General features: G+C 37.5%; 6 protein-coding genes across 15 annotated transcripts; 4 read left to right on the top strand and 2 right to left on the bottom strand.

Annotated features, from left to right (window-relative positions):
- Window positions 1–11,759: 11,759 nt before the first annotated feature.
- LOC113090313 (B-cell lymphoma/leukemia 11A-like) lies at window positions 11,760–34,837 on the bottom strand. The gene is made up of 3 exons (XM_026256219.1): window positions 34,164–34,837; window positions 31,128–31,463; window positions 11,760–14,395 (listed from the first exon to the last, which is right to left on the bottom strand). The coding sequence occupies exons 1-3, from the start codon at window positions 34,369–34,371 to the stop codon at window positions 12,459–12,461; spliced, it is 2,481 nt and encodes an 826-aa protein (XP_026112004.1). The 5' UTR covers window positions 34,372–34,837; the 3' UTR covers window positions 11,760–12,458.
- Window positions 34,838–35,847: 1,010 nt separating this feature from the next.
- cep170ab (centrosomal protein 170Ab) lies at window positions 35,848–51,229 on the top strand. 4 transcript variants are annotated; one of them, XM_026256220.1, is made up of 19 exons: window positions 35,848–35,942; window positions 37,832–37,975; window positions 38,371–38,460; window positions 38,558–38,636; window positions 38,848–38,906; window positions 39,790–39,943; window positions 40,018–40,155; window positions 40,417–40,890; window positions 42,306–42,670; window positions 42,795–42,923; window positions 43,057–43,192; window positions 43,273–44,643; window positions 44,737–44,980; window positions 45,439–45,544; window positions 45,878–46,015; window positions 46,257–46,345; window positions 46,687–46,780; window positions 47,666–47,717; window positions 48,898–51,229. In XM_026256220.1, the coding sequence occupies exons 2-19, from the start codon at window positions 37,871–37,873 to the stop codon at window positions 49,134–49,136; spliced, it is 4,062 nt and encodes a 1,353-aa protein (XP_026112005.1). In that variant the 5' UTR covers window positions 35,848–35,942; window positions 37,832–37,870; the 3' UTR covers window positions 49,137–51,229. The 4 variants fall into 4 exon arrangements, with proteins under 4 accessions (XP_026112005.1, XP_026112017.1, XP_026112007.1 ...); XM_026256232.1 differs by having other exon boundaries at window positions 45,439–45,514; XM_026256222.1 differs by having other exon boundaries at window positions 43,276–44,643.
- Window positions 51,230–53,377: 2,148 nt separating this feature from the next.
- On the top strand, window positions 53,378–78,665 carry pld5 (phospholipase D family member 5). Of its 2 annotated transcripts, none has more exons than XM_026256233.1 (10): window positions 53,378–53,833; window positions 67,498–67,634; window positions 68,704–68,887; window positions 69,484–69,592; window positions 69,915–70,042; window positions 70,370–70,567; window positions 73,439–73,590; window positions 76,028–76,193; window positions 76,287–76,377; window positions 77,319–78,665. In XM_026256233.1, exons 1-10 carry the CDS (start codon window positions 53,666–53,668, stop codon window positions 77,567–77,569), a joined length of 1,584 nt encoding a protein of 527 aa, XP_026112018.1. In that variant the 5' UTR covers window positions 53,378–53,665; the 3' UTR covers window positions 77,570–78,665. The 2 variants fall into 2 exon arrangements, with proteins under 2 accessions (XP_026112018.1, XP_026112021.1); XM_026256236.1 differs by lacking the exon at window positions 53,378–53,833 and adding an exon at window positions 64,090–64,470.
- Window positions 78,666–79,819: 1,154 nt separating this feature from the next.
- Window positions 79,820–100,994, top strand: ccdc88aa (coiled-coil domain containing 88Aa). Of its 4 annotated transcripts, XM_026256244.1 has the most exons (27): window positions 79,820–80,381; window positions 81,347–81,447; window positions 82,498–82,603; window positions 85,811–85,880; window positions 86,661–86,719; window positions 86,861–86,944; window positions 87,318–87,458; window positions 87,712–87,878; window positions 89,258–89,339; window positions 89,551–89,709; window positions 89,936–90,082; window positions 90,202–90,343; window positions 90,531–91,177; window positions 91,264–91,391; window positions 91,506–91,647; window positions 91,773–91,931; window positions 92,169–92,330; window positions 92,788–93,065; window positions 93,213–93,356; window positions 94,544–94,730; window positions 94,923–95,068; window positions 96,309–96,401; window positions 96,499–96,722; window positions 97,693–97,776; window positions 98,059–98,238; window positions 98,840–98,905; window positions 99,667–100,994. In XM_026256244.1, the coding sequence occupies exons 1-27, from the start codon at window positions 80,322–80,324 to the stop codon at window positions 100,332–100,334; spliced, it is 4,626 nt and encodes a 1,541-aa protein (XP_026112029.1). In that variant the 5' UTR covers window positions 79,820–80,321; the 3' UTR covers window positions 100,335–100,994. The 4 variants fall into 4 exon arrangements, with proteins under 4 accessions (XP_026112029.1, XP_026112030.1, XP_026112031.1 ...); XM_026256245.1 differs by lacking the exon at window positions 97,693–97,776 and having other exon boundaries at window positions 79,822–80,381; XM_026256246.1 differs by lacking the exon at window positions 98,059–98,238 and having other exon boundaries at window positions 79,829–80,381.
- Window positions 100,995–101,615: 621 nt separating this feature from the next.
- Window positions 101,616–109,610, top strand: mtif2 (mitochondrial translational initiation factor 2). Of its 2 annotated transcripts, none has more exons than XM_026256256.1 (14): window positions 101,616–101,788; window positions 102,352–102,525; window positions 102,629–102,761; window positions 103,269–103,440; window positions 103,517–103,677; window positions 104,722–104,898; window positions 105,450–105,589; window positions 105,812–105,936; window positions 106,021–106,225; window positions 107,116–107,368; window positions 107,637–107,777; window positions 108,464–108,628; window positions 108,992–109,132; window positions 109,206–109,610. In XM_026256256.1, exons 2-14 carry the CDS (start codon window positions 102,370–102,372, stop codon window positions 109,376–109,378), a joined length of 2,142 nt encoding a protein of 713 aa, XP_026112041.1. In that variant the 5' UTR covers window positions 101,616–101,788; window positions 102,352–102,369; the 3' UTR covers window positions 109,379–109,610. The 2 variants fall into 2 exon arrangements, with proteins under 2 accessions (XP_026112041.1, XP_026112050.1); XM_026256265.1 differs by having other exon boundaries at window positions 102,375–102,525; window positions 109,206–109,378.
- A 611-nt stretch (window positions 109,611–110,221) lies between these two features.
- rps27a (ribosomal protein S27a) lies at window positions 110,222–112,091 on the bottom strand. Of its 2 annotated transcripts, none has more exons than XM_026256274.1 (6): window positions 112,009–112,091; window positions 111,841–111,905; window positions 111,155–111,209; window positions 110,813–110,898; window positions 110,584–110,715; window positions 110,222–110,464 (listed from the first exon to the last, which is right to left on the bottom strand). In XM_026256274.1, exons 2-6 carry the CDS (start codon window positions 111,886–111,888, stop codon window positions 110,315–110,317), a joined length of 471 nt encoding a protein of 156 aa, XP_026112059.1. In that variant the 5' UTR covers window positions 111,889–111,905; window positions 112,009–112,091; the 3' UTR covers window positions 110,222–110,314. The 2 variants fall into 2 exon arrangements, with proteins under 2 accessions (XP_026112059.1, XP_026112060.1); XM_026256275.1 differs by having other exon boundaries at window positions 111,999–112,058.
- Between the last annotated feature and the right edge of the window lie 3,940 nt (window positions 112,092–116,031).

Raw genomic sequence — 116,031 nt, forward strand, 5'->3', positions numbered from 1 at the left:
CACAGATAAGGAATGAACACGTTCGTAACTTTTGTTCATTAATAGTGTTAATACACTGACTAGCAGAGTTTTTAAGCACCAAAGTTCAAATATACATACTGAACTGTTTTATTTCTAAGAGATCTAGGCCTTGCTGGAGAATAGCCTTTCATAGTTTAACTTTCAAGATGAACTCAGAAATGGCAGGTGGCTAGTCTTCATCTTTGATGCAGAAGGCAGTGTTGAACATCTTGTGGCATTTTCCACAAGTGCTACAAAATAGGACCAAAACCTTTCCAAATATTTCTGCTTCAAACTAATGTTACGTGAAAAGGTGTTAAAACTAAATATAATACTGTATGAGCTTTATTGCTTTACATTTATTTTACCAATCAAAATGTGGGACGTAGTTTAATATCCTGATTTGTGTCAATTTTTTTCTTTTCCAAAAAAAAAAAAGAAATTAAAAGTATAAATTTATTGGCCATTCAATCTGATCTCAGTCAAAAATTTAAAACAATAATTTGTGCAATTTCTTTTAACAGTTTTAAAACATTTAATAAAACACATATACATGATTAATAACTTATAGATGTATGATAAATATCTTTTTTAACAATAACAAGATTTTGCACAAAATGTGATACAAAGTTAAATAAGGGAATAAAATGTTAAATGTCTATAGTGACAATAAAGTAAATCAGTAAAAAAATCTTTTAATGATTTATTGATGTCATGCATCTCTGATTTAACTTAACTTAGTTATGTTAATTTTGTTATGATAGTTTATTTAACCTGTGTAATACTTTTCACTCCAAAGATAGATTTTGTGAATCAAATGCTTAAGAAAATTCCGACATTTGAAAACTTTGCAAAGTGCCTATATCACCTCTTGTAAAAATGATACACATGCACAGGAAGAGATAAAAAGAGAGAGAGAGAGAGAAAATGACATATAATTACAAGAACATACAAAGCCACACACATAAAATAAGAAGCCACACTATTTACCTAAGCCGATCCAAACCACTTCAGAAGTTCAGCCAAAAAGTGGCTTTTGAGTCTGAATGCTTTCCAGAAGTGCTTGTCTGGTCCTGTTGGCTGGGATCCAGCATGCTTTGCTCTGGGGGGCAGTCTGGATTACAGAGGACCATCGTAGCATGATCCAAGAGACATCATAGCTGTTTATCTGTGTCTGTGCATCATGTGTGTACATATCAGTCTTCATAAGCAATAATTACAAACTGTTAAAGGAACTGTTCACACAAAAATGATCCAGGATGTAGGAACAGATTTGGAGAAATTTAACATCACATCACTTGCCAGGATCCTTTGGTGCTGTCAAAATGAGAGTCCAAATCGCTGATAAAAACATCTCAATAATACTCAAGTAATAAACCATCCATAAACATCTGTTTTTGTAAGAAACAAATACATGACAAATGATGCCATTACTAAACAAATCTTCTGTAAAAATCCACAGGTGGTTAATTTAACTACACTAAGCGGCTAAAACAGTCTCTTTCACACTCCTATCAAGTTAATTTTAAGATTGTTTCAAACTGCATGTGACAAAAAGAGTCCTCTGCAACTAATCCATCCATTTGGATCAGTCTGAACCATTCAGCTTCAAACTAAAATGACATATGTATTGTGGCTAATAAAGACAGGTGTGTGTGTGTGTGTGCACGCACGCTTTAGGAACAGATCTGCAAAGAAGATGCTTTTTTTTCTTCTTCTAGAAATGTGGACACATCTGACCCCTGTGTCTCCCCAGAGCAACTTTACATGCAGACAAATGCTCTACTGAATTCCCAAAGGACTGCGTGTGTGTGTGTGTGTGTGTGTGTGTGTGTGTGTGTGTGTGTATGTGTTGGTCAAAGGACAGTTTCTTCAGAAAGACCTATCATCTTCTCAACATATACTGTAAAAAACATCTAATAATTCTCATTTCCCAGAAGAGTCTTATGTTGTAAAATAGTCATAAAAGGTAGACTGAATGCTTCACTGCGCACACACACACTTGCACGTACACACAGAGTTGCTGATTGCGGCTGTCAGTGGACAAAGGTGTCAACAGCACTATCAATCATTTCCAGGAGTTCTCAGTTGGTTTCTGTGTCTGTGCGGCCTTTCTGCTTTCTGGTTATCTTTTATTACTTTGTCAATTATATTTTATCAGTGGCGGTAAACCCTGTCTCTCTTATTCTTATCTTTTGCTTTGAGCTGACCACAAAGTCTTCTGAGGACAAGAGCAGGAAGCAGGGAGAATCAACCTCAACAACAAGTGTAGAATGATAATAACCAACTTTAAAATTAGTTTCTATTATTTTTCTTACATGTTGTTTACACAGAAGTATAAACTGATCTGATGTTAAGATGGTTTAAAGGAACAAGTACATTTTAAGTACAGTTATTGTTGAAAACATTTTTTTTTTGTTAATATTTTAAATCAGATTTTATTTGCATATTTTCTAATATTAATAATCCTGTCCAAATACTATCTGTTGACATCGGATCTGGTGCAACATGTCTTGAAGTTCCAATGCATGCGTTTTATAAATATATTTGCACATGGTGTTTAAACATGCTTCTAATTGATTCATAGCAGTGAAAGGACTGTTGATGCACACAAACTTAACACATACTACACACACAAAATCAATGACAACCACAATTATTGAATTTGGCCACAAACCCCCCTTCTTTCAGAGACGGTCCTTGTGGGTCAGAGAAGCTGGGATAGAGAAAGCGACGGTGAAATGGAGCGAGGGGGCGGGGACAAAGACCTTGGCCTTGTGGCGTGACCCGGCATGGGGCCCCCCGTCTGGGTCCTTGGCTCTGTCTGACACCTCCCCCCCTAGATTGTCTGTGAAAGCTGGATCCCTCATTATAATCCGGGTGTCTATGGAAGCTGGGGGTGAGGGGCACGGAAGACCTACCAAGACATGGCCTGGGTACGACAGCTATTGATCAATGGCCTTACACACATGCAGAAATCTAAAATGGCTAGGTTAATGTGTGTGTTGGGGGATGGGGGACCTTTATGCGCTCAGACAGTCCGAGCGAAAAGGAATTCCAGATCGATTGGGGTTTGTTTCTTTCCTGCTGGGCACTGCACCTCTCAATATTGTGCTGTTTTCAAAAAAGCTTGGGTTGGTGGGGTGGGGGTTAGGGGGGTGATACGCTGCACAGGGTCAATAGGGAATTGCTTTTTATCATGATAAGATCATCATCAGTGTTCTGTAATAAATGAAGATATGTGTTAGTAATGATATGAGTATATATATATATATATGTATATGCATATATGTATTCCTGTGATAGTAAAGCTGACTTTTCAGCATCATTACTATGACTTCAGTGTCATATGATCCTTCAGAATTCATTCTAATGTGCTGATTTGCTGCTCAAGAAACATTTATTATTAGTATCAATGTTAAAAACAGTTGTGGTGTTTAATATTTTTGCGGAAGCTCTGATATATTATTTATGTAAATTATCTCCTGATTTAGACAGCAAGGTAAACGTGTGTGTGTGTGTGTGTGTGTGCGTTTGTGGGAGGGAGGGAGGGAGGGAGGGAGGGAGTGGGCAAAACCCGGGCCACAGCAGGGGAACGGGAAAAGGGCTGGTTCATAGTTCACGATCCCCGCGCTTTCACAAACACGCACGCACACACACACACACACACACTCTCACCCTTCCCCTCTGGCCTCGTCTGGTCGGAAAGGTCAGTGGATGTCTGGGAAAAGCGGAATTTTAATAAATTCTTCTTCAAAGGTCCCTCTTCTGCTCTTCCCAAACATACAAGTTCATCAGATGACCACAACTCCACATGCAAACACGACAGCATAAAATGCATTCATTATGTGTAGATTAACTAACTTCATTATAAAATTGTAAATAATATAAGCATGTAAACTTTCATGTGTGTGACAACAAGTAGGAAGTTTTTACATAACTTCATGTAACTGTAGTTGTGTTGCATGCTATCTTAATAAAGTCCCGTTTTATGTATTCAGAGATGTTTTCTTTTGATGTCAGATTGCAGCTCTATATTCTTTAAACCTATTGACCCGCTGATTTAACCATAGACAGAAGGGAAGGGGGTGTCTTGGTGTGGGGACTGCAGGGTCGCCCAGCTGGCTGTCTTGAAGAGTAACCACCATCAGACACAACTAAACTCCCGAAAAATCGTCCTTCTGTTTGTACAATTATTCGTTTAAATTTCGTTTATTTTTACATTAAACGAAAATCATCTTACAATGCTTTTTATTCAGTGTAATGATTGTAAAAGGAAAACAAAGCACATAAAATTCAGTCTAGACTACACTACACCACACTATATTTTATAAGAAAATGTGATGAGAGCTGCTTCTTTGTACTAAAGTCAATGCTGGGGTCATGGTTAGGGTGCTTTGGGTGTTGCTTATAGGTCCAAGTCTATTCTCTGTGATATTCTGTAAAAGTGTGTGGTGATTTTTTTTTTTTTTAAGAAATTAATAATTTCATTCCATAAGGGTATTCATTCCATTAAATTTATGAAGACTTACATTGTTACAAAATTTATATTTCAAATAAATTGTCATTTTTAACTTTCTATTCATTTCTGCTCCACAAAAATATTAAGCTGCATATCTGTTTTCAATATTAATATTAACAGATGTTTTGTTGAGCAGCAAATTAGTACATCAGAATGATTTCTGCAGGATCGCGTTACGCTGAATTCTGGAGTAATGATGCTGAAAATTCAGCTTTGCATAACAGCAATGCTAAAATATCTTCAAATGGAAAAGTTATTTTAAATTGTAATAATATTCATATTGTTTTACTTTATTTAGAGAGACCGTGAACTTTTGAACGGTAGTGCACCTCTCTGCTCCTTTTGCTTTCCTTCTGCATCTATTTTTCTGCCTGTTTTATCATCTGCCATAATTTGAATTACTTAGAAAAGTAATGCCTCACTTTTTCTGAACAAGCCATAGGATTTGAAGCACCAACCAAAGTTTAAGTTAGCATCAGGGATATATTCATATCTCTAACCAAGCAATGAAAATAGTTATAGTTTCCATAGCATGTACCACATAAAGAGTGTACAGACAAAACTGGTGTCTGTCCACTTCCTTTTGCAGTGAGCGATGTGTAGTTTAGTTTTTTCTTTCTCTTTGTATATGTCCATTGTGGTGTGTCCACTGGACGGTAATAAAAGTGTCTCCGTCCCAAACACCAGCTGCCACAAAGATGGAACTGTACAAACACCACAGACGGAGCTGAAAGCCGCAGACCAATTAATCACCTGAAGTGTTTGTGTGCTTTTGTTGATGTTTGGGGATATGCATGTTTGCATAAAAGTGTGTCTTGGTCACAGTATGATTTTTGGTGTCTTGGGCCCTGTTTGCCGAATCGTGCTCGATAATCGCCCGTCTGTGGTTTTTGAAGCAGCGATCCCTTGGTTCACCCCTCTCCCCAAACGCCTCTGTTGTCTCTTTAGAGAAGCTAAGACAGTTTCATGCTCTCTGCCAGCGCTTTCCCCTCCCTGACCGGGATTGTTCCAGATTAGATTAGACACAATATGAATAACCGTAAACCAAAGACCTCTCAGACTGTGAAAGCTATCAAAGGCATATTTTCACTGTCTAATCCTTCTTCTGCCCCCCTAGCTTTCACCCCACACACCCCCTTTTTGTCTATCCAATCAAACTGCTCCCATCCCTCCTGGTGCAGTCTGGGATTATTGGTGCTGTGATGAATTATGCATGAATGCCAGCATCGACTCTCACCGGTTTGTGACAAAGCTTGTGGTTTTAGGGTGATGGGGTCACGCTGTAAGAGGGTCAACCTAACATCACCCGGTCTGGTCTCAGGTGGAGTTCAAAAATGAAACAGATAAGAAAAAGAGGAGTGAACTTTTGCTCTGTTATTGATAGGGCTGTAAAGCTGGCGCCCTACTGTCTCACCAGAACTGTACACAGACGCCCGGGCCAGAGGTCAGTGATAAATGACCCTCTTGTTTTCCCACAGACAGATATCAGGACCTGCTGCTACTGGATTTGCAGGACAGACGTCGTTATCTGGCAGAGCATGCAATGCTTCACATCACCAGTGGCGGGTCTCTTCAGTGTGCCGTGCTGATTGGATGGTGGAGTTTGCATGAACTATTTAGAACTACAATTGGTGAAAAACAATAGCATGTGCAACACCAAGGTCATGGGTTTGATTCTCTGGGAATGCATAAAGTTTATCTGAAATCAATGTCAGTTGATTAGGATAAAAATGTCTGGGAAAATAATCATTATTTAATAATCACTGTCTGCCATTGGTCAGACTCACATCATTGGCTGAGCCTATTTCGCTATGTTGGTCTGACTGGGATGTTTACACAGAGTAATAAAGTTACCCAAAAAATTTAATTCTCTAATTATTTTTTCCCATCCTTACATCATCTCAAACATGTATGGCTATTAAGCTAAAGGAGGACAAATATATGCATTTAAACATAATGTGCTTATTCTCCATTCAAAATTTTTGTTTCAGTATATTTTAAAAATCTATTATTCACATTCAAATTGATCAAAGGCGACAGTTAAAACTTTCTATTTCAATTTTGTATTTCGAATAAATGCAGTTCTTTCATTTCCCCATTGTTATTGTTAACTAAAATACAAAGTGCATTATATTAAAAATAAATAAAATAAACATGTTAAATTACAGACTTAAGCAGCTAACCAAAACTCAAGCTGACAAACTGAAATAAAAATAAATTAAATCTATATAGAAATATTAAAACAATAAATAAATAGAAACAAAAGCTAATTCAACATACACTATAATAGTATATAAATAATGCTCAAATAACAATGCAAAGAATCCACAACTTGAAACTATAGTGATGTGTAAATTAGATGTTTTATCTTTTGTAAGGGGAAGATGATTTTAATGAACACCAACAAAAAGGTTGGTTTCCCCATACAAAGTATTGAAAACTTGGAATATAGAGTTGGAACTTAAAGCTTGCTTTGTAGTTATGCAAGAGAAGAGAAGAGAAGAGAAGAGAAGAGAAGAGAAGAGAAGAGAAGAGAAGAGAAGAGAAGAGAAGAGAAGAGAAGAGAAGAGGCCAAAGGGGGAAGGGTGCTTTTGGGGCCCTTCTCAGACAGACATGAAGGCCTCCTGGACGTTTCCTTTCTGCTGGACGGCCTCAACAAAGGTGCTCAGTCATGTGAAACTTAATCTTGAGCCCCCCCCAAAAATCACCTTTGACCTTTCTCTGCCTTCACCCAAGGAGAAGGGGCCAGGATCGGAGGCATTGGAGAGAGGTCACGTCCCCCAAGACTCTGCCTGAGCACACGTGTGCGGACATGTGTGTGTGTGCATGTTCCTGTTTGTGAAAAAGAGGGAGTGCCCCTTTTACTGCATTTTTTTCCCATCCTAGACAAAACACAGACCCCAGTCTAATCCAGTGGTCCTCATCTTCTGTCTGGGCAAACATAGAAGCACCTCGGCCAAGTGATAATTCTCTGTGTTCGTGTGATCTTGTAAGGGGACGAGACTCTTGGAATCAGAAGGGTAAGCAGCTGCAACCAGTCCACAAGTCCAGCCTTACTGCTAGAGAAAAACACATACTGTACACACACACACACAGGATTAACCTCATAGATCCCTGAGACGGGGGCTCCCCTGTCATCGATGCAAAGCCCTGTAGAGTATAAACACTGAGGCAAGACAGAACAGAGACTAGGGCATTCAAGAGAGTAACAAACTGGCTTTGTTCCAAAACCTAGTGAACTCTACTGCCTATAAATTCGCTGCCTTCTAAAGCGGCATTCGAACTGATAAGGAACTGGTTTGGAAATTTAAAATAAGCAATAATGTCATACATATACTGTAGCACTAATGTATACTCACACATAGCTGCGTTTTGAGTTTTGTGCTAGCACGTTCCTAAGATAACAGTACAAAACGTTGAAATACAGGTGGCAACTTAATGTGAATGAAGTCCAAAAAACAACAACCAGGCTCAATGGAAAAGGCTTTGGTGACATTTCCGCAAAATCACAATATGTTGTTTCTTGTACGTTTTATGTGCTTTCAGATTTAAATGTTTAGTGAGTGGCATTTAAAATCATGTTAAATTATATTCTAAACAGATGAATGCGAATGTGGCAACATTTTATTATGGTTTTATGTATCCTGTTTGGAAATGTCCAGGGATTGATAAAACACATTTGCAGAAGCAACCATCATTTTTACTTGCTTCTACAATTTTTTTAGTTCTTTTACCATGACTCGTGTTTCACGGGACTCATATACGAGTGCAATGCTATACCAGGTGGGCTTCCAAGCAAGTTTACTATGTCAAGAAAGCCACCTACATATGGAGCTGATTATTTACAAACATCAACTTGTATTACAAATCATTTTACACACTCAAATAAGTCATTATTGATTTATAATCTGCCCAGTAACCATAATTTGTGTTAAAAGGAATACAATTATTAGTGTTTTACTGCTACTAGTGTTAATTTCAACTGGAAACAACTGAACGTTATGTAAAGGTATGTTTTCCAATGCCTGGTTGGCAAAATATGTATCAATTACTTGTTAAAATAAAGACAAATACAAAATGCAGCCCATAATACACTAGAAAACTCTGTTTTCCAGGTTTCTTTACCAGAAAGGTGTCTCAAATCACAAAAGCAATTCTTTTGTGAGGGAAACAGATCTGATGACAGATCTTCCCTGAGAGCCTGAAAATATATTCTTTAGGGAGGGAGAGAGGAAGAGAGCAGAGGTCAGGACCTGCTCTGGGAAAAGTATGCAGGCTATGCACGCTCTGTTTGGGCCCAGGATCCCTGTGACCTGCCATTGTTCACCCTTTGACATTGAACTTGGAAGAGGGGAGCAGAAAGCAGGCTCAGCTCTTAAGCCACAACCCATAATGCCCATCCCCAAGTCTTAAGGGCTTTTATCTCAACTGCCAACAGTTTAAAAAGCTGGATCCTTTTCTAAGGCTGGACTTTAATCACCTCTAGGTCAGTAAACATAAAGAGGGCAGAGAGATAGATAAAGAGACAGAGAGAAAGAGATTACTTTGTCACGTTAGTGTCAGTCCACAAAGGAAAAGCAAAGAGTGCAAAAATGAAAGAAAAAAAGAGGCTGTTAAAGTTATAAAACAGACACCCAAATGATCACACAAAGCCTGAGACAAAAGATAAAGCAGCCAACTTCCGTCTTTTCGTCTGGGTTCCAAAGCAAACACACCTGGTGTTAATACTCATGTGTACACATCCACTCAATGTGGGCTGTGGCGTAGCATAAAGGCACCAGCCTTTTCTTTTCTTTTCTTTTTTTTTTTTACACACAGTTTCAATAAAAACTCTCCTGTATATTAGTCCAAACAACTTGACACCCCCCCCCCCCGCCACCACCACCTCACTTATATCTTTGTTCACACTTTTAAAAGTAAGACTAAATCAGTTGTTTTGTCAAGTAACTGAAATAAGTTTATGTATTAAAATTACTATAAGACTATTAAAAATGAAATAGAAGTAAAATAAATTAATATTTAGAAATATTTAATAAATGTATATATAAAAAATAAAATGTAATAAGCAAATTACTAATTAAAATCTAAATCAAAGTACTATAACAGTATATACATCATATTTAAATAACACTAATAAGTGATGCCACTTATACATATATTACTTTGTTTGTGTAATAAGTCCTAAACTCATTTTCTGTTTATTTTGGGGAAAATATTGAGGAATAAAATTTAATTAGGTCAAATGTGTTAAACATAGCTGATAATACAGTACTCCCTTATATTGGTATCTAAAAGCATAATCATATTAGGTGAAATAGTTAATATAGTAACATGCAACAGGGAAGTGCAGAACATGAATGACTGACAATCCAATTCTGTGGAAATCTGCAGGTATGTGGGCGTCGTTTCCGGGTGGGTCTGGACATTAATAAAACAAACCAAGACAAACTGTGCAGTTGTATTTCAAAATGCATTTTAAATGTATTTATTGACTTTTGATTCATTGCATATGACATCCATTCTTTCAAAGATGACTGGAATGTTTCAGGTTGTGGGGGAGACAGGGACAGTTCAAAATAAAGAGGGAAACCCACTAACTATGAAACTTTACTGCATATCCAAAGGCCAGAGATGATAAAACCACCTGTTCCTCATCATCGTGTTATTTCAAAGAGGATTGTGTCAACAGACCATTGTATAGCCTTTTATCTGTATAACCCCCACATAGCTTTTTCTTAGAAACTCATTTTCAAGATCCATACATTAAAATGATTCTCACTATATTATCCTGCCAAGTTAAGGAGAAACGCAAAATGGCAGCAGCATGCTGAGCTCAACTACAGGTATTTTTGTACCTTTAAAGTGAACAAGGAACAGTCTGGAAATCTAGTCTCTATATAAATACTATCTTGACTACTGTTGATGAACAATTAAATCCAGATCTTCTCTACACACTGAAATGGCAAACTGAAGTGTGTCACAATAGCTTTTGACAGACCATAAGTCAGCCCTATAAAATGTCAAATGTACTCCTACAATCTCATCATAATGCATCCTGGAGGACTGTGTATGCCAAAGGGAGAAAAATAGAATCGGAGAAAAAAGAAATTCACAGAACATTAAGTATTTACATATACATTGTAACCCACCAAGAAATGAAGATGAGTGGCAAAAAATGGAACACTTTAAATTAATTTCCTGTTAAAAACACCATAGTATTTCAAAAAGAAACTCCAAAACTTTTAATTATTAATATATTTTGAAAAGTATGATAAAAATGGCTGTTTAAGTAGCGGGTTTGGAGTATATTCACTGAGATAAACATACGTACACTGTTCCAATTTAAAGTCTAGCCTCTAAATGAACAGTCATCTTAATTTTTTTTTGTTCTTTTTAAGCTTCTAAGTCTTTTTTTTTTTTTTTTTTTTTTTTTGCTGACCACGATTTCTAATCTAACTATTTCACATATTTTTTACACCTCACCCAGTTGATCATATGAGAGGAAATATCTCTTAAGTGTCTCTTGTAAACAGGAAAAAAATTAAACAGTGCAGGTTTTTTGTGCCATTGGAGAGCAGTTTCGTTTTATACTCAACCACCTGCCCGTAGATTAACAGGACAGATACAGAGTTTTAGGCTGAGTGGCAAGTGCTATTCATAAAATTCACTATGGGATAATGTAGAGAATAAAAAGTCTGAATGTCAACTCGACGGGCACAAAATACATGAACGTGGCTAAGTGCTTTGCTAATGAACAGGGGTATATACAGTACATAGCTTTAGAAACCAAAGAGTGTAGGATAAAAGAAAATGTTGCGGAAGTATACAACAGTTTGCAAGCAAGTTAATTGTAAAGTATTCAGACTTTCATCCAAAAATGTGTAAATGTCCTGAAATACTTTCCAGCATTGCTCCATCAAAACTGGTGTAGCTAAACTACTTCTATTTCTAGCCAATCTGAGTTTAATTTGAAATTTTAAGGATTTACAATCCAGACAATTGTTTAACAGCTTATTCAGCGACTGTTTGTTACATTTTCATGGATGACCCTGTCAAGAAATGAATTCTATAAAAATTGACTTATTTACATAATATGCTTGTTGCATGCACCAAATATAAATTTATCAGTATAGTCCAATTAATTGGCTATCTACTGAGTAAAACACATTTTCAGGGCTACTTTCAAAAAAAAAAAAAAACAATTCATAGAAACATTGAGACTCTAAGTTAAAAGAAAAACTTACTAATGTACCTGTCCGTTTGATACCAAAACACAAGGTAGAATCTCACCAAGGCATGAATATGCCAACAAAACAATCACACTTAAAGAAACATAACATGTTATACTAGTAAATGATATACATAAGAACATATGCTGGATTCCTGCATTTAGCAAATTCACAATAGGTACTTGATGCAAGAACCTAATTTTGCATTGAATAATATCTCCAGGCTTATGGCAAACGGCAGAAACCACAGATGCTTTAAACACCCAAGGCACTCTTTTTCACAAGCAACAATAACAATTTTAGTATTTTAGTAAAATGTTACCTTTTAAACGTTTGTCGGTAACCCTACAGTTCGTCTATACCCCTAATGAACAGTGTAAACCCCAGTGTGAATGTAGGTAGTCAAAAGATTACGGGTTTAAATTACAAAATACAACTAGGTATGATATGTTAAAATTAATTGTTTGCAGCATGAAATGTCCTGTTTCATAAAAGACTGTAACAACAGCAACACAGCTAATGGTTATCAATCAAGCTAACACACGAAAACATGCCAACCAGTAAGAAAAGAAGTACAAAACATTTAGTTATTGCACATTAGAGAGGCTCAGAGTCTTGCGTCATTTTGAAAATTTTCGGCCAGCATAATTAACTGACGCTGTGCTTTAAATATTTTTTTCCTAGGACTGAGAAAGACATCATAAAGTTTACTCCATTTTAATTTCAATGCTTAAGGGCTGATCGTTGTGCCATTTTTTCATGTGCTTCTCCAGAGTGCTGTAGACGCTAAAAGGCATGTGGCATATCTCACATTTGTAAACGTCCTTGCCTGTCTGTCCATGCGTCTTCATATGGCGTGTTAGCTTGCTGCTCTGAGCACAGGCGTAGCTACAAAGCTCACACTTGTATGGCCTCTCACCTGTGTGGCTACGCCGATGCACTGTCAAGTTGCTGCAGTTTTTGAAGACCTTGCCACAAAACTCACAAGTGTCACTACGTCGACCATCCTTGGAGCTGGGTCGACCAGTGGGAAGGTGGGGTGTACTGGCCCTACTTCCCGTGCCACTGCGCCCGGAGGCTGTCCCTCCTTCTAGCTCCCCAGGGGGAGTGGAGAACCTGAGACTTCCATTCTCCGAGGAGTGCTCTGAAGACGTGGCAAAAGGTGATTGTCTTGAGTCCCCAAAGTTGAGAATAGGATCCTTGAGCTGGCGCGATGCTGCGTATCCAGCCAGCCACTGTGAGTAGACATTTTCTGAGTTAGGGATTGTTGGAGTTGGAAGATCAAGGTCCTTTTCCACCTTGATGCGTTTGGAGAGAGGGCTGTTGGATTCTGGACTTCTGGCATGAAGTTTCCTTGAAAGGTCATTGTTTCGGTAGGAGGCTGTTCCATTTACAATGGGTAGGTATGCCTTGTTGACTTGATCAGACTCTTGTGGGGATTCTTCCCCACCTTTCTCACTAGCTGATCTGTGGTCCCCTCTTTTTAGGGCATCTGGATGATACTGAATACCCTCGACACTTTTGTTGTGTCGATGTCTATTGTTCTCATGGTGACGTGCACCTTCTAGCATCAGGCTAAAGTTTATATCATTCCTCTCGCCGACCTCACTCTCATTCTCCCCCTCCTCTTCTTCTTCTTCTTCTTCTTCCTCCTCTTCCTCCCCTTCCTCCTCTTCATCCTCCTCCTCCTCCTCCTCATCTTCTTCATCTTCCTCCTGTCCATTTTCTGGGATGACGCCATTGTTCTCACTTTTAAACTTTGCCACCACAGATTTCAGAGCATTGGTGGCACTGCTTAGCAAATCACTTGTGCCTGGCTCAGGTGAACTGGCATTTGAAAGGCCATCATCTGATTTGGAGGTAGTAGAGGAGGATTTGTGCCGATGAGTCTTCATGTGACGCTTCAGCTTGCTTGCCTGAGTGCAGGCGTGGTTGCAGAGGTGGCACTTGTAAGGTTTCTCCCCGGTATGACTACGCCTGTGGACGATTAAGTTGCTCTGGAATTTAAAGGACTTTCCACAAAACTCGCAAGACTTTGCCTTCACTGCTGGCACCGTTGGAGTTTGTTGAGTAGGTGTTGAGAGAGATCCAGAAGGAGAATGAGATGCCCCTGGTTGGAATGGCTGCAGTAGCCGTTCCATAGGGCTAGGCCTGTTGGGTGACATGGGCGGAGAGGACCCAGCAGAGTTGCCTGCTAGTTCCCGTAGTCGTCTCGAGAAGTCCATAGATGGGGAATCCAAGGGTACCGAATTAAGACGCATAACCCTGTCAAAGGCGCTTGGGTGGTGGGGGGCCAAAGCCAGATCGTCTGGGCTCATGTGATGCCGTGGTGGGGGACTAAAGAGTGGAGGTGTCCTGGGATATCGGCCTTCTCTAGGAACAGAGGACCCATCTCTGTTGGCTATCCTCATCAGGCTATAGGGACTACTGTCTGCCAGGTGGGCTGCATGTAGCGGTGGCTGCGAGGCACAGTCACCGCCCATGCCTGGAGCGGAGGCCACCCGAGGAGTTAATGGGCTTCCAGGTTCGCTCTCCAGGTATATTCGGAAACCATGGGTATTTTGGGCATGCTGCAGCAGAAACCAAGCCGTGCTGAAGGGTTGCTTACAAGTTGTGCAAGTGTAGCTGCTGGGCTCATCTTTTTCTGCAAGACAAAATCAGAGGGAGAAGGTTAGTTGTAATAGGAAATGTTCAAAGGCTCAGTAAGATCTCTCCATAGAGGTTGATCACACACTTTTACCAGCACATTTATTACAAGAAATCCCCTTGGAAATGCAAGTGCTTAGGTACCTTGCTTAGTGGCACAATTGTGAAGTTCAAACCAGTAACCTTTCACTTTCTGACCCTGAGCTTTATCCACCACCTCTATCATCATGTATTAGCTATTAGTGCTTTGCTATTATTTATACAGTTATGTTCTTACCTTAAAATCTTGACATGATAAATCACAACTGTAAAGGCTAAACCCAAGGTACGGTTTGAAACTCGAGGTACGGTAAGCCTTTGAAACTCGTGATATGGTTGTTCAGTCTCTGTATGCACATCACTCCACATGTAATCTGCCGTGCCTGTCTTTGAGATATCTGACACAAAGGTCAGAGTGAACAAAAAACCTGTACCCAATCAAACACTTTTTACTGCATAAGAGATGCAAGGGGGAGGCTGGTAAATTATGGATCATTACAATCTGCAAAAATTACAGTTAATTGCAGCCACCTGTGTGGGGTTTGACCTCCGCGGGAGATTTTCCATCATAAAAAGGCCAGTCTTTGCCTGTCTATTCTCATGCTTACTCCAATTAAATCATATACCATTATCGCATGAATCATATGAGCAGCCCAATGCTTATATTTAAAGAATTAAAAATACATGCTTTTCTATAAGACAACAATCTTTACAGTTTATAATGTTCCTAATCACTAGTACAGCAATGACTGGCAAACCATATTGTGGATTTCCAACGTACATGACAAAAAAATATGGATGAAGGTTTAACTAATTTTTGGTCATCTCGTTAGCTTTCATACTGCACACACAAGCAAACACAGAGAGCACACCCCAACCATTTCCTGTCTTTTAACACCTTGTGTTAAAAGGAGTTTTCTGAACTCCAGCGAACAACATATCCACTTCTTAAGTGGGTCTGGGGTAAAGTTCATGGTAACTGGTATGAAAGCAATCTGCCCTAACTTGTAGTAGTGAACTACTAATTGCAAACTGCATTCAGAGAGCAACTCACATTCTTTGCATGTATTTAAGTGCATTTGCATCAGATGAAAACAAAAAGCTGTTCCATTTTGTATAAATGTATTGCTAAATCTAACATGACAATTATAGTGCCCCAAAATACTAAGTGCAAGAGAAGCACAGGGCAGGGGAGAAAGAAAGAAATCATACTTAAGTTTGGACCAAGCAATCGAACAAAGTGTGAAAACAGCCTAAAATAAGGGAAGTGTTCTCCCTAGACATATAATCATCCTGCGACGCTGACATTTAAAACACCCACCTTACCAACAGCAGCTATTACTTGGTGGCCTTGTCTGAGAGGCCGACTTATTGATTACTTTCAACCTTGTTCCTTTCAGCACATGGCTGACAATCACAATTTCTATAGTGATATGCTAAAAGGTGAGGGGAGGTCTGGCAGAACAATTTATGGGCATCCCCCCCCCCCCCCCAGATTTTGAGAACAGGAAAGAAAAGAACCGTTTTGTGTCTTCTTGGAGCATGAGCAAAATATCCTCTTCTAGGATAAATGAAAGATTATATTCATTTTTATGAGATTATACATAGTACAATATAATTCCATTCATACCAAACAGCAAGCCAAGAAGCAGTCTGTTTTTTCTTTCTTTCATTTCATTCTTTCTCGGTTATTCTCTTTATGTCCTGATCAGGCTCAATGTGTTGCATTAAGTGCCTGACCACAGACAAAAAACCTGTTTGACAAATATAAATAGTTCAAGGACAGATTAGTGTGATATTAAATTTTCATTGCTCTACAAGACTTATGTGGAGAACAATCGCACTTGCATCAACTTTTTCTGTTTGAGGTGACAAACCTCAAAGACATGACAAACTCCGATCAATTTCATTTTTTTCCCCTTTTTTTCCTTTTATATTTATTAGCACATTTCTTTATCACAGGTTTATCTCCTATTTAAACAGATTAGAGCAAATGACCTGTATTTAATTTATTATCCTATATTATCACGTGTAAAGACTTCTTTCCAGCTCCAAATAAAAATACACAGAAATGGTGTTACCGCAACCTCTGTACTTCAGGTTATGCCTGAATCGCAGAGCACCACATGCAAGTCACTGCACAAGCACTCAGACGCTTTATTATACAGTCCTTTTCTTAAATACACAAAGATAAGCACCAATGTGAAACCAAAGGCTGAGTATTTGACCATGAAAACACGTTCAAGATTTACTATTTGAGGACCACGATGAGGCTACAATTATGCATAATTTACCAGAAAATAATTACACTTCACTCAAGCATCTGTGCCCTCGCACCTGACCCTAGTTTAATCTAGACATGATTATGCTCATATTCAAATCAATGAAATGAAATGCTCCAAGTGACATATGGATACTCTGGGGACAAGGTGAGAAAAGCGTATTTGGCAACAAGAAAGAATGCGTTCATCTGGCAGCTGGTATATTCTTGTCAGTGGCCATAAACATGTGTTGGTCCAAGGGTTTAATTTCCAGTGATCTCAATACCAAAACTGGACACACACCCTACCCCCACCACAAATTGAAAGTGTCTAAGAGGGTAGCCATCTTGGAATGGGGCCTCTCATACTGCTGACCCAAGCAATGGGTCAGCAGTCACCTTAGCAACGCACATTAAAGAGGCGGACAGACAAAAAGGAATGGACCAGACGGAGAGGTGAAAGGGATGGCGTTTAAAGCCCACAGACGAGTGAAGGGATTGGCAGGGGGAGGAGGCAGTCTGAGAAAAAGAAAGAGGTGGCTACTGGGAAAGATGAACTAGACTAGTCTGCACAGGGCATAGGTGGAAGTTTTGTTAGCATACAGGACTGTCCCATAGACAGAGCAAACACTGAAGCCTGAAAACCAGTGAAGAGGGGAACATATGGTGGAGACAGTTTGACTCCAGCAAATATCTACAAGTAATAATCTGCTTCTTATTAGAAAATGGTTCGTTCTGTTTCTAAAATCTGAGTGGATGACCCAAAGCTGTAAATCAGTTAGAAAGCAACCTCAAAAAGAATTGTATCATTCATGCTTCGTTAAAGAGCGAATGTCACAAAAACTTGATTGCACATCATATTTGATCAATATTTGTTGTACTGCCTTTATTCTATGCTTTAAATTCCAAAAGTTATTGTTTTACAGAATTTATAAATCACCACTGAGAATTAAAGGGGGACTGGTAGTTATACTATGCCTGATTGTATATATATATATATATATATATATATATATATATATATATATATATATATATATATATATATATATATATATAAACTAATAAGTGAAATTGTATTATGTACAGATAATGTGTGGGAAAATGTGTTTTTTCCATCAAAATCTGAATTTCAGACATCAAAAAAATCTCACAAGTTTTGAAATAAGCTTCAATTTCTATATTTTTTAGATTCATCCTAAAACAGCAAACAGCCAATGCATCCTAACAAGGCATAGTACGATGAAATAGAAATTTCCTTAACCACACAGCCCCGTCCATTATAAAATATCATTGACCTAGAATCATGCTTCACATTACTTTACATTAAGACATTAACTATCTGCTATTGTTGTTGACAATAACTCCACTTTGTGCCAAGGCTAACAAAACCCTTAACCATGCAATGCTTGGCCTTGAGTGGTTTACTGCTTTATTTAGAACTGTTAGTCTAAAGAGTTCCTGAAAGTCCATTAACACGGCTGGCTTTCTGCACTGATGTACAGCAGTGTATAGTGAGAGGTCCAGTATAGCTCTGAACATTACCACCATGCCAATATTTCCACACGGCTCAACAAAGATTATTTCAAATCATCCTGTCCCTTTCTTTGCGTTCTCCTGATCCATGAGAGGACTACAGGCTTAAACGGGCATGTGATAGTCAGACCTAGTGAGAGGATTCATTCAGGAAGCCCCCCTCAGGCAGAGCTCTGGTACTGGGACCAGTACAAAAAGACCAGTGTTCCCCAGTCACATCACAGCCATGGGGTCAATATTTAACGCTTCCCATCTGGCGTGTCCCGGGCACAAGTGATATATAAATCAAGCTATAATTAAAATGAAATAATTTCTCCTGTATAAATATATCAAGACCAAGATCCATACATGGTAAAAAAAAAAAAAATTAATCTTTCTGCTTCAAAATTTCATGTTTAATTCAATGTGCCATTTTGTTGTAATTACTTGTGAAATTTACTAGCGATTTCTGAGTGAAAATTGTTTCACCACCAAATTTCTTCAGTATAGTTTGATATATAAAACAGCTGTAATTCGTAGTTTGAGTCCCCAAATTGCTATTTTATTGCTTTCTCAACCAGTAGTATCTAACGGTCCAACCAGTGAATGATGGATGAAGTTTTATTCTTGCAGTTCCATTTGGTGATACTAGTCGCACACCTCATTAATAAGATAAAGGTTAAGTTGAAACTGAAAAGGTTAAGCAAAAAGCTACATCATGCTAATATAACTGAATCTGACATTAGCTACAGGAAGTGGTGTTTAAAAAAGGGGTGCTATGAAAGCCAAAGGCAACTGTAACATACAATCAGACATAGTATAACTACCAGTCCCCCTTTAACTCACATATAACCGCTCTAGCACACGCTGAAACATAACATTTCACATCAATAAGCTTCTGTAAGATGAATGCAAGCATCACTTGGATAAGACAGGCTACACTCACCCTAATTCTTCATCTGTCTGACAACAAGCTGGATTCCAGCTCTCTGCTTTGCTACTTAATTGGATACATATGTTCTGATCTGCATCGCGGTACGGTAGCAGATGGGATAGTTCTGCAAACTGCCACTGCTTTAGCATCAATGAGGAAACTGTTAAAAACAGCCAGTGAATTCTGAAATGAATACCTTGAACACCCAAACAGTGTTGGGAAAAGTTACTTCTAAAAGTAATGCATTACATTATTACTATACTCCCAAAAAAAGTAACTAGGCCTAATTTAATTACTTAGTTATTTTTTAAAGAAAGTATAATGCATTATATTTGCATTACTTCTTGTCACCTAGTCTGGGCTGTGCTTGCTTATTTGTTTTTTAAATAACCCCAGCAACTTTTTTTAGAGCAACTGTAAAAGAGTCCTGACTCTTACAAAAGGAGAACAACAGATCGATATGACCCAATCACAGCTTGTTGTGGTCAAGGCTGGTTAAAACCAACTTGAACTATTTTACGAAATGGCAATTTCGTGTAAATTCATGCCATGAGGTTTGTATGACAAATGGCTTTTTTATGACACACTCACATGAAGAGACAGCTTTATCTATTTGTCACTCGGTTTTGACTCGTATGTCCACATTGAAAATCCATATTTAATATCTAAATAACAACTGAATATAGATAAGCCGACATGCCTCTTGTAATTCAAAGTCTGCAAATGAATCAAAATGCCATGTGGATGATGTTCATTGTAAAAAAAAAAACTGCTTATATGAAATATTTTTTTCATGGGTAAATTAATCAGCTACAACATTTTGGGTGCATTTAGTCATGAAAATTGTGAATGTGAATGCTCTCTGCCACCACTATCACATTTCAGTCGCAATTGCTGAATATTAATTTACATTAACCTATAGCAACAGATGAATCCTCCTTTTAACAACATACATCTCTGGAATGTTACCTGTGTGCTCTTGCCAGAAATCTGTCTGAAGCCTTGTAGCTCACGGCTCTTATACAGTGCATACTTTTGAAAGACTGTAGGAGGTCAGAGGTCGCAGAGAGGGGGCTGTTTTCATCAGGTCTTCCAGTTCATGTAAACGGATGTCAACAACATTTTTTTAACCTCATAAAGTACAGGGTGAACCAGTTGTCTACATTCGCCTGTTTACAAGTGGGAGTGTTTCATCTGTGTTTGTGATCACGCAGAACTCCTTCGACGGCCGTGAATGAGCACTGAAGATATTAAAATGGCTCAAAAGCTTCCTTATTCGCCAAACGCTACAGAGCAGGACGTACAGATTTCTGGTTTGAGATGCTTGTTGTGCGGTCAAGTAAAGTAAAGTAATGTAAAAGTGGTGGAGAGTGATAGAAACAACAAGCAAAAGAAGGGGTACTGAAGGAGACCTTTAGCCTTCTGGTGACAGCAGGATTTATACTCAGGCAGCTGTAGGACAGCACACCATCTCTAGCTATGCACTTAAATTCAGACATTCCAGGGAGGCGCTGGCAAGACCGTACACATACACGGCCCCGCTGAGGTCAAGGGTCACAACTCAGTGAGTGGTGGAGCCAAGCGGAAGAGTATTTGACAGAGCGGCACAACAGACGTTCAGCAGCTTTCTGGCTTCTCCTCACAGTCAGAGGGACTTAAAAGTATTAAAAAAATTACATACGTGCACAGTAGAGTTTTTGTTGGATTTAGTTCATTTGTGTTAGCTTAGAGGTCATTATTATGCTAATGTATTCCTAAAAGCTGACGAACTGAACAGGTATATGGATTTAAAATCTCTCTGGTCTTGAAAATAGACCAATACTATTAATGACACCTCTTGCATTACGTACATAAAAATTATCCTTTTTTTTCATTCGAATACACTCTAGAATGAGAACATCTCTCCTGCTAACACCATCTTTACATGACTACATTACTTGCAAAAAAGGAACAAATAATGATTCACAATTGTAGCATAAATTAGAGGCCTCTGGACAGTTTTTTAAAAGTCGGATTTCGATGTCTTGTCCGAACTTTAAATAGGAGTATGTGAAGTAAATGTGCCTAGACATGCGCTGGTAAATTAAAATGGTGATGGTGTATTTGCAATTAGATGTAAAGTAATTATGTTATTTGAATATTTATTCCAATATGGTGATTCTAGTATCGAATACCTTGTATTTATTATTTTTTATTTCAATTTAGTGTTTCATCATTTTAATAAATTAACTATAATTTACTTGATGGCCCCTAGTGGACCCTGGCCCCATGGTTGACAAACTCTGCCTTAGATTAACAGTTCAGAAACATGTTACATCAATATGGTTCTGATACAGTACCAAGCTCAATATCAAAGCACCATGGTATTACCATCTGATACCGTCAGTATACTATGGTACTAACAAAACAAAGTTTCATGAGGGAGATTGCTTTAGGACCAATGAGTATGTTGATCCACAAAGTCAAATAGACTTATCAAAAGCAACATTAATTGCTAAAACAAGTCTTCAGGAAGTCCCAAAATGTTCCACACTAGAATTCTCAAAAGTTTGCAAACCATCTTTTCCATATGTGTACTCTGCTTCTTAATACATGACAGGAAAATCCCGAGGAGGCTCTACACCACAACAAGGGCATCTGTCCTCTCAGTGTGATGGGCCTCTGGGTTTATATATGTCTTTGTGTATGTGACAGTGTCTCTGTGTGTATCTGTCTGCGATAGTTCACTCTGACAGGCTTGGAGGGCAGGGGTTCACCGAGCAGGGCAGGGGACAGAGGAGATGATCCATTCTCATCCAGACGATAATGACATGACAAGAGCAATGGGAGACGGGGGATCAGAGTTTAGATTTGGACAGATTTTACTTTCTAAACCACACTCATAAAAACGGTGATCGTTCAGTTCCCTAGACATAGTTTAAGTGTCCATATAGGCACACAAACATCACATGCCAAATAAAGCGCACCAATCTATGCATGTCAACACATTTATATCATACCGTTCAAAGGTTTGACAGAATTTCTCCACTATGAAAGCATGTAACACTGTCTGTCTGGGCTTCACACACATGCATTGTTTCAACCTTCTCATCAAACCCTTTTTCTTGCCGTAAACATCAGTAGACACGCTTTCACATGCAAACTCAACACGCCACTTAAACTGTCATGGGCCTTTATGTTCAGTCAGTAAGACGCTGAATGGAAGCTTTGTGATGGTTTCATGCCTGCATTCTACAAGTGCTCAATTTGTTACAGCCGTAATGTCACCACGGTGTGTTTCTCAAATGCAAGAGAAGCAAACAAACTACATAAAGAGGGCTGAGAAGACAGTGGAAAGAAAGAGACTATGAGACAAGGGGTCTAAGATGGGATTGTATGAGAGGAATAATGAAAGAAAAAGAGAGAAGAGCAAACAGACAAAAGAAAGAGAGACTGGTCTGAGAAGAGCAGGAGAGGCTGATACAGAAATACATCGATGGACAGATAAGTGCTAAAGCAAATTAACCTCTTTAATTGGACCAGCGCTCTCTCTGAGCTCAAAGATTGTTTCAGGCCACTGACAGCTGACGGGGTGAGACGCTACAGGCTCATGATGGGACATCTGCTCCCTGGCTAGACAGATAGCACTTCTGGATACTTTTTATTATATTTGTCCGAGCTAACGAATGAAAGGAAGGGATGTCAAAGACAAATAAGAAACAAAGGCATTAAATCATAGACTAAACATTATTAAAGACTTTTAAAGAATTTCAATAATGTTATTTTATATATGGTGGGCTAACTAATATCTAGATTTTTTTGATGTCCGATGCTGAAATCTTCCAAAGATTGGTGGCTGATGGATATTAAGGCAATATATATATATATATATATATATATATATATATATATATATATATATATATATATATATATATATATATATATATATAAATCACAGTACCTACTTTAAGATAATAAATAACACAAGCATAACAATTTAAATAAATTTGAGATTTACTGGAGGAAATATTTGCTAAAATAATTAGATTTGAAAATTACTTGAAAATTGTAAAATAAACTTTTAAAATATTTTAGATAGCAACTTTTTGATTCAGTAATTCTATTATGGATTTTTAAAAATATAGAAATTGTAAACATATATTTTTAGACACTGTATTTTCACCAAATAGAATTCCGATGACAAGCCTTGGCTTATACAGTATATATATATAGGTCCACCACTACTTATAGTCCATACAAATTATGTGCTAGATTCCAAGTTTTCTGAAGCAAAATATAGCTTTCTGTGACTGACCAAAAACTAAGTCTTTGTTCATTGGAAATCTTTCCCTCCACAATACCTCGGTAATCTTATTTGACCTGCATATATTTCAATTTACCACGTGACAAGCAAGAACCAATGATTTTGCCCTCAGTGACACCAAACAGTGACACAATTTTTATTTTTAGGTCAACAGTTCAGAGGTCATGGTGCAGTATCTAGTTTCAAAGCTGATAGACTACACTTGTATGTATATGTTTTCCAAAAGCAAAACTCAAGAACTCAAGGACACAGTTAGATTTTTGACTCATTGATTTCAGAAAAGTAATTCCACAGTTGCATTACTGTCAGGGAGCAGCAGTAACCGTGAAAGGTCAAACAATTTCCCCACCATAGTGGTTGTTTCCTGAACTCTTCAGAATGGAGGAAGAAGTCAATGGACAAGGAGAACACATCTGAGGGACCTCTATCTTGATGTGGATGGCCTTGGCTAGTTTAACCCACACTTCCACAAAATAAATCACATCTGACATAAACAGAGATGTGAAAGAACTAAAACTATTCATGGACGGCTGCAAAAAGAGAACAAGGTGAATGTATAGCAAGCGTCTCTTCACATTCAGAGTGGATATTGATAGGCCATCTACACCTTAAGTATTCACTTACCAAACAAAGTTACAGAGCACCATCTGGAAGTTATGGCCCACTTTTTGGGGTCGGACACACGGTATGGCAGACGTATATATACACACACATACTGAAACCAAGAATGTAAAAAAGCGGCATCAACAGAAAGATTGAGAAAACAGATAGACTGTGAAAACAGAGCAACGTAGCCTACTCTATCGTATTTACACACAGACATAACCAAAAGAATTGAACACAAAGATGCACAAATTCACTCTGAGAAACCGTGACATTCAGAGACCCCTGCTGTGTGTGAGAGCCCCCTCAAAAATCTGCATAAATACATATGCAAATGAGTGGGTCAACTGATAGACAAGTGAAGAGCGTGCAAAGGAACATATTTATCCATCTCTATGCGAAACAGATATTTTCACAAATGTGTGATTTTCACAAAGCTGTGAACGGCTTCATGACACCCATCAAATCCAATTCACAATGTATATCTCTCAACTATCCTGCTCTCCATTGTCCTGCGCTCTCAAAAGATGTTCATTCAGGTTTTCTTTCTGGTGTGTACGCATGTGTTTTGTGAATTGTCTTCAACAGAGGCATGCAAGTGAAGACAAGTCCAGCCAACTGGTTTCAACCAGTCCAAAAGTCAGCGTCTCTTTTTGCCTTTGGCCCCCCCCAAAAAAACAAAAAAAGCATAGGTATAAGGGCTGCATGTGTGTGTGTGTGTGTGTGTGTGTGTGTGTGTGTGTGTGTGTGCATGACGTCTAGTCAGATTTAAAAGACCTGGAGCTCATCCAAGTTGATCTAGAAATGTACAGCCACCATCAGGGTGAGAGGACGGCCCTTCCCCCTCCAGTAGTTCTCAACTTGACCCTCCGTTAACCTAAAGAACACATGCTCATCTAACACTGCTCTCCCTCAGCTACTTTCTCTTCCCTTACCTCATTCCTTCTTACTGTTACACTTTCCTCTAAAAATACCAACAAAACCTGTATTACTTTATTTCTTTCACAGAACACAAAAGGAGACATTTACTCTAGGCAATTCAAGCTGTAATGAACAATAAATATCTAATAAAAGTGAATGGTGACCATGGTTGTAGCAACAACATTTTCATTAAATAACTTTAAGAAAAAATTAGTCTGCTCTACATAAGATATCATAATGATAATTTATATGGAGTGTTTAGTTTATTAAACTTTTATAGTCCTTTTTTGACTGTTTATCGGAGTTTGTTTAACATTTAATGTATGGAACAGTCCAGCATGAACATTCATCAAACTTCTATATTTGGGTTTTACAGAAGAGAGTAAGACAGGTTTGAAAGGAGACATAGCATGCACCAAATTAACATACTGATAATTTAGATGGACTATTTTTATGATACGTTATTAGCACTTTTTGGATTTTTGGCCACCATTCACATTCACTGTATGGAAAAGAGTGGCGTTAACATTGATCTAAACATATTCTTCTATGACAGAAGAATGTCATTCAGACCGGTTTTTTGAAAGGGTGAGTAAAATACACAAAATGATCATATTGATAATTCATATGGATTATTTTTATGCTACTTCTATGGTAATATCTTGCCCTCTTTGCAGTTTTGGTGACCATTTGCATTACATGTATGAAAAGGTGCAGCATGCACATTAATCCAAGCTTCTATAAATGTGTTTTACAGAGAGATCAGTCATGCAGAAGGACATGAAGGTTACGTGAGCTATGTGTATGTTAGGACTATTTTATGATACTTCACTTTGTGTGAAGTCTGTCAGAAAGCTTCGGAATGACATGCAGTTGAGTAAGTGGAGATTTTTTTTGGTGTACTCTTCAACTATTTTTCAACTGAATCTCTCGTTCCATCTGTCTGATTTCCTGACTTGTTTTGGACACTTTTTCGTGGATGTTTCTCTCCGTTCCTGTCTCTTTCCCTCTAAAGCTCTTAAGAGAGCGAGACATAGATCATTCCGGCGTCTTCCCCCCTGCTCTATTCAGGATAAACAAAGTGCCTCAAGTTCAGGCCCCACCCCGGGACCCTTAAACAAAGCCATCTATCATGCTGTCTGGCCCGACCTGTTTGGCCACAGTCAGGGCTGCCTCAGCCTCCGAGCCCCCGCCCTGAGCACAATCCCACCATTGTGTCCCTGCCGGCCTCTTCTCACACCCCATGACATAGACACAGGGTTAAGTCAGGCTCCGGAGGAGAGCCAGCACCTGTGACGGGGTAGATAAAGGTACCACCAGCTGCAGTGCATCTCACTTGAAAATGAAACACAGTGGCTGATTTCTTAAAAGTACTGTGAGTCTGTCTCACAATAACAGTGAAGGAATTTACTTTTACTTTACTTTAATTTTGACCAAATGTACACATGAAAGATTCATCATGGCACACATTGAATTACACGTCAACAAGCTACCTCAATCTCCTTTCGGTTGCTAATGTTTAGAAACACTAAATAATCCATTATGTGGCGTCATGTAGCACTCATCCAACTACATTCTGTTTGGAGCGATCAATCATTCATGACCTGGGCTCATGACTGACACATGGGAATCCAGAAGATGTTTGTTTACATTTCATTCAATGTTCATTGTTATATAGAGTTACTATTTTAAACAGTGAGACTTAGAATAAAAGACTCTTAAAATCTTTTAATCGTGCACAGCTCTGTTCTGCTCTGTTTATTTCTCTAGCGACTCAGTCCTTCTTCGCCTGACGCATATCAACTGAATGAACTCATAATGGGCTAATCAAATATGCAAAATAATTGGCAATTACCTAGAGGGACTAATGGTCATTAGAATTTACAACAAGGTAATGAACTAAAGTCTGCATGTACCATGCATATTCATAAAGCAATCAAGGCTTTGAAGATTAAAGAAGTGCTTCAAATTCAAATGAGCCACAGAATATTATCAGTGAGATTCAGAGAGAGAGAGAGAGAGAGAGAGAATGTTTCCCAAGATAAAAGACTAAACATTTTGTTACATTCCACTTCAGTGCTTCTATTGCAGTAAAAGAGCAAAATTAAATACTTAATTTCAAAGAATTGAACTAATTAATCAGGCTCTTTACAGAACTACTTGAATTGTGCTTTACACAGCTGATGTCTACACATATTACTAAATTATTATTTGCCCTCCCATTCATTGTCTAAGTCCAACACTCAAACTTGATTTAAGAGTCTTGAGTATTTTTACAGATGTGCATTGATGCCGACTTTCCTCCCTGCATCAAAATGTGTTCTATTTCACAGTGTAGCAAAACTACAGATGTCGTTCAACTCCACTGCAACCAACTGACCCAAAAGAAATTTAGTTTGCATGCAAAAGCATGAATAAAGAGGTAAAAAATAAAATCTAGATGGAGACAGACAACAAGAGAGAGAGAGACTTTCAGGGAACCATGACCCTAGACTCAGACAGTGAGGGGCCTCTTGGCTCTTTATCTCATTCTATAGAACATAGATAAGACACACCAGCTGCAGACCACACACACATGTATTCAGTCCACCTTGTCCCGGAAATACCCAGAATCAGAAGAGCAAAACATTTTTCTCTAAATGATCAGCACATCATCCAAAAAAAAAAAAAAAAAAACACTAATGCATGGGTAAAATATTTCCTTTTGAAATAAATAAATATATTATTACAAGAACACATTTACCCATTTCTCATAACTAATTTACTTTGCACTTTTTTATTGCTTTATACCCATGTTTGATGTTTTTTGTGAACAATAAAGCCAAATCAAAGGTATTACAGTATAAAGCATGCACTGTATATTGTATATTACCTACAATATATCAATACAGTGCTGCAGGCACAGTTTTGTATTCCCACAGCCAACACTAAATAGAAGTGTCTGCAGTTCAGCTGGCTGGCCGCACTCACACAAACACATCTGTACACAAACACACACAAAGGCGAGTCAGAATATCATATGCTCCTGACAGATCTGATGATTGCATAGCTTAATGCTGAAAGAGCTGTGTGCCAAAACAGTCAGTAAACCTCATGGAGATGTGTCTGCAATAAATGTGTTTTTGTGTAAGCTATGCAAACAAAATTAGCTTCAATGCCCTGTGTATGTACATGAATAATGCAAACTGTATATTTTAGATTCTATAAATGTCTTCATTTAAATCTTATTATATTGCTATTTTAAGCATTTATTAGTTGTGGCAAATGGAATTGTTAATAGTACTAATGTTCCAGGTAGTTCCTCAATTAATAAGGTCACAAACCTGCATATCTAATAGTTATACAAGAATGTAAAAATGCAAAATAGAATGCATGTCACACTGCGGGAAACTGCTGTTAGTTCTTGAAATGCCATGTCAGCTACAAATATATAAACTTCACCACAATACACGTTCCCGCCTGCTCTGTGCCAATGTCCTGACATATGTCCACTGAAAGGGAACCCCTTGGGTAGTGTCTGCCAAGTCAAACGCACTGTCATGTTGTGCTGAGACAGGCTCAGCTAACCACATACAAACACAGACACGTACCCTCTTGCTCAGACTCTCATAAATAAACCAATCAGCCACTTTGTTCTAGGACATATTAAAGTAACACTATTCAATCACTATCAGCATCAAACTACTCAACAAAATGTAACTGCACAAAGCTTAAATGTTGATGAGTTTAGTTGTAAATTAAATTAATTTTTTTTCAGATGTGTCTCTTAAAAATCATTTAGAGAAATTTTTTTTTTGATCAATGAGTCAATTTTAGACAAACTAAATGTGAATGTGGATAGCAGGTTATATACTGTAATTAGATCTTGAAAAATTCAATGAGAAATGTTTTGAGCACAATTAAAGACATTGTTGAGATCTTAAAAACTCGACTAGAGCCAAACGGGGTCTTTTTCTCAGGGGACTTCAGTACAAGTCTTTATTTGCTCCATTTATTTTCTTTGCTGTGTAGGACAAAAAAAAAATTGAGATATTAAAAAGATTTGTCATATCTGATTTTTTTCTTTTTTTTGAGCTAAGCCTGTAAAGCTCCTCAGTAAAGCTGCACTATTGGGGATCCCCAAACTTCCTGTCTCCTGTTCCACTTGCTCTCCTCCAGCTAATGATCCATAACTCTCTCCGGTAAGAGAATAGTGGACCAGCGCCAAAGAAATCAAGACTCCAAGGCCAAGAACACCAGAAGACACCGGATAACAGAAGAGAAAGAGACAATTTCATTGCAATTTAGTAATTACACGTAGTTAACGTGCAATGTAAATATGATCTGCACAATAAAATATAACATCAAAGCTCTTCGCTTTGTGTTTGCATCATGAAGAGCCGAAGTCTGTAGGGACCAGGAGACGGTACAACAACAATACGAGACGGGATCACCTATATCAGCCTCAGAGAAAATGGCTACACGTGGATGTACTTAAGAAAATAACCCTAGAGAGATAGCAGATAAGGGGGTAGGGGAGGGAGGTCTGCAAAAGGGGGTTATTGCCTGAGCTCATCGTCTGGCTGCTTGGGGGCATTCAGACTTGAATAAAATGGGGGTGGGATGGGGTGTTGTTTAGGGGGGGTATTAAAAGCTGCTGTGACCACATGCATATCTTAAATTTGTTTATCATGCAAATTTCTCCAAGCGTGAACCTTTAACGGATTCACCATTTACAGCCGATACAGAATTCCATCTGTTGTGACGGACATCTGCTTGCACGACGCGACCGCAGACTGGAGATCACGCATGTGCTTGACATGTTACGGTGAAAGCGTGTGACCTGTCTGGAGCGGGACGGGCAAACACTGAACGTCCTGAGAGTTACAGTACTACGAAGCGTACATAAAAAAATACTTTCGGGTGCACTTTATTTTATGTTGACCTTGATACAATGTAATTAATCATGCAATTAAGTACTATTTATCACCAACATGTTCATACTAAAGGGTTAGATTAGGGTTTGTTTTAGGATTAGCTTTGTGCAATTATGCATAATTTACTGTTATTACTATAGAACATGTAACTACAGTAGGACACATGCACCCAAATTATACATTCATAATCAGATTGACTGCTCAATCAGATTGAAACGCTGTTATGTATAAACCTCGAGTGACTGACTGAGCTCGATCTAAAAAAGAAAAATTCCTTGTGATGCATATGTTTACATACATTTTATTGCATATGATTGTGAGGTCAGTGGACGAGAATGAATATTTACCTCATGGCGGAAAGGACAATTAGGCTATGTTCATGCCAGGTCTAATGGCATTATCACAGTTGCTTCCTCCGGTTTGCATGTGCTGAAGTTTTGTTCAGAATACATGTAAATGATAATATATGAATGTTTGGGCTTCATATAAACAGAACCTCACAAATCTGAAATTGTTCTGGATTCATGCCTACTGATGAAAATGTATACATGCAAATATACCTACTGTAAAATAAATGGTCTCCATACCTAAATTTATAATGCAATCGTAATAAAAAAAAAAATAATAATAATTATCTACACACAATCCATTCCCAGCTAATAACAGTATCCCATTGGAAACAACAAAGCCTAAAATATTAATTTGCATACTAGCAGAGGTACTGTAAATGCATAACTGCTACATAATACCATAATATGTGCTGCATATTTTTCTTCTTTCCGGATACGTTGTGGTCTGTGCAAAGGGAAACACTCTCTCATAATTCTAAAAATGACTAGAATCACTAACAGTCTATGGCAGGCCTTGTCTTGGACAGCTGAAAATGATTTTCTTTTCTTTTTTATCAGCATGAATGTACCAATCTGCAGCTATACATTTACCGGAGTGAGATATGACCTTGTGAAAACCACACTAAACGCAGCAACATCTGCGAAAGCCACATGAGAGAACTGAGAGAATGTCCATTCATACTGACAGCAAGAACACTATTTGATCTACTATATAGTCAAGTACTTTTTTTTCTTCCTGAAATGGACCAAACTTGGAGAGTGGGAAAGCTGTAAAACCATGAGCTATCAGTAGGAATGTGTTATCCGTCAAGCCCTTCCAATTAGAAGTTTCGACTTTGCAAACTCTGTAGTAGATTTTCTCCAGCCCAAACATCTGGTACTCTACCTGTTAAATTCTCCTGCTTGGGTCGTAATCCGTGCGGCGTGGAGGCTAAATGCTCCTCTTCATGGGGCGAAACTTGAACTGCCACCTCCACTGGGAAGCAGGCTCGCCGCAGGCCTTTGGGTGGAGGCGACGGTGACATGTCTGAACCTTTGTCCATGCATAGGCGGCCTTGACACTGCCTGCGTTTGTGCTCAATGAACACCAGGATGTCAGCCAGAGGAAACCTGGAGTGGCACTGACCACAGGTGAGGAGGTCCTGATCCCCTTTAGGGGTGGATGGTTCCGATCCGGGATGGCTTTCCCCGTCCTCTGGGATACCTGCCGTCACAGGCTCGGCTATGGAAGGAGAAAGGGCCGTGTGAGAGATAGAACAACTTTCTGTAATATCCATACTGAAACCTGTTAATGACTTGATAAGTGCTAATTATATATGTGCCATAAGTGATAATTATATTAATTTCCATATAAATGGAAGAGGTGTTGAAATTAGCAGTAGTGTTAGAAGAGGTTTTATATGTCATATGGATATATATCGACTGATTTTTAATTGGGTAGAAAAAAAGTTATAAAAAACGTTATTTCTGAATCAGTTTTTCTTTTCTTTTTTTATTGGTTAGACAAACGCTAATTTTGCAAACATTATAGTGTTACATAAGAATATTCTCTGAAGCAAGAATATCAGTGTATATATATATATATATATATATATATATATATATATATATATATAAACATTAGTTGAGCATCCATCTAAAACATTTAAAAAAAAACTTCCATGTACAATGCTTTTGTGCTTAAAATGTTAAGAACATTATAAAAAAGACTAGATAACAAATGTTCAATTCACATTATTGGGAGAATGTTTCCAGAACATTTCCAGAACATTACCTAAAGTTCTGAGAAAGATCTCTGTTATTTGGGATGCTGATTTAGATTAAATAATATTCATATTCATAACATTTTCCAATGCTATACATCAGCACAGCATTCGTGCCAGGAGACATTGATATCTATCTATTATTGAAATGCTGACACTTCTGTAACGCAGATGCAGAGAAGTTGAGAAACCAAAGACAGAGAGAAAAACAGTGGTTTCCCAGTAATGGTAAAGAGGAGGGGGTTGCCCGCTTTAGTTGCATGACCCTGTTCATTATCCTGCCAATCTCACGTCTTAATGAACCCAACACCTCAGAGAATCAAAAAATAGATTCTAATTTGACTTCAAGATGATTGGAACCCATTTAGTTAAAAGTGCTGGAATCCTCTGAACTGAGGTTAGCTATTGAGGGGAGTATGTGGGGTAGTTCCCAGAAGGAGAGCCAGAACATATGAAAGAGCAATCAAAACCACATCATGCGTCTGAACTGGGCTGAGGGCGATTGTTGCCATCGGTGGTAGGGTAACCCTAATTCTGTTTCAGGTCATGTGGGACAAAAGGTGGGGGCGACAATATGTGAGTTTCTTATAAAGACTAAAACCATAATCAATCCTCTTTTACAGCTTTTTTCCCCCTTCTTCTTTCAAGCCATGCTTGGAAGATGCACAGTTCTGTGTTATTATTATGAACTGGAACAAAGCCTCGGATCAGACCGTGCACTGGACAAACAGGTGTAATTCAAACCTCTTATGAAGCATCAGATTTTGCAAACATGGCATTTGGAAAATAAAACATCGAAATCACTACCACTGTTAAACAATTTGAGATTATTTCAAACGATTTAATATGTTATACTTTTTTCAACATGATAAACACAATGAGCAAAAATACATATTGGTCACAACATCAGTTTTTAATCTGAATATATATATACATATATATATATATATTTTAAGTATATCCTTGTGTATACAAGGAAGGCGTTTTAATACTTTCTAAGCATTTAAAACCATTTTTAATCAACATGCATAGAAAGATTACATATCTAAGAGCATGGCACATGTGTTTTAAACAAGATCTTAAACGGATTATTTCGCTTTTTATCATCTCTGACATGGTTTGTTTATTGATCCACATGTCCTTAAACCAATGGTTTCATAAAAAATAAAAAATAAAATAAAAACACTGTTAATGTATATAGAATGGGAAATGTCTGGGTACACACTTAATAAACGAGAGAAGGCTGCGCTCAAGTTCAAGTTCACCTAGTAGCCTAGTGTGTCTCATGTTGACTGGACCATCATTTGTTAATTTTCTGCCCCCTAGCGGATACACGTTGCATCTCGTGTTACGCGAAGCTTACCGGTGCTCTAGAACACGTTCAAATGCGATTTAAATAAAGGCACAAAACCAAACACTAATAGATCACGTGTAAACTTCCCATGGAGTGCATTTAGATTTTCTCATTTCTAATGGCCTTCATGTTTTGTCGCGCAACACTTGAGGTGCTTTGAGAGCGTCGCCGGTGGGGTTCTAACAGGTTTGACATGATCGATGCATAAAACCAGGTTTGTATATCCAATGCCAAGAATAAAACTAACATATATCGTGTTTCACTTAATAGCAAACCTTCTTTCACTGAATAACAAACCTTCGTTATTTATATTCACGTTTCAATTCTCGCAAATCGTGGAACCAAAGAGGAAGTAAAAAAAAAACACTTTCTGAAATCATCATTAATGCGCTTGTTTAGTTATTAAAAAGAAACATCACATGATAGCCTACCCAAAATAGTGATACACATAGCTTACAAACAAATGTAACAATTAATTTAAAGCCTAACATTAAAGCCCAAGAAAAGGTCTAGTACGCTTAGTTAAAAAATCTCAAGGGAAAGTGAACTCAGAGCAGAATTTTTCTTGTAAAATGATTTCAATGCTAACAAATGACGCTTAGTTTGCTCCATACAAACACATGTATGCACACAAATGCATAATCAACCTTCACGCGTATAGCGAATCCTTGAGAAGCGCAACTCAACAGCAAAACGCGCTGCGTTCTAAGGGACGCACCTTCGTGAACTCCATAAAAAAACTTATTTATATGAAATGCATTTTGAGCTATCAGGAAAGAAAAAGAAGAACTCCCCGTGAACTTACGCGAAAACTCCCGTTTGCTTAAGTGCTGGGGTTTGCCCTGCTTGCGGCGAGACATGTTGGACACGGTCTCAGCTGGGCTCACATTGGGAAGAGCCAGAGTCTTCAGAGAGTCCAGAGTAAAAATCTTCTTCAGCGATGCATCTGGTATCCCAAATGAATTATAGAGAATAGTACAGAAGGCGTGCATGTAGTGACAAGACGCTTGCATTGGGCTTCATGGCTTCTTGGAGAAGAACTCAAGACAGGAATGGAAAGTAAGCGAAGCCCCCTGAGCTGCTGCAAGTTCAAGTGCGGACGTGACGTGCCAGCGAACTTGACCGTCCAGAGGTAGATGATGGACATGGATCTGCTAAACACAGGCGAGAGGAGGACGGCTGCGAGTGGGAGGGGGTGAGACTCATAAAAACCAATGATGGGCTGCATGTGAACCATAGACCCCAGCAGCCAATGGGCAGAGAGAGCGAGCGAGAGAGAGAGAGAGAGAGAGAGATGCGGGTGTCTGTTTAGAATAGAACCAAAAGAATAAATGCATGAAGGATAAAAGGGGTGAAAATGACTCTTTTGTATTTTAGTGGTTTTCTTCAAATAAAATGCACTTTTTTTGTTAATAATATAAAACTAACTGTTAACTTTTGCAGATGTATATGATCATGCCTTATCCTTAACAAATCTATCTGTTCTTGCTGTTTTGCAAACTTCTTGGCATTGTTCTAGCAGTCTTGAAGGAGTTCCCACATAAGCTAGACACTTGTTGGTTGCTTTTCATTTACTCTTCAGTCCATATAGGCACAGCTATATTTTAGCTACAAAATGTAACTTAAATCATTTAAACAGAAGCCTTTAGATCGTGTTTTGTATAATAAGAAACCTTTATTAAATCAGGCGTTGCATATTGTAAGAAAGAGGCCAGATGAAGTGATGATAAATTATTCATTTAATATTTTACAAAGTAAAAGAATGTAATCAAAAATATGAAATTTACAAGAAAATACAAACCTTATTTTTAAACAATAGAGTGTCAAAGAAATAGAAATTAATTAAAAAAAAAAATCATGTTTGATGGTAAGTGTAGGGTTTATTTTTGACATTTTGGGAAATCAACCCAAGTGTCACGTACAACTTCGCCATCTAGTGTTCGGTGAACTAATAAAAAAGTATTAATAGCTAATAGTTGAAGAATCGGTATGACCTAATAGGCTATAAACAGTAAAACCATATAAACATACAAAGAAACCTTTGTTTTATTATTACTATTATTTTTTATGGTTAATTCTGTTGTTGTTAAATCCGTGCTGTTGTGATGTGTTGGTTTACAAATCCTTTTATTTTATTATTATTATTATTATTTACAATTAGTGGAAAATACCACGCTGTCGCTCCCTCTTTTCTTAGTTTTCATTTATAAACGTGTTGCATTTGTTTAATTGAACATATTTAATTTTATACATTGTTATTTAAGCCTCTAGGTCTTGCTTGTAATACATTGACAAATTGTTGAAATAATAATAATAATAAAAAAGTTGCTTATAGCCTACTTCCGTCTATAATTCTGCATAAGTTTATTTGTCTAAATACTTGCAAACAAGTGAGCACAACCATTAAAATCATCGATGCTGACCACAAGGAGCGCCTGTCATCTCGTTGTTTCTTGACACCGCTGCGCCACCGTGCGTCAAGACGCGCAGCTGCACCTCAGACTGGGATGGGCAGAGCAGCGCTGCTCCGCGCACAAGAGCAGACGGATGTCATTCATGGAATAAACACATTAGGATTTATTAGGTAAGTGATGCAACGTGTTTAATACACTAACCACAATTTTAATGAACATATACGGTTTTCATTTTAAGAGCAAATATTTTGCATGATGGAATTGAGTAATTGGCTGTCATGAGCTCTAGAGGCCACAGATTCGGCCTATTACGGACTGGAGGTCTCTAAAGGCGTCTGATGCGTGATGAAAACAGCAGCACGCTTATTTAAAAACATGTAGGCCTATAATGTTACATGCGTCGATATAACCTACATAAGGCGTGGGCCACTTCTCTTCACTAGCGTTACAGTGTAAATAAAAGCGCATCGTTATGAGAAGCGTAGGCTATATTGAAATATGCGCTAGGTGTATTGAGCGACTGTCTAACATCAGATCTGTCATTACCGGTGCAGAACAAGGCCAATGCTTGAAGGCGGAGGCGGAGACCGACGCTCCGCTCACACGCGAATGATGCGCTGCTTCTTTAGAGGATGATGATGATGATGATGATGATGATGAAACCACGCTTAGTTTCCAAAAAAGAAAATCAGGCGTACGAAGCTTCTTATGTTATATGCAGGCATATTTATATTTATTTATGCATTCTAGAAATGATACTTTTTTTCGCATTACAGAAATGAGAATGGAAATTCTGGCATTAAAGCAACGGAAAGATTGATAATTGGTCTACATTTTTTGATGCATCATGCTCCTTTATTTTTCTCTTGTGGATTGCTACAGTCATTGGGTCATATCACTTTTCACTATGCATTGTCCCGGTCATGCAGCCTGGAGGATTGGTGGCTCCCTTTCAAAATAATTTTGGAATTTAAATTAACTGGGCTCATCCAACAGAAAGTTGAATTAGAATTCTGTGGTAAAGTAGGCTAATTCAACTGCAATTTCATCACAAGTTACATTCCCAACGTTTTTTCAAGCAAACATTCAATCAGGCAGATTGTATGCTAGGCTACTAGCAGGTGGGATAAAACAATTGTAATTTCAATCTAAATTTTTGTCTGCTGTTGGTGATGAATGCAAAAATATCTAGAAATGTCACACAGTCGTTCCAGAGCCACAAAGATCTTGATTTCCTCTCAAGCAAAGAGGATGTTTTTGCACTTTGTTTTAATCGATTTTAGGTAGGCTATATAGCCAATCCACATAAACCAGCTCTCTTTTGTTCTCTGTGTACTGAAAGTATCTAAAAACAGTAATGACAAAGTGTTCGAAACTATTTAGTGCTTGAGTAAAGTGTCCGAATTTTCGCCAGCCACTGATTTAAACGATTCAGCTCGATTTGGTGAACTGCTTCAAAAGTTCACAAACAGGATATCACGAATGAGGCCTTTTGATTCTAGATAAACAACAACAGGCGATGTGATTGCAGAAATATTTTTTTGGAAAATGATTCTCGGTAGGGTTTTGTTACTAAGCACTTTATTAGTGGTATAGGTTTAGGAAAGCACCACTAATTTTAGATTCTCTTCGTTCCCCCTTCACTGGTTGAAAGGCACATTTACAATTGCTAAAAATATTGCAAGCCTTAAAGAAGAGAGAGGTACATTGTTTAAGTTGTTAGAGGAGTCAGCTGCTTGTCTGGTGCCGGGCAATAAATTATCCAATTTTTTCAGGAATGGAGGAATTCAGTTCCACAGGGTGTATTTAGCCTCACGTACTCTTTAAATAAAACAAACTTAAGAAAAACATTGCTCCTGCTAAGCTATATGGCTCCATTATTGTCTTATATGTAGTTAAGACTAGGCTCATGTGTTGATTGTGTTGGTGTTGTGCAATAGATACAATACTTTATTTCCTCTACAGTATTCATTTAATGCAAGTTGAGTTAAGCTTGTCTTGTTTACTGGTCAATGTTGGCAACGATTATTCATTGTCCTCTCAACTGAATGATCTAAAGATGTAAAAGGAGGAAAAGAGGAGGCCTGGTTAAGTCAAGATGAGTTTGACATCCTGGTTCTTGGTGAGTGGCGGGGGAACAAGGCATCGCCTTCCCCGGGAAATGATCTTCGTGGGACGGGACGACTGTGAGCTTATGCTACAGGTAACACGATCACTGTTACTAATACACTAACAGGAGAATCATGTCATTGTCCCTACAAGGTTAGAGTTAGTTCTCCCTGGATCCATAACTGTGCATGCTGTATATGGCACTTTCCACAAACAGGGTACACTTTGGTGTCACCCATGTCTTTTGTTTTCTGAAGCTTTTTTCTAACATACAACATTATCTAACATAAAATTAACAAACCATGAAAAGTAGGCAAACTTTTTTTCTTTCTTTAATTTATGAGTAAAGAAAGAAAGAAAAAGAAAGTTGCTCAGAGTTCGAACATAATTTCCTCCGGCCCACCTTCACCTAGAACCAGCATCCACTAATCTGTTATACAGTATGGTGTATTTATTCTCATAATGTGTTATCTTTTCTTTAAATTCCAGTCTCGTAGTGTTGACAAGCAGCACGCTGTCATCAATTATGAAGTAGCTACGGATGAACATAAAGTTAAAGACCTGGGAAGCTTGAATGGGGTGAGAAACGTGTCTATTCATAATAGATATCAATTCTGTCTTCCCTGGCATGATGGAAAGCGTATGGTGAAAGCTGACCTCCTTTTCTCTTCTGTAGACATTTGTTAATGATGTACGTATACAAGAACAGCAGTATATTACTTTGAACATGGGTGACAAGCTACGGTTTGGCTATGATATCCTTTCATGTGCAAAATAAATCACATTTTGATTGTTTGGTTTGATTTGTTACACTTTAGTTGGTTTATGCAACCACAATATAACATACTGGCTATACGGAGGGAAAAGTTTATAGTGTACTATGTAATAATGATTGGACCAATTCTATTGATCCATTTGCATTTCTATATACTGTATAAATATTGTTTTCTCCTTAACCCATCTTACATACCAACCTATTCACCGTTGTGCGTGGAGAGTTACATGTGCCAGAGGAAGCACTGAAGGTAATAAAAATGCAGCAATACAGAAGCATTCAAAAGCTTGGGGTTTAAACCCTTATGAAACAAAAATATTTTGCAGTATATTGGAAAATATCATGTAATATATTAGGCATATATTCTTACATATATTTATTTTTTCCAATATATTGCAATATATTGAAAGCGGCAATCATTTGTATATTTTGCAATATATTATATAATATATGTGTCATCAATATATTATTAAATGTATTCAAATATATAAAATATAATAAATAAAAAGGGAAAATAATATATTACAATATATCACAATATATTTTAAGAAATATATTGGTAAATATATTTTCCTTTCGTAAGGGAAAAGTTTATATTTTGCAAGGATGCATTTAACTGATTCAAAGTGACATTAAGACATTTATAATATTCAAAATACTTTCATTTTAACTAAATGCTTGTGTGTGTGTGTAATTTTCAATTTATAAAAAAATCATTAAAAAAAATGTATCACAGTTTCCATAAAAATATTAACCAGCACAACTATTTTCAAAATGTATTTGTTTTTTTTGAGGATCAAATCAGCATTATAAAATGATTTCTGAAGGATCATGTAACACTGAAGACTGGAGCATCAAAATCTTTGCCATCAAAATAATAAATCACATTTTAAAATATGTTAAATTGCAAAATAGTTATTTTAAATTGTAATAACATTTCACAATATTGATGTTTTTACTGTATACGATCAAATAAATGCAGCCTTGGAGAGCATGTAAGATTTATTTCAAAAATATTTTACTGATTTAAGGCTTGATATAATCTCTGTCAATATGTGATTAATATGAGTCAGGCCTATAGGACAGTATCTAATATTCTGTCTGGACTTTCTTACTTTCACCTTCATGGACAGCACGAAAAGTACACCAGTCAGCTTCAGCTAACCAAGAAGCCTTCGCCATCAGGAGAAACCACTAAAAGCCCCGAGGTCAAAGGGGCAGAGGGAGGAAAAGATCCTGAGGCTAGACCTTCAGAACCACCCCCAAAACCAGAAGAGAAAGTGTCAGGTGAGTAGAAGATGGCTTGTATGTGAGTTTACAAAAAGTTGCACGTAGCTCAAAGTATCTCAAATTTTGAACAGGTGACCTAGCTGTGCTCCACAGAGGAACCCCTCTTTATGGACAGCCTTCTTGGTGGGGTGACGGGGACGCAGATGACGAAAACTCTGGGAAGCACGATGCAAAGGCCTCTGAGAAAAAACAAGGTAGATGTGAAGCAGGTAAGATACACTCTCAAATAAGGGACAAAAGCTGTCACTGGGGTGGTACCCTTTCAAAAGCTATTAATATGTAGTATTAAGATAATAATATGTGCACTTGAGGTACTAATATGCAACTTTTAGGGGTACAAATGGCACAAAGGTGCATCTTTTGAAAAGGTACTGGACCATTGACAGCAGCCGTACCTTTTTTCCGAGAGTGTACATTGTTGTTCATTTGGTCAGGTTTCCTGAATTTAATTTTACTATGCAATCATGCAGGCCGTAAGGACACTGCAGCAAATCCTCAGGTAGGGCCAGGATCTACAACGCAGAATTTAGGGACCCAGGAACCAAGCTACTTTGAGATCCCCTGTAAGGAGACTCCTCCAGTAGGTGGAGACACAGGCGAAAGCATCCCTACTAGTTTAGAGGCAGTTGCCTCAGCTTCCACAATCCCTGCGTCGGAGGGCGGCGCACATGGACACGCCTCCTTCACTATAGAGTTTGACACAGTGGCTTCGGGGAAGGGCAAAGAACGAAATTCAAAGGGATCTCAAGACCATCGACAGTGGCCGAAAAGGGGGGCAGGGGAGGAGCTGAGTGCCTTGCAGGCTGCCATGGTGGCAGCGGAGGTAAAGGTGGCAGACTGGCTGGCACAAAATGAGCTGCCATTAGCTCGCTCTGAATCTGTTGCTGAGGAGGATGGAGACAGCGTGAAGAGTGATGTGCCGGTTCAGCTGAGAAGTCTTAAAGGTAAGGTGAGGTAGTGATGATTTACTGTTGAGTCTATTTGTATGATGCTGTGTATAAGGGTCAGAAATGAATAATAAAAGTGTCTAGATGTTTAAAAACACGTATTTCAAGAAAACAAAATATGATGAATTTTAAATGTAATACGTAACATAATGTATAAAATAGTAAATTTTACCAATTTAATACATAAATATCATTACCTTGTCTGATGAGTTGCACCACATGAGATTTTACAACTGGAAATAACCTTGCCATGTCATTACAATTTTTTATTGTAATTTTTTATTTATTTATTATTATAAAAAATGATCTGATATACTGTAAAAAATGATAGTGATTTTAACAGTTAAACACTGTTAAAATGCTACAGTAAAAAAAAAACTGTTAATTGGTTAACATTGTTTCCGTAGTGAATAACTGTAATTACATTTAATGTAATTTTAAAGCAAGATCCTGTTAAAATTAAGTTTTTTAGAAGAGAAAAATAACAAGTCATTGTATAATCTACAGTTAAAAACCATAAGCATTCCCACAATTTCCTGCATGACTCTCTATATTTGATGTTTCCTCTCAGTTTTTTCTTATCAGCTGTGTACATTAGGGTTTTGTCTTACATCTAATGTTGTTAAATGCATGTTTATTGCATTATCTCACAGTCTATCGTGTTACCATGATGGAGTTTAGTATTTGTGTGAATGACACTGTGCACCTTCTATATATAAATATTTCCCTTCTCAGATTGCAAAAGAGCTGCTTGTGATGATCTTTGATTTGTCATGTGACTTTTTCATCATTGCCTTCTTTTGGTGGCTGACAGTGTATTATAATGGTACAAATCAGGTTTTAGTTCTTCAGTACGTTGGTATATTAACATTATCAGTAAATTAAATATGTTTTTTTTTTTTTGTACTGTGATTTTAAGTCTGTTTTTTATGGTAAAGTTCTGTCAACCACAGTTTCCGCAGTTTTATCGTAAATGTCACTGGGTTTTTTTAACAGTATATTTTAAGAGATTGTGACTAATAAAAAACCACAAAGGTCTGCAAGTGTCCTCTGTACAGCAGTTAGTAGTCTAACAGTTTTGTTTTCCGTAAGAAATAATAAAAACAACTTACTAGTTTTTATTAATTTCATATTTTTGAATTAAGCATTCATTATCAATATCAGGACAGTTGTTGCACTTTTAATTTTTTTACTAAATGGCACCCTTTATAAAGCTAAATACATTTTTGTTCAGAAATTAGGAATAGTTTCTTGTATGAGTTTTTTTTTGAATAAATGAATAGATGCTGGCAAAAAAATTAGTAGAATATCTTTGACCTATGAATGACGAAATGCCAATGGATGCAGTCACAAGGGATGTGTCACAAGCATTTCGACCATCCTTCATGTATGTTTCTCTCCCTCTTTTTCAGGCAGTAAACATGAGGATGGCACACAGAGTGACTCAGAGAATAGCCGGAGGGCATTCCTGCAGGAGCTTTACCGAGGAAGGCAGGGCGTGCAGAGGACAGAAGGGCCTTTCGGTGGGAGGGATGATCTCTTCCAGCACAAACCATCGTCTGCAGCTAAAAAGATGGTACCAGTAGGTGGTGAAGTTGGCAAAAGAGCTCACCGCTCTTCGCCACAGAAAGAAAACGTGCCCAGAGAGCAAAGCACTGGGTCTCAAGAGACTCCAAATAGGGGACATATAGATGACCAAAGTGATCGAGGGACCTACACCATTGAGCTGGAAAATGGCAATCCTGAGGAGGAAGAGGCCAGGCGTATGATTGATAAGGTAGACCTGCAGAAGCTTAGAAAGTATGTTTTCTTTTATGTTTGAAAAGTAATAGATTGGAATGCTTGTGAAAATAGCATTCAGTTGGTGATATGCATTAATGATGCTGAGTGCTATGTTTTAGGTTTTTGGGGTGGAGGATAACCAAGCCCTGACTAAACTGCGTTTTCCAAAACACCAGAGAGATAGAGGAACCATCTGTCCGAGATCTGGGGAAATGGAAACCAGACAGGCTGGTTATATCGGTGAAGAGGTATATCAGTAATAACTGCCATACATTTCTGAAGACATTACAAAATCTACTGTATAAACCGTCAATATCAGTTTCAATAGACACTATGTGGTCTTCTTGGAACAACAAATTTACCGTCCATTCTTATTTTAAGGTGCTACCAGATGACTTGGTTGTAGTAGGTGGTCCAAGGTGGGTCTCACAGTGGGCTAGTCTAGCTGCAAGTCATATTCGGACCGATCCTGAGGGATCCGGGGCTGAACCCACCATGCTTTCCTCAGATGAAAAAGGTTCAAGGGCTGTTAAACATCTAAAACACTTTGGTTTTGTATTACAGTTTGATTTTGACAGATTCACCTTTTTTCAACAGCAGATATCAGTGCATCTGAACGTAAAAGAAGGACCCTCCCTAAGCTCCCCTCTGAAGACTCTGCTATGGATCCACTGACTCCTGAGCGCACACAGAGCCAATCCAGGCAGAACGTCTCTTCATCAGAGAAACAGGATCTAGAACTTCAGGAGAAAGTAGATCAGAACAACAGAATCTCTAAAACTGGGCAAAGAGTTTCAGGAATGACCTCAGCTAGCACAGACGTTGATCGGTCCAAAGTGAACAAGCCAACTCCGCCCAGAATCCAGAGTAAAGTCAACCAACCAGGAGCTCAAGCTAGACAGATCGAGAAGAAACAAGATGATGGAGGACGAAAGAAAGTAGATGAGGAGCGAGAGAAGACAGGCAAGCCGCTACTGAGGCAAGAGAGCTTTACAGTGGAGCGGCCGAGTGCAAATGTCCCCCTAGAACTCATACCTTGCATCGATGGGCGCAGTGCATCAACCCAGCCCAGGGAAATGGGAGTCATCAATGAGGGCATTGATGCTGCCACCATGCTAAAAGACTCAGAGGCTGTGGCTGCTTTTCTTGAAACCACTTTATCAGACCTTGCTGATCCACTGAGCTACTCCCTGGGGTCTGTATCACCTGAATCTGATATTGATACGACAAGCACGCTCAGCCAAGCCGGAGGACAAGGAGGGCGTAAGACAGTCCAAAGGAAAAGATCAGCTGGAGGTCCAGGCCGTGAAACAACCAATAAAAACACCAGCACCTCAGAAAGGAAAGGCAAAGCTCAACCCTCTAGTTCCAGGGCTTGGACGTCTCTTGACCTGACAGATGATGACTTGAGCTCTTCTCTAACCCATGACGCTTCGGTGAAACGACCTCAGGGTCGGGGTCAGAATACCAGCTCTAAGGGAGAGCCAACAAGTGGCAAAACCAGAGGAGCAAAGACGACTGTAGCTCCTGCCCCCACCAGCTCTAAACCAACCACCCTTCCACGACCCAGACCCACTCGGGCTTCCCTTCTTCGCCGTGCACGACTGGGCGAAGCTTCTGACACCGACCTTGCTGATGTCGATCGCATGTCTGTTGCTTCAGAGGCCTCTACTGCCAGTTCTGCATCGAGGCCTTCCGCTGGGCGCAGGACCCTCTCTCGAATTGAAGCGCTTGCCCAGCCACGGAGGCCACGAGTGGGCTCTCCTTCAGCTCGGAGTGACTCAGAAGCTACATCAGGCAAGATCAGGGGCTTCGTCCCACGCCCTGCCCCGGAAAGCACACTGCGGCTTGGCCTCCGCTCTACAGCAGCCTCTTCCTCTGTTACGGTCCCCAGAGCAAGAGCTAACAGCGCTTCCAAACTGCCCGATAAGTGTCCTGGTACTCCACATGTTCAAAGTACACCTGCAGGTCAGACTTTTGGGTAAAAATGTACTAGAAAAGATAATTGGCTGAGGATGTTTCGATTAAACAATTTTATTCTGTTGTACAACTTCCTTATAGCTGGTGGAAGGTGGCGCCGGGTACCAATTGAATACGCTTCTACCTCAGAGGATGAATATGGATCCAACCGTCACCCCACTCAACACACTCACACGCGCCCAATGGCTCCACGGGTGACACAGCTAGGGGGCTCAGCCCCTGCAACACCCAGCCCTGGAGGCATCTCCATGTTACGACACCAGTCTAGCAGAGAACAGGATGATTACATGAGAGATTGGACTGCCCACAGTGAGGAGATCGCCAGGTAATAACTAACAGCTTGTGCTGGGCAAGCTACTCAAAATAAAATTTGATTTGTTCAGTTGCCATTGTATTTAAAAAAAATCAAACATCCCCAACCGAGGTGTAAAAAGATCATATTGCAGTTTGCCCTGCATGTTTGTCTATTGAGGTGATATAGTAATAATTAAAACTCAAACTAATAGTTTGTATCAGATCTGTAGCTTTGTGGGCAGCACACCGACATATGGTGCAGCCGCACTGCAGGTCCTCTCCTGATCCTGTTCTGCTCTCTTCTCTCCAACTAACACTAATAGTTTCTACATCTCTGATGCTACTCTCCATCTCTGCTTATGCCTTAAAAAGTCTCATCAACTATCTTTGTAATACAAGCAAAATCTACTTTTACTCATAATACAAAGAAGTGATTAGTAAATGATTGAATTTGATCATTAATCTTCGGTATTCTTTTGATTGTTACAGAATCAGTCAAGATCTGGCTAAAGATCTGGCCATGTTAGCGCGTGAGATCCATGACGTTGCCGGAGAGATTGATTCTGTTAGTCCTTCCTCTGCTCCCGCAGCTTCAGTGAGAATACAACAACATCATTACCAGAGTCTTTTATATATTTATATGGACCATTTAATTATTTGGCGCCTGTAGAGATCTATATCAATACATATCGACAAGGCTGCATTGTTCACAGAATTAATTCAGTATTTAATTAAATGTGTGCTGGCATGTTGATGGTTTTAAGAGATCATGATTCAGTGCTTTTAATTTTAGATTATAGGATGATAGGACAATAATGCATGCAAACGTTGTTTAAACTCTGGACTTGTAGATGTTTATTTGATGTTTTTAATATAGAAAATAACAAAAGATCACTGCAGTGTGTAATCATCTTGCTGCCTCTCTCAGGTTGAGGACCGTGTGTTTGAGGATGTTCTGGGCAGCGCTCCAGAGATCAGTGGCAGAGGTGTGGAACTAAGACCTCGCGTTGCTATCAGCAGTCAGGATTCCCGCGCCATCCGCCGCAGGACCTGGAGCAGAGAGGAGGTAAATCTTCTGAATCTCAAAAATCTTGCAGCTTGTACCCTGTTGGTTAACATCATGATTATATCTGTTACTGGAACTGGAAGCTCCAATTTATTTTGTCACTTATGTTCCACAAGAGGCCGCTGTTTTTATTTTTTGTTATAACAGAAAGCGGTATCTTGACATCTGTCTCTTAATGCATCTTATTCCTACAGTGACAACATAATGAAAGTGCCACTCTCTGCTTATTCTGTATTCAAAGGGTGTGCTGGACAGTTTGCTGTTGGCATCGGTCTCCCAGCTCTCAGCAAAAATCAAACAGGCCGTGGAAAAGACAGCCAACAAAATCAGGTACATATTTTATAAAAACTGTGAATATAACGTAAATTTACTATCATTAATTATTTTTAAAAAGATCATGCAATAATGAAAAATATATATTTTCCTAATTTTAATCAGTTATTGTGTAATCCGTTTGATAAAAAATTTAATCAGCTGACTGACCCTTTTTATTTGAATTCTTTGCATTTTATGTGCAAGTTAAAATTGTCTTTAGGGAATATTTATGACATTTATCCTTGTGCATCTTTGACCTTGACTTATGATATGTTTTTATTATGTGCAGCATGTAGAGTTTTGATTCTGGGAGGTCTTTTGGAAGGCTACATTTTGATTTATTACTGTTCATGCAGGATTTTATTTAAAGCCAAGGACCGAAAGTGGGAGGAGATTGAAAGTAAACTGCAGGCAGAGAATGAGGTGCCTCTCCTCAAGACCTCTAATCAGGTGAGAAGGCAAAAGCCACTGGTAATCAAACTGAGGAGATCAAATAAAAGATTTATTTAATGCAAATTAAATATTTAATTTGTTTTAAATAATCCCAAAAATTAAAGACAAATAGGTTATAGGATACATAAGTGTATCATATAATTACCTTTATTTTTTGTTGGTTTAGATAAAAGTAAGTCATTGTAAGTCATTTTGGGTACGATTAATACAATTAAAGAAAAAATCTAATTTTGCCTGAATTTAATGGTTACGTGTGTTGTAAGTAAGATGGTTGAAAATTCATATTAATAACTAGAATGAATCAAAAAAAATAAAATAATTATATATATATATATATTATGTCTGAAGACCTAGACAGATGTTTTTTTTTTTTTTTTTTTTGAATCAGATTGATTATTCATACATTAATGCTGAAGCTGTCCTGATGTTTCGGTAGATTTCAGAGTTCATACTGTACATCACACTGCTTGAGCTGAGGATCTCTCAGTTTAATTAGACTGAGCTTTTGACTCCAGGTTTGTCACGGTTCAGATTAGGCCTGAGGCGCAGCACCTCTGCTCAGTGACAGGCCAGTAAATCTAACGCTTTTACGCAGACTGGCCTGAACTGAACTCTTGGAACTTCTGAAATGAAGAAGCAGTGGAGGAGCACAAATGACCACAACAGCCGAAGATAAAATTTAACATTCTCCAGTTACACTGCTCTAATATTTACACAATGATTTTAACCAAAATCATGTCAGTGTTAAGAAATGGAAATGAAAAGCTACAGCTACATTATATATATAAAAAAAGAATAAGAAAAAAGTTAATTTGCTAATATCTAAGTTCTGGCAGCCAATGATGGTTTTCTATTGAGTCATTTTGATTTGATCACTCTCAGGAGATTTCGTCCATACTCCAGAATCTGAAGAGAGTGGAGCGACAGCTGCTAGGTAAGCAGTACTGAGATCTTCTGCTCTTGTTCATACTTCTAAAGTCTGCCATGCAACATCCTCATGAGACCCAACAAAAAAAGTTTTTGGTATTTAGTGTCATTATAGTGTAACATTGTGAACTAATATGATGTGAAAAAGTTTTTTTTTTTGTTAAATCTTTTTGTTCATTCTATATATATATATATATATATATATAAAGGTAGACTATAATAAACCTTTTTCTTTATTTAAAAGTGTTTACTTGAAAGTCTATAGTCAGTGATCTTCAACTTTTTTATGAACGTTGCCCAGTTTTTCTCTGTAACCATTTACAAAAAAGTCAGCAGGTGTATGATGCATAGTGTTCTGAAATCTGTTCAGATTCTGAGTCATGCAGATTTTTCCAGCCTTTAGAGAACTTTATTTGGCATCATTACCAAACCACTAAGTTTTGTGCAAAACATTTATTTATAGATAAAGAAAGAAACTATTATTTTTATTATCAAAATCTACTCTTTGGGGTTGGTAAGATTTTTTTTTAAAGAAGACTCTTACGCCCAACCAAGGTTGAATGTATTTGATCAAAATTACAGTAAAAACAGTAATATTGTGAAATATTATTACAATTTCTGTTTGAACACATTTTAAAATGGTAAAACTGAATTTTTAGTAGCCATTACTCCAGTCTTCAGTGTCACATGATCCTTTAGAAATCATTCAATTTTAAACAGTTGCACTGTTTAAAACTAAAGTATTAATTTCTAATTTCAAAAAAAAAAAAAAAAAAATGGCTTATGTAGTACAGACAAGTTTGTTGACTGCTAGTTAATCTGCAATAGTAATAACTATTTTCACTTTTGGAGAAAAAGTAATTAAAAAATAAATAATGGTAAGTAATACGTATTTTAGTATGTAGCATTTGAGTTTATACACATGATTTACTATGAAGACATATGGACAGGAAGGAAAGATATAATCGTTAGGTTTTGTGCTTATTGTTGTATTTCTGTATTTATGAATGCACACTAGAGTATATAAAGTGCTTGAATACTAATCTCCATGGAGGGTCTTGATTATAAACAAGTTACAAGGAGTATAAATCCAAGGCTTATTGTTTGTATATGTATTATTAGACTGAATGATTCATTTTCCTCGGTTGTTTTAAATGATATCTGCATCTTGAATCCTCAATCCCCAGTGATTGATATAATGGTGGACCCTGATGGCACACTGGATGCTCTGAGCAGTCTGGGTCTGACCAGTCCACTTATGGCTGAGAACAGAGTAAGTCCTGGCTCACAAGGTCCAGCTGGCACCCAGGCTGTGGATGTATCCAGCAGTACGGCAGCGCTGGCCTCTGCCTACTCAGAGGTCGCAGAACGAGATCCTGGCCTGCAGCAGAGGAGCAAAGAGCAGAAGACTGCCGATCAAAGCTAAATTACTCCGAACGGTTTACACTGACATCCTGCACTGGTTTCCAAAGGCCAGCTCAACGGGACTTTTATGTGAATAATGTGAGGTATGCTATTAAACTTCCTATATGGCACTGCAATTAAAGGTATGCTTCATAAATTCTATTTATCCTTGAACGTATTTTCAATAATTAAAGAAAATATTTTTAAATATCAATCAACTGTAACACCCCATAGCCAGAATGACTACACACAAGCATTAATTATTGTGAGTTTCCGTCTTAATAACCGGCAGTACTTTAGATGTGCCCAGGTAGATACAGAGCACATGACTGTTGAACAGGAAGTGAAATGTGAAAGTGTTGAGATATGATTTACTCAAAACTGAGGTCATGCTGTGTGTTGTCAAGTATTGATCCAAACTCCTTATTCAAAGGGTTCAGAATGAACAATCTCCAAGCATTAAATTGACCAGTTAGACGGCAACAAAATATGTGATTCAAATCAAACCATGAACTAAATAAAACATGTCCGACAACTTTTACCTCAGTGGGGAATTTTCCATCTTAAGTTTATCTAGGATGCATAGAGTTCTTTTTTTTTCAGAACTCTGTGTGGAGACACATATGTGGACTATTTCTCATGTTAAGGCACCAGAACTAATTTGAGAAGCCAAATTACACAGTGACCTTGTCACAAATATGCAATGAATTCCCATTGCCAATAGGCACTATACTAATCAAAAGTCTGGGGTCCGGAATATTCAAATGTTTTTGAAATATGCATGCTCACTATGACTGCATTTATTTGATCAAAATACAGTAAAACATATAAAACGTATCAATATAAAGTAACTGTTTTCTAAAGTAAAATATTTCAAAATCTAATTTACTTCTTTGATGGCAAAACTGAATTTTGAGCAGCCATTAATTTAGTCTTCTATATGTCACTTGATCCTTCGGGGGAAAAAATTAATTTGTGGATTTGATTCTCAAGAAACATTTCTTATTCTTATTATATTAATGTTGAAAGCAGTTGTGCTGCTTAATATTTTATGTGAAAACTGTTTGACATTTTTAAGCATTCTTTGATGAATACAGTAGAAAGTTTAAAAGAAAAGATTTACCATCACTTTTGATCAATTAAATGCATCCCAGTTGAGTAAGTGTTCATTTCTTGAAAATGAATACAAATGATAAAATATCTAACTGACCTCAAACTTTTGAACATTATAGTGTACATTTGAACAAAAAATAATGCTAACATTTTCTTGTATAAACACCAACCAAATCTTGAAACAATAACCAATATCTTACATATTTTAGTCCAAATATATAAAGCCAATTTCTGCCAAACGTTTAATACACCAAAAGTGTATTCATACCTTTAGTACACATTGAGGTTGACTATCTGAAAATGATCACCTAAAAAACAATATCGCAGTTGTTTTGCTGCTGTGAAGACAATGATAAAATGTGTATTACACTGGCCTTTATATGTGATGCATTTTTTATGTTTCTTCTGTTGCATTCTTAGAAACAAACCAATCTAATATATGAAGTGTAAAAATCAAGCATTGTCATTTGGACCAGTCCTTCAATTTGATCTTTATCTTTTGTAAATGTAACCGTGAATCATTCCTCTGCACACCTTTCATTATAATGTTACTGCTTACCTGTAGTTCTTCTAACAGTTGCCATGTTCCTCCGATACCTTCTTCATATATGACTTAATATATAATAACCAATTAGGAATACACAAGTTGTCTCTGCCATGTGATAGCCAATAGGAGGGCCTGGATTTACCCAGATGTCAGTCAAGCTTGTTATGTCACGAAGTGCCCATTATCAAGGTCATTATCTGACGATGTAGATGTTAAACATCATGTTATTTTGCACATGCCAATGAAATCAACCTGTTCAAATGAGTGTTGTGAACTGGGTACTTTGGCAGATTGGAAAATGGCTCATTTTATGTCAAATGTCTTTGCAGGCCATCTGGTTAGGTAGGTAGCATGGTCATTTTTCTCTCCTGTTGGCTTCCGTCTGCCTCATACCAGTGGTGTTTACACATGAATGTAAAAATAATAATATTGATTTAATAAAGAACTTTCATATCCCTGGAGGCTTGATTTCATAATTTATTTATATAAGATTCACCTTTTTCCTAATTAAAGAAATTTACACACACATTCACACGCACACGCACGCACGCACACACACACACACACACCCACACACACACACACACACACACACACACACACACACACACACACACACACACACACACACACACACATATATATATATATATATATATATATATATATATATATGCAGGTGCATCTCAATAAATTAGAATGTCATGCAAAAAGTTCATTTGCTTCAGTAATTCAAATAAAATTGTGAAACTTGTGTATTAAATAAATTCAGTAGTTCAAGTCTTTGGTTCTTTTAATTGTGATGATTTTGGATCTGTTTTGCTTGAAACTGTTGCATTATGGAAATACACTGACTTTAGTAATTAACCTATTAATGAATTAGACAACAGATTTATCTATATGCATAGCCTAAAACTAAGCCCCGTTTGAATGGGTTAATGCACGTGATGGCACATAAAGCTGCTTGTCCTCTTTATCTTAGTCTTGACCCTATAAACACACACATTCACATCAAGGATAAGGCAAGACTGATTTGCACGTAGTGCTCTATGAAGACTATTAAAATAAATTATGTTTGAAACCCCAGGAGGCTTCAGTTCAGGTAATGTAGTCCTGATATATAGCACTGCTCAATCCTCTTTGAGTCCTACATTTAACAGAAAAGTGCTTGAGCAAAAAAAGGATATTAACTTTTTGACTAATCTCAGAGTAGCTAAAGCATATAGCCGTCTATAATGAATCTCATAGAGCTTTATTTTACATTTAAAAAGAGATATGTGTGAAAACGGACTGTGCAGAGTATGTTTTTTTATGTTTGTTACATAACAGCTTTCCCACAGTGTTTGATAATCACGACAAATCATTCTAACAGCAGCTCAGAAAGACACGTCTTCCCGGAGGATTTCGGCTACACAGAGGGACAGCACATTTACATATTCTGTGCATTTGGTCGATGGGCAGTTATTGCTGATGGTTTGATTGTGTTTCAGGAGAACGGAGTGAAAAAAAAGGTGCTGAGTCATTGGTTTAATTATGCTTACAGACCGATGGAGGAGGAATTAGTATTCATGGTAGAGAGCATGTGGGAAAGACCACAGTCTGAAGAAATAAGTTGGAAAGCAAAGTAGGCTATAAAGCAGACATCACAGAAAATATTCAGAATAAGCTCTTACTGTAGTTAATTGACATGTATTGTTGAAAATATATAACACTGTTGCTACAATAAAGCAATCCGCACGTTTCACTGAATTTCGTAGCCTCTCACCAAACTTTGAACTCTCAAAACGTATTGGCAGGCGCTAATGAAAGAGAGCAAAAGTATTTGCATTATTAAAAGTAAGTCTTTGAATTAATGACTTTGAAACTTATATTTCAAGGGGGAACTAAAATTCTGTTGTTTTAAGTCATGAACTGATACATACTCCTAAAGATCAACGTTTAAATGTCTATGCTACCTTTATGATGTTATCAGTAGATTAGAACACGATTTTTCAAGTTATTGTTATGGTTATCGGAGTATCCTACATTTAAAAAAAAAACTTCAACAACTGTCTTATATGTTGTAATTTCTTTATAATTATGTGTGTAATCTTCTGGCAGTTTCTGAGTGATTCTGAGCAGTTTCAATTTTTGTCAGTGTTGTTTGTTATTATCTGTTTCTATTGACAAACTCTTCTTTACAACACAACTGCTGCTTACATTATGAGTTTCATCAGTATTGCATTGATATATTGATATATATCTCAAGGATCATAACAGATTGAAGTACTTCATTGATCACCGGGGAGGAATGCGCATGAGGCAAACGAGGAAATATGAAGCAATCAAAAGCAATCACAACTGCTTCCTCCAGTGTAGAGTTTTATTACAAAATCATTTCCTCTCATCACCCAGTAATACAGATGGGTATTTGTGTTTTGAATGAGTGTGCAGCACGCAGGCAGACGGCTGTGGACTTCTGGGTGATGTCAAATGAATACTTCATTTAGTTTGCCCACAGCACTTCTGATTTAATATGTACTGATGCCTTTAAGTGTGTTGGACTCACAGTCATGCATCAGAGCTCTACGTACACACTGAACCGAGGGGAGGGTACCAGGTGCAGGATGTAGGGTCTATGCATCCACTCCCAAACACTTTCTTTGTCACTGTGCCCACCCAGACTTTGCCAGCCCCTCCCAACAGGACAGGGAGACCCCTTTCTGCCTGTGTGTGGATGAAATCCAAAGAAATCAGGCTCTCTGCAAGACACAGTTCAGTCTAGCACTGACTCAAACAGCGTTTGCTGCTAGCACTGGCTTAAGAGTCTCTTCCTCGGGGACCGAACTGCTTGGGGTGAACATCTTATTTAGATAAAGTGGGAGGATTTCGATATTTGACGAAGTGGAAAAATGCAAGATAGGAGGTTTGTTTCAGAGGGTCCAGTGATGAAGTCTCTACCCGAAACGGGGTTCTTCTCCACGCCTCTCACCCGGCCGGGTAACAGCATCTTCGGCGCCGTCCAGCAGCAGGACTACTCTGCTATGATCTGGCTTAGAAGAAGAGATAGAATGGAAAGGGTAAGGATGACCGCTGATATTGACAGTAACTGCTGACCGCTGCCCTTTTCCCCTCAGCACAGAAACCCTCCACCTGTAACCACGCAGGCACACAGCAGACAGGGTGAAGTGGGCAGGTCTGTGTGGCTTTGTGGAGAGTATGTTGTTTTTTGACACTGTACAACTGCAATTCTATCTGTCTGTCTGTCTGTCTGTACTTAGAACATTATGTATACACAAGCTCTTACTGTAGGATTTCCTAAGTGTTTGTGTATGATGGAATTATAGGAGGTTCAAACTATTGGCATGGAAATGTTACTTACACAAACAATGCAAAACATAGCCCACAATAATTTACTTTTTAAATACAACTAATTTAGAAAGTACCTTAACATGTACATGATGATGCAAATATATGTAATGTAAAAATACATCTAATATAATAATTGATTGATTTATTTAAAGGTTGCACTGTATAATTCAGCATTTTATTCATTTTGACAATTTGATCAAGTACCTGTCAAAATATAACAGATCTGAAAGATATGAATATTCATATAGGCAAATATGTTCATTAAAATGATATCTTAATGTAACTGTAACAAACAATCAAGATTCAGATTGAATGGTTTGACTCTATAGGTAATGGAAAATAATCAAAATGGCTGTAATGTAATCTGGAATTATTCAATAAAATTAAATAACACTTACTGTACACCAGCAAACATGCAAAACCACAATCTTCCCTAATCCAGAGCAGATCATTAAGCCGGTCTGACCATTTTACTTTAAAGTAAAATAATAATTTTAATGCTACAATTATAAATAATTAACTGTGCCCACAAATCTCCATTGACAACTATCTTTCTATGACAACATACATACTAACTTTTTTGTTCAACATAAAATATATACAATGTCAAAATATTCTTTTATTATATAGATTCAGATTATTGATATTTTTAATTGTTTATATTATAATGATTGTATTATTGTCATTTTAAAATAGACCATTTAACATCAAAACTGGTTTGTTGAAACAAATCTCACGCATGTTGATGTTTAGATGAAAGCTGGTCAGTGAATGTGCTTAAATGAAATTTCCTGAAAGAGAAAGATGAGAAAGAAGGAAGATCTTGTGCTTGGTTCCATTCACATGTAACATAATTTCAAGTCAATAAAACAATCCACCAAAGAGCAAAAAACTCTATTTTTTTATGCTATGTGTCCAAATAAAAGGATTGCATGCCGAGATACTAGCAATCGTCTTTATTTTTATAAAGTGTAAAAAAACTGTTAATTGCATGTTAAAATCATCAGAAGATTCGGTCACACTGGACCTTCCTCAGTGTTAACGTTGTATTTAATTTATTATTATTATTATTATTATTATTATTATTATTATTATTATTATTATTATTATTATTATTATTATTATTATTATTATTATTATTATATTAAATTCCTCACAAATCAACACAAGTGTAGTCATTTCAATTAATGAATCAGTGACAGACCAGTTACTTCTTTAGCAATGTCCAAATATTTCCAGAGAAGATACAGAAGAAGGAGAAAATGTAATTCAAAATCTCCATACAGTCAGTCACAATAACTGACCAACATGGAATAGATATGGAGGAAAAAAGGAACTGAATATAAAAATGAACCATTTCAATAGAATTTAAACACTGAGGAAGGTCCCGCTTGACCAAATCTTCTGTTGATTACATGCACTGAGCACTTTTTTGCAGTATACAGTACAAATTAAGAATGCTAATATCTCTGCATCTCTGCATGTAATCCTTTTATTTGGATAAATAGCAAACGAGTTTCAAGGATTTCGTGTTTTTTTTTTTTTTTTTTTGCTCTTTTATCTCTTGCTGGATACAAGAGATTTAGTGCCATCTATGGTCAATATGAGAAGGGATTGGTACATCTTTTTTACAACACTTTAAATTTAAAATACAGCCAAATATTATACTTGCAAAATAAGTAATTAAATGCATTATTCATTATATTTATGGAATGTTTAAAACATTATTTCAAAACATATGGTAAATCATTTAGGTGACAGGACTCAAGCAGTCAAAAATGTTATACTTGCAAAAAATATAAAACACGAGTGAGACACTGTATTGCCAAATGAGGATCTAGAAAAAAAATCAATGACAATGATGAGAATGACTATAAAAAAAAAAATAAAAAAAAGAGGAGCAAAACTTTCATTACTGAGAATTTGATAATGAAAAATTCTGAATGGTCCTAAAATAGGCTTCATTCTCTTTATGTAAAAATTAATTTCTGGGGTGATTTGTGGCCTGGGTAAGTTTTGGGAGGTTGAAATACTGTATATCTGGATGATTCTAGCATGCTGTAGTAAACCAGAGCATTTCTTCATGTCCTCTGTTAGCTGTGTTCTGTAGCAGGCAATTTCATTTGGCTTGCTGGGTCTGTCTCTATATGTCTTTCTCTCTTAGTGGAATGAGTCACACGGGAGTTGCATGGAGGGAAGTGTGCTGTGCCTTCCCCGATAAGACCTGATTACCTTCTCTGCTTTTCTGTCCCTGTGTTTCTTTGATATAAAAATATACCATCCTCAGTATACTAATCTTTGACTTCTCCTTTAACCTAAAACCCAATTACATAACCAGGCCACTCTACTGTTAATGTAGCACCTTTGGCTGTTGTAAAAGTGTAGTGCTTGATCAAAGCAGAGGTTTCATTCCTGGCTCAATAGATCTTGCTGTTTAAATGAGCTCTGTTTAGCCTTTGGGTTCAGACGGAAGTCTTTGAGATAAAGCTTCGGATGTTTCAAGTGCTCAGGAGGGACATCTTGTCCTTAGACAACCCAGTCTCTCTCTCTCTCTCTCTCTCTCTCTTTCTCCCCTCTCCAGTGTATCATCCGCTACTTTAAGAAACTAGTAATGTCCTGCAGATGCAGATGTGCTGAAGTCATTTAAAGCAGGGAGCTCTACACTTCCTTTTTTCCAGATTGCTGTAACCCTGCAACATTTTAGTTTTCATATTATTTTGTCCTATAGTGTTTACTTTTCTCTAATTTTGATCACGGTGTTTTCCACAAAATATATATATATATTTTTTGTAGAACAGTGGTATACCCACCGCTAATATTCCTTAACTTTTTGAGCGATGAAGATTAACAATATTTCAGAAAAATCAAGTATTTATAGACTGTTCTCTAATTTTAATCTCCATATATAACAGTGACAGTTCATTAGCATCATCTTAAATTGCAGATATTTGATTTTGTTTTACATCTCTTCCACTTTATACTGTCCTTGGATTATTTATAATTTACATTGGCTTTATATTAGATTAATCTAAATATTACAAGGTTTAACAAGCAGGAACCAATGAGACATTATAATTAATGCATGCTGAATATCTTCCTTTCTGTGGTCCTTAAAAGCAAAAACATGACCCAGTATAATAAATAAAAAATATAAGCTTTTTCCATGATAAGATGCAATAAGCATACTTTCTTGCCCTCTCCAGACGTTTTTTATATAAAAATAATGAGACCTTGTTCAGCGGGGCATGCTTTTTCAATACAGGCACAGTGATTTTATGAGTCTCTCATGTGGACAAGCCCATTTATATCAATTTTTGCTCATTCGAGATCTTCCTGTGCAACTTACCGGGTGAATTCTGCCCTTTCATCAAAGTCAGCCTGACCGTTTGCTGTTTCCCGGGGTTTAAAAAGCGACATCCTGCAGACAGGAGCACAGAATACACACTATACACTGATGTGACCCTCAGTATGTGTGACGCCCACACACATTCGCTGACCTTAAAACACACACACACGCACAGCAGGGGCGAATGAGTCAGGTATTACAACGGGAATGTTTCTGACATCCCAGAAAAGGCTCTCATGATAACAGGCAATGTTCATATTGGTTAATAATGCATGGAGGCATGTGTTGTTACACTCTGATTTGGTTTCTGAACACTGTGTATCATGCAGTGGGATCTCTCAACTCACAGCGGACAGGGAGGTCAGGTAAAGCGGTCCTAATGAGTCTTGTGGGAGAAAGACTGTCTCCGTTCTGTCCCCTAATGGTGCTCTTCTGCCAAAGTGTTGCTGTGGATCAGATGCTTCAGCTCCCAGCTTTTGTCATGGATAAATTCTGTAAGGATGCTGAGGATGTGACCTGCCTGAATTTTGACAGCTGTTATCGCTGGGAAAGATGGAGTTATATTGAAAATGGTCTCTGGTCAGTAAACTAGACAATTGTGGGATGGGATGGGTTAAAGCTCAGAGCTGCTAATTGGTTTATTTCAGGTGGACTGTCCCTATAATCAGGCCCAGCAGATTCTAGACATTATTTCAGCTTTTCAGTGCTGATGGAGGTGAAAATCAGCAGCATTTGTGGAAAATGTGCACTTAACTGTAGTTAATGTACACTTGTCCTCAAATCTGTATATAAAAGAAAGAAAAAACACTTTAAAAAGTGCACTTTGTAATAATTTTTACTTTAAAGTACAAGTAAAATCATTGTGTTTTAAAAATATTTTGTAGTACTAGTACAGTTATTTGTTGACTAGCATGCTAAAGTGCAAGTCTTTTTTTATAATTTGAACTGTAGTGTGTTATTCTATTATTTCGTTTACATAGACTAACTTTCAACATCATGATTACTAATGTGAAATAAGAAATATATTAAAAAGTGATACAAGATTCAATAGAAATTACATTAAAATACAATTTAGTTTACCATACATATACAGTACACTTATAAACCATATTTAAGACAAATAATTATAATATAAATAATTCTGAAATTATATATAGAGAGGTACTAGCATACAGCACTCTTAGCTAACTTGTTACCTTACTTTTGTGGTTAAAGAAAATGCTCTAGAACCATGTATTTTAGATATTGAAATATTTTTCAGTGACTCTTTATGCAGGTTATATTGTTTCACCAGTAGATGGCAACAAACGTCTTTATTCGTGAGATTAAACGATCTAATCAACCGATTCGTTCAAAAACACTGATTCGTTCAGCATTTAAAGTGACTGGATCACTCACGAAAGGAATACCCGCCTACTGTGTGTAACTTTGAAATGAGTGACGGTTGTGCTATACTGTGTAAGTACATATTTGTGTTTCAACAGCCTTTTCAAAACACAAAGAAGTAACATTAGCAGCATCATCTTCTTGCTAGCATCACACACATAAATGCAGAGCAGACGGATCTGCTACTACAGGCAGCAGCACATCGTAGCAATCCACACTTGCATAACTCATTGCATTTTGTAGGACAGAAAAACACGAAAAAAATGGTGCTAGGCAGTGGTTTCCATGTGTAAAACAGTGAATTTAAAGAAACAGTGCACTCAAAAACTACAATTTACTCACTCTCTGGCATTTCAAGATGAGTTTGTTTCTTCATCAGAACAGATTTGTAGAAATGTAGCATGGATCCCCAAATACTTGTTTAGAACTGTTTTCACTTGTAAAAAGTTCTTGATCTGTGCATATTTCTTTCCTGATTCAGACAAGGTGACTTTTCACTGGAGCAGGCGATATTATGGACAGAGGACTCTTCATCATAATCATAATGATGGAGCTGTGAATGAACTATTCCTTTAATTCTTGATTCACTCACTTTATTTTGTGGCTTTTCTTTGTAAATATTGATATAGTTGATTCATTGCATTCAATTAAATTCATTTGATTAAAATTTTTGACAGAGCTAGTTAAAATATTTTTTAAACTAAAGCAGATGACCGGCGTTTCAGTTCTGTTGACATTTGTGAATCTTTCTGCTAGGTTCTGAACCATTACAGTAACAGATGATTGTTTTTGTGTGCAATTTCAGCATGTACAGTGCCAAGGCCTAAAATAAGTTTTCCTCCTGGCCGTATAGGGTCCTCTGTCAGAGAAGGACACAGTAAAGTTTGCTTTCCTCATTTCTGTTTATATATTACACCCTGTCTGCTTCACCTCTCCCTGGAGAAATGACTCACCTTGTATTGTCTAGGCCATCATCCTCTTTTTTCCCCTCTCTCTCTTTCCCCTCTCTCAGTTTTTAATTCAGTACATTTTGTTACTTTAACACTTTTCTGCAAATATTCAGTCAACACAGAACTCGTAGGAACAGCCATACAGTATATTTGTACATTTTCTAAAGACATCATGAGTGCTGTTGGCTTGTGCAAAACTCTTTGCCATGATACTAAAGTGTTGTTGGTGGTTCCATGCCTATGCTGTGCAGCTGCTAAGGTGTTTGCACTTTTTTTTAATCATCATCCATATAATCATCCATCCGTAACATATAATAAATAAACTCTGTACTCCCACGCTCTACTGTATGTACAAAGTGCATCTGCTGTGCAGTGATGGAGTGCATGGCATTTTAAGGTGAGGGGCTCAGCTGTAACTAATGGACGTCACACTGACGGTGACCTCTGTTCTGACTTGTGGTTATATGGGTAGGGTCAATCCCGCTTCGTTTCGCTCTCGTTTCCTTCAGTGAAAGGTTATGCAATGAATATTCCAAAACACAGGTGCATATATCTCCTATCTAATGTCCTGCCAGCTCTCCTCAATGCATCACCACCATAAGTGCAATCAAGTCTTACAGTCTGTCAACATCTGGTTTTATCAGACAGATTTTGCTGACTCTATTGTGGTCAAGAATGGGAATTAGTTGCTTTAAATGCGCTAACTCCACAAACTCCACTTTGTAATCCCGGAACTGAGTAGCATATGCACTGATTTAAGAGGGTGATATCTCGTTAAGCAAAGATACAAATCCCAGTGAAGGAGGTCGTCTGTATCTTGTGAGTATAGGCAGTAATTAACAGTGCGTTAGTGAGGTGAGATTCAGCAGCAGTCTCCTGCTGTAGGCAGCATATGCTCCATCCCATTATGATATTAAGCCAGGAACATCTGCGGACTGATTCTAGTGAAAACTTTAATTACTTCAATCTCTTGCCCTTTTTTTGGCATCTATCATGCTCCACAGCAGCTAACTGTTTTTGAGACATAACATGTCTTTTCCTTTTCTCTAATGCAGAGGCTCTCAACCTTTTGACCTTCAGCTGTCCCCCACTGTCCAACACAACATAATATCCACTGAACAATATAGATGTTAGTGTCGATATAGGTTACTGGTATTGATTTACAGTAAATGAATTAACCACAAATCCTGTTGTCTACTGTAGGGTAATTAAATATTTTCATATGTTACCCTTTTCTTTTCTTTTTTTTAAGCATTGTTAGTGTTGTGAGGTTGTGGGTTTGATTTGGTAAAAAATGTTAGCCTGAATGCACTATGTTGCTATGGATAAAAGTGTCTGCTAAATGCATACATTTATTATAATAATTTTTATTGTATTTATAAAACAATTATATATATATATATATATATATATATATATATATATATATATATATATATATATATATATATATATATATATATATATATATATATATATATATACTAAAGTAGTAACTGAAATAATTAAGTTGAAGGCGCTATATGACTAAAACTGAAATAAAATAAAGAAAATTAGAGAGGAAAAAATGACAAAAGCACATGATTACTAAAACTACTAAAATCTTATTAGACTCTTTGTCATGTCAGATCTGTCCTATCATAATAAAGGCAAAAATGCCCCTCCCCCCAAATAAATGTTAATAAATATTCTAGTCGTATAGAAGTATATTATAATAGCAATTCAATTCATTTCAAGTTTATTTGTATAGCGCTTTTTACAATACAAATCATTACAAAGCAGCTTTACAGAAAATTAAGTTTCTACAATATTTAGTAGTAGCTTATAAGTGGTGACTGTCTGTTTGTGCACGTATGACAGGATTTTTGTCATACGTACAGGATGTATATCTACTGTATGTAAAACATAGAAACAAATAGAGACATCATTTAAAGGAACACTCCACCGTTTTTTGAAATAGGGCTTATTCACATTATTTCCTACATTTAGATAGGTGGGCAAATGCATTTTTGTGTCAGTGCATGCATTGTTTTAGTTTGACTGGGTCGGCGTTAGCTTAGCTTAGCACAATGAATGGAATCCTTTGTTGCCAGCTAGCATGGCCTGAGTAAGTGATCAAAAAAAAAAAAAAAAAAAACACCTAATTACTTCTTGTGGCCTGCGTATTCACAACGAGTACAAATAGCGATCCAGATTAACACTAGGCGATTTCCTAGGCAGATATTGACTTGGGACTATATTATGGGGAAGCACGGGCGAAGCACTGCTACTTCGGCGCAGAGAATCACGCAACACATGAAAACATCAACTCTATGTGAATACAGGTATAATATGGGTCGATCTATACATGCGTCATGATTAAAATAATCACTTACTCTGTGGACAGCTGTCCATTTGGTCCATTCGGCGTGGGGCGTTTTTTCCAGTTCACTTTGTCACACCGGAAAAAAAAATCGAGTACTGCAGAATGGATCAGCGCCGTGAAATCCTCTGTAGATGTGACACACACAACTTCGGGCACGCTCATCTTGATCTGACGTGTTGAGCCTGGTCATCAATGGCAAAAACATGTCCCACTCTCTACAGCACAGACACTCTATTTCCGTCGGCATAGATTGGCATATTCCCCCACATTCACACCACCAGTTCATGTTGGCTCTCATCCTCACGTCCTCAGGCTGTTGAGCGATCGCAACCTACTCCTCCTGTCGTTCTATTTCCAAAGCACGCAGCTCGTCTTCTGTAAACTCTGGTTCAAATAGGTATGGTTCTGGTTCTTGACTGTCCGAGAAGTCACCCTCTTCGTCTCTCTCAAAATCAGCCATGTTCATCGCCATTCGTGTACTGTAAGGAAATAGCCAGGCAGCTACTATTCACGCCGGTATGTTGACGGAAGTCGTGGGATTTCATGTGTTGCGTGATTCTCTGCGCCGAAGTAGCAGTGCTTCGCCTAAGCAGCAGTGCTTCGCCTGTGCTTCCCCATAATATAGTCCCAAGTCAATATCTGCCTAGGAAATCGCCTAGTGTTAATCTGGATCGCTATGTACTCGTTGTGAATACGCAGGCCACAAGAAGTAATTAGGTGGGGTTTTTTATTTTTTTGATCACTTTTACTCAGGCCATGCTAGCTGGCAACAAAGGATTCCATTCATTGTGCTAAGCTAAGCTAACGCCGACCCAGTCAAACTAAAACAATGCATGCACTGACACAAAAATGCATTTGCCCACCTATCTAAATGTAGGAAATAATGTGAATAAGCCCTATTTAAAAAAACGGTGGAGTGTTCCTTTAACACTTACTAAAATGTTTTCTTAGATGTTTCTGCAAAAATTTGATTTTTAGAGCTTTAATATTATTATTGATATAGTCCAGATAATTTGGTTTTGAAAGAGTTTATATTGACTTATGATCTAGGTTAATCTAAGTTTGAGACATCGTGAGATCTCTTTTGAAGAAAAAGCAAATGTAAGAGTGTGACCACTGGGGACTTTTTTCATCAGGAATAAAATCAGGAAACCTATGAAATTTGTTCCAATTTACTGTTTCAAGGAGCTATTGAGACATTAAAGAGATTTCATATTTGATTTTTCTTTCTTGTCTGGCTTGATAGATTACATCACAAGTTTGCCAGGCAGATTTAATGATCTTAAATTAGACATAAATGAGACATTACAGCATGAGTACAGAGCTGTGAAACTGAAGTAGAACGCTTAGTCTGGATAACTGGTCTTTGATGAGAAGTATGTGAGCTCTCTGACCTCTGCAGACTCTTGTGTTTTCCCAGTAAGCGCAGTTTGAGACATCTATTCTGGAACTTTTGCTCTTGAGAACAATCTGAGAATCAAGAGACTTCAGTAAAAGTCTCAGTTTGCTTTCTATTGAATGTAATTTGTTGTCTGAGAGAAGACGGGTATTAATAACATGTCCTCTGGGGTTTTTCCTTCATCTGGGATGGTACTTCAGACTCTGAGATTGCCTGTGTTGCATACCAGAGACTCTAATAAACAACTTACCTGATAGATTAGTTCAGGAGCTGGCCTGCCAGTTGTAACGATGCTGAATTATTTATAGGGTGAATGCATCAAGCTCATTTATGCTTGGGCTGAACTTCCCTCTGCTGTGCTGGAAGGAAAAGAGACGCTTGGAGTCAAAAGGTTGCATTTTATAACATGTTTTTTCCAGCTTGTCTTTCTTTGGCTGAAGCCAAATCCATTTGCACTCTGCCGGGAGAGTTTTGCTTCACAGGGCAGGTGAGAAAGATGCAGAAGGGAGGGGGATTGTTCTGTGTTAGCCCAGCATTGGATGTTTCGAGAGAGGGAGTGGACCATGTCTCTCTCTCTCTCTCTGTCTCTCTCTCCTCCTCTCTCGTTCTCTGTCTCCATCACTATGGAGTTGAGGCGAGGAAACCACACAGCCAGTGGAAGCATGCGTGAGCTCAGGGTGCTAAAACAAAAGGCACACTACCTATCACCCACTATATCATTCCGTGGACTTGCACATCCATTACAGTGATGAGCGTAAGAGAGAGGCTGAGCGCGACACGTTACCAAGGAGACGACGATGATGAAATGCACTAGCGTCTCGTTTTCTCTGTTTCCTGAAGTCTGAAGGAACTTAAAAGCTGTTATGCCAGGCTCTGCCACTCAGGAGAACACCATGAAGGTGAGGCTTAACTTTCACTTCAGCCTGTCCGAATATTTCTGAAGAAAGTCTGCATTTCAGTTTAAATGAATGGATTTTTTTGCTCAGCTGCACCAAATGGAATTTGGATATTGGGTGACTCATTAAACTATACCAAGAAATGATTGGGTCGAAATTCACCCCCCGCCCCCCCCAAAATACAAAAAAAATATAAATTACATTTTGCAGAAAGAAACGTATTTTAGCACTACTAATTAATATTAACAATTAAAATTTTGGGGTTGTGTATTTTCGCAACAATTAAATGCATTATACTTTCCAATTTGTCAGCTCAGGTGACACATTTACTTAAAAATGTACCTACCAAAATAAAAATAATTAGTATATATGTATTTATGCAAGTTGGTAAGTCTGTGTGTGTGTATAATGTACATATATGTATGTATATATAATATAATATACAAAAATAACAGTAATGGTAAATTTGTTTTAGAAAAGATTCTTTATTCATATGAAAAGTCTCTTTTTTTTCACAAATCCAGAAAAAGTGCCAATACTTTTAAATGCATTGTTTTGTTTTTATAATATATAATAAATATAATAAAATGTATAATGAGAAATATGACCTGAAAATTTGTAAGTGAGAATTTATTTTCAGTGGTGTCTGCAATTGTGTATGTTGTACATGCAATTTATTTGATTTAAAACAAGCACACACATGAAAGTGTGTAATTATATTTTGTCAGTTTCTCTGGTTTATTCTGTTTTGTTAAGATTTAGTCTGAGAGGAGAATGGGTTTTAATTCATTTCTCTCTCACACGTTTATTCACAAGTACAGCATGGTGGTTTACAGTCTGACTAAGCTGCATGTCAGGCCTTTTTTGATTGTATGTTAGAATGCTTAACTCGGCAAGACTGAACTCTGAAAAGTAACAGATAAGGTTGAAAGGAGCAGCACATCGTCCTGTCAATCAAATCTGTCAGCACAGACAGCTCGATGCAAACACAGCATTAATTTGACATATTTCCCTGCAAGCGGAGAAAGTCTCTGTTTACAGACAACTTTAATCTTTTCTTTGCCTCTGGCAAGACACAGATTGAATTTTTATTTTAGTGGAAGAAATCTGACATATCGTTTGATTACTGCAGTGTACGCTCTTAGCTTCTAGAACAAATAAATACTGAAACACTAATGGATTCAAAATATCACATTCTCTTAAAGCTCTGAAATACCCCAATAACTTGTAATTTCTGAAATAAATATAGATGCTTCAGTGCAACCGTATTCAATGAAACCACATTATACTACTAAACTGATTTTAAACCAAACCAAGCTTCAAAAATCCTTTCTAAATAAAAAAGAAACACCTTCAATAATATCTTGAATGTCAAACTTAACATAAAGTAAAGTAAGTTATGAGGGCACTGTACATGGGTGTGTAAGGGTAATAAAGGGGGCACTAATTGACCAAATCCATTTGAACTGTAAGAAGGTTAATGCTGTGCATTAATCTGCTCGCCTCATGTACTCCCTGCTCTTTAATTAAACTTCACTTTGCATGTCTCCTTCAGAAGAAGATGATATACGATGTATATGTCACTCAGCAGACAGCTGTAAAGCTGGGACTCTGATTGAGGCAGCAGATGTGATGGGAGACGATCTCTCTCAGCGGAGATATGTTCAGGAAAGTGCAGCACTCAGCAAAAATCAAGTCACTCATGTTTTTTGGAGGGAAAATCCAGTTCTGAGTTGATTACAGCGCTGGTTCTTAAGTAGTAAGGACCCACATTGGTCATCAAATGATGACAAAACACCATACTTTTTAAAATGCAAACAAATTGTCCTTAATATACAGTATTTCTATGTATTTATATTTCCATAATCGGAATATGCCTGTTTTATAGGTTCTGCATTCGTGTGCAAATCCTTTTTATTTTATTTTTTTATTATTTTTTTGTGGGGTTTTTTTTTTTATGTTGCATAGACTTGTTCAATTGTTTTTGAGGACAAGGTCGCTGATACCAACAAAAACATGGAAATGTTTTCTCCTATACACTACTGTTTCAGTTACCTCATGATCACCATGGGCTTCATTTATTTAATTTAAAAATATGGTAAAAACTGTAACACTGTGAAATATTATTACAATTTAAAATCGCTGTTTTCTATTTGAATATACCTCCAAATGTCATTTATTCCTGTTTTGCCAAAGCTGAATTTTCAGCAGCAGCCCTCAGTGTCACATGATCCTTCAGAAATCATTTTAATATGCTGATTTGCTGCTCAAGAAACAGTTGAGCTGCTTAATATTTTTGTGGAGCTCTGATATATATTTTAAATTATTTGATAAATAGAAACAGCAAATGTCTTTACTGACATGTATGAATTTAATGCACCTATCCCAAAAAATTCTAATCGTACTGACCTCAAACTTTTGAATAGTGTATTGTTGATAAACCTGTATGTTTTACAGTGCTTAATATGCATAATTATATGATTTATTATCCCCTTTTTCTATTGTTCTTTCCCTGCTGTCCACGATCCTATTAGCGACCCACCATGTGAGAACTACTGCCCTACAGCACACACCACGTTTTATCCATTGACCACATTAATATTTATAGACACTTTCCTGTGTTCTCTGCTGATGCTTGTTTACAGCAGTGGATTGGAAAGGATGCTGCTCAGTGAGAACACTCACCAACAACAGATTTATCTACTTTAATACCTTAGAAAAAACCACCAAGCATATAAGGAAAGCTCTTTTTAAAAAAAGGCCATCCCTCTGTATAATAGAATTCAGGCGGAAACTTGACAGAGACGCTCTATCATTCTCTCAGTCGTAAAATGAAATTATAGCTAGGAAAAGATTCCAGAGCAGAGAAGTACAATTTTGAACACAATAAATCTTGACCCTGCAAATTTAAACTGTCACCAAAGTCAGAAAACCTATATTAATAATTTAAACAAATAAGTCAAGACAAAGTATCTAAAACCTGGCATAAGTAATGGGCAGAGCTCTCTTTGTACTGTTTGTCTTTTGCAGTCCCAGCAGAAATGTATTGCTGTGTTTGCACTGGTTTGCTGCTTTGCTGTCCTGGTGGCTCTGATTTTCTCTGCTGTGGATGTCTGGGGAGAGGATGAGGACGGTGTCACAGAGGAGAACTGCAGCAAAAATTGTCGGTAAGGAGCAGTTCTCACAGATCACACCCGGGTTATGATATTTTCTACATTATATATTGTATACATTATAGCGAACTAAAAAGCACACCAGGGAGCACTGCATAATTATTCAGCTCTGTGTTTTCTACCTTTAGCCAACATGAGCTTGTTAATTGTATCTTGGCAGTTTATCATCTTGATTAGGAATGGTTTTAGACTTCATTGCTGACTTAAAAGGATAGTTCCCTGAAAAATGAGAGTTGTGTTATTATCTCATCCAGACTAAATTACTTTTTTAGTATAACAAATAATATTCTGAATAACAGGCCAACTCAACTCAACAATATATATATATATATATATATATATATATATATATATATATATATATATATATATATATATATATATATATATATATATATATATATATATATTCGTACTTAAAAAACTTGTGCACAGTGTTTTATAAAATTACCATTGCTGTGTTCCTGAAGCCGTACAATACCGTAGCTTTTTGTGAAGAACAGACTGAAATTTAATGAAAAATAAGTTCCCTTGTGAGCTGTTAACCGCTCATTCAGAACTGAAGTGACTGACTGGAAGAAAAGATCTGACTTAAAGGAATAGTTCCCTCATGAGCATCCTAAGGTGAGATGATTAATTCAGTCATTTAATCAATTAAAATTCAGTCTATTCCTAACACAGGACTTGAAATAAAAGGCACTGTTGTGAGGACATTCATTTTGAAACATTCATTTCATTTTCTGTACTGTATATTAAAAAGTGGCCATACAGAAAGGAATACTTGTTCTATATAGAAAGGAATTCATGTGGCAACATGTCTGCTAGATGAATAATTGTAGCATAATGTAAACAAAGTAAAAACGTTCCATTTTTATTTAAGACTAAACTGCTTGCCAACAACAGTTTTTAAGAATAATATGCAACAGTGAATCATACATGAATCATATGTACAGTAAGAAAGTAAACAGGTTAAATTTTTATTTCTTGTTGACTTCAATATATATGTAACTATGAACATATTCCACAAACTAACATTTCCTGACTTACACCAATGTGCTTTTAGCATTGTCCTTGTGGAGAACATCCCTGGAGAGCTGTCATTTAACCCCAATAGTTCAGCCCATCTCCCTCTTGCCATGGGTCTCAACCACCTTTTGGACCAAGCAAAACGGTCAGTTGAGATAGTGTCGCCGTACTGGACTCTGACCTCCACCGATCAGGGGTCACGGCTTTATTCTTCCTATCAGGTTAGTTAGCATATTGTTACCCTTCAAATATGCATTGTCAAAAGTGACAATTTTTTATGTTTTTTTTAATTATTATTTTAAAATGCTGCATTACAAAATGTTCTGTCATTAATCCCTAGATAGCACGGGTCAATAGGTTCTAACTCAGTCAGAGATAATCACATCATTACTGGCATTGTGCAACCTTTTGGTTTCTTTTTGCATCATCAGTCAATGAGATTGCTGCTCAACATTCAACTAATTGGCTAGTGCTTGCTGTAGCAGTTGCAGAAACCCTCCACCTCCCCCAGCTCCACCTGTATAGATCTTCTACAGGGCAATGTCATGTATGTTATACACAGGGGTTATGTATGTTATTTTGCAGCAGCGGTTTTTCTACATGGTCACAGCAACATGTCTGTTGATATCAACAGTAGCAAATCTTGGTACTTGCTGTAGCATGCTGAACTCTCAGAGAGTTGTCATCAGTGTCGTGCACACACCTACTTCCAACTTATGATTATGTACTGATAAATTCTAAATCTAAAACTGATTTATTGTCACTGGCATGTATTGCATACGGAATTAATATTCTACAAGCATTTTCTATTTTCTAGGGTCAGTATTTGTTTCAGAGATTGTTAAGCCTGAAGTCTCGAGGTGTCAAATTAAAGATCGTCAGTGACCAGCCCAACTCCACTGAGCTGAAGAGCATGTCTGACCGCTGTAAGTGAAGTCTAATCTCTCTCGTTAATGTTAAGAGATGCATTGATTTGTGTCTGCTGAGGGGGCTGAATACAGTACTAAAGCACGCAGTTCTCTCGAGGCAAACAGTGTAAAATCACACACACAGGCATCCGTCTGTCATAAACTGGCATAACTCTTTTGGCTTTTCACTGTTCCAGTCCCTCAAGGCTTCACACAAGGTCAAAACATCACGAATGTGCAATATTATTTATGCCAGAGTTGAATGACAGACAGATCTCTCGTCAAGGTTGAGTGCTTAACAGTTCCCCAAGCATTGCCCACATGGCTCGGTCTCTCCCAGATGCAGAAGTGCACTACGTCAACATGACAGCCCTCACCAGAGGAAGACTGCTTTCCTCATTTTGGGTGGTGGACAGGAAGCACGTTTACATTGGCAGTGCTGGCATGAACTGGAAAGTGTTTTCCAAGGTAAAGAATTTCGCCCATTCACAGTGACCTCGAAATGTACTTGGATGATATATGAGAGTTATTGTAAAACTTATCAAAAAGAATGAAACCTGGGAGCATGGGCCGATCACAGTACACTCTGTTCAAGTGACTTCAATTCATACACATTCAAGAGAGAAAGCCCATTTTAATTTCACTGCATTTCAAAGTTCAAGTTTGATTAACTCTGCACTGCAAATTTGTATCATGAAGTCATCCGTGACCAAAGTAGTTAATGCATTTTTCAAGTAAAACTTTTTACATTTCATATTGAGAACTTGTGATTCATGTTCCTGTTTTTTTTTCCAGCTGAAGGAGCTCGGAGTAATAGTGTACGACTGTAGTTGTCTGGCTCTGGACCTGCACAGGATCTTTTCTTTCTACTGGCAGCTTCAGTACAGGGACTACATCCCTTCGATCTGGTCCAAGAGAGTCACGGCCGTGTTCAGCAGAGACAAGCCGCTTCAGCTCAGACTCAACAATACAGATGCTTCTGCCTTTGTGTCGGTGAGATCAATACATATCTCTCTCTAGTCTTTGCCTGACTCAGGTGATCTGCCACTGCACATCTATTTTTAAAATAAAAAGAGAAGACAGGGGATAGTTGCCACATATTTTACTCTGTTATCTTCAGTATCCTGCTACCCATGTCTCAGGGCAGATTCATTTTTAATGCTGACTATACAGTAAATCTCATAGTTACTGATACACAGTCCTTGTTTTCACCTTCCCTGTGTGACAGCTAGCCCCTAAATGGCATTATGCCTGCAAAAGGAAATATACATTTGAAGGCTAAGAATATATTTTAAGGGTAATATGTATTTAAACAGAAATTAGTACTTCTATGACAGTCAAGACATTTTTGGTGCAGAAATGTTTCTTAAGCATCAAATCAGCATATAAGAATGATTTCTGAAGATCATGTGACACTGAAGACTGGAGGAATGATGCTGAAAATCCAGCTTTGCATCACAAGGAGTTGATTACATTTTAATATGTATTTTTAAAATTTCCTGCAAATTGTTACATTTTTCCTGTATTTTTCAGCAAATAAACACAGCCTTGGCGAGCTTAAGAGACTTTTTAAAAATACATGACAAATTCCTACAGACCCCAAACCTGTGATGGTGTGTGTGTGTACTTGTTTATGCTACATTGCGGGGTGCCACAAAGATGGTAAAACCTGAAATTTTTGACATAATACAGGGAAATTAAATTCTATATAAGTAAAAATAGTAAATCATGTTTATCTGAAAGTGTAACAATGCAAGCATTGCATTTTGTTTAAAATGTTAAATTAATAGAAGTCTATGGAAAGTCCCCACATTACATGTGTTTGTGTGTGTGTAGAAATATTTAATTACAGTACTTACTATTACATTTGACATTTTATTGCATAAACATGTCACGATCAGTGTTCGAACTATACCGTGTCCTTTGGGGGAGCCCTCTTTTTTTTGGGGGGGGGGGGGGGGATTGGGAGGGGTAGAGTTCGTGCACATGCGCATGCCTCAAATAAGGACTTACAACAGCTACAAGTGTATGCACTATTATACATTATCGACACGAGTGCCTCAAAAAAGGACTTATAATGACTTACAAAGCTACATAACAGCTACAATTTGCACTATTATACTTTATCGACACAAATTAATAGGTCAGGAAGACAGCCTTGAATGATGTTGTGGTCTCCTCCATTAATTTAGACCTCAATTACTTTATTTGGCAGAATCGCCTTTTGCTTAGTTAATGCCACTTCAATGGCCATCTTGTGTGCAATGCTGTCCCTGTATTTATATATAATTTTTCGCGACTGGTTCTGAGCATTAACCATTAATCCACTCCTCAGACAAGTGCGTGCCAGGTACCTTTTCAGACAGAAGAAGGTTTTTTGCGTCCTTACAAGTTGTAAAGAGTGGGAAAAAATGTGGCCCCTTTAAGAGCTGCGCGCTCCCTGTAAAACGGCATGCACTCTGTATGATAATGTATACAAGCGTGACTCGAATCCCCCATGTATGCGGGTAATCTCTGTTTGGAAATCATTTTGTTTTAATCTTGTTTGTTTTGTTTTGGTTACGCTGTGTACGGTGGAACATGGGACAGACAACTGCCCGAGTTCGATTGGAGAAATAAAACGCGAGTCGTTGTTAAATGTCAATCGCCTCCGTGAGTTTTGTCTGGCCTAATAACTTTGTGAGCTACCCATATTTTGTCCCCCTCTTGACACAACGCGTTACAAAGTGATGCACCCCAAGCTTACATCCTTAACACACAGCCATGTATATTGGCTCTTCCAGTCTCTCCACTGCTGGCTGGTCCAGTTTAACGCGAGAGAGGACTCGAAGCAAGAAAGCAAGAGGGTTTAGGATCCCAGAGATTACTTTTCTTTAGCTTCATGCGTTTTCACAGTGGGCTTGGCTTGAGGTTTACCAGTGCTTTCAGCAAGTGAATCAGTCGTGCGTCATCACTACACAATTTCTTAATAAAACCAAAATTAATTGAACTACCTTGTTTTCTTTTTGCCCTAGCTATGATGCTATAACTGCATAATGGAAGGACTTTTGCGCACGATAAATGGCCTCCAACGTTTATTTTGTTTCTACGAACCTATGACATACTAACATGTGGAATTTGCAGCGCAGCGCCCCCACACCTTCTGTAATCTTAATTGAAGTTAATTAGGTTTTAATCGCCGTCATGCATGAATGAATAATATTTTGCCATCATAATCACATTACAAAACTGAAATTGCACTTAAAAATATTCACATTGTCAGTATTTTTTGAGACCCCCCAAAATTTCAGATTTCTCGTTTTCAGGGGAGCCCATGTCTTATTAAGGGGAGCCGAGCTCCCCCTAGCTCCCCCGTAGTTCGCACTATGGTCACGATCGATTATCCAGTTCCATGCACATTGAAATGTGTTTACATCTATGTCTGTTCTTATTACAAAGATTATTTTTTATGTAAACTACTTTTTCATTGGTTCCCATGGGATATAATTTGATTACGGTAAATACACTCACTCGGCAGGTAATTTATCCCGGTGACTCTGTTCCACGTCAAGCTGCGTCACATGTGAAGACACTGGCCATCGGATTCTAATTTGAGTGTAATGAATCTTGATTCCCTTCCAGCAACAGGATGTTTACTCAACATCCATCCATCATCCCATTCAAATGAATTGTGCTGTAATATTATAGGCTGCTGGGAGACATTTCTAGCTCAGTGATAAAATTCTTCTCCTGACAATGATGTATGTACACAGACGGCCATCTCATTACCTCGCTCTGGTATACTGGCAATGTGAATTGAAGCTGAAAAAAACTTTAAAAAGGAAACTGCTGATTTAAATTTTGTTCCCCAACATTTCTTCATAGACGTCACCAGAGCTGTTTTGCCCCAAGGGTAGAAGTAGAGATTTAGATGCCATACGACATGTGATCCGAGAAGCCAAGAGATTCATCTACATTTCTGTAACTGATTACCTGCCCTTAGTCAACCGCAGCTTCAGAGGAACACCAATCGTACGGTAATACTGGCTTCCACAGGCACAGAGTCATTTGTATGTTTCAGCATAAAAAAAATGGCTGTTAATGAAGGAAATAATCAATTTAGGGAGGCTTGATAAAGCAAGCAAAAATGCAAATAAAAAAGGGGAAAAAACATGAACACGTTTCAGAATAAAATACATTGAAATTATTTGAAAAATCACTGAAACTTGAAAGCTTTGAACATTTTGTGTAGTGTTAAGCTAAGATATTTCTCAAGTAAGCATGCTATATTTTATGCTTTTATTTTTCTATTTTTACGTGTTATTAATATTAATTAACTTTATTTTTTCCTAAATAATTAGTAATTTGCTTTAAAAAAAATTAATCCAAAAATCTTCTATAATTGTCGTTATGTATAATGTATGTATAGTGTGTTTTAGCCAAGAAAATTGGGTGATTTATTTATTTCAATTTGATAAACAATATAACATTTTAATCAAGTTTACCTATTTTTACGAGTTTCCTTAATCAAGTCTATAAGTCTAAAGTTTATCTTTATGTTCACAGAATTATTTGTGAAAACTCTTGCAAGAAAAAAAAATCTGATTGAAATAAAACTCAATTAAAAAATAAAAATATCGGCCCCCTTGGTAAATATGATCAAAGAAGGTTGTGAAAATTAATCTGCATTGTTAATCCTTTTGATCTTTTATTTAAAAAAATCACAAAAATGTATCCTTTTATTGGATAATAAGACTTTAAAATGGGGGGGGGGGGAATCATTATTAATCATGTTTTTTCTCTGATACATGTTGGCCACAATTTACCTCCATTTGCCAGTTTAACACTTCTGAGTTTTCTCCTATAATGCCTGATGAGGTTAGAGAACACCTGACAAGAGATCAGAGACCATTCCTTAAACCACAATCACTCCAGACCACTGATCTATATATATATATATATATATATATATATATATAACTATATTCGTATATAATTATGTTCTATATTATAGATCAGTGCTCCAGACCCTTTAGATTCCTAGCTCCATGTTGGTGCTTCTCCTCTTCAGTTCACTCCTCTCATTTTCTGTAGGGTTCAGGTCAGAGGACCGGGATGGCTATAGCAGAATCTTGGTTTTGTGCTCAGTGACCATTTCTGTGTTGTTTTTGAGGATTGTGTTTGGATTACTGTACGGTTGGAAGATCTAAACATTATTATAAACCCATTATAAGATTTCTAACAGAGTCAGTAACTTACTGATTTTTTATCTGTTGGTACAGTATTTGATAGAATCAAAGATGCCATGTGTCTAAACAAGATGTCCAGGACCTCCAGCAGAATTACTGTGTAGGCCCACAACATCAAAAATCCAGCAGTATATTATATAGGTACTTTTTATCCCTGTGTACACCAAACCCATCTTGAGTGTTTGCTGCTAAAAAGCTCATTTTTTAGTTTCATCTCACCATAGAAGCCAGTCCCATTTGAAGTTCCAGTCATGTCTGATAACTGAATATGCTTTAGTTTGTTTTTGGATGAGCTAGGATAATTTTTCTTGAAGCCCTCCCAAACAACGTGGTGATGTAGGTGCTGTTTGACAATTTTTTTTTAAGATTTCTGAAACCAAGACTCAACTATTTTCTGCAATTCTCCAGCTGTGGTCCTTGGAGAGTCTTTAGCCACTCAAACTCTCCTTCTCACCATGCATTAGGGCGATATAGACACAGGTCACCTTCCAGGCAGTTTCATAACATTTTATGCTGATTGGAAATTCTTAATTATTGCCCTGATGGTGGAAATGGGAATTTTCACTGCTCTAGCTCTTTTCTTAAAGCTACTTCACTAATTTGTGAAGCTCAATTATGTTTTGCTGCACATCAGAAATATATTTTTTGGTTTTTCTCATTTTGATGGATGATTAAGGGAATTTGGGCTTTTTTTCCCCCTCCTCTTAATATTTCTGTGAAACAGGAAACGAGAGCTGGATAATTTCATGTTTATAATCACGTTGGAGTACTCAAAGTAGTGAATATAAATGGAAATATACTTCATACATATTTTACTCATAAGAATTTCTAGGGGTGCCAATAATTGTGTCCAATGAGTATTTGAGAAAAACATGATACAACCCCCCCCCCCCATCCATTTTAGATTCTTATTATCCAATGAAAGGATGATTTTTGAGAATTTTTTTGAATAAAAGATCAAAAGGATTAACAATGCAGATCAATTTTCACAGCCTTTTCACAGAAAGGTCTTGTTTTTGATTCTCAACTGAATTTGTCTTAACAGAAATTTAGGTAATTTCACCAGAAAACTAGACGAAGATGTTAAAAATAATTTTTTTGATGTGTAGATCTTTGGAGCTATATTTAAATGGACAAATTCTCCTTTTTTTTAAGATTTATGACTTCTCTGTATGCTACTTCCTTACATCAACACTCATTTGGCCTGTTATATTTTTTGGTTCAGGTACTGGTCACCAATAGACGAGATGCTCCGAGAGGCTGCAGTACTCAGAGAGGTCAAAGTTCGTCTCTTAATCAGTCTGTGGACACACACACATCCACTGACCTTTAACTTTATGACATCAATGCAGGCCCTATGCACAGGACTGCCATTCTGCTCTATAGAAGCGGTGCGGAAATAATCTATTTGATTGATCTGTTTATACGCACACCCATTTACATATATGGTTATATTTTAAATATGTGTTTCTGTTTTGAATCAGAGATTTTACAGAGCCAAGGAGCAGATTGGAGGATTTCAGCACAGGATAAATAAGAATAAATTTATGGTGACAGACAACGCAATATACATCGGTAAGACTCTCTTTCTTGTACACACACACACACACACACACACACTTAATTTAGTGTGGTTCACTGCCCTGACAAAAACGTCTCAGGTTACCCATGTAACCATGGTTCCCTGAGAATAGGGAACAAACGCTGCATCTTCTAGAGGGCGTTCCCCTAGCACCCTCTAGAGGATGCAGCGTGGAGTTCCCTTTCGAAAGGAAACGTCTCAGGTTATGCATGTAACCATAGTTCCCTGAGAATAGTGAAGGAAACACTGTGTCCACTAGTGGGCGGAGCATGGGATTCCCTTTCGCAAGGGTACTGTATATTTGTATTGTCAAAGCAAAAAGACTTTAAAAAGCAAATAACAGTAGTGGAAATGTGTAAAAGGAAAAGTATTAACAAATCAAATGAACTCAATATTTGAATGCATTTTTTTATTAAATGTAATATTAAAAAGGATAACAGGAAACAAAAAAAAAATAAATACATAAAAGTAAATGTACATAAAGAGGCATTTGTCTTTCTTTGTCATCTGTATTATATTAATTTGTGTACAATCGCACATTACTATTCTACCGTATGTTCCGGACTATAAGTCACAATTTTTTCATAGTTTGGCTGGCCTGCGACTTATAGTCAGGTGCGACTTATTTATCAAAATTAATTTGACATGAACCGAGAGAAATGAACCAACAGAAAACATTACCGTCTCCAGCTGCGAGAGGGCGCTCTATACTGCTCAGTGCTCCTGTAGTCTACCACTGAACACAAAAAGTGCCCTCTCGTGGCTGTGGAAGGTAATGTTTCTCTTGGTTCTTGGTTCTAAATAAATGCGACTTATAGTCCAGTGCTACTTATATATGTTTTTTTCCTCATCATGACGTATTTTTGGACTGATGCGACTTATACTCAGGTGCGACTTACAGTCCGAAAAATACGGTAATTTTCTGTCATTTAAGGGAATCTGGACTGGGTTGGCAGTGAGTTGGCTTTCAATGCAGGAGCGGGGCTGGTGATTCAAGAATCGGAGAACCAGCAGGAAGGGCAGGACTCGATTGTAGAGCAGCTGACTGCTGCTTTTGAAAGAGACTGGTTTTCACCCTACACAATAAGCCTGCTCTCTGGCAGCACGACTCCACAGGAGAGCCAACATGGGAGGCAGAAACTGCAATCTCTAAAGACAAAAGCGGAGAGCAGAGAGCATGAGTGAGCGGCACGAATTTCTCTCTGAAGCGGGACCAATAAGCCAAGGACTTTGTGCCTCACAACATCTGCGCCATGACTCTTACCATTTGAATTTTCAAATGCTGCCAATTGAACTGAATAATAATGTCTGAAGGACTTCTGTGAAGGAAACGATTTTTGAAAAATTACAGTACAGCACTTTCGAAGATATACTCTAAACCATTATATAATGCATGATTGTTTGGATAAGAAACACTCAGTACCATTAACTAAGAACTGTGGAAATCATTTACTCCAATATTTAGACTTTTCTCATTTTAAACCAAATTATTCAGAGACTCTGCTCATGGAAAATTTTCGAGAAAGGACATTGCCAAACATTTTGTAATCATTGTGTAAATTACTTTTCTCAAGATGTTCATTAGTCATCCTTTTTTAAAATCTAGCACATTTTTACTGAAAGACATTTTGGAAAATCTGCATATACACCAACAAATTTACTCATTACATATGCATCCTCATACTGTAGCTATCATTACTAGATATTATGGCACATCTGACACTGTGTATATATAAAATGTTTACATGATGCAGCATGCACAGCCTTGAAGTAATGTACAATCGTACACTCAAGAAGAGACTGTTTTTTCTTATTGAACATTCAGTTAAGCTTACACCCTTTAAATGTAGCTTCATAGAGTAGCTTATATATTAAAACTGACTGTTTTAATGGAACATTAATGTTTTATTAAACAGTCATTGCTGATTGCTGATCTTATAATACAGGCCACATATGTTGCATTTCTCAGTAGTTTGTGGCCTGATGCTTTAGCATGTTTTGCCTTATATATGCTGCCATAAACTGTAGCGGCTGTTGCTTTCTGGATGACTACCTCCTATGATACGATGCATCTATGATATACTATATACATATAATCATATATAATAAAACTGCTTGCTGCAGCATGGGTCATATATTGAAATGAAGTATAGCCCCATGTAGCCTACATAAGATACTGATTTTCTTACATGGAATGCACAATTTATGATGTGATTAAATGTATAGCACCTTAACCAACTGTTATAATTAAATATTAAAGAGTTCATTAAAAATTGACTAGCAGTCGTAAATAGGCAACATATGTCCTATTGATTTCTCACTGTTGTTGTTCCGTAATTTGTGTCAGACTGTCAGCAAACATCTCTCAAAACCCAATCAATTTAAAGCCTCTCTTGGGGGAGCAATTTATTTGGCACATGCAAAGCAATAACAAATTGCCAGATTTCCTTCATTTTCCCCATCCATCTCAGTGAACACATGAAAATCCATTTGGACAAATGGACTAAACATATGTACAAAAATACAAATCACCTACACAAATCTGTGTATATATTAATGAACCAGTAGCTATACGTTTGGGGCGTCGATCAATGAGTTTTCGCGTTCACAGCCGACAGACAATAATTTGGTAAACCGGAAGCTAAGAGCGCGATAGATTCATTATTTAAATTAGTTTTAGTGATTTTAGTGAAGAGGGTGCCGATGTGAAATGTTCATGATTTCTTATCAGTCAATTAGTTCACACAGACAAATGTCCTTAAAAGAATAGGACAGAGGTGCAAAGGGACCAAAAAACTTTTCATCAATCATCATATCTTCACCAAATTCATCAGCTTTTGCCAATCCGCCAAAAGACTCGCGAGAAGAAGATTAAGAAAAAGAAGAAGAATGTTTTTTTTTATCGCTGGGGGTGTGTCGAAAATTCTGACCATACTTTGCTGTATATCACGTCACTTATTACTCGCTTAAAACAAATAATTTATTGTTCTTAACTCTTCCGCAAGGAGGCGCCAAAGCCTTACATTAGATGTTAAGGGAGTTTGACAAATATTATTTTTTATTTTATTTAATATTTTATTTAATTATTTTATTATGAGATATCAACATCACAGATTAACTGGTTAACCCCCTTTCCAAATTACACGAATAGCTCTGTCAGTGCAGTTTAATGTTGGCCACCCCTCAGCACAAGGATATTCATCATTATTTTACATAACCCACATTGGTGACGATTTGAAGCACAGACCGGGACAGATTACACTCAATAAGCCTTTTATGATATTTCAACTGGTGATTGAGGGGGTTGACGGCTGTTGTTATGGTAACAGATTAAGGTCAGAGATGTACTAAACCACAGTTACCATGGAATTACTGCTGTCCAGATCAGGCGGATGCTGTGGGACGGAAAATACATAAATACCTAGCCTACTAAAACTTTTTCAATTAGACCTTAAATCTTTTTGGGATATTTCACTTCAATGAAGGAAGCACGAAAGTGCACTAAATGTTTCAAGTTTGCATTTATTTATTAAACCCCTGTGTTATTTGGGTTCTAATGGCTGGTGGTTTTACTTTAAAACTTCACATGCACTAGTAAGTAACACCCTGCACGCGCACTGCAGTTTGAGCGTGATGTGAGGCGCTGAGGATGCTGCAGTAGGCTACTGATGGAACATTCAAAAGGCAACATTCTGCGTTTATTTTCAATCGAATAACAGAAAACAGTTTGTTGACGAGGAACGTGCTTACATGAACGTGAAATCCTGCATCGCATCGCCGTGAACTGCAGATTTTTCCCTTGTTCAATGATGCAGCTAGATTTCCTCTGCTCAGCTGCTTATGGAGAAGAGTAAACCACCAGTGCTGGATTGATATGGATTTGATGTGTTTATTCAAAGCGTGTTTCTTTCAGTCGCTCTGATCGTGTAATATTAATATGGAGGGTGAGATTCCAGTCATATTGGAGCAGTTCATGAGCAGCCCTCTTGTCACTTGGGTAAGTTGCAGTTTTTAACATTGCATTTTAAGCAAACATCGTGTCAGATTGTATCAATGTGTCAGAGTATCTGAGCTAGCATGCCAGTAATCTCTGTGGAAGATCAAGCTGTGTTTGTCATGGCTTTATCAAGATTAAAAAAAAAAAAGGATGTGAACAGATATTGTGTGTGTGTAGGTCAAAAATTATATATATATATATATATATATATATATATATATATATATATATATATATATATATATATATATGCTTGACTTGATGATGGAACATTATTTTAACAATAATTTGGCATTTTATTTTCACAAAAGTTATTTGGAACATTAAAGTAGACACTTCCATTTAAAAGAATTTCTATGAATATAAAATCACTTTTATAAATTTAATTTGATGTGGGATATCCCATATATATATATATATATATATATATATATATATATATATATATATATATATATATAGTATATAACTCAAGTGTTTGGGCAAAACTAAGATGTATCTAAAAAGCTTCTTAATAGTCTTTTTTTTCAGTGGAAGGTTCCATTCTGATAGCTTACTCCATTTACTGTAACAGCTTTCCCCATGATCGGGGCATTTCGTCACAAGAAAGTATAAACTATATAATGGTGAGCATATTTATGTAGCCAAGACTTTAAAGTTTGTCTCCAGCACTGATCTCTTTATTAGAGGTCATAAACCTGCCACAAGAAATATTCACTCACGTGAATTGTGGCGACCAGCCAGGACTTCACTGATGATTATATTTGTGTAGTTTCTTTAAATCACCCTCCATTGTGACTAATGAGTGCTTAAAAGTATGAATATTCCATGTAGTAGTTTCTCAGTATGATATGTATCAGTCTCACAAATGCCACAAAACTGCTTGTTTAATAGTAGAGTGTGTCACACTGCTGTCACTTTATGAAATGCCATTTTAACTTCTCTTACATATCTGTGTTCCAAAGGTGAAGACATTCGGTCAACTAGGTGACAAAGAGGGGAGCATGCTCTCTGAATACACTGAATTAGTGGATGGCATATTCTTGAACAAAGTCATGAATCAAATGTAAGTATCTATTTGCACAGTTATATTATCCAAACACTCAGAATACATAGTAAGCATTCGATTAACTGTTGAGCATAAATTATTAATCCAAAGCAATTTATCACTAGTTGAGTGCTTTGCTTAAGGGCATATTGTTGAAAGGCTTCTCTCAGTTAGTTTTCAGTTCACAGGTTGTCTCTACATGTGATCAAATTTGAGTGCCCCCATTTCAGACCCCATACTGTGAAGTTACCACCACCCTTCAGTGTTGTTTGCATGTAATATCGGGCAGTGTTGTAGACAGCATGTGTTTCAGCTTTTAAATGACTCATTCCGTGCAGGAGACCCAAAACACTGTATGCTTTGTCATGATCATGAAGGAACACTTTGTAGTCGGTCCGTCGAACTGTTCGGCTGGACAGAATTTGGATGGGTGCATATGGGTGGCTTGTTTTTGCCCCAGATTCTATTTTCATCTCAGACAAAAATCCATCGCTGTATTTAAATGTTAAAATCCAAACATGCATTTCGTTGCGATTTAAAGGATAGTTCATGCCCAGAACATGTTTTTTCAAAAGCTAAATAATCTGTAAAGATGCTGAGGTAGTAAACTGTACAGTATCAAGCTGGCCACAGTAATCCCACAGATCCAGGGAGGCTGTTGGATTAGAGCTTGATTTTAGATTTATTTTTATTTTTTTTGATGGTGGTGTGGACTACATCCCAGACTGAAGGTAATCAAGGTCCAGCAGTGTTTCAGGTCACTGTGTCAGGACTCGGACCTTGAGCTGCTGAACTAGAAGAGTTAAAGTCTCAAGACTCGACCTGAACTGAATGCTGCTGCTGCTTTTGCCTCTGTCTGTGTCTGCCTTAGTGCTGGCTATTTGAGGAATGAAGTCATGTGGAAAAAAAAATGGAATGAATGAATGGATTGTGTTTTGTTGCTATTATTACTCGTGCCCCTTAGTCCAGGTTAATGTACTGAACAGGTCTTCAGACACAAGACGTCTCAGTTGCTTCTTGCTGAGTTGATTTTATATTTCAGGAGTAAGTCCATGTCTTTTTTCACAGAAATCCCAAAGGGACTGTTCAGGGTTTAAACAAAGTGAACAATGACGTTGGCCAGAGAGCTCAAAACCTGTCTGTTCTCATTTACCACATCAAATCATACTACCAGGTAAGGCACAGAGAACATTCATAAATAAAGAAATAATAATAAAGTAAATATATATAAAAGCATTTAAAAAACTTGATTAAAAAATACAATAAAATATAATATAAATATTAATATATATATACATATATATATATATATATATATATATATATATATATATATATATATATATATATATGGGATATCCCACATCACACAATTTTTTTTTAATCAAGTTTTTTAAATGCTTATATATATATATATATATATATATATATATATATATATATATATATATATATATATATATATATATATATATATATTAGGGGTGTAACGGTTCACAAAATTCACGGTTCGGTTCGATACGATACACTGATGTCACGGTTCGGTTCGGTTCGGTTCGATACGTTTTAGATACAGCAAAATGTAAAAACATCTCAACTTTTCAGAATGCCGCAAGCGCACCGCGGGTCATGTGACAAGAACTAACCAATCAGCTTCATCCTTTCCCGTAACAACGTTGAGAGCTCAGCCAAGATGAAGGATCAGCTGATCATAGTTGTATATGGATTGCAATTTTGAAATAAATTTAGTAGCAGCGCTACTGCAAGCGATTTTTAGAGCTGCAAATCCATTTATCCTTCGCTGAAATTTCCGCGTCTCATGGAGAGAGCACGTCATTGTTGCTTAGCAAAGACAGACGCCTCATGAGCGCTTCTGCCCAAGCGCTTTGGAAAGGAGGAGAAAGACGCGCTTAGCGTTTTCCATGCGTTTTTAGGCACGATATGTGAATGGCCCCTAAGGCGCTCGCTCACTCAGCACGCGCTGAAGGCTCGTTGCAAAATGTCGAATGCCTTTAACAGACCAGAAATATAATTTCCTAAAATAACCAACAGGTCTGGTGTTTGGGTTGGATTCCCTGTAAGCTATAGTGTCTAAATGCTGCAGGGATAGTTTGCTGCGTGCATGTTTCTCCTTTTTTTCGTCTTTTCCCAGATAGTACTGACGCATATATCCCAGATATTCCTGCTGGTGTTTTTTTTTTTTTTTTTTTTCGCTGGTGTACCCTGTCATGTTGCAGATGCGACATACCGTTGTTTTTTTATCCACCACTCTCTTGGCAAAATCAGGACGTGCATTATAGCTTAAAGGGAATCCAAAGTGCACCCAAACACCAGACCTGTTGGTTATTGGAGGATCTTCTCATTTCTAGTCTGTTAAACGCATTGGCTATTTTGCAACGAGCCTTCAGCGCGTACTGAGTGAGCGAGCGCCTGCTGAGTAGCCTAACATAAACATATAAGATGGTGTTTTTTTCTTCTTCGGGAGTGTCAGGGGCGTTGCCTGTTACGTTGTTTGGGTTATTGGGCTACCTTGTTGAACGCATATCATTATATTTCTCTCTCTCTCTCTCTTTTTTTTTTTTTTTCAAATATAATTAATTACTCCAACGAACCGTTCGGTATACATAATGCGTACCGCGTACCGAACCGAAAGCGTCGTACCGAACGGTTCAATACGAATACGCGTATCGTTACACCCCTAATATATATATATATATATATATATATATATATATATATATATATATATATATATATATGTAATATGATTCTGCATATTCCCAAATGGAGGCCGTCTGGGTGTAAGGACAGGGTTTGAAGTCAATCCCTAAAGTTCCTTCATCCTGCACATCTGTCCTTGTGGAAATAGCTTCGCCACCAGACCTACAAGCTCCCCTCAAAGAGGCTGGCCTAGATATCAGTGCGCCAAGCCAACATCTGTGTAATCAGTAGCTGGGAAACAGCAGTGGCCCGGAGCAAAGCTGGAAAATGACCCATTTTACATCCCATGAGACCTGTCTCTCATGGTGCCGGCTAAAGCGGTCAAAGTAATTAAAGTGCCCTAAAAAACAAACATGCCAAATAATGGCCAAATAATTTTATACTAGTTTAATTGGTGGAAATTATGGCATTGTAGACCATGACCATATGTTGCCTTAATTTGTCACATTTTCAAAATGCAAATCTAAATTCCATGCAAAGGTGGGAAAATAAATAAAAATACTTTTAAAGGGTTACTCCACCCCAAAATGAAAATTGTGTCATTAATCACTTACCCCCATGTTGTTCCAAAACCATCAAAGCTTTGTTCGTCTTCAGAACACAATTTAAGATATATTGGATGAAAACCGAGAGGCTTGTGACTGTCCCATAGACTGCCAAATAAAATACACTGTCAAGGTCCAGAAAAGTATGAAAAGCATCATCAGAATAGTCCATCTGTCATCAGTGGCTCAACTGTAATGTTATGAAGCGACAAGAATACCTTTTGTACAGTAATAAGCCTCCTGGTTTTCATCCAAAATATCTTAAATTGTGTTCCAAAGACAAAAAAAGGTTTTACGGGTTTGGAATAAGATGGGGTTAAGTGATTAATGACAAAATTTTAATTTTGGGGTTGAGTATCGCTTTAATATATTGTAAAATAGTGTGAAAGAGTTGTTTGTGCTCAGCATCTTGAATCTTCAGAATTGTCTTTATCGTCCCTTGAGTTTTGTTAGCCTGAGGAAATTCAGAGCATTCAATCAGTGATCTAGCTTATTCAGCAAACTGAAAACGAAAAGGGACAGGCAAAGTAAGCCAACCCATACCTTTGTCGATTTGTCTAAGCATAACTTACACATTGAAAAGCCCTGCACTTTCTGGGACACCTGCCTTCCACAAGGAGACGTTATTAAATAATGCTGTTTAATAATTACAGTAATAGTACTGTACACATTGTGATACTGATTAAAGCTGAAATGCTCTGTAATGAATGCTCTCAAACACTGAGGTTGTCTGGTTTTGTGGCTTTTTCAGAAAGACTAATAAATCTTTTAGTGTGTGTAGTGTAATCTAACTTCTTGAATTACCTCAGTATTGGTCCTTTAATGTGAAATTAATAAGATTGCAGATGACGGTGGCCACAACATTGGAGTTCATCTGAATCACCACTCCAAAGTTGAATAATTGTCTTGATTTAAACCATCCCCCATGTTTCCTGAAGTGTTTAAGACGTCTCTGAACAATTACCCCGGTCCCTGGCCCTGCCTGTAATTTACAGCTTAAAACGGTTGAATGCAAAGAAACTGATGGCAGCTGTGGTTGTTTTTGCACTTATGATTGTCTGATTTTTAGACAAGATTCTGCATATTTCCTCTCTCTTATCTCTTATTTACTGCAGGAGACCCTGCATCAGCTGATTATGACGCCTCCTCCCAATGTTCTGCTGCTGGGCAGGAACCCGCTCTGTGGTACGTCAGCTCTTTTAAAAATAAAACTGATTCTGTGAAGAATAGTTCCAGAGGCTTCAATCTAATGATGTGCACATGAGCAATCCCGTCAGGAGCTCTTAAAGAAAGAATAAAGCTGCTGTGTGAATTTTTATTTTACCTTCTGCTATAAAATACTGTCCTATCCCTCCCAGTCCTTACCTTCATGTCCTTCTGGGAAGTTTGAGCTCATTGTTTCAGGAGTTGTAATTATAATACAATATCTTGATATCTGTGATATATTTCTTCAGCATAAAAAGTGTGCATATTGATAAACATTTGTTTTGAATGACAGTATGTCCCTCATCCAAGTATGCTACCGTGCAAAAGTCTGGGGTCTCTAAGATTTTTTTTTGTCCTTGTGAAAACTGTTATTCAGCTTAATTGATCGACAGTAAAGACATTTGTTACAATTGATTTCTATTTTAAATAAATGCTTTTTGTTCATTAAATAATCTTGAAAAAAAATATATAAAAAAAATAATTCATATGATACTGAATGCTGGAGTAATGGTGCTTAGGATTCAGCTTTGCATCACAGGAATAAATTACATCTCAAAATATATTCAAATACAAAACAGTTATTTTCAAGTGAAATAATATTTCACAATATCGCTGTATTTTTGATCAAATAAATGCAACCTTGGTGAGCATAAGAGACATCCTGCAGTGAACCAGATAATTGTGATCAAGCAGATTAAGGATAATTTCTAATCCATTATAAAGCAGTTGTTTTGGCTAATGAAACATTTTGTTTTCTAGAGGAAGGTCTAGAAGAGATCAGGAAGTTGCTGCTACTGTTACTTGGGTGTTCAGTGCAGGTAATATGTCACTGTGTGCACATAGATTCTTTTAAACCGAGCACTTTACTTTTCTTTTTTTTTTCATTGTACATTTTCATCAAAATGAAGAAGATGCCTCTACTAATATGCAGACCTAAAACTCTCTGTTGCTGTTTTCAGTGTGAAAGAAAAGAGGAGTATATCGAGAAGATACAAAGTCTTGATTTTGACACAAAAGCAGCAATCGCAGCTCATATCCAAGAGGTACTGGAAAAAAGCAACAAGAGACATAATTGCTTGGCAAATGTGACACATATGGGCTGGCTGATTATCTGTATAGTCGTTTAGTAATTATTTTTGATTGGACTTCTCAGGGAGAACTGATTAAAATCATGTCTGCCTGAAAGAAGACACCTACAGGCATAATGAGTGTCTTAATAACTTAACAAGATAATACATAATAAGTAATAAGAAACCCCTTTGTTTGCAGATTGTCAGCAACATGTAGCTTCTATTATCTATTATGTACTTTCTTGCCAGGAGGTGTTTTGAATTGAGCAGTAGGTAGATGACACAGAATGCTGGACTTTTATAAAGCTATACAAACTGCTGACTGAGACATGTTTTTGCACTCCAGGTGACTCATTGTCAGGAGAACGTGTTTGATCTGCATTGGTTGGAGATGGAGGGTCTGTGTCCGGAGGAATGGGAAAATCTCTGCAGAAGTATGAGCATTAACCTCAAAATGTTAGTGGACCAGCGAGACCGCCAGTTTGAGGTATCGTCAAAAGTCATTTAGAAATTTCAAAATTCATACTCTTCCCCACTTTTCTAGGAGATGGTCATTCGGTTTCAAAACGGTTTAGTGTGCTTGGCTGCAGTATGAAGGAAAATAAATATTAGCCGGTGCATAAAATAATAAACAGCCTCTGCATTCGACTTTAAATGGTTATTGTGTGAAGCCAAAACAGTTTAGTTGGCTAACTAATTGATTCTGTTGTCTGACCCCCTCTCTCTTTCTCTGCTGGTAGGCCACGGTGGAGCTGATGCAGGGGAACGAGATGAGAACGTGTGTAGTGTTTGGTGAGGACTCCTCCCTCACAGAGTCGGCCAGCAGCCGGCTCCCTTTATCCCAGCAGCATCTGGCACTAGAGCTGACGGATGCTAAAGCCAAGATCAAACGCCTCAGACAGGAGCTGTGAGCAAATGCACACACAATAAACTGACCTACACATGCATAGATATGACGTATGATCAAACTGTTTATATGAGTATATGATTGCAATCTTGTTAGCAAGCAGAAAATCATGGTTCATGACTGTAACTTCCTGTTTCAATAGGAAATATGTCAACACGGGAAAGGAAACTGCACTTTTATCAAGACATTTTATAGGGTCTATAACTGTTAGTGATAGACAAGATAATTGCAGCCATATCTGCATTCGTCAACATTCACGATTGAGCATTTTTATTTTTAAATTAATATTGAAAGCTTATAATATTCCAGTGTTCAAAACAATATATACCTTCAAAATTCTTTATGCAATTAATAATCACTTGCACTACGAGTACATTATCTTATTTTTCGTTGATTTATTTATTTGCTAATTAATAAAGCTTTACTGATTAACCTGTGGTAGCTGGTTCTCTGGTTACGGTAAAATGTCTGTAGGAAGCTTGTCCCAGATTAAATAGACCCTGGCACAGTGCAGGGTCCGTCCTTATTCTGCTGACCCACTTTGATCCTCTTAGTGTAATGCTACAGACAGTCAACCCCCCTCGTTTCCACCCATCCAGCCTTCTATCCATCAATTTTTTTCCATCCATCCACAAACCCGCTGTACAGTTCTGCTCACACTGCTGCATTCTTGAACTTCTATGTTGGATGTATTCTCCAGCAGCAATCGAGTGTTAATGTCTGACCAAAAACAGTACAGCTTTCTCAGTGTTTCAAAGTGAATATGTGATGTTTTTCGATCATCATTTATAGGAAGTAGACTTCAGTTTAGTCAAAAATCAGATTAATTTTGCAATGAAAATTCTAGGCATACTGAGCTATGAAATAACCGAGTTTGGAAAATCAATGACACAACAATTTTTAGGTGATTATACTAACTTTCTGGTGTACCTTTACAATAAATGAAAATATGAATTTAATTAAAACATTATTTAATATCTTTATAAATATGATAGACTGACTTGATGTGAAAAATCCAATTGACTTTTGTCATAACCATACAAAAACACGGAGCACTATGCAAAAAAGAGAATTTAAAATAACTTTCTGTTTTTGGTGTTTTTTTTTTTTTTCGTGATTTCTCGTGAAGTTGAAGGTTCTGTTCATCGGTATTTTCATCAATATTTTTTTCTCTTTGGGTATCGATAGGTGCCTCTTGCTTGGCTTGTATACACGCTTGCATTGGTTAGATTTGCATGTACTTATGCACATTTAGGTGTGCAGTTTTGTTCTTGCCTGTTCTTCTCTGATTGAGTGATTAGATGTTAATCACTCCTGTGAACCAGTGTGATTATTGAATCTTTAAATCTTCCGAACATCTGTTTCCTGTGTCGCAATAGAGAGGAGAAAAGTGAACAGCTCTTAGACTGCAGGCAGGACCTGGACCATGTGGAGGCGGAGCTTAAAAGACTTCAGCAAGAGGTACTAAAAAGAAATGTCTGATCTAAAGCTCCAACTATGAACATTCACCTTTGTTGCAATTTATATTTTCCTTACTGCCCAACTTCAGAACTAACTTTAATTTTCAAAAGATAAAGTAATATTTGTTATTAAATGGCTAGGGATTTTATTTTAAAGTTTGTTTTTTTTCTTCCTTGCTCTTTCTATGCCGTCTACTTTTGTCCGTGGTCAGAACATGCAGCTGTTGACAGATGCACGAGCAGCCAGGATGTACCGTGATGAGCTGGATGCAATGAAAGAAAGAGCCATCAGAGCAGACAAACTGGAGAGTGAAGTGGCTCGCTTTCGAGATAAACTTCACAACATGAACTTTTACAAAGTCAAACTGGAGGTGTGTAAAGAGCGATGTTTATGTGTGCATACGGTACCATTCAGAAGTTTGGGGTTGGTATGATCCTTCAGAAATCCTTCTAATATGCTGATATGGTGCTTAAAAAATAGAATTATTTGAACAATCAGAATTCTTTGATGAATGTAAAGTTCTTAAAAAGAGCATTTATTTAAAGTTACTTACTGTCCCCAAGCCTCTAGTGTATGTGGATTTTTGCCGTTAACAGGAGCTGAAGGAGGATAATCAGGTGTTGATGGAAAGTAAGGCCATGCTGGAGGAAGAGCTTCAGAGCGTCAAAGCACGATCTGACAAACTGCACCACCTGGAGAAACACAACATCCTACTAGAATCAAAACTTCATGACATGGATGAGGTGAGGAAGAAGAAATGATTTCCATGAAATGGATCTGCCACAATATGTTCCATTTTCTGTTCTTGCCATTCCAAATTATTATTTTTATCTGCTTGACTCAGTTGTCTAATGTGTTTTAGGAAAGAACTGTGGACAGAAGACAAATAGAGGAGCTGCTGGAAAGGAACGTTATCTTGGAGCTCTCTCAGAAAAGGAGTATGGAAGAATCACAACGTTTGGGCTGGGAGCTAGAACTTGCAAAGAACCCTCAGCAGAATTCAGGTATATATAAACATTAGCACTGGCAACTTGACATGGCATCTTAAAAATGTGATGATCGTGGACCATTGTACCATTGAATAAGACCCTATGTTACTCCAAACCAAGATGTTGCTGTTACATAGAAGCACACAGTAGCTTGCAAAAAACTGTAGGCTTGAATAAACCTAAAATGTGTCTTTTGTTGTAGAGCTGAAGTCTTTGGGCCAAGAGGTAACTGAAAAGACATGTAGCAGGTTGCTAAAACTGGAGAAGGAGAACCAGAGGTTGATGAAGACCCTGGAAAAACTTAAAGGAACCAGTCATCCATTGCATGAGTTTACCTCTGAATCCAAACATTTTGAGGATAAATCTACTCCAGCATATGCCAACATGCACAATGACCGAATAATCATTAAGACCAGCAATCAGTCCCTTGACACAGAACACCTGCAGGCATCTCTGGAAAGTATTAACGGCAATCTTCATTGCCTTGATGTAGAGCTCCATGAATTGGACACTGAGAACCATAGGTCTCAAGTCAGTTTCAACCAAAACCAAGGACAAGTAGACATAGAAAACCAAGGTCTAGTGCATGAGAACGGACATCTGGAGCAAGATAGGAGTTGTCTGGAAAAGGAAAACCGGAGATTGCGGAAGCAAGTGAAGATCCAGGAGGCCTCCTTGGATAGCAGCAACCTGAAGTTGGTGGTTCTTGAGAAGGAGAACCGTACCCTGGTTAAAAAGACTAACTATTTTAGTGAATCCCGTTCTAAGAACAAAGAGCTTGAGAAAGAGAACCAGGAGCTGATTCATCAGGCTGAAGTGGACAAGAGGATGTTGATGACCATAAGAGAGGTTATCACTACAGCGAATGCTTTGTAGATTATTACACTTTCTCAATATTCTCTTATTTTTCTCAAATTTACTGTTTTCCGCTCCAGGAGCTGCTGGACCAGAGGTTGAAATTGCAACAGAAAGAATCTGATCTTGAGAAATTGACATATGAACTAGAGAGGATGAGGTTAAACCAGGAGACACGGATGGGAGATCCCGAGGCTGGAGACCAGAGGTATGCAGACGTTCACTTCTACATTCAGAGAAGCCCAAGGTGATACTTTTAAATGTCAAATTCCTTAATGTCGAATGACCACCTTTTTCTTTGTCTCTGTCACTCCGCTCTCAGTCAGTGTAAGCAGTTGGAGTCAGAGCTAGAGTCTTCTCTAATGAAATCCCTGAAGATTAAAAAAGAGAGAATGGCTGCCCTCGAGGCCCGTCTGCAAGAATCAGCCAAGATAAACCAGCAGTTGCGACAGGATCTTAAAACTGTGAGTAGGAGCCAGGTCCAAAGCAAGATAGTTTACTTGGTAGTCATACTTGAATAGGGAAAGACCAAAACAGTCTATACATTGACTGTTACATGATTTTCTTTATACATATGATTTTTTTGCAGGTCAAACAGAACTATGAGGCATTGCTTCAGAGGGATGAGGAAGAAAAGGCAGAGGCAGGACAGTGTTCTCCACCAGAGAGGACATGGCACCGAGAGAGTCAGGAGGCCACGTGGGCATTGCTTAAGCTCAAGGACCGACTCATTGAGGTGGAGAGAAATGTGAGTCTCATGAAGGACCCAGTGTCAACAATCTGTTTAAATACTTGAGGGGGAATTTAGCATGAAAAAATGTTTTATTCCTGCTACGCATCTTATTAATTTAAGCTGTGTTAAAGACCTCCATTTTTTGTCAGTTAATGAAAGTTTGGGAGTCAGACTGACACCATTGTAAACATCATGCTGTACTAGTTGAGCTACAGAAATCGGACATCTATAACTTTGGTTTTTCTTATGCAGAATGCAACTTTGCAGGCTGAGAAACAGTCATTGCAAACACAACTGCAGACATTGCAGGTGCAGTCAGATGGGTTGCAGGCACAAATAATTGCATTACAGCAGCAGACGGCTTCGTTGCAGGAAAGCAACACAGCGCTGCAGACACAAAATGCACAACTGCAGGTAAGTCACATTAAGCCTTAATTGCACTTCTAATATTGCACATATTGGTATTATAAAATATAATAGTTGCATGTACATAGTTTGGGTGTGGTTAGAGAAAGTTCCTTAGGTTCACTAATGCTGCATTTATTTTTATCAAAAATACACTAGAAGATAAATTGTGAAATAATATTATTTTATAACGGTGTCTTATTTTAAAATACTTTAAAATGTAAGTTATTCCAGCTGCTGTTATTCCAATCTTCAGTGTCATTTGATCCCTCAAAGACAAAATATTGAAAACAGCCGGGCTCTTTAATACTTTTGTGGAAACCATGCTAAATTGAGTTTTTAGGATTCTTGATAAAAAGAACAGCATTCATTTGAAAAATAAATCTTTTGTAATGTTTGAAACGTCACTTTTGGATCCATTTCATGTTCATTTCCTTCTTTCTAATGAATCCTCATTTTCTCTTAGGTAGAGAAGTCCACTGTTACTTCCCAGAATTCCTCTCTGATGGCTCATAATGCCCAGCTACAGCGGGGACGGCAGAGTTCGGAGGGTGAGAGGGAGGCCGCGATACGGGAGAGAGAAGATCTGCGCACCGTTAATGAGCTTCTTCTCCGGGATCATGAGAGACTGAGCGTCCTGCATGAGAGACAGGCAGCAGAGCTGGAGGTGCTCTCTCACAGGTACTCCACGATGGAGAACAGTCACCGAACCCTGGAGATAGAGCACAGATCACTGGAGGACAGGTCAGTACATACACAATAAGATTAGTTTTTACAAGATGATGATTCCAAGTTCTGTGTAGTGATGTAATACCACATGTGTGTTATATATGTGCTGCTTTAGACAAGCACTATTAAACCATGACACTGTTCATGTCTGCCTGATTCCAGGTATAACACGCTACTTCAGCAGCGCGCTCAGCTGGAGGGCTTAGAGAGAGCTCTCAGAGAAGAACAGCAGAAGATGCAGAATGAGATATGCACAAGCAGGAGCACAACAGCAGAGTGCCAAAGACTCCGAGATGAGAAAGACTGGTCAGTGTTGTGTGCGTTTAAATATTTTAGTTTGATTCCTTGGTGTTCAGTACAGAAAACGGTACAGAAAACAGATGTAACGCTGAGGGTAAAGGGACTCGATTATGTTTAACCCTCATGATCATGACCTGAAGGGGCATTTCTTTTTCCCTAAAATGCTGGTCAGTGTTATCGCATTGGACCAAAACTTACTGACTTTACTTACACAGGTTATAACAGTTTCCCTCCTAAATCTGGATAATTTTTTTATTTATTTTGCATTTAAAAAATCTTACACTTTTACGGGTGTTACCAGACTAGCCTACAAAATATTGCTTATAACATTTTTTATTTTGCTATATTATTATTAAATACTGAATTCAGTCTTTTTTATCAATTTGTTTTATTTCAGTTAGCAAAGTTGTACTATTTCTTTCTGGAATTGATTAAATGCAGGCCTCATTTATCTGAGTTTACTCACATCAGTTTTTGAGTGAACATTGCCAGAGTTATCCACAAATAATGCTTTTTTATTTTCTACAAAAAAATAAATAAATAAGAAGCTGCATAGCTCTTCAGTCATTTCCAAAAAGAATCACAAAACCTGTATTGATTGAAAGAAAACAAGTTGACAAAAAGATAGAATCCAAGATTTGGTGATAATATAGCATAATGAGAAATTCACGAGCAGATTTTAAAAGGGCAGTCATTTTGGACAGGGAACACCAATGTACATAAAGGATTTTCGGTGTAAAATTGCAAACATTCTATTTTAGAGCTAGTGTTAATCTACAGTAATATAATTACCTTCATATATAAATGTGACCACAAAACCATACAACTATGCAAAAATGGGTGCAAAAAGATCTAAAAACTGAGAAAAGTATTTTTAAAATTGTCCAAATGAATTCTTAGCTATGCATATTACTATCAAAAATTCAGTTTTGGTATATTTACGGTAGGAAATTTACAAAATATCTTCATGGAACATGATCTTTACTTAATATCCTAATGATTTTTGTTATAAAAGAAAAATCTATAATTTTACATTATATCATACAATGTATTTTTGGTCATTGTCAAAAATATACCCCAGCACCTTAAGACTGGTTTTGTGGTCCAGGGAAACAAATATTAGATTGTATAATATATGAATAGAAAAAAAGAGTTTCACATCTTTGAAACACTGTGCTTTATCCCCCTCCCAGGCTGAATCAAACCTACCAGAAGCTGCTGGCAGAGAATGAGGATCTTCAAGTTGAGCAAAAGAGCATAAAGAGCCAGTTGAACTCCTGCAAACTGGAGCAGACACAGCTGGAGTCAGAGCTGTCCAAACTCAAGGAGCAGAACCAGCAGCTGGAAATCACCAGCATTAAACTGGCCAACCAGTGTGAGGTGCACAGCAGTTCACGCAATCAGAGCAGAATGTTCTTTTTAAGATTTTACTTCCATACATCTGCAGATCATGTCATCATTCATGCTGGTTAATATTGGTAGAAAGTCTAAACTTGGTTGTATTTCAAACAAAACTACTGATTAAATACTGTAAGTTCATGATGAATCGCCTTCTTTTGTGCTTCCGTTCAGTTGCTGACCCAGCTGAAGGCGAACTTGGAGGAAGAGAACCGTCACTTGCTGGACCAGATCCAGAACCTGATGCTGCAGAACCGAACCCTGCTAGATCAGACCATAGAAAGCAAGGACTTGTTCCATGTGGAGCAGAGACAATATATGTGAGAGACATTTTTTTTGTCTATGCAGCATAGAAAGCATAATAATATTCAGAAAAATCTGCAAAGCAGTGGTTCTCACTTCATGATTTATCACCAAAGTTATCTATGCATAGTTAGGATAACACAACAAATAAATTATTGAAGGGAAGAAAAACAATTCCCATATCTTTAGCTGCTGACATCAATGTCTGTGCAGAAATTTAGCACAAATGTATCTGCTGCTTGGTTGAAGCCAATCAAATTACATAGATGCCAACATGGGAAGGTTCTTCGACATTCCTTTATCCTCGAAAACCATGAGGAGAACTAGGTTAAAAAACATAACCCAGTCAACATGAAATATTGGCTGACCTGCAAATTAACATGATGTGTGCTGCCTACTATTTGTTTTGTGCTGTGTACTTTTTTTTGGTATTTTTTTCTATAATAAGTTATATAACTGGATGCAAAATCTGAGAAATGAAGAAAAAGCGGTCTCTTAGCTAGTGAACTGGGGCTTCAAACGCCACCGTTTTACCATATTCCTCTATTTTCTTCCCTCAACTTAGACGAGTTGATACGTACCTCTCCCATCTCAGTGCGTGCACTCAGTCGCTGTAGCGCACGGCACCACTATGCTAGCGTTTAGCTTAGGACCATTCATTCCTTAGGATCCAAACAGGGATGAATTTAGAAGCCACCTAATACTTCCATGTTTTCCCTATTTAAAGACGGTAACATGAGTAGTTACACAAGTAAGCATGGTGACACAAAATAAAACATGGCGATTCTCTAAGCAGTTAAAAAATTATAGCTATAATGTATGGTGGAAGAGCACTTCACAGCACTTCGACCTCGATGCAGTGATATCATCACTCCTGACCCTAAGGAATGAATGTTGCTAAGCTAAACGCTAACACAGTGATGCCATGTGCTACAGCAATTGAGTGCACGCACTGAGATGGGAGAGGTACATATCAACTCTTCTAAGTTGAGGGAAGAACCTAGTTGAATATGAAAAAAAGGTGGCGTTTTCCTTTCAAATTAGACAAAACAAGCATTACAAGCTAAAGCAACTTAAAATCAAAAGAGTTCACCTTCATCAACCCTTTTCTTTTTTTATCTTTGAAAAATCATATAGTTAACTAAAACCATTAAAAAACTTGTTACATGAAATAAAATAAACTTGAAATTGAAATTGATGGTACATCAAGCTCTAGACATGTAAGCTCTAGACTAACTGTAATGTTATTTTTGACAGAGACAAACTGAATGAACTCAGAAGGCAGAAGGAAAAGCTGGAAGAGAAAATCATGGATCAGTACAAGTTCTATGACCCATCACCACCACGCAGGTACCATCTCATGACGTGATGAAGCTTTTTACATAAAACAATCCAGATCCAATGTTAATTCATCATAATTTCTGTCTTCAACACTTTATCAATGTAGACGGGGCAACTGGATAACGCTGAAGATGAGGAAGTTGATAAAGACGAGGACTCGAGATCAGGAGCATGTTCGTTCCTCATCTCCCCAGCTCCGCTCCGAGTCATGCGAGGGTCTGGATGACCTGCGCTGCAATGACAACGGCTCCTCTGTGGGTTCCCAGGGCTCTGAGGAATCTGCTTCCAACTCCCTTAATGGTGACACCGTGTCCCCTAAGAGGAGCAGCAGTGAGTATAACCTCAGTTACATGAAACTGTCACAGTCCAGCCATTCCAGCCAGGAACATCCAGAAACAAGCCACTCGGTCAGCAGCAAACCCTTCATCCCAACATCCCAAGGTCAGGAGAAGGAGAACGGAACAATTTGTGGCAGACGACTGTCATGGGGTGCCCAAGCAAAGGATAGATATTATAGTAATTCACCTCTGCTGATTAGAAAACTCCTCAAATTCTGCCCTAAGCAAACCTGCCACAGAAAACTAAAAGAAGAGTTCAGTTCTTGAAAATAAACACTTATTTGACCTATGTTTCCTGATTTATGTGAAGTCTGTTATCTGTTTTGGTCCTCCGTTCTTTTGCACATAATATTTCAGTAACACTTTATTTTAAGTTGTCCTTGTTACACGTGTTGCATGTACTTACTATTATAAAAGCAATAAGTTATGCATAATTGCATGCAAGTAACCCTAATCCTAACCTTTTAGTAAGTTCAGGTACTTAATTAATATTACTCTGTACTTTAATAAATAATTACAATGTAACAAGGACATCTTTAAAAGTGTAACCAATATTTCTTATGTTTTTAAAGGAGTCATATCATGAGGAATTAAATGTTGCTTGAGATAAAAGAGAATTTTCAGAACTCTGAATTCTGATCAGAAATTCAGTCAAACAATGCAAATCAATGTGGTTTAAAGCAAAATAAAAATAAAAGATATGTAATATTTTAAAAATGAAATGGCCTCTTTGAAACAAGAAATACATATGCCATAAAATCATATAATTTAGCAAAATGTCTTAAAATTACAAGTAGGTAGCAAAGAAAGAAGAGTGATGTACTGTATGTGTCTCTGGTTGTTTTGTGATTTTTTTCATGTTCTTTCCTTCAGAAGAATTTTCTTCTTTCACAAACCTTCTTATTGTCATGTTTTTTCCTCCCTCATTTCCTGTCTTCATATTTTCCATTGTGGTGATCAAGTCAGCACCCTGAAAATGTTTCATGTTAAGCGTAACAAACCAAAGGATAAAGACAAAGCCAAGTCTCTCTTCCGCCGATCTCTGTGTAAGACCTCACATCCTGCCTTTCCTGTAACAGCTGTGCCTTCACTTTCAGTGCTTTTTATTTGAATACATGAATAGATTAACAATCATCAGCCATTAGAGCTAAAATATAAGCAAAACTGTTTTTAATCATTTTGGAAGTAAATCAATGCTTTTTATTCTTCAGTGAAAATGATAATGCAAGATAAATGCTTGAACTCCCTCAAGACAAATGCTGCCTCGCCTTTGAGCCCCATAAAACTCATCTCATGTCATCTTCATGTCTTGTCACGTTCCATCTCAGCCATGAATGACCTGCTGCAGTCAGAGGGATGTTTGGATGAGGACTCTGGGAAGCTGGAAGATCAGCCAGAAGAGCAAATAACGCAGCACACCACTGCCATTTCAAAAAAACACTCCACGTCATCATCATTATTTCATCACTACTCTTCAATAGACAATCATTCAATAATCTGTGATCAAGGTACTAGGTCAGAATGCACATTATTACGTTTATCTGTCCTGTTTTTTGGATCCTACCATCCATAAGACCTTAGAAACATGACAAACCCAGAAAACTATAGCAACTATAAAGATATATACTGTAATATAAAAACCAAGCAGAACACTGCATAGCAACACCTTGGGAATCCAGAACACAACAACAGGCTAAGAAACACAAAATTTGTGTCCCAAATGTCACACTATACCCTATACACTTATATACGATTTACTTAATGCACTCAACCTTGTTGGGCATAGAATAGTGCACAATTATGTAAACTGAGATGCACATTTTAGGAAGTGCATAGAAATGCCCCGGCAACCAACCACCAAAGTACCCTGGCAACATCTAGAAAGCCACTCACCTTAACAACCGCAAATAAACATTCTACCAACCAATAACTTTGTATTGCGCCCACAACTTTCGCATGGACAAGCACCATTTCTATGCTTTGCTGCTTTGCAAAATAAATGTCTTATTAGTATTCATCCACCATTGATACGTCTGTCTCAAATAATAACTGGAATACAGTGTGTATCTAGATTATCTAACTAACTGTTTACACATTTTTTCCTTCAAGGTAAAGATTTCCAAGGAGACACAACTCCACCAAGGCTTGCAAATGGCACTGAAGGCCAAGATAACGGTAAGAATTTGATTGTAGAATACACTTTCAGAGTGATGCATGATCCTGTTGATCTGTTGAAGGAGAAGTTCACTACAATGAAAATTTCCTGATTATTTACTCACTCCCGTGTCATCCAAGATCCTCTCAAATTCATGCCTTTATTTCTTCAGTCGCAAAGAAATTATTATTATTACTTATTTTTATTTTTTTGGGAAAAAAATCCAGGAATTTTCTCCATATAGTGGACTTCAGTGGTGGGCAATGGGTTGAAGGTCTAAATTGCAGTTTCAGTACAGCTTCAAAGGGCTAAACACGATACCAGCTGAGGGATAAGGGTCTTATCTAGTGAAACAAGTGGTCTTTTTCTAAGAAAAATTTAAATGTGTATTCTTTTTAACCACATGCTCATCTTGCACTAGCTCTGCAATGCGCATCTTCACACATTGGGTAATCATGCTGGAAAGTTCACGCGTGGTAAATTCTTCTTATAAATTTGTTCTTATAAAGTATTTTTCTTAGAAAGTTACTGATCGTTTCGCTAGATAAGACGCTTATTCCTCAGCTGAGATCGTGTGGAGCCCTTTGAAGCTGCATTGAAACTGTTATTTGGACCTTCAACCCATTGGCCGCCATTAAAGTCCACTACATAGAGAAAAATGTTTTGCTCAAAAAAGTGAAGTGAAGAAAGAAAGACTTGGATCTTGGATGACATTGGAGTGAGTAAATTATCAGAAAAAAAAATGTCATTCTGGAAGTGAACTAATTGAAATTTTCACCAGGCCTGAATGGCAAATCGAGTCGTGCCCCAAGCGCGAGCAGTGGCGAGTTCAACTTAAGCCTGGAGAACGAGGCCTGGTCCAGTGATAGCAGCCCCCTTCCAGATCCTATCTCGTCCAGCCGGCAACGGTTCAATGACTCCCCTTCCCCAGCCCGACCCAGCCACGCGGATCTCAGACAGGGCTACAGCTCCTCAGGGAGTGGAGTACGCAGAACCAGCAGTGGCAGATCCACTGGAGAGCGTTCAACCCAAAAGCTGGACAAAGCAAGCATTGGACTGTATAAAACTCATAGTGTGCAAAGTACAGAGTCTAAACCTACTCTTGAGATGCAGGGGAAGGCCTCCTCCATATCGGGCTGTTTGAACTGCTTTGCCACGCCGATGCGAAGCCCTAAAACAGGCCAGGCTCCGTCAACTCTGCCCCGGGCCAGCTGTGTCATCTCAACGTCAGAGGGCAACAGTCGACGTGCTAGTGTCCACAGCACTATGTCAGTGAAGTCAGTGGGAGCTCTGTCAAGTAAGAACTGTGCTGAACCTCAGCCTGACCCTAGTGATGAGGTTTTAAAAGAAAGCCCTGACGTGGAAGAGAAAGACCACAAACCACAACAGCTTTTTGATTCACCATTCACCATTGATTCGGTCTTCACAAACACAATTTTCAGTGAGTGAAGCTGAAATGATACCAGTTAGAAAAGGTTCTATGTAAACCCCTTTACTGAAATCATACCAGAATCATATAAATACAACCATCTTATTCTAACCATGTAAAGGCAACTATGCCTTATGATTATGCCATCTCTGAGGTTAATTCAGGCATAATCAGTCAGGAAGCCCAAAAAAAACAATCCTCATCCTTGAACAACCCTTAACTATGGTCTTTAAAATATCTTGGGTGACACATGTAGATTTTTTCCACATCAGTCCATACTTTGTCTCTTAATCTTTTTTGTTTGCATTTTAACTATGTGGTAACTAATCCCATGTGTTTTTGTTTTGTTTGTTTTTTGATTTCATGCATGAAGGTTAAATCTGAAATAGAAAATGAAATACAAGTGTCCCTCTGAGCATGTAGCATCAAAACTTCTGTGGTTCATTTGTCCCAACTACTGTATATTACAGTTCTTTTCCTTTTTGCAGTATTGAAGAGCAGTATTTTTAACTGGAAATGCACCTTGTGTTTGTTAAAAACCAGTAAATATCCTTCTTGCTTAAGTTTCATCATGTTTTCCTTCTAACGTAATACAACCTCCTTGTTTGTTTGTTGTGCTGGTTTGTGCTCATGTTTCCTATTTGTAAGCAGGTTTGAAATATAAATAAAAAAGACGATTTTGAATAAAAAAGCCTCGGACAATGTGGTTTTTAATGATTTTGGTGGCTCAGTTGAAATTTTCATTAATTGAAATTTCAGGACGTTGTCTGATATATAGTAGACATTTGAACACTACAAGGTAATCGTCTAAATGTATTAATTTAACATTTTAATTGCATCTTAAGTACAATAGATATCCACTCGTGTGATCAACAACGATTTCCTCCACTAAGCAAAAAACTGTAATTGGTTCATCATGACAATCGCTGAGAAAAGTAACAGGTACCACGCGCCATCATATTTACAGACATTTTCGAACAATTTGAAAAAGAATGTTTAATTAAATAACAAAAATACGTTAAAAGCATGCAAAAATTACATAATAAAGTACGCTTGCACGGACAAGAGCTTCGTCTTTGTGAAGTTCCACTACAATACGCATGTGCACAGCAGAGATATGCATGTACATATGGTTAGTTAGAAATACAAGTATAAATAATCTATTGAGCATTGCATTTTCTTTTTTACCAAATATTTCTGCGAGTGAAATAATTCTACTTTTACTTCAATCCACAACAGTTTAGAGCTCCGTGGACTTTGTGATTATGTCGCCACCTCGTGTTTGTGTTTTGAACGGTATTCTGCGCAATACATTGTGGGATACACTGTCATGGCGGCGCCCTTACAACAGAAATGACATCTGACTTCAGATATTATTTGATAAAGTTGATTTTATCTTCACACCTCTGCTTCCGAAGTCTGTATACTGAATGAATTCAGCGGTGCCTGTGTTGAGTGCATTTCCTCTTATTTAGTAAGTAGAAAACGTCACATGAAGGGAAATAATCATGCTGTTAATCTGCCTTGAGCTGCTGTAATGTAATATAACGAACTGTAACATAATGTCAGCTTAACAGATGTATGTAAAGATACAAAAAGTGCCTGTTATTAGCGTGTGGTTTATGATTACTTATAATTATTTATTATGGCTATACCATTTTATATAAACATATTCTGTGCTAATACAAAGTCTTTGGTAATGTACCATGGTAATACCATGGTGTTCTTTGAATTGGCTGGAGTACCATGTAAATACAGCGACACATACAGTAATCATTCCGTGCCATTGCATTTATTCAATTATCGTTTGAAACCATAACTGTACATATGACAGTACATAGAATCCAAACATCTTTAGTAATAGGTTAATTTGTGTCAAATCAAAACATTTACATAAAACAAGCTATTTAAATATTAATATTCATGATACCCCTCAATTGTCATTTTAAAGTAATTTGTCTTTTAAGTTGTGCTGTATGTGTATTGATTGTCCTGGATTAATGCACTATTTGCACATTATCTGTATATAAGCTGTAGCTTAATTTTTCTTTTTAAATGAGAAAATCTGCAATGAAGCGGATAGCAGGCTTGATTGGCAGGACTGCAGTGTCCTGTTGGCATCATGGGAGCCCACATTTTCCCCCTCTACCTGCACGGGCCACTGGACCTCCTTACACCTGTCCACAGATCCGACACCTGGCTGCAAAACAGGTCAGTCTCAAAATGTCAAAGCCTTCGCTAATGTTTTTCAGAATAGTTTGAATGCCTTGTGTGCATGCGCTGAGCAAAATGTGCTTTGTTTGTCCTGCTGTAGAATAAGGGCCAGTTCAAAGGTCAGAAGATCAAATCCAAACCAGTCAAACTAGAGAAACAACAGAAGCAGGAGGTGGAGATCAAACAGAGGATGACCGTGTCAGAACTCGCCAAGGCCATGAACAAAGACATTGGTGAGTGTTACCGTGATATGGCCACATGCTCACTAACGCTGCATTTATTTCAATAAAATAGGATTAAAAACAGCAATATTGTGAAACGTTATTACAATTCAAAATAGCTTTTAGTTTTCAATTTTAATGTATTTTAAAATTTAATTTATTTATTTGATCAAAGCTGAATTTTCAGCATCATAAACTAAATTTTCAGTGTCACATGATCCTTCAGAAATCATTCTAATATGCTGATTTGCCGCTTAGGAAAAAAATCTCATTATTATCAATGTTGAGAACAGTTTTGCTGCTTCATATTTTTATGGAAACTGCAATCCTTTTTTTTAGGAGTCTTTGACGAATATAAAGTTAAAAATAACTGCATTTATTAAAAATAGCAATCTTTTGTAGCACTGTTATTCACTTTTAATCAATTACATCCACCCATGCTAAATAAAATGAATTTCTGCCAAATAAAATATCTTACAGGCCCCAAATGGTAATAACAGTTGTGTATGTCTGTGTTAGATCACGTCTATGAGGCCCTGCTCAACACAGATGTGGTTTTGGACGAGATGGAGCCCGACACCGTGCTGGAGGAGACCTGGATCAAAGAAGCAGTAAAGAGATCAGGGATGAAACACAAATGGGCCAAACTCGTAGAAACCAAAGTCCGAGAAAACAAAGACATCCAGAGACAGTGAGAACAATTTAAAAACGAGTTTAAATATGTATCATTTGTCCCTTTCTGTAATTTCTGTTTGAACTGTGGTCAGAGCTGCCCCAGATCCCACTCAGTTAGTTCCTCGAGCTCCAGTGGTGACCATCATGGGTCACGTAGACCACGGGAAGACCACCCTGCTGGACAGCCTGAGGAAGAGTCAGATCGCTGCGCAGGAGGCGGGGGGAATCACGCAACACATCGGAGCGTTTCGGGGTACTGTACACCTCAACATACCAGCGCTATTTAGAGTTTAGTCTTTATCCTCAGAGACCCGGTGCAGCAGAATTGTAGAATATAATTTGTATGAAGCAATTAAATAATACCTCATTATCACTAAATATTAGTAAAAACTCACATAACTGTAGCTGACACTGAATTTTATCCCTCAAAAGTTTTGGTTTGTGGTTGTTTGGTTGCTTGTTCAAGTGAAACAAAATGGTCATAGCACACGACACAAACCCAATTCGCAACGCTTTTGGAACAAATTGATATATTTATAAAGTATGTACCCAAGTGTAGCAAAAATGCGACGCTAGAGATCAGTACTCAAATCTGTTGCTGCTGTCACACAATAGAGCCTATTCAATTAAAGATACAATATTTTATTATTATAGGACGGTTGAGTACACACACCTCCAACACACATTTAAGTTCACACAACTTGTAAAAGTGCATGTAGCATCCAATGACCCTTTAAAAAAATATGTTGAAGCGTACCGTATTTCCCGGACTATAAGTTTTTTTTTATAGTTTGGCTGGTCCTGCGACTTATAGTCAGGTGCGACTTATTTATCAAAATTAATTTGACATAAATCAAGAGAAATGAACTAACTGAAAACATTACCGTCTCCAGCCGCGAGAGGGCGCTCTATGCTGCTCAGTGCTCCTGAATCTACCACTGAACACAAAAAGCGCCCTCTCATGGCTGTAGACGGTAATGTTTTCTCTTGGTACTTGGTTCTAAATAAATGCGACTTATAGTCCAGTGCGACTTATATATGTTTTTTTCCTCGTCATGACGTATTTTTGGACTGATGCAACTTATACCCAGGTGCGACTTATAGTCCGAAAAATACGGTAAAAAGAAAATGTGCATCATGAATATCAAAGCTTTTCTCTCTGAGGGTTAAACTTAAGACAAATAGTAGGTTTCTTGACCCCCAGCAATAATTTCCCAGTAACATGTGCTTTTCTTTTTGGCTTTCTCTGTGCTAAGCAAGCACATTTTGTGATCAAATGAGTCTGTTTCCTGTTCAGTTGAGCTGCCCTCAGGTGAGAAGATCACTTTTCTGGACACACCCGGTCATGCAGCGTTTTCTGCCATGCGTGCGCGTGGAGCCATGGTCACTGATATAGTCATCCTGGTGGTTGCAGCTGATGACGGTGTGATGAACCAGACTATTGAGTCCATACAGCATGCCAAAAAAGCCAAAGGTAATATTCAGTTTAAAATTATGATTGAATTTACAATTATAATACATTCAATCCGGTTTTATATAAATGTTTTTATATTTATTTTATTGTTTTTACACACACACACACACACGTTTGTTTTTGTGAAAAGTGGGGACATCCCATAGGCGTAATGGTTTTTATACTGTACAAACTGTATATTCTATGGCTCTTCACCAATTCTACACCTAACCCTAACCCTCACAGGAAACTTTGTGCATTTTTACTTTCTCAAAAAAAACTCATTCTGTATGAGTGTTTTGAAAAATGGGGACATGGGTTATGTCCTCATAAGTCACCCTCTCCTTGTAATACCTGTTTCATACCCATGTCATTATACAGAGTTGTGTCCTGATATGTCACACACACACACACACACACACACACACACACACACACACACACACACACACACATATATATATATATATATATATATATATATATATATATATATATATATATAGAAAATTGTTATCATTACATTATTATCAATTTTGTGAATAAGCATAATTATGTGTTTTGATCTACAGTGCCGATTATCGTTGCTGTGAATAAATGTGATAAACCTAATTCCGACCCCCAACGCGTGAAAGAGGAGCTTGTAGGCCATGATGTCATCTGTGAGGAGTTTGGTGGGGAAATACAGGCCATCCATGTGTCTGCATTAAAGGTACCATGGTGCCGCCTAATATTTAGACTCTTATTCCACCCTTAAAAATATTTTGTTATTAGATAACATCAGTTATCACATAATAGCAAAACAAATGTTGACAGGGATTTGTCAGTGTTAATATTTGTTCACTGTTTGTATGTAGATTTTGGTACCGGATCACATGACTTTGGAATTATTATATGTGAATATGGCAGCTATTAGGAAGTGATTTCTCTTCAGGGGGATCATTTAGTAGAGCTGGCTGAAGCCACGGTGACACTGGCAGAGGTCCTGGAGCTGAAGGGCGACCCCACAGGCCTGGTGGAGGGGACGGTCATCGAGAGCCGCTCAGACAAAGGCAAAGGGTGAGTGTGAACGAGACATCCGTACACTGCCAGAGATTCATGAGAACTACACGTTATATTACATTAGCTGGTGTGTTTCCACAGGCCGGTGACCACAGCCATCATCCAGCGCGGCACTCTGAGGAAAGGCTGTACGCTGGTGGCAGGAAAGTGCTGGGCTAAAGTGCGCTTCATGTTTGATGAGTATAATCAGGTCATGAGTGAGGCCGGACCCAGCATCCCTGTGGAGATCGTGGGCTGGAAGGATCTTCCCTCTGCTGGCGAGGAGATCCTGGAGGTGGAATCAGAGGTGTCTTAAAAACATTTGCAGAGAGCCATAGTCTACATTATTGGAGCATTTTGTGTGGTACTACTGGTCAAAAGTTTAAAATCAGTAAGATTTTTCAATGTTTTAAAAATGTATCTTATGCTCAGAACCAAGGCTGTATTTATTTGATCAAAAATACTGTAATATTGTGAAATATTATTACTATTTAAAACAACTGTTTTCTGTTTGATTCTAAAATATTTTAAATGTAATTTATTCCTGGTGCAAAGCTGTATTTTCAGCATCATTACTCCAGTCTTCAGTGTCATGTGATCCTTCAGAAATCTGATGTTCTGATTTGCTGATCAAGAAACATTTATTATTAATGTTAAAAACTGTAATTCTGCTTAATTCTTTTAAAACAGCTTAATTCTTTTTGAAACCATTATTTTTTTCAGAAAGTTATAACTTAAAAAAGAAAATACTTGAAATAAGAATCGTTTGCAGTATTATAAATTTCCATAGTGTTTTATTTGATAAATTTAATGCAGCTTGCTGAATAAAAGTTACTTTTTTTAATCTTACACCAAACTTTTGAACAGCAGTTTCTAAAAAAATATTAAGCAGCAAAAACTATTTCTAACGTTTGCTATTAATAAAAAAGGAAGGATCATGTGACACTGAAGACTGGAGAATTATGCTGAAAATTAGGCTTTGATCACAGGAATAAATTACATTCTAAAATATATTCGCGTAAAAAACAATTATTTTAAATTGTAATAATATTTCACAAAATTGCTGTTTTCTTCTTTTTTTTTTGGGTATGAGACTACTTTCAGAAGCATTCAAAAATCTTACTGATTGTAAACTTTTGAGCATTAGTCTGATATGTTATGACAGATTTTCACACAGAGCTTTTTCCCCTCTCTCAGCAAAGGGCCCGTGAGGTGGTGGAGTGGCGCAGCTACATGGAAGAGCAGGACAAGATGAAAGAAGACCAGCAGGTCATCGAAGCCAAGCAGAAGCAGCATCAGGAGAGCTATAAGAAGGACAGGGAGAGCATGGCCCATCTCTCCTGGAGACAGAGGAGGGCGGCCCTATACCGGGCCAACAAACACAAACTCTCCCACAGGCTCAGTGAGAAAACTGAGATGGAGGAACTCACACTGCCCATCATCGTCAAAGGTCAGATCACAGATCCTCTGCTTTAAGAAGAGTTGGATCATTTTAGCAAAACAGTCAAGCCAAAATTAAATGCATGATGAATTGTTCACAATAATATCAATAACACGCATTTAATATATATGTACAGTAGAAGGATGATTTCCATTTCATGGCTGACCAATAATATTTCATGATGGGCAAAATAAAGCTCCACACTAAATTATTTAAATCAGAACGGGGCGTTAGAAGGGTGCTAAGTGCGTATTGTGTGACTGGCTGCATTTTTTAGGTGATGTGGACGGCTCAGTGGAGGCGATTTTGAACATCCTGGAGAGTTACGATGCTGATGATCAGTGTGAGCTGGATGTGGTACATTTCGGTGTGGGCGACATCTCAGAAAGAGACATTAACTTGGCAGAGACGTTCTCAGGTAGGAATCCACAACAGCCACTGGAAAAGAAATCACTGCTTTCATTCACTCAGATCAGTGCTTCTCAACCAGAGACCCCCCTGGGGGACCCCCACACTCTTCCAAATGCCGTAAATTGGCATAAAACAATTTGAAATAAGTTATAAATGCTAAAAAATACCGTAAGATAAGTGTCATCATATTTATTATTGAATTCAGTAACTAGATTTTTATTTAGGAACCAGAGTTCAAACTTGGGAAAACCTGGATATATGATGACATTTTACTTATTTATTTCTGGAATATTAATGCAGTTTTAAAAAGTCATGGAAATTTGCTTAATGAATATAAATTGATCTAGTGACAAGTTCCTTTGAAAAAAAACAATCACAAATGACTAGAATAGTTATAAATTAGACTTTTATAGTTATAGAAATGTGAAAGTATATTACTAATAAAAAGCATAAAACAAGTACATTCATCAGAGCTATGCCACTCATGGTTTGTATGAAAGTTTGAAAATGAGCAGCTTTGTAATTACAGCAAAATTACCAGAAATATCTTGAAGACTTTCAGTTATCATCCTTGATTACCACCGATTTGGAGCCTTTAAATGAACTATTGTTTGAATTTTCGGTTTGCTTTGTTAAAGTGTCAAACTTTCTGCTATTTTCTTGAATCTTCTCTCTATCCCCCTCATTGTTCAGGAACCATATATGGGTTCAATGTCGCGGCAAATAAATCGATTCAGCAGATGGCTGCAAAGAAGGGCATTCCCTTAAGATTACACAGAGTCATCTACAAACTCATAGACGAACTCAAAGACGAGCTGAGCAACAAACTGACCCCAAGCACAGAGGAAAATATCATCGGTGAGTTTAACTTAAACAGCACATATGGATGATTTTAAACACTATTTTTCTATTAAAAGATGATTCTTAAGCTTCTCCAGTCATGCTTCCCTTACAAGCAGGCCTAGATATATAATATATGAGGACTTTCCTGCACAGATTTTGATCTGCAGATTAAAACATAAACACAGTAAAATGTGTTTAAGTGGAGCTGAGAGTGCTACATTGGACATTGGTAACTGAAAGCATGACCAATTAGTCAAAATACTTCTGTGAAATGAACATCACTGAAACAGACACTTAAACCAGTGCTGTGTAAATGAAAGAATGAGGTTGGCTGTCTTTCTTGCCCTTTAGCATTGTGTTTTCTCCCTCACGCTTCAGGTGAGGCCTCGGTTCTGGCCACGTTTGATGTGACGGTTGGGAAAAAGAAGATCCCAGTGGCGGGCTGTCGAGTTCAGAAGGGCCAACTGGACAAAAAGATGAAATTCAGACTTGTTCGAGGGAGAAACATTCTTTGGGAAGGTAAACTTATGCCAGTTAGCTGTTAAATACATCCTAAAAAAAATTTTTTTCATGCATTTGTTTCCTCCTTCAGGATCCGTGACTACTCTGAAACATCTGAAGGATGATGTTCTGACAGTAAAGACAGGCATGGAATGTGGTCTCTCTCTAGATAACGAAGAACTTGAATACAAACCTGGGGATGAAATTATTTGTTACAGTGAATCTGAGATCAAACAGAAAATTTCTTGGGATCCGGGTTTTTAAGGGACTGCATTTGGATCAGTATACTATGATGATGATCTAGTTTGCATGCACCTGCAGTAGCTATAAAAAAGCTAGCTGAAGCAAACCTACAGTCACCAACAGATAATCATTTAAAAAGAAAAAAAGTTAAATTTGATTGTCTTCATTTTGACTTTAGATATCAAGACTGAAATAAGTGTACATAATGTATCTTGTAATGTAAATAAAAATGAAGAAGAGACATTTTCAAAAAGTTTTTTTTTTTTTTTTTTTTTTAAGTATTATTTTCATCCCACTTCACACATTTCATATATTTACATTGTAATATATTGAACAATACATTAAATATATTTTTAGAAGTCAAGATGGAAATTAAATTCCTGGAATATGGGGCAAAAACCACACACACATCTCATTTAAGGAAGGTAAAGTTAAAAGCTAACATCTTATCTTTGTTCCCTCAAAATCTGTCATTTATAAGAACCAGGGTTCCCAAACTTGGATATATTCAAATTTTAAGTGTAATTTCCAGAACCGATTTTTTTTATTTTATAGAATCTTACGTCATGTGCATTTTATGATAAATATAATTTTTCTAGATGTCTCAAGCTCTAAAATATTTTGAGCTTCAGCTTTGAAAATGATATGCATAAATTATATTTAAGGTAAAAGAATATTTCAGTGCAAAATGAAAGATTACCCATCTAAAATAGCGTTTGTATTCTGCATGTCCTGTTACCAAGCATCATGAGTTTGTTTTTTAACATTATCATTTTATCCAACTTCTCACTTTAGCATTTTAGTTTTAATGCCTAATAATGTTAAAACACCCAAAAAAGTTCTATTAAACAAGACTCAAGAGACTTTTCAATGTGGCAGGCCAATTTTATTTACAAAGTACAAATTCAGAACAGACAATCTCCTGTATTACACAGAGCATGTTGTCAGGACTGTACTTCACTTGTCCTCTGGTTTGTTGAAGCAGTAAGTCAGGCAGCACTTCCCGCAGTAATGACGGTCAAAGTGGCTGGCCATAAACACCCCGGCTCCACACTCATCTGCTGGACACTCACGGCGCAGGCGGTGGATCTTGCCGTTCTCATCAACCTGAGGATCAAGATAGATAGCATGAAATCATAGAAGCAACTCCCAAAGCAGAATTGAGAACACATGCAGCTGGCCAAAAAAAAAAAAAAGACTGTCCGAATCTCACTGTTAAAACTGACCTTGTAATATTTGAGCACCGCGAGCTTGACCTTCTTTCTCTTGTGCTTGTTCTTCTTGGGGGTGGTGTAGGACTTCTTCTTCCTCTTCTTAGCACCACCACGCAGTCTCAGCACAAGATGCAGTGTGGACTCCTGAATGCATAATCAATGAAGTTAGTTGAAGTATATTACATGATGGGAAAAGCAATGAACCTAAAATTCTATTTGACTTGTTCCATTATTCACTAACCTTCTGAATGTTGTAGTCAGACAGGGTGCGTCCATCCTCCAGCTGTTTGCCAGCAAAGATCAACCTCTGCTGATCAGGAGGGATCCCTGCATTCAATACATGCATCAGTCAGTCTTTTGTCATAACGTCTGCAATGCTGTTAAGTGTGTACATGCATGCATATATATATATATATATATATATACACAAAAACATGCACACTCATCAAAATTATCTTAAGTCCTGTGTGCTCTTGTCTTAGGACCACCTTGGTTAACTCATTTATAGGAGTAAACCAAGAGGTTAATATAAGTATAATATAAAGGTTAATACAAATATATATAGAGAGAGAGGGGAACTTACCTTCCTTGTCTTGAATCTTAGCCTTGACATTTTCAATAGTATCAGAGGGCTCAACCTATAGCATATGTAGTAGAGATACATATTTATCTTAAATAATAGTAAACTGCACCAAAAACAAAAAGCTATGTATCATTAACCTACGGGAGAACAAGGGAAATCAAACTTCAAATTTACCAAATCACAAACCACTGACTCAGGTCGAATCCTGATATTTCTGGTGTTTTTTTGTTGTTGTTGAACATTTTGAATTTAAAAAGAAATCGTTGATACGTTTTTTAAATTACTAATCTGATATCTTATGTAGATGAACAATTCTTACTGTAATGGACACCTATTAATATTTAATATGTGAACTTAACTAAATTTCAGTTTAAACTGCACAGTTAAATATATCCATTTATATTAAGCATTCAATTGTTGTATGCACATTTTTCACATACAACACACATTTATTTCCATTCTCCTCTAGGGATACTGTACCAATGTAACGTTAGCGAGCCACATGACTTGACGATAGCATTATTTAGGTCTTCCGTATAACGTTAAATATAAAAATACAGCATTTATTTCCATCATAACTCTATATATCCTAAAAAAAAGATATAATGTAATATCATAGGCCCAGCTTTGCAGTAAAATAAAAGCTGGCGTGTCGAAGTGTCTCGTGCGGCTCGTCTGCGCCTCACCTCGAGGGTGATGGTTTTCCCCGTTAGGGTTTTCACGAAAATCTGCATGTTTGTGTTCAATCCACCTGTGTATAAGACATAAGTAAATGTTTCTGGGTCATTTTAAAGCATTTATATATGCGAATATCATATTTATTTCGCCATTGTTCGGTCGCTACCGTCACTCACCACCAGCTCTTAGATGGCGGAAATCGAAAAGGGTCCTTCAAACGGAACAGCGTGCTCTTCAGTGCTGTTAGGCTGCCCGACAAACTGCCTAAAGAGAAAACTAATCACACACAAAAAAAGGTTTTAGTCAGTATTTAACAGTGTTCAAATGCTTCATTTCGGTTTTTAACTAGCAGTATATACGCCGCTATTTTAACCATTAACATATAACTGTTAACTATAGCATTTTGTATTTACATGATTTTAATAATGTTAAAATCCAATATTTTAATGATAATGAACACATTAATTACAGTGTCTGCAGATTCAAACATTATGTCGACTGATAAATGTGTATCTCTACAGCTAAAACATTTAGTCTATTTCCTCAAAAACACCTTGCCCCATAGAATAAAATCTCATGTTTTTTTCTTCTTCATTTATTTATTTATTTACTTTTAGTAAACGGCATTTTAAAACTTTGCCGTCTAGGTTTTGTACCCATAGACTGTATAAAATTTTAGGTTGTAGGCTACTGCTTCGATTATATTTTTGTATTCGTCAGAACTGTATATCCGGCAGGCACCAGGGGCGCTATAACAATTGGCACTCTGTTTATATACAGTCTATGGTGGCTGGTGGCAGTCTATGGCTGCACTACATAAATGTTGAAAGAATAGGATTTGAGAGCTGCCCACAAGTAATGAAAAATGTGGTCACTTTTTTCATATTGCTCTTTCACATGCATGTAGTTACAAAGTCTTCCTGATGAGCATGCTAAGGTTTTTCTTCCTCTTCGATGTAGGCCTAGACTATTACATGATACATCCTTTGCAGTCCTTTATGAACCATATGGTTTTTGTCCAATATACCAGTTAACTGCACAACACTTCTTAAGTGAATATTGTGTGAGCTTGGTTTTGTAACCAGAGGCAACAGCCAGTTCATAACATGGCTCCTGTTTCATCTCTCATTGCCAAAAATCTAATATTTTGCTCTGCAGAACTGCAGAATGAGGGAACTGAGCGTTTTGTAGTTGTGCATTGTAGTTGAGTTTCTGAAAAGCATGATCATATATACGTCAGCACACCATTTAAAAGAATGTAGCACATTAATACTCTTATTTACACTTGAATATGCAATGGCCTTTAGATACAAAACAAGTGACCCAGCAGGCATGAGTTACTGTTGACATCTAGATGCTAAGATGTTATAGAGTTGCTCCATGAAGAAAGCAGCCAGTGCAAGCCTGAAAAACTGTGTGTGCCATGACACGTAGTGTTCCAAAAACAGGACTGTCTCCGCCTGCCCTGTGATAAATGCTCAGGGGGAAGGAGCAAGCAAAACAGATCACAGCTGAGAAACAAGAGTGGAGTCAGATCTAAACAGCAGTGTAGTTGTAGGTCTCACATGAGAGAGCAGTATTTCTGCATCTATGAATACTCCCACACAAAAGATAGTTTGCCCCCATACATATAGGCTACAGTTTATGGGGTGACATGAAGAATCAGAATCTGAGACACACTTAGAAGTCAAGAAACCTGCAAAGCTACTATGAAAAGTTTTAGCCACTTGTGTAAGAAAATGCTGTAAAGTGAGGGTGCTTTCAAAAATGTCTACACGTCTAAAACAGATTTTGTACTTGGTACATTTGTGCATAGTTTTTCAGGTAGCTTTGCAGGTCTCTTCATGTCATTCCAGACAGACTGCATGATGATGAGATCAGATCTCTCTGTGTGGTGCACTGGCTGCTGTCGATCTCACTGGATTATTACAATTGATGGCAAAAATTACAAAAATAATGTTTTGGAAACTGACACGCTAGCAATATATATACATTTTTAATTTTTAATCAGTTTAAGTTTTAGTATTTTTCAGTGCTTTAAATTAGTTTCAACAAAAACAAAATGAATGAGGTTGAGTAAAAACAGAATTTTCAATATTCTTTCGCTTATAACACACTGTTTACTTTTCATGGGGAGCTTCCTGCATCATATCCTAAATCTTCAATTTAGGATATGATGCATGAACGTTCAGTGTAGTAACATCTCAGCAATTATAATGAGTCTGACTTCTATAAACAAGGCAGTTCCTGGAAAAATCCCCTAAGCCATGACTAATGTTATTATTGGGTTGTTTGTATGTTATATAGAATTAAATAGTTGAAGATAAGATTGTGCAGTGTGATAATAAGGGATTCTTTGCTTATGTAAATGATGTTCATTGCCAAGTGAAGCCACACCCCTGCTGTAAGTGAGTCTGGATGAGTTTTAAGTGAAGATCACAGTTCATTGCACTGCAAATTCCACTGTTAAAAACCAGCCAGATTCTTCTTCCAAATTTGGAACAACAAACCCGCAAAACACCCTGAAGAGAAGAAGACTAATGTTACTCTCAATGAAACCTCCTGATATATCAGTTTTCTATGAGTGGGATGTCTCTTCCTCCCTATAATACCTTTGACACTTTACATTTCAGGGATAGTGTATGGATGACATTTGACTGATTTGCTTAAAATCATGGTAATTTGTCATTAAAAGGATAGTGCACCCAAAAATGAAAATACTGTCAACATTTACTCACTCATCAAATTGTTCCAAACGCCTGAGTTTCTCTCTTCTGTTCTGCACAAAAAAGTTATTTTGAAGAATGTTACTAACTAAACAGTTGACGTTAGCAATTGAATTCTAAGGTATGGAAAAAAAATACTATGGAAGTCAATTGCTACCATCAATTGTTTGGTTTGCAACATTCTTCAAAATATCTTCTTTTTTGTGTGTGTGTGTGTGTGTGTGTGTGTGTGTGTGTTCAACAGAAGAAGAAAAAACTGCTGAGTTAATGATGACAGAATTTGGGTGAACTATCCCTTTAATAGGCCTATTTCTACTTTCCATTCTAATAATCACCAATGTGAACAGCAATCGGCTGCTTAAAGCCATGCTAAAGTATGTTGGGAATTTAAAGACTAAATCCAGGATGGCGTGACCTTACTTATGGGTGGCTTAATTAGAACACAACACATAACAATAACAATGAACCTTAGATCATCAAAGATCAAGATGATTGTGGATGTTTAAGAAAGGAAAGTCTGGGTGACTCCCTTTTCCCCTACTTAGTATGACTAAGATGATAGCACTCAGTTTTTGTGGGAAATAAGTATTGCACTACACTGACTCACTGCCATGAATTTCAAGAATACTGCTACATGAATCAGCAACTTGAATAATGTGATTAAAGCTAATCTTTTCACTGTAAAATGATTTTATTCTGAGATCTAAAAATATATTCCTGCATCTTTTCTCTTGCAGAAGATGGATTATGACTTGACAGAGATCAGAGATCAGAAAGAACTAACCAGCAGGCCAGATTAAAAGATGTGCACCAAACATCTCTACGATAAATCAGTCAGTAGAAGCAAATGGCAGGTTATCAGTCAGCCCATGCTGGCATGACTCCAGCGCAGCACAAAGACTCTGCAGAACCGGTTTGGTACATTGCTTCCCCATTGGTGTCTGGATGACAATGGAGACTGCAGTATCTGAGGACAAACTATCCCTCAAATCTGCCTTTGTCTCCTTTTCACAGCACAGAGGACAGACAATGACATCTGCCCAGCAGACATGCACTGACTCACCACAATCTGCAATAAAACAAGATAACAAGAAGACTTAAAAAATAAGATAACTTAATGTATTGTAACAGCTAATGATCAATAGCTCAAAAAATTGTGCTGTTTTTGACCATAATTATAGTAATTGGTTGCTAAGACTTGCATCATATATTTTATTAAGGTTTTTAAGTGCACTGTACATTTTTCAAGTGATCAGACTTAAAGGAGAGAGCCAAGACATATCTAGATATAATGATGAGGGTATAAAGGATTGTCTCGTCAGTCTGGATCCACCTGGATTCCTTTGTTGATCGATCTTTCAGCTGCATTTACATTACATGCCGTACGTGCTCCAAGTACACAATGTTCAGAATTTCCTGGAGCATAGCAGAACAGCCATAACCTATAAAGCCAGAGAAGAAATGTGAAATAAT

Source organism: Carassius auratus, chromosome 6, assembly GCF_003368295.1.
Source record: "Carassius auratus strain Wakin chromosome 6, ASM336829v1, whole genome shotgun sequence".
NCBI lineage: Eukaryota > Metazoa > Chordata > Actinopteri > Cypriniformes > Cyprinidae > Carassius > Carassius auratus.

What these genes read in the sequence shown, in the direction of transcription:
- LOC113090313 (XM_026256219.1), bottom strand. Translation starts at nt 34,371, where the DNA reads ATGCAAGCGTCTTGTCACTACATGCACGCCTTCTGTACTATTCTCTAT. An exon ending in AAGCAAACGGGAGTTTTCGC is followed by an intron (nt 31,464 to 34,163) that starts GTAAGTTCACGG and finishes CTCCTTCCATAG; the next exon opens with CCGAGCCTGTGACGGCAGGT. An exon ending in CAAGCAGGAGAATTTAACAG is followed by an intron (nt 14,396 to 31,127) that starts GTAGAGTACCAG and finishes TTTGTCTTGCAG; the next exon opens with AAAAAGATGAGCCCAGCAGC.
- ccdc88aa (XM_026256244.1), top strand. Translation starts at nt 80,322, where the DNA reads ATGGAGGGTGAGATTCCAGTCATATTGGAGCAGTTCATGAGCAGCCCT. An exon ending in TACTTGGGTGTTCAGTGCAG is followed by an intron (nt 86,720 to 86,860) that starts GTAATATGTCAC and finishes TGCTGTTTTCAG; the next exon opens with TGTGAAAGAAAAGAGGAGTA. An exon ending in CTCCGAGATGAGAAAGACTG is followed by an intron (nt 93,357 to 94,543) that starts GTCAGTGTTGTG and finishes TCCCCCTCCCAG; the next exon opens with GCTGAATCAAACCTACCAGA.
- mtif2 (XM_026256256.1), top strand. Translation starts at nt 102,370, where the DNA reads ATGAGAAAATCTGCAATGAAGCGGATAGCAGGCTTGATTGGCAGGACT. An exon ending in GACACCTGGCTGCAAAACAG is followed by an intron (nt 102,526 to 102,628) that starts GTCAGTCTCAAA and finishes GTCCTGCTGTAG; the next exon opens with AATAAGGGCCAGTTCAAAGG. An exon ending in AACAAAGACATCCAGAGACA is followed by an intron (nt 103,441 to 103,516) that starts GTGAGAACAATT and finishes AACTGTGGTCAG; the next exon opens with AGCTGCCCCAGATCCCACTC.
- cep170ab (XM_026256220.1), top strand. Translation starts at nt 37,871, where the DNA reads ATGAGTTTGACATCCTGGTTCTTGGTGAGTGGCGGGGGAACAAGGCAT. An exon ending in ACCTGGGAAGCTTGAATGGG is followed by an intron (nt 38,461 to 38,557) that starts GTGAGAAACGTG and finishes TCTCTTCTGTAG; the next exon opens with ACATTTGTTAATGATGTACG. An exon ending in CTGGTTATATCGGTGAAGAG is followed by an intron (nt 42,924 to 43,056) that starts GTATATCAGTAA and finishes TCTTATTTTAAG; the next exon opens with GTGCTACCAGATGACTTGGT.
- rps27a (XM_026256274.1), bottom strand. Translation starts at nt 111,888, where the DNA reads ATGCAGATTTTCGTGAAAACCCTAACGGGGAAAACCATCACCCTCGAG. An exon ending in CTGACTACAACATTCAGAAG is followed by an intron (nt 110,716 to 110,812) that starts GTTAGTGAATAA and finishes TTATGCATTCAG; the next exon opens with GAGTCCACACTGCATCTTGT. An exon ending in CGGTGCTCAAATATTACAAG is followed by an intron (nt 110,465 to 110,583) that starts GTCAGTTTTAAC and finishes CTTGATCCTCAG; the next exon opens with GTTGATGAGAACGGCAAGAT.
- pld5 (XM_026256233.1), top strand. Translation starts at nt 53,666, where the DNA reads ATGCAAGATAGGAGGTTTGTTTCAGAGGGTCCAGTGATGAAGTCTCTA. An exon ending in AACTGCAGCAAAAATTGTCG is followed by an intron (nt 67,635 to 68,703) that starts GTAAGGAGCAGT and finishes ATGTGCTTTTAG; the next exon opens with CATTGTCCTTGTGGAGAACA. An exon ending in GGCTTTATTCTTCCTATCAG is followed by an intron (nt 68,888 to 69,483) that starts GTTAGTTAGCAT and finishes TCTATTTTCTAG; the next exon opens with GGTCAGTATTTGTTTCAGAG.